We start from the raw sequence: 144,179 nt of genomic DNA on the forward strand, positions 1-144,179 counted from the left end.
GACGGTCAGCTCTTAATCCCATTCGGCCGCACCGTGTCCTCTTGCGGAGATGCACCTCAGAAATTCGTTACACGCAGTATAAACTACAGATGAGATGCAAAGCGGGGAGAAAGCGGCGGTGCGGCGCCGTGCGGCGGTGTGCCGTCGTGACCAGAGGCGGAAGGCGCGCGGTCCGTCCACTGAGGCAGAGCCCGCAAGGACGAGGGGCTATTCTCGGCAGCCATCACCGCGTGCGGGGACTGCCCGACGTGCAGTAACACGGTCCGCGTGCGGCGCTGCCGTCTATTTATACCTTTCTCCGTCGCGTGCATCACAGCAATTGCAAAAGTATTCGAGGAAGTGGCGACCTATTGACCAGCGTCTGACCTCAGTGCAGACTCACAAGTGAGAGATGCTGACGTTAGCATACAGGGGACTCTACTTTCTGTTCTTTTTCCTAGCCATTGTCCCGTATAGTAAAGGATTGGCATGTTAATTGCTGGAATTGTCAATGTTAGCGGTAGAGGGTGGCTCGATGCCCTTCCCGTCGCCCCCCCCCCCCCCCGCAAACCACCCTCCGCTCCTCACCACTCCCCCAGGGTGAAAGTGCGCGAAAGTTTTCCAAATGTCGGCTGCGGGAAAAACCGCCTAAATGCCACACCTGGCCTGGCCGGCACACCAGCCCTCGCCTTTAATCCGCCAGGGGATTGGATCCGGTAGCGGCGCGTCTCCCTAAGTCCGGAAGTTGCGTGCTAAGGAGCGCGGCTATCAGAGCACCACTCATATCACTGAAAAATATCATTGAAAAACAGTCGAGACTGTACCCAAAGCGAAGAAGGCATCAGGGCCTGACGTAATTCCAGTTACATTTTGCATTGCACATGGCTGTAATGGAACTGACTAATAGCTCATCTTTTACTGCATATATTACTTCTCGATACAGTTAAGGAAGTGGAGTATTCTGTATACTTCACAAATTCAATATGCGATACAAACAAGGTCAAAATTCAAATTTACATTTAGTATAATTTTACTGACGACAACATAATTCTATATACTTGTACACAAAATATGTGTTCAAATGATCAATGTGGCGTAAATAATACTTATTTTAATTATTTTTCAAAAAAGTTATTTTACCATATATATTGACCTTATTTTGAAATTTGTCCTTTCGATATTATTTCCATTTTAAGACATCGACTTCAAATTTACTACTTGTAAATTTTCGTCGGCTGGAGTGGCCGAGCAGTTCTAGGCGCTACAGCCTGGAACCGCGCGAACGCTACGCTCGCAGGTTCGAATCCTGCCTCGCGCATGGATGTGTGTGATGTCCTTAGGTTAGTTAGGTTTATAATGTTCTAAGTTCTATGGTACGATGACCTCAGAAGTTAAGTCCCATAGTGCTCAGAGCCGTTTCAACCATTTTTTTTTTTTGTAAATTTTTAGTATAACTTCAAAGAAAAGAACATCGGCAAGTAACTCGTTTATTATGTAGAAGAATTTCTTTGACAAATGTCAAATCTCCTTAACACTTATTTCACAACAGTTTCCGCAAAGGTGACGTCATTTTGAGGTCATAGACAATATCGACGACCACCGGAACGTCTGTCGCCTGAGTAATCTCAAACACTTCGTTAGCGACAGAAATAGGAAGTGTCTATGGTTTGCAGGCAGTCTTGTTAGGTAAGTGTTACCCGCGAAATATTTCTCACAGGGAAGGATATGAATTTCTTGCTTGCTCGGTCGAGACGCATAATTTACAGCCTAACCACACACTCGGAAGTTAACAGCAAAATATTTATTTCATCCTTCGTACTGCAATCAAACTGATACGTTAAATAACATCAAACACTGCAGAACACATTTGTTTTACAATCAGAAGAAACTCCTCAAATATGTTAATAATGTTAATTTGTAATGAAAAATTATTAGTATGTAGGGAGATACGTACCTACGTCCTTTGACTCCATAAAACACGACATTATCCACCCTACCACGGCTTAGCCACCTGTTCTTGATTCATACCTAGGTTATCGTAGTGCCTCATGAAGGCCTGTATCCTTGCTGCGATATTAACTGACACTTAATGATAAGGGTGACGTGTTTGTGATACGTTTTCAACGCGTCGTTGTCTTGAAACGAGTTACTGCAAAACAGTTAAATATACCAACATGTATATGACATCAATTGTCTATCTGTCATCAAAATAACGTCACGTTTGCAGGAAATCTTGCGAGCTAATTGTTAGCCATAAAATCTTTGTCCTTCTTGGACTGAAGAGATTAATGTTTAACGTCCCATCGATAACGAGGTCGTTACAGATGGAGCACAAGCTCTTGTTAGGGAAGGATGGGAAATGAAAGCGGCCGAGCACTTTGAAAGGAACCATCATGTGGAATTTGCCTTAAGCGATTTAGGGAAGTTCTTCTTGGTCAGTAGTTGGAAGCCGTGTGTTAGAAAGAGTGAGACGTAGTTTTTGCCACCTACTGTCCTTCTGAACACTTATAATTGCACGATGAAAAAGTTCTGAATTTGAAGATAAGGCGGAATAATGAAATGAAATGTGAAATGAATACATTTTAACCACTGGGTGTTCTTGTCTGAAAATCTAAACCTGCATCAAACTACCTAGACGCAAATTATTCATTCAGCGATCCACTTTTTCGTTGGGGAGCCACAACAAACAGGCGAGTAATAAAATTTTTTTGCGCTACACTAGCGTTGCGATTGCTAACAATGTGCACTTCATTTAAACTACAGTTAATGTCGTTTCACAGGTTGGTATATCGGTTGTTTTATGCATTAGAAGCGGGTAAGGTCGTCATATACTGCAGAATATTTATCGAGAATCTGTCGCAGTGAATTTTCTTGCCTGGCTGGGAGAGGGCACAGGTTGCCCCTGTTTACATATAAAATATAAGACACACAGAATTATAGACGGAATTCTGTTATTTCCAGAAGGGTGGCACACGGTCCACTACCATCCATTCGCCAAGGTCCAAGTCCCACGGAGTTCCATTTAACTTTCATTACTGTCATAATTACGACCTCCACTCCAGCGAAGAGCCATTTGGTTCTGTTCTTGTTATTACCAATAAAATAATACGTACACGATAAATTTAAAAAGCTCCCTGGTTGTTAGCAGCGATTAAAATCGTGGTTGCTAAGAGACAAACGAAACTGGTAGACGAACTTGGAAAGGAGTGCTTACTGCAAACCTGGGTGATGGTTGCTGGCGATGGTTATGCTGCTGGCGCCGCAGCTGAATGCACGCTGGAGTCTGGGTGGCAGGATTTGGTGACGGCGTGGATGTGACGGTCAGAGAGTGGCCAGAGCTGGATGTTCGGTGTTAATGGCAGTAATGCTTAGAAGAAAAGTCTCATGAACGCCGTCATCGATGTTTCTACTCTGGTGTCTCCAAGTGCAGTCTCCACAGTCGAGCCTCGCTGGGAAGCGTCCCGCAGGTAACTAGGACGTTCTCTGTCCTTGCGTTCTACAGAGATCTCTCTCCTAGCCTGGTTTTGTACCCAATTGCCAAGCTCATGTTCTCTTTCTAGCCAATCGAATTACTTTTCCAACTTTCATAACTTGGAAAGATGCATAACACAACGATGTCTTGTAATTCTTATTTCTTCCGACCGGTTTCGGTCTATGACCATCGTCGATTTGGTTTATAACGACAGTTTTTTAGCATATAGCTCTGGATTATTAATCACTTTTAAACGAGTATATAACGACTCATGTGTTGTAACTCCTTTGCAAGCATAGTTACACTAGAAATATTGGACGTTAGAGCTATTACTACATTCCTTAATGTGGCTCCATTATATAGAACTCATGCAGGATTAAATGACGAAGCTCCTTGTGACATATGTGTTTTGTTTTCATATTGTATTGAAGCATGGTTTAAGACATCCTGTGCTTCATGACATAATGAGATGAGAATCTGTGTGTTTTATCTTGACTATCCCCTTTTTATAGTCATGAATTATTAGATAATAGTTTTTTGATTAATTACATGGCATGGGATTTTTAGCCTAAATGTTTTACTTCTCACTCATTTTGAAGGTAATACATTTTCAGTTATGAAGCATTACCAGGTTTCTTTGATTTTGTTCGTGTTTTATCCCTTATAAATACAAATGTGTTTTGTTACAAAGTTAGTTTGTAATTTTGCATATTACGTTGTTATGCCATACAAATGTAAATAAAATGTGCCTCATGTCATCATCAGCAGTTATCTGCTATATTAGCAGGTCCTTTGCCTCTCCATTTTCTGCGATCCATTGCTTCCTTCTTAAGGCTGCTGTATGTTGTACCGTCCATCATGTCATCCAGTATCTGGAATCTCTTCCTTCCTCGCTTCCTTTTCCCTTCTACATAACCTTCTAAAACTGTTTTTATCAGTCCATCATTCTTTCTTAATATATGCCCAATCCAATTTCTTTTTCTTCTCTTTATTACATCTAGTAACTGTCTTTTCTCTCTCACTCTTCTCAGTACCTCTTCATTTTTTACTCTGTCCATCCAACTTATTCTTTCCATCTTCCGCCATGTCCAGATCTCAAAAGCCTCCAGCCTTTCTCTGTCTTTTTTCCTCATAGTCCATGTTTCAGCGCCATATAGAAGAACACTCCATACAAGACATTTTATGAGTCTCTTTCTGAGTTCTCTGTCCAGGCCGCTGCAGAAAATTCTCCTTTTCTTATAAAACGCCTCTTTTGCCATTGATATCCTTGTTTTAATTTCTGTGGTGCACTTCCAGTCGGTGTCTATCCTGCTTCCTAGATGCTTAAAATTTTGCACCTCTTCTAGTATTTCTCCATTCAGCATAATTTTTATTTCCTTATTTCCTCCTATTGCCAATACTTTTGTTTTATTTGTGTGGACACCATTGCCTCATGTACATAGTGTTTAATATACCAGAAAAAACCATTTCATTCTATGTTAAACATTGCCATTTCATTTAATACTGGAAACTTCCGATAATTCTACACTTATTTCAAAAATGGTTCAAATGGCTCTAACCACTATGCCTGAGGTCATCAGTCCCCTAGACTTAGAGCTACTTAAACCTAACTAACCTAAGGACACCACACACATCCATGCCCGAGGAAGGATTCGAAACTGGGACCGCAGCAGCAGGTCGGTTCCGGACTAAAGCGCCTAGAACCGCTCGGTCACAACGGCCGGCTTTACACTTATTTTCGACTATGTTTAGTTTATTATTCGCATATGAAGACGTGTGTTACATGCGATGTAGTGATTCTGTTTTTTCGTAATAATTTTAAATTGATTGCTTGTTTCAAAGGATCTTGCATTCTATTCTGATGATACGCTACGCTGTCGTCTGTTTTGTCGTCGTACGGTTACCTGGAGGTTCTTCAAACATAGAAATAGATCGCAAAAAAAAAAAAAAATATTCAAATGTGTGTGAAATCTTATGGGACTTAACTGCTAAGGTCATCAGTCCCTAAGCTTACAAACTACTCAGCCTAAATTATCCTAAGGACAAACACACACACACCCATGCCTGAGGGAGGACTCGAACCTCCGCTGGGACGAGCCGCCCAGTCCATGATTGCAGCGCCCGAGACCGCTCGGCTAATGCCGCGCGGTAATAGATCCCAATAAACAAGAATTGTATATAAAGATGCACAACGAAGGAATTATTCGAATCGGATGGAAATCTGTAGACGCGATGTACTTGAACAGAAAACAAATGATTACAGTTCTCGAAAAATTGGATGATTTATTCAAGAGAAAGAGCTTCAGAAATAGAGCAAGGCAATAATGCGTCGGTCCGCCTCTGGCCCTTATGCTAGCAATTATTCAGCTTGGCACAGATTGATAGAGTTGTTGCATGTCCTCCTGAGGGCTATCGAAACAAATTCTGTCTAATTGGCGCATTACATCATCAAAATCTCGAGCTGGTTGGACGGTCCTGCCCATAATGCCGCAAACGTTCTCAATTTCGGAGGGATTCAGTGACTTAGCTACCGAGGTACCCTTTGGAAAGCACGAAAACAAGCAGTAAAAACTCTCGCCGCGTGCAAGTGAGCATTATCTTGCTGAAATGTAAGCCAAGGATGGCTTGCCATAAAGGGCAACAAAACAGAGCGTAGAATATCGCCGATGTACCGCTGTGCTGTAAGGGTGCCGTGGATGACAACCAAAGAGGTCCTGCCGTGAAATGAAATGGTACTCCAGACTAACAGTCCTGGTTGTCTGGCCGTATAGCGGGCGACAGTCAGCTTGTGATTGTACCGCTTTCCGGGACAGCTTCAGACACGTCTGACTTCGTCTTCGGGGCTGAGTTCGAAGCGCTACTCGTCGCTGAAGACAGTTAACTCCAGTCAGTGAGATTCCAGGCTGAAGATGTGCCTGGAGTGGCTCGGGTCAGCTGTGGGATGCCAGCGGGACTGTAGCCTGTCATACTGCCTGTCAACTAGGAGTGATGGTCCTGGTTCCCATTTCTTTTCCAAGCAGGATCTCTTTGGTTTTCATCCACGGCACTCTTACAGCACACCGGTACGTTGATGATATTCTACGCCCCGTTTTTTTTGGCCTTAATGTGAAACCTCCTGGCCTTAAATTTCAGCAAGATAATGCGTTTCCACGCACGGTTTGCCTTTGTGCTTGCCAAACTCTTTGTCGGCCAGCAAGGTCGCCAGATCTCTCCAGAACTGAGAACGTTTGGGGCATTATGGGCAGGGCCCTTAAACAAGCTCGAGATTTTGACAATCTAGTTCACTAATAGTGCAGAAACTGACACCATATTCCTCAAGAAGACATTCGATAACTGCGAGTTAATGCCAAGCCAAATAATTGCTTATGTAAGGACCAGAGTTGGACCAACGCTTTGTTGACTTGTTCAATTCTTGAAGCGGTTTGTCTTGAATAAATCATTCAATTTTTATGAAATTGTAATAATTTTTTCACCTGTACATGTACATTACATCTACGAATTTCCATCCCATTTTGAGAATTCCTTCTGGTGCACCATTTTTCTTAAATACACACATCAAAAAAAGTTTTGCAGCACCTCGGTTCCCAGATTTCCCTAACTTGTACAGAAAATTGGAATAGAGATCAACATAAATATGATTTCCGCCCTTTTTATTACTCATGAAAACCTCACATTGCATGTTGTACCACCATACAGCAAAACAAGACAGCTTACAAAACACTCGTTCGGCCCATACTTAAGTATTGCTCATCAGTTTGGGATCCGTACCAGGTCGGGTTGACAGAGGAGATAGAGAAGATCCAAAGAAGAGCGGTGCGTTTCGTCACAGGGTTATTTGGTAAGCATGATAGCGTAACGGAGATGTTTAGCAAACTCAAGTGGCGACTCTGCAAGAGAGGCGCTCTGCATCGCGGTGTAGCTTGCTGTCCAGGTTTCGAGAGGGTGCGTTTCTGGATGAGGAATCGAATATATTGTGTCCCCTTACTTCTACCTCGCGAGGAGATCACGAATGTAAAATTAGAGAGATTCGAGCGCGCACGGAGGCTTTCCGGCAGTCGTTCTTCCCGCGAACCATACGCGACTGGAACAGGAAAGGGAGGTAATGACAGTGACACGTAAAGTGCCCTCCGCCGCACACCGTTGGCTGGCTTGCGGAGTATAAATATAGATGTAGACCTTCGCAGGTGGTGCTCCAGATTGCTGTACATATCGGTACCTCGAATAACCAGTAGCACGTCCTCTTGCATTGATGCATGCCTGTATTCGTCGTGGCATTCTATCCACAAGTTAATCAAGGCACTGTTGATCCAGATTGTCCCACTCCTCAACGTCTATTCGGCGTAGATCCTTCAGAGTGGTTGGTGGGCTACGTCGTCCATAAACAGCCCTTTTCAATCGATCCGCGGCATGTTCAATGGGTTCATGTCTGGAGAACATGCTAGCCGCTCTAGTCTAACGATTTCATTATTCTGAAGGAAGTCATTCATAAGATGTGCACGAAGAGGGCGTGAATTCTCATCCTTGAAGACGAATTCCTCACCGGTATACTGCCGATATGGTTGCACTATCGGTCGGAGGATGGCATTCACGTATCGTACAGCCGTTATGGCACTTTCCATGACCACCAGCGGCGTACGTCGGCCCCACATAATGCCACCCCAAAACAACAGGGACCCTCCACATTGCTGCACTCGATGGACAGTGTGTCTAAGGCGTTCAGCCTGACCAGGTTGCCTCCAAACACGCCTCCGACGTTTGTCTGAACAAGGCATATGCAACACTCCTCGGTGAAGAGAATGTGATGTCAATCCTGAGCGGGCCATTCGGCATGTTGTTGGGCCCATCTGTACCGCGCTGCATGGTGTCGTGGCTGCAAATATGGACCTCACCATGGACGTAGGGAGTAAAGTTGTGCCTCATGAAGGCTATTGCGCACAGTTTGAGTCGTTACACGACGTCCTGTGGCTGTACGAAAAGCATTATTCAACATGGTGGCGTTGCTGTCACGGGTACTCCGAGCATAACCCATAGGTAGCGTTCATCCACTGCAGTAGAAGCCCTTGGGTGGTCTGAGCGAGGCATGTCATCGACAGTTCCTATCTCTCAGTATCTCCCCTATACCCGAACAACATCGCCCTGGTAACAATGCGGACGCGATTGAACCGCGATATTGACCGTCTAGGCATGGATGAACTACAAACAACACGAGCCGTGTACCTCCTTCCTGGTCGAATGACTGGAAGTGATTGGCTGTCGGCCCCCTCCGTCTAATAGGCGCTGCTCATGCATGGTTGTTTACATCTTTGGACGAGTTTAGTTACATCTCTGAACAGTCAGAGGGACTGTGTCTGTGATACAATATCCACAGTCAACGTCTGTGTTCAGGAGTTCTAGGAACCGGGGTGATGCAAAATTTTTTTGATTTATCTATGTATAAATGTATTCTTATTGTTGAGCAAACGCCAGATGTGTATGTTTTCTGTTGATCTATTACGAGAAAGCAGCTTGTCAGTACCCGGTTAGGTATGCCCATGGTTCGCATCAGAGTCGCAGCAATGCTGTCTAGCGGACAAGCGCGCCAAATGTCAGCGCCATTAATTACGTTACGCAGTACGTTCACCTGCGCTTTCCTGCACTTGCACCGCCGCACGTTTCTGAGGTCAGCTGAAGGGGCACCGGGGCGTATCAGATGGCTACGACGGCCTAACTCCCGTCCTACAGCGGCTGAGGTCGTCGCTTGGCCCCAAGCAATGAGCTGCGGCTCACGACCATTGCAAGACAAGTGCCCATTTAATCACGTGACTGCTGTCATTTTTGCAGTAGCACGCCTGTTAGTAATGGCAATGAAATCAGTGTATCTCCAAAAATATATCTTAGGAAATGAAAACGTGAATGCCATTTCTGGCAGAGGCCGAAACCAGTATGAACAGTCATAGCAAAAGTCACTTTTTTATAAACTAACCGTGAAATACGATTTGCGTACACTGTGTTATTATTACTGATTATGCGTTGAAGTTTATTTTGTCATTTCTCGTCAGTTTTACGTTCTTCAGCTTCTTCGGGTGAGATACATATGTTTCTCCAGATTTGCATTTTTATCTGATGTATCAGCTGGAGGGACCGAATTTACTGTAATAGAGTCAAAGGAGCATTTGTATGAAGGCACGTGGTCGTAGAAGCTTTTCAGTCAACGCTAGCCGTAAGCAGGGTTTAATTTGGTAAAAGTAATCCGATCTACATTTCCTGTGAACTGGTCCACAGTTACGCTTCTCTATTTTCTGTTAAGTTAATTCCTTTGTTATACTATTTTACACTCGATTTGTGCCATTGCACGCTATAGATAGGTTATGTGTATGACAAATACAGTTAAGCGCCGAAGAAACTGGTATAGGCATGCTTATTCAAATACAGAGATATGGGAACAGGCAGAATATGGAGCTGCAGTCACCAACGCCTATATAAAACAAGTGTCTGGCACAGTTTTTACATCGGTTGCTGCTGCTACAATGGCAGGTTATCAAAATTAGAGTGAGTCTGAACGTGGTGTTATAGTAGGCGCACAACCGATGGGACACAGCTTCTCCGAGATAGCGATGAGATGGGGATTTTCCCTTACGACCATTTCACGAGTGTACCGTCAATATCAGAATCCGGCAAGGCAAAACATCAAACCTCCGACATCGCTGCGACCAGAAAAAGATCCTGCAAGATCGGGACCAACGACGACTGAAGAGAATCGTTCAACGTGACAGAAGTGCAAACTGCTGCAGATTTCAGTTCTCGACCATCAACAAGTGTCAACATGCGAATCATTCAACGAAAAATAGGGGCTTCTGTAGCCGAAGGCGTACTCGTATACCCTTGATGACTGCACGACACAAAGCTTTGCATCCCTCCTGAGACTGTCAACACCGACGTTAGTCGGTTGATGACTGGAAACATGTTGCCTGTTCAGACGAGTCTCGTTTCAAATAGTATCAAGCGGATGGACGGGTTACGGAAATGGAGACAACGTCATGAATCCAAAGGCCCTGCATGTCAGCAGGGGACTGTTCAAGCTGGTGGAGGCTCTGTAATGGTGTGGGTCTTGTGCAGCTGGAGTGATATGGGACCCCTGATACGTCTGCATTCGACTCTGACAAGTGACACTAACGTAAGTATTCTGTTTGATCACTTGCATCCATTCACGTCCATTGTGCATTCCGACAAACTTGCGCAATTCCCGCTGGAAAATTCGACACCCCACACCTCCAGAATTGCGTGTCTATGACGTATCGTCTTAGTTGTGCGACTGGATTTCTGATTTCTTGTCGGAAAGGGCATAGTTCGTAGTAATTGACAGAAAGTCATCGAGTAAATAGAAGTAATATTGGCGTTCCCGCTGGACACCAAATTCTCCATATATGAACATTATTGAGCATATCTATGATGCCTTGCAACGTGTTATTCAGAGATCTCCACCCCACGCACTTTTACGGATTGATGGACAGACCTGCAGGATTCATGGTGTCAGTTCTCTCCAGCACTGCTTCAGACATTAGTCGAGTACATGCCACGCCGTGTTGCGGCAGTTCTGAGTGCTAGCGGGGGTCCTACACGAAGTTAGGATGGTGTTCCAGTTTGTTTGGCTCTTCAGTGTACAACGCCTTACATTCAAATTACCGAACGACCGTGAGTGGAGTAATTATTTCGTCTCTTCCGATTTCTACATTTTTATCTTCATGATTACTCAGCAATTCAGAATTAAGTGCCTGGCAGACGATTCATTGAGGCAACTTCAAGCTATTTCTCTTCAGTTTCACTCTCAAATAGCGCACGTGAAAAACGAACACTTAAATGTTTCCGTGCGAGCTCTAATTTCTCTTATTTTTTTATGATGTAGGTGGGCGTCACCAAAATATTTTCACACTCTGAGGAGACAGTTGGTGATTGAAATTTCAGGAGAATGTCCTGCCGCAATGAAAAACACTCTTGTTTTAATGATTGCCACTTCTATTTCAAGTGGAATCATCATATAAAATTAATTGTGCCTGGTTGAGATTCATTGGGAGAGCCCTTAGGAAATGTAGTCCATCAACAATGGAGGTGGCTTACAAAACACTCGTTCGACCTATACTTGAGTATTGCTCATCAGTGTAGGATCCGTACCAGGTCGGGTTGACAGAGGAGATAGAGAAGATCCAAAAAAGAGCGGCGCGTTTCGTCACAGGGTTATTTGGTAAGCGTGATAGCGTTACGGAGATGTTTAGCAAACTCAAGTGGCAGACTCTGCAGGAGAGGCGCTCTGCATCGAGGTGTAGCTTGCTATCCAGGTTTCGAGAGGGTGCGTTCCGGGATGAGGTATCGAGTATATTGCTTCCCCCTACTTATACCTCCCGAGGAGATCAAGAATGTAAAATTAGAGAGATTCGAGCGCGCACGAAGGCTTTCCGGCAGTCGTTCTTCCCGCGAACCATACGTGACTGGAACAGGAAAGGGAGGTAATGAGTGGCACGTAAAGTGTCCTCCGCCACACACCGTTGGGTGGTTTGCGGAGTATAAATGTAGATGTAGATGTAGATTCGTGTAACATATTCGTGGCATTCTTCTCCTATTTCGTGATGATACAAAACGAGCTGCTCGTCTTTGAAATTTTTCGACGTCCTCCGCCAATTCTAGCTGGTGCGGATCCCATACCGCACTGCAGTGCGTGTTGTAAATAGTCTCCATAGCAGACTGGTTACATTTTCTATTTGTTCTGCCAATAAATCGCAACCTTTTGGTTTGCTTTCAAAACAACTTTACATATGTGATGGTTGCAACTTAAGTTATTCATAATAGTTATCTCTAAGTGTTTAGTTGGATTTGCAGCCTTTAGATTTGTATAATCTATTGTGTGGATTAAATTTAGCGGATTGCTTTTCTACATCTACATCTACATCCATACTCCGCAAGCCACCTGACGGTGTGTGGCGGAGGGTACCTTGAGTACCTCTATCGGTTCTTCCTTCTATTCCAGTCTCGTATTATTCGTGGAAAGAAGGATTGTCGGTATGCCTCTGTGTGGGCTCTAATCACTCTAATTTTATCCCCATGGTCTCTTCGCGAGATATACGTAGGAGGGAGCAATATACTGATTGACTCATCGGTGAAGGTATGTTCTCGAAACTTCAACAAAAGCCCGTATTGAGCTACTGAGCGTCTCTCCTGCAGAGTCTTCCACTGGAGTTTATCTATCATCTCCGTAACGCTTTCGCGATTACTAAATGATCCTGTAACGAAGCGCGCTGCTCTCCGTTGGATCTTCTCTATCTCTAGATTTCTAGTCTCCAGAAAAGTCATTATACTCGAACATAATACGTGTTCCAAAATTCTACAACTGATAGACGTTAGAGATATAGGTCTATAGTTCTGCACATCTGTTCGACGTCCCTTCTTGAAAACGGGGATGACCTGTGCCATTTTTCAATCCTTTGGAACGCTGCGCTCTTCTAGGGACCTACGGTACACCGCTGCAAGAAGGGGGGCAAGTTCCTTCGCGTACTCTGTGTAAAATTCAACTGGTATCCCATCAGGTCCAGCGGCCTTTCCTCTTTTGAGCGATTTCAATTGTTTCTCTATCCATCTGTCGTCTATTTCGATATCTACCATTTTGTCATCTGTGCGACAATCTAGAGAAGGAACTACAGTGCAGTCTTCCTCTGTTGAACAGCTTTGGAAAAAGACATTTAGTATTTCGGCCTTTAGTCTGTCATCCTCTGTTTCAGTACCATTTTGGTCACAGAGTGTCTGGACATTTTGTTTTGACCCACCTACCGCTTTGACATAAGACCAAAATTTCTTAGGATTTTCTGCCAAGTCAGTACATAGAACTTTACTTTCGAATTCATTGAACGCCTCTCGCATAGCCCTCCTCACACTACATTTCGCTTCGCGTAATTTTTGTTTGTCTGCAAGGCTTTGGCTATGTTTATGTTTGCTGTGAAGTTCCCTTTGCTTCCGCAGCAGTTTTCTGGCACATATTGCACGATGGTTTTGAACTTTGTCCACTGATCCTCAACACTATCTGTACTTGAGACAAAACTTTTGTTTTGAGCCATCAGGTACTCTGAAATCTGTTTTTTGTCACTTTTCCTAAACAGAAAAATCTTCCAACCTTTTTTAATATTTCTATTTACAGCTGAAATCATCGATGCAGTAACCGCTTTATGATCGCTGATTCCCTGTTCTGCGTTAACTGTTTCAAATAGTTCGGGTCTGTTTGTCACCATAAGATCTAATATATTATCGCCACGAGTCGGATCTCTGTGCAACTGCTCAAGGTAGTTTTCAGATAAAGCACTTAATAAAATTTCACTTGATTCTTTGTCCCTGCCACCCGTTATGAACGTTTGAGTCTCTATATCGGGCAAATTAAAATCTCCGCCCAGAGCTATAACATGGTGGGGAAATCTATTCGAAATATTTTCCAAATTATCCTTCAGGTGCTCAGCCACAACAGCTGCTGAGCCAGGGGGCCTATAGAGACATCCAATTAGCATGTCTGAGCCTGCTTTAACCGTGATTTCCACTCAAATTATTTCACATTTCGGATCTCCGTCAATTTCCTTCGATACTATTGCACTTCTTATCGCTATAAACACGCCTCCCCCTTCACTGTCCAGCCTGTCTGCGGTATACATTCCAATCTGAGTTTGTAATTTTAGCTTTTAGTACTACTGTGGATGATTTCACACTTTTCGTTATTTAGAGTGAGTTGCCACTTTTCATACCCTACGGGTATCTTGTCTAAGTCGTTTTTCAATTTTTTTTTATCTGATGACTTTACTAGATGGTAAATGATAGCATCATCCTCAAACAACTCAAAAATGCTGCTCAGATTGTCTCCTGTGTCGTTTATGAAGACCAGTAGGAGCTGGGGTGATATAACTTTTCTTTGGGAACGTCAATATTACTTCTGTTTTACTCGATGACTTTCCGTCATTTACTACAAACTATGACCTTTCCGGCAAGAAATCAGAAATCCAGTCGCACAACTAAGACGATACGTCATAGGTACGCAATTTGATCAGAAGCCACTTGTGAGTGACGGTGTCAAGAGCCTTATTGAAATCTAAAAATATGAAATCACTTTGACATCTGCGGCCGGCCGGTGTGGCCGTGCGGTTAAAGGCGCTTCAGTCTGGAACCGCGTGACCGCTACGGTCGCAGGTTCGAATCCTGCCTCGGGCATGGATGTGTGTGATGTCCTTAGGTTAGTTAGGTTTAATTAGTTCTAAGTTCTAGGCGACTGATGACCTCAGAAGTTAAGTCGCATAGTGCTCAGAGCCATTTGAACCATTTGACATCTGCGGTGACAGCACTCATTACTTCGTGAGGATAAAGAGCTACTTGCGTTTCACGAGAAAGATATTTTTTGAATCTGTGTTGGCTATTTGTCAATAAATCGTTTTCTTTAAGATAATTCGTAATGTTGGAACACAGTATATGTTCCAAAATCGTATTGCAAATCCACGTTAGTGATATGGGCCTTTGATTCAGCGGCTTACTCCTATTTACTTTCCTGGGTGTTGGTGTGACCTGGTACAGATCCTTCGACGAGCGAGTGGTTGTATATGATTGCCAAGTATTGAGCTGTTGTATCGGCGTACTATGAAAGGAACCTGACTGCTATACAATGTGGACCAGAGGCCTTGCCTATAAGTAGTTTAAGTTGCTTCGCTACACCGAGGATATCTGCTAAGTTACTCATATTGCCAGTTGTCCTTGATTCGAATCATGAAATATTTACTTCGTCTTCTTTGGTGAAGTAACTCTGCCTTAGTGACACTGTCATTGGTGACATCATCAGTGTTATCGTGCATAGAAGGTGAAACGTCCCCTTTGGAAAATGATGAATGACTGTGCTGATAAACCTCTTAAGTTATTTGATTTTCAAACACCTGAGCAAAACTGAACGTACTCAGACATTTCTCTCTTTACTTATTCTGATCATCACTAAACTGACATACAATAATTGTTTTTTAGCGCAACGCAATCTGACTTTCAATAATCCCTACAAAACAATGGCCCTGACTAACAATAACCTACACCTTTCATGAATCACTTACCTCACAAAAATCTTCGTTACTCGAACTACTGCAATACAGCGTGCGCCAATACTGCCAGCTAAATAAAAGATCCTAACTACGGAAGCCACTAACTACTGATAGGCATAGTTAGCAAATGAAAGATTTTGATAGAGAACAAACAATGTATTTACCTTAATAATGTTCAAAAGTCATCATCTATATCAGTTCATGATATCCAGTCTTGCAAATTTCCTCTTTCTGACGGACACACGTCCAGATCGTCCGCTCTCAAAACTCTGGCATCTCTGTCCTCATATCCACTACTGCTGGAGCCTCACCTCCAACTGCACAACCCTACGCGCTGTTCACATCCAACTGCCCAACACTACAATAGTGAATATTCCAACAATGCCAACCAGCCACAGGCTGCATACAGCACAGTCAGTGATTTTCATACAGAGCGCTATGTGGCGTTACCAACATAAAAACCCAACAGCCTACTTACGAAGGTATTGGTAGCGTCTTGCCAGTGGTGTATTTTACTTACGACCATATCTCTTTGAGTTCTCTTGCAGATTTCGAGGCAGAGTTTTTCGTTGTGGATACTATTAAAAGCATCTCGCATTGAAGATCGCGCTAAATTTTGGGCTTCTGTAAAACTTCGACAGTGTACCATTGGACGCAAAACATCATAGTTCCCATCACTCATAATTTGAATTATTCTGTTCTATTCAATGGCACAGATTAATTGTTCTCGAAGATGACGTAACGCTTAATTTGCAGTAGCACACATTAAGATCTACATCTACATCTACATTTATACTCCGTAAGCCACCCAACGGTGTGTGGCGGAGGGCACTTTACGTGCCACTGTCATTACCTCCCTTTCCTGTTCCAGTCGCGTATGGTTCGCAGGAAGAACGACTGTCTGAAAGCCTGCGTGCGCGCTCTAATCTCTTTAATTTTATATTCGTGATCTCCTCGGGAGGTATAAGTAGGGGGAAGCAATATATTCGATACCTCGTCCAGAAACGCACCCTCTCGAAACCTGGCGAGCAAGCCACACCGCGATGCAGAGCGCCTCTCTTGCAGAGTCTGCCACTTGAGTTTGTTAAACATCTCCGTAACGCTATCACGGTTACCAAATAACCCTGTGACGAAACGCGCCGCTCTTCTTTGGATCTTCTCTATCTCCTCCGTCAACCCGATCTGGCACGTATCCCACACTGATGAGCAATACTCAAGTATAGGTCGAACGAGTGTTTTGTAAGCCACCTCCTTTGTTGATGGACTACATTTTCTAAGGACTCTCCCAATGAATCTCAACCTGGTACCCGCCTTACCAACAATTAATTTTATATGATCATTCCACTTCAAATCGTTCCGCACGCATACTCCCAGATATTTTACAGAAGTAGGAAGATACAGGAAGTAGGAATGGGGTATTCCAAACAATACATCTGGAGGACTCTGGTATGGCTTGGCCATCAATGCCGTTTTGAGAGTCTTGTTCTGGTATGCAAGAAAGTGTGATGATGATTGTTCGTATTAGTGAGATAGGAAAGCTAGTATTTTACACTAGCTGATAAAAAAAGGGAAGCAGAAGACATGGTCGGACGTCTATGGAAATTCATACATGTACACACCATCAACGGGTATGTAAATGATCATAGAGCTGAAACTCTCTGGGACAGGTAAAACAGCCACCAGCGATGATTAGTGTTGTTCTTGTGAAGCGTTGTTACTTGACCGGGCAGGGTGCATAAAGGGCGTGAACAGGGTGAGATATTGATTCATGTCTGTAAAGGACACGAAGGTGCCGAGTATTCAAGTGCAACAGCATTAACAAGACATGGCAGTTTGAAAGGGCCTCATTGTAGGTCCCTATCTGGGCCGGCTGCTATATCCAGATTCGCGGCACATTTGGATGTGACAGTGGTCCAATCTTGGGCTGCACGAGAACGTGAGGGGGGAGGGGGTCATAGTCGCCGTCAAGGTTCCGGCGAACCACGTCTCGTCAACACAAGGGGGTTCGCCATATTGTGCACATAGAGCATCGTAATCCTTTCACATCTGCGCCTGCCATACAGAGCAAGTAGGAGAGTCCCTGCGTCATCCCATATCATTGGTCGGAGAATAGTAATTCTGCTAGCACAACTACAGTCGAATGCGCAGAGTGCCGTTAAGAGCACAACACAAACGGCTGCTTTTGGAGCGATGCCGTGACTATGGTGAATGGCGTCGCATTGTGTTCTACACGACCCCATGTATCCATGGTCGGCGATTATGCCTACGACCTGAGGAGGGGTCCCATTCTTCCAATGCTTTGGCAAGGCCCAGCGATGTGACTCCTGACGTCACAGTGTGGAGAGCTATCAGGAATGAAAAGATGACACGTGACTGTGGTAACTCTAACGGCACAACGGAACTCACGGTCCTCCTAGAGCTTCTAAATTTTGCTATTCACTTCTCTGTTTAATTTGCGTTAACTTCCCGTGGCACCATGTTTCAAATACTTACAGTTTCTCCTTCTCCGTTTCTCACACTGGCAACACCGTGGTGCTGTTACGGGACAATGTTCGACATCATGCGTATCTCTATCAAACGTCTGTTTCATGTTAAGATACTCCCGTGGCCAGAAAGATATCTAGAACTGTCACCAGTAGTACGTGTGTGGGACCATCTCAGTTGCCAACTCCTCCAATGTTAGTTTGCAGCATACCAAGGACCACTTACAACAATCGTGGGCGTGATTGCCTCAGGAGACGATAGAACAGCATGAGGGGATGCAGAAAACTACTGATAAGTGGGACTGTACTGCCAAATTGTTTGCAAATTTGTCTCGATACTGTACTGAAATAACGACATAGACCGTCACAACCCGTCAAGTTTCGTTTACTGCGCCCCTTCTGGGTGATTCACTGTTTTCGTGAGGCAGTGTATATCTTGAGTTACAAATAAATTTCAATAGAATTGGTATACATCTTTCAGCGTTGTACCGTGCCACTTAAGCAACACGCGGAGTGGTAGTCAAATTATGAAAGTTGAATACTCTTGCCCAGGCGCGGCTCGTGGTTTCTATACTGGGGAAGGCTGCGGCATTTATCAATCGGAGCCAATATAGACCTCTGGTTACATTACCGATTAGTCTGACATAAACAACTAAGAATTCAGGGGAGGGGGGTGGGCAGATCACTCTCTACCCATAATTTTACGTACTGTGTCTTCTATAATCAGGTATTAATTTATTAAATATCATTAGAAGCTAACTTCGAGTTAAAATCTTTGGTTAGTGTTTTTATACGTCATCATTACATTTTCTGACACTTTGCAGCAAATCATATGAAAAGACGCGTTTCGGAGAGATCTTTAACTCAGTGATACCAGTTTCAGTCCAGGCACTATCAGTACTATTTGTACGAAGACAGGTGAAACAGAAAAATGCATTTTTCACTTCACAACCACACAACCACTCAGCTGCTTCGTACATTGCTCTATTAAAACTGCGTTTGTATCCTTGCCTAGATTTGCACTGTTTCTGTTCTTGACTGATCGTTAGATCGGGTCTGGGTGCACCAAGTTCTTTCACTTTCATCCTGTGGCCGTGTTCCAAGTTTTTACCTATTAAATTGCACACTGAATTCATATTGCGCTGGTTTCACACTCGCGGTATGTCGCAGATATTCACAAGCAAGTAAAACTCACTAAAATCTTGCGAAATACACTCCGAAAAAGAAACTTGCTAATATCACACGATATCAACAAAAGCAGTCAGCATCAGCAAGCAAGGAAAGTAAAGTCACGGGACAAATTTCGCGCGCTTTGTCCTCTAATCACTTATGAAACTCTCGCTAGATTGCAGTACTGTTGTTACGGTTAGAGAGCCTGTAGTTACGGTCGTCTAGTGCTCTCTGGCGGGATATTTGCAAACTTATTGTAAATGTTGGATAAAATAGCCAATGGTAGACACAAAAAAACTATGTAAAACATTATCAAAACAATAATACTAAACGTCGATTAATGACGCATCGAAGCGTAGTACAGATGTGCAGAGACAGAGATTGGATAGCGAGGTTTCGGCCACTCTGCATTCCTTTATTACATAGATAGTGGAACGTGAAAAACGTGTGGTGGTTGGTATGGCACCCTTAGGCTGCAAGCTCTGAGCCTTCGGGTCGCCCATAAAGAGCAGTACTATGTAGAAGCCACGCCCCCATACAGCTACTACATGCAGCTTACGGACGTTCCAAGGCGCAGCCTAAACACTACTAACCGTTCGGAAAACATCTGTCGATACAAACAGTTCCAAAAACGTTGACCGTCGTTATTTTAATCGGAATGGGAAATGTGCGAAATTCGTCCTGATAATTTAAATTTTGTAATATGTTCTTGCGAAATTTACTTTAACATATATTTTGGGGCGGCTCCACCTCAGAGCCTTTAATTACGAGCCGCGCCTGCTCTTGCCCATTATAGTAACTGAAGTTAAGTATCAAACAGCAACTACAGAGGATTACATACTTTTTAACTAGCCATTTTGAGGATCAAGATAATACAGACAGAGCAGTTATTTCGTTTTTCGTTTATTCGGTTCCCTCTTTTGTATCTTAGATCGTGTGCTTCTAGTGGCACCTCTGCTTCCTACTATACTGTCCACTCACGTTAGTGTGACCACTGCTTACGTTCGACTCAAGGTGCAATACTAGGTGCAGAAGTATGAAACCGGAATTTCGCTATAGATGGTGGTAGCTGTCGGTATAGGGCTCGTGACACCGCGTCTACAGCGCCATCTGCTTTCTACAACGGCTGACGACCAATGTCAACACACAGTAAGCCAAGTTCCATACATCAGTATCTGTTTCAAACCCGTAAACATGTCGGGTTTGGTGCCTGAGAACTACAATTCACGGACAGCATTGGTTTTCTGGTGTCATTTGAAGAAAACGGATGCATAATTGCGTCGAAGGCTTGTTGAAGCTTTCGGTGAAAATTCTCTTGGGAAAACACAGTGTTTCGAGTGACTCAAAAAATTCAGAAGTGATGATTTTGACTTCAGAAACGACGAGCGCGGGATACCACCGAGAAAGTTCGAAGACAACAAATTGCAGACTTTATTGGATGAAGGTGATAAACTCAACAGGAACTTGCGGGACAATTGGATGTGACAAAAAATGGCTCTGAGCACTATGGGACTTAACTTCTAAGGTCATCAGTCCCCTAGAACTTAGAACTACTTAAACCTAACTAACCTAAGGACATCAAACATATCCATGCCCGAGGCAGGATTCGAACCTGCGACCGTAGCGGTCGCGCGGTTCCAGACTGTAGCGTCTAGAACCGCTTGGCCAAATTGAATGTGACACAGAAAGCCGTTTCCCTTTGGTTGAAAGCTACGGTAAAGGTGCAGAAAGTGGGAAAACAGGTTCCGCACGAAGTGAATGAAAGACAGCAAGCAAACTGAAAGACCATTTGTGAAATGCTGCTCGCCAGGTACAAAAGAATCTCGTTTCTCCATCGAATAGTAACAGATGATGAAAAATGGAAATATTTTGAGGACCCTAAGCGTCGTAAATTATGAGTGAATCCAGGCAAACCATCGACAACGCTGCAAGACCAAATCGCTTTGGAAAGAAGGCAATGCTGTGTGTTTGGTGGGATCAGAAGCGTGTCATTTATTATGAACTGCTAAAACCTGGTGAAACCGTCAATACTGATCGCTACCAACAGTGAATTATCGATTTAAATCGAGCATTACGAGTAAAACGACCGGAATGTGGAGAAAGACAACACAAAGTCACATTGCTCCATGATAACGTCATACACAGTAAAACTGTTCAGGGAAGCGATCGAGGCGTTCATCTGGGATATGCTAGGGCATTCGGCCTATTCTCCAGACTTGGCTCCGTCCGATTATCAACTGTTTGCGCCAGTAGGACACGATCTCGCTGAACAACATTTCAGTTCATATGAAAATGTACAAAAATGGCTCACTGACTGGTTCGCTTCAAAAGAAGAGCTGCATTTTTTGGCGAGGCAATCATAGTGTGCCAGGGAGCTGGGATAAATGTGTAAACAGAAATGGAGATTATTTTGAATAACCTATTGTTTACAGTTTCAAACAACAGACGTGTAATTATTGCAACCAATATCCGGTTTCATACTTCTGCACCTGGTAAGCACTCACAGATGACAGGTGGCAGCGAAAGCAGTGGAGGATGTATACTGTAAAGCCTGTCGGGGAGACGCCAACAGTGCAGTCGTTGGCACAATACATAAATCGAGCCAATTATCTGACGTCCAAAAAGGGCACGATCATTGGCTTTTTGGCCAAGGGCGGAAGCATTTGCGAAACGACTAGGTTTGTAAACCGTTCGCGTGCTGGCGTGGATAAAGTTTACCGCGCAAAGAAAAATAGCGGTTGTCAATTCCGGTGCTGTGGCAACTGTGACGCAATACGGGCCGTAGTTGACAGGGGTGAACGAGGGGCCGGCCGGAGTGGCTGAGCGGTTCTAGGCGCTACAGTCTGGAACCGCTCGACCGCTACGGTCGCAGCTTCGAATCCTGCCTCAGTCATGGATGTGTGTGATGTCCTTAGGTTAGTTAGGGTTAAGTAGTTCTAAGTTCTAGGGGACTGATGACCTCAGAAGTTAAGTCCCATAGTGCTCAGAGCCATTTGAACCATTTTGAACGAGGGCTGCTAAGATGGTTGCGGCCGAATAGCCGTGCAAGAGCTGAACAACTCACATCTCAGATAAACGAAGGGGCTACCTGCAGTGTCTCCTCAACGACCGTCCAGCGACGGTTGCTGCTTCCGCGTGCCCATAGCAGACACTTGGACCATGCACCCATACTGACTGGCTGTTCATCGGCGACGAATGCTGGAATTTGCACGCCAATACGGCAACTCGACGTCCACTGAGTGGCGACAGGCCGCCTTTTCAGATATCGCGTTTTATGCACCATCGGACATCTGGCCGACACCCTGCTGCAGTCGTCGGAAGGCTCGATGCCAGATGAAGGAGCGTTATGGTTTGGGGAATATTTTAGTGGCCCTCCCCGGGTGACTCGACACAGTGGATCAACACAAGGATGCATCTATCCTTGGGAACCATGTCCACCCCTACATGCAATTTATTTTTCCTCAGCTTGGTGGCATCTACCGGCAGGACACTGCAACGTGCCACACAGCTCGTAGTGTACGTGCGTGGTTGGAAAAGCACTAAAATCAGTTTACCGTACTACAATGGTCAACAGACTACTCGGATTTAAGTGCAGTCGGGAATGTGAGGGACCACATTGGAAATGCTGTGTGGCTACGGCCTCCCATCGGATAGACCATTCACCTGGTGCAAGTCTATCGAGTTGACACCACTTCGGCGACTGGCGTGTCTATGGGGATGAAATGATGATGATTAGGACAACACAACACCCAGTCCCTGAGTGGAGAAAATCTCCGACCCAGACGTGAATCGAACCCGGGCCGTTAGGTATGACAATCCGTCGCGCTGACCATTCAGCGATCTGGCTGTACCTGCCATGGACCATCAGCCGAGAAACCTAGCGCAGTTGGCCACGGCCATGGCTCTACATACTTGTCAGTATCTTTCACAACCTCACTGACTCTCTTCCTGCACGTCTTGCAGCGGTCCGCTCTTCGAAAGGTCATTATTCAGTCTTTTGACCGGTGGTCACATTAATGTTCAAATGGTTCAAATGGCTCTGAGCACTATGGGACTTAACATCTGAAGTCATCAGTCCACTAGAACTTAGAACTACTTCAACCTAACTAACCTAAGGACACCACACACATCCATACCCGAGATAAGATTCGAAGCTGCGACCGTAGCGGTAGCGCGGTTCCAGACTGAAGGTCCTAGAACCTCTCGGCCACACCGGCCGGCCACATTAATGTGGCTAGACAGTGTAGAACCAACGTGCTCTACGAGTACTGTCTCCCTGGATATCATTACATGTTCTACTGATTTGTCAGCATTGTTCCCTGTAAGGCTTTTCGGTAGACTTCTGCCCTCCTCTACGCGCCATTAAGCTCGTAAATTTCGTTGTTGGCCTTTCAGTTCATCTTGTTTCACCTGCCCGTGGCACACTATTTTAAATGCTCACGTCCGTTTCTCATACTGTCCGTTTTTTAATTCTATGGTATTATTCGTGCAGTTTCAGAAACCTCTCCTTCAATTCCACGTTAGTATCTAGTCTCTGTAAACTACTCTTATTCTGCAACACCAGCCTAATGTCATTATTTAGCCATCTTGTGCAATCTTGGAGAACTATTTCGATTACTGTAGTGTACCTTTTTAAGTTTTGACGTCTAGCAAATCTCTAATGTTCTTACTACAAACAACTCTTCATCGCTTTGCATTTCACTTTACTTCTCCTCGTTCAAAATCAGTGCCATGTAGACTGTTATTTCCATTGTCCTACATTTTACGTCTCCGGCGATCTCACATGAGATCATTTAATCTGCAAATGTCGTCGTCTGGAACTGATCTCTTTCTAGTTGTTACGCTGTTCTGAAATGTTCATTTAATCTTTTCTCTACTTTCGTCATATACAAGGTAAAGGATAACATCAACTATCTGTAAACCAGCGTTACACGTTTCTTTATCTGTACTTATCTTCAGTGATTTTGCACTTTGGTTTTTGTTGGTACTGTAGATTATTCGCATATCTCCGTATTTTACCCCGTTTCTTACGATTTCGCGCATATACAGGGTAACAATTATTGAACTATAATGAAATAAAAACGTCAAAACTTCTGAATGGTTGACGTCAGAACGTTCAAACTGTACGGTTGGCCGCGAGGCACGTTGGGAATTAGTATGGGCATTATGGTTTGGATTAGCAACGAAGCCCATTTTCATTTGGATGGCTTCGTCAGTAAGCAAAACTGACGCGTTTGGGGGACTGAGAATCCGTATTTCGCGATCGAGAAGTCTCTTCACCCTCAACGGTTGTCTGTGTGGTGTGCAATGTCCAGTCACGGTGCGATATTCCTTGATGGCAAGATGACAACCGAACGGTACGTGAAGGTTTTGGAAGATGATTTCACCCCCATTATCCAAAGTGACCTTCATTTCGACAAGATGTGGTTCATGTAAGACAGAGCTCGACCGCATCGAAGCAGGAGAGTGATGTCATGGAGGAGCACTTTGGGGACGGCAGTCTGGCTCTGGGGTACTCAGAGGCTGCTGACATGGTCCTCGACGGGTCGCCATATTCTCCGGATCTGAACACATGCGACTCCTTTTTATGGGTATATATTAAAGACAAGGTGTACAACAATAACCCGAAAACCATTGATGAGCTGAAAATAGCGATACAGGAGGTCATCGACAACATCGATGTTCCGACACTTCAGCGGATCATGCAGAATTTCGCTATTCGTCTGCGCCACGTCATCGCCAATGATGTCAGGCATATCGAACATGTCATACCCTAAATCCAAATATCTGTAGTGATATTTACCTGCTGAATAATGTGTGTGCACACCGTAGTTTGTAACTAATTTTTTTTTCATTTAGTTCAATAATTGTTGTCCTGAGTCTCCACTTTATATTGTCTATGGCTTCCTCTGCGTCTCATAGTTAAAATGAAGATATCTTAGTTTTTCTTAGTCGTCCTCTTTTCAGTAAGTCTTAAGCCGAAACTTTCATTTGTGCCTCGTTAGTCTGTTTCATATAATACACCGTCAATTTACTTCTTTATTCCTCTACATGTTATTAAAGTAAGTGATTTAAGTTTATAAGGTGTCATACTGACAATTTGTGTAACTTTGCTATCCTTGGAGACAACCGTAACGTGATGACAACGTTTTTGTCTGTAACAGCTAGCTAGTTTACAGGTTTCGGAAGTTCTTGACACTACATACAGTACTATTTTATTTTCTGTCGCCGTTATACCTTCTAGCAACTATGATGGTAGAAAATATATTTCTGATTTCTTGTTTGAGTCTCAGTCTTCTGATGCTATGTCAAATTTTGACGTAATTAATGAATCAATTATGCTCTTGGCATTTTACTGTCCTTTTCTGTTTTTATTCAATCTAAACATTACAGCTTCATACGCCAGCAATCCGAAATTACATTTAGTCACTCGGTTCACATGATCAATGTTTCACAGAATCGATTTTTTTTCTATTTTAGTACATAGATATAAAATTTATTTCATTGCATCGACATGGAAGTAAAGAGGTGCTCCACGCGGCAGTGTTTGGCACGTTTCTTCCTCGCTTTACTGGTAGCAGGTTTCAGATAAACTGCGATGTATTAAGTCAAGAGAAGGTACGCGACAAAAAAACGAGTGGAACTTGCCGATGCAGGAGACTTGGACAGGACGAGATACTTGCAAGCCATTATTCGTCAAGCGGACAACTTGTTTTATCGCTGTACTTTCACACGACCTTCTCCATCGACAGTGAGGCAATTAAGGCGTAGACAGTAATCTTGGACAGCCGCTGCCTCATCTAGAATAATTCATGGTCGTGGTGAGCCTCCTGGCCGTTTCAGAAGCTACAAGGTATCAATCTTCATACGTATTGATTCTTTTAAAATCTACAAGAAGATTAGATTCATTAAATATTTTCTTTATTCGTCCTTCTCGATAGCCTATTGAGCGAAGATCAAAAGTAAATTGTTTAATATTGTCCACCTTCTCTTCATGGATTGTAAAATGGAAACACGTGTCACACGACGCAAAAACATTCACGAAACGTATGTCTTCCTCCGAACAGTTACCGAGACAGAACACGTATAATGCATCCTGTTCTCTTTCTTCTGGTAGTGCCGTGCGATACCCTTCGTTTTTCATGCAAACATTTGCAATACCTTTGTTATCACAAAAACGAGTCGATGAATATTGGAAATTGACTCAAGTTTGTTGCGGTTGTATCTTTGCTATAAGCTGTGCTGGATCAACGTAAATTTAAACTTCGCGGAACGGAACGTCAAGGCATTCAACAATGCATTTCAGACGGCGTCATTAACACAAGCCGTCGACGAAACAGAACCTGAGCGTCAACGACTTTGGGTCGAATGTTTTGACATTGATGTTAGCGACAGTTGCTTCGGCTGCTAACATCGAAAGTTAACATTTTCACTCGTCGCCCACTTTTGTTATAGTAACGCACACGACACGATTCAGCTGTCCCTGTCGATGTCGTCTTATGCAGCCCGAAATTCAGTATCTGGCCTTCAAAAACACATGCGAGATTTTCATATTGTCTTACTCGCTACACGCAAACAACTAGTCCTACAGAAAAAATGAACAGGACCTTTCTGAAGGAAATTTAATTCACACAGGTGGAAAAAAATCGCAAATTAATTAATCAATACTGTGGTGTCACCGAAAGACACCACACTTGCTAGGTGGTAGCTTTAAATCGGCCGCGGTCCATTAGTATACGTCGGACCCGCGTGTCGCCACTGTCAGTAATTGCAGACTGAGCGCCGCCACACGGCAGGTCTATAGAGACGTCGTGGCACTCGCCCCAGTTGTACGGTCGACTTAGCTAGCGATGCACACTGACGAAGCCTCGCTCATTTGCAGAGCAGATAGTTAGAATAGCCTTCAGCTAAGTCAATGGCTACGACCTAGCAAGGCGCCATAGCAATTTATAGTTATCGTATGAAGCATGTCTCATCAAGAACGATACCTCACGCCAGCCTGCGTGAGATTATAGCGTGCATTTCGGTCTCCTCTAACCACACGTTGTCGGCACTTCTACCGACACATCAAATACAGAGTAATAAAAAATCGGCAATACATTTGTCTAGGTAACAAATTTAAATGATTAACATTGCAAGATCACAGGTTAATATAAGTGCGAGATAAACAATTGCAAATGTGAAATGGTACTACATTAATAACGAGTGTAATAACCAGTGTAACCGCCTGCCTGTTCAATGCAAGCATGCAAATGTGCGTGCATTATGTTGTTCAGATACCAGATGTAAGTTTCTGTTATGGAGTTACATCTGGTTGAACTTAGTTGGTCAATATAGGGGCTGACAATGCTGTTTATGGATGGCGCTGGAATAGTCGTCCGATGATGACCCATGTGTACTCGACTGGAAACACATCTGAGGATCGAGCAAGCTAAGGCAACATGTCGACACACTGTAGAGCGTTATGGGTTACAATAACGGTACGCAGGCGAGCGTTATTCTGTTGGAAAATACCCCTGGAGTGCAGTTCATAATGACGAAAAGTCTGTTCCTAAAGACTGGAAAGTAGCACAGGTCACACCAATATTCAAGAAAGTAAATAGGAGTAACCCATTTAATTACAGACCCATATCACTGACCCAATTTGCAGTAGGATTTTGGAGCATATATTGTACTCGAACATTATGAATCAACTTGAAGAAAATAACTTATTGATACATAAGCAACACGGATTTAGTAAATATCGTTCTTGTGCAACGCAGCTAGCTCTTTATTCCCATGAAGTAATGGGTGCTGTCGATAAGGGATCTGAGATCGATTCCATATGCCTAGATTTCCAGAAGGCTTTGATACCGTCCCTCAGAAGCGACTATTAATCAAATTGCGAGCATGTGGAGTATCGTCTCAGTTGTGTGACTGGATTCGTGATTTCCTCTCAGAGAGGTCACAGTTCGTAGTGATAGATGGTAAATCATGGAATACAACAGAAGTGATATCTGGCGTTCTGCAAGGTAGTGCCATAGGCCTTCTGCTGTTCCTGATTTACGGAAATGACCTAGGTGATAATCTCAGCAGCCCCCTTAAACTGTTGGCAGATGACGCCGTAATTTACCATCTAGTAAAGTCATCAGACTATCTATTCCAATTACAAAATGATCTAGAGAGAATTTCTGTGTGGTGCGAAAAATGTCAATTTGCACTAAACAAAGAAAAGTGCGAGGTTATCCACACGGGTACCGGTACTAAAAGAATTTTGGGTATACGATAAATCGCACAAATCTAAGGGCTGTCAATTCGACAAAATACTTAGGAATTACAATTACAAGCACCTTAAATTGTAAAGGCCACATAGATAATATTGTGGGGAATGAGAAACAAAGGTTGCGCTTTGTTGGTAGAACACTTAGAAGTTGCGACAAACCCACTAAAGAGACAGCCTACATTACACTTGTCGGCCCTCTGCTGGAATATTGCTGCGTGGTGTGGGATCCTTACCAGGTAGGATTGACGGAGGACATCGAAAAGGTGAAAAGAAGGGTAGCTCGTTTCGTGTTATCATACAATAGGGGTGAGAATGTCACTGATATGACACTCGAGTTGGGGTTGCAGTTACTGAAAGAAAGGCGGTCTTCTTTGCGGCGAGATCTATTCACGAAATTTCAATGACAGCTTTCTCTTCCGAATGCGAAAATTTTTTGTTGACACCCACCTATGTAGGGAGACATGATCATCATAATAAAATAAGAGAAATCAGTGCTCGAACGGAAAAATTTAGGTGTTCCTTTTTCGCAAGCACCATTCGAGAGTGCAATGGCGGAGAAGTAGTATGAAAATGGTTCGATGAATCTTCTGCCAGGCACTTACGTTTGAATTGCAGAGTAACTATGTAGATGTAGATGTAGATTGCAACACAGCAGGTCGAATCACCAGACTTACAACGATTTTGTTGCCAGGGTGCGTGGCAAAAGCACGGGAGTTCTCCAGCTGTCATACGAAATCGCACTCCAGCTATAGGTCCAGTGTGTGTAGCAGAGGCCCTCAATTAGCGTCGTACTAAGTAAGACAATGCCATCACTGGCACCGAGGGGAAGCCAGCTTTCATTAGAAAACACAACAGAGCTCCAATAAGAGGTCTCTTGATTCCTCCGAAACCAAAGACCTTGTCGCAGTGGTAATACCGGTTCCCGTCAAACCACCTACGTCAAGCGCTGTTGGTCATGGCTAGTCCCCGGATAGTTGACTCTTCGGTATGCCGAGCGCTGTTGGCAAGCAAGATGCACTCAGGCCTTGTGAGACCAGTTGAGGAAGTACTTGACAGGCAACTAGCGGCTCCGATCTCAAATGTAATGTATTGCGAATACTTAGAAAAAAGGATCCTTTATTGTATGATTATACACTCCTGGAAATGGAAAAAAGAACACATTGACACCGGTGTGTCAGACCCACCATACTTGCTCCGGACACTGCCAGAGGGCTGTACAAGCAATGATCACACGCACGGCACAGCGGACACACCAGGAACCGCGGTGTTGGCCGTCGAATGGCGCTAGCTGCGCAGCATTTGTGCACCGCCGCCGTCAGTGTCAGCCAGTTTGCCGTGGCATACGGAGCTCCATCGCAGTCTTTAACACTGGTAGCATGCCGCGACAGCGTGGACGTGAACCGTATGTGCAGTTGATGGACTTTGAGCGACGGCGTATAGTGGGCATGCGGGAGGCCGGGTGGACGTACCGCCGAATTGCTCAACACGTGTGGCGTGAGGTCTCCACAGTACATCGATGTTGTCGCCAGTGGTCGGCGGAAGGTGCACGTGCCCGTCGACCTGGGACCGGACCGCAGCGACGCACGGATGCACGCCAAGACCGTAGGATCCTACGCAGTGCCGTAGGGGACCGCACCGCCACTTCCCAGCAAATTAGGGACACTGTTGCTCCTGGGGTATCGGCGAGGACCATTCGCAACCGTCTCCATGAAGCTGGGCTACGGTCCCGCACACCGTTAGGCCGTCTTCCGCTCACGCCCCAACATCGTGCAGCCCGCCTCCAGTGGTGTCGCGACAGGCGTGAATGGAGGGACGAATGGAGACGTGTCGTCTTCAGCGATGAGAGTCGCTTCTGCCTTGGTGCCAATGATGGTCGTATGCGTGTTTGGCGCCGTGCAGGTGAGCGCCGCAATCAGGACTGTATACGACCGAGGCACACAGGGCCAACACCCGGCATCATGGTGTGGGGAGCGATCTCCTACACTGGCCGTACACCACTGGTGATCGTCGAGGGGACACTGAATAGTGCACGGTACATCCAAACCGTCATCGAACCCATCGTTCTACCATTCCTAGACCGGCAAGGGAACTTGCTGTTCCAACAGGACAATGCACGTCCGCATGTATCCCGTGCCACCCAACGTGCTCTAGAAGGTGTACGTCAACTACCCTGGCCAGCAAGATCTCCGGATCTGTCCCCCATTGAGCATGTTTGGGACTGGATGAAGCGTCGTCTCACGCGGTCTGCACGTCCAGCACGAACGCTGGTCCAACTGAGGCGCCAGGTGGAAATGGCATGGCAAGCCGTTCCACAGGACTACATCCAGCATCTCTATGATCGTCTCCATGGGAGAATAGCAGCCTGCATTGCTGCGAAAGGTGGATATACACTGTACTAGTGCCGACATTGTGCATGCTCTGTTGCCTGTGTCTATGTGCCTGTGGTTCTGTCAGTGTGATCATGTGATGTATCTGACCCCAGGAATGTGTCAATAAAGTTTCCCCTTCCTGGGACAATGAATTCACGGTGTTCTTATTTCAATTTCCAGGAGTGTATGATAGCGGAACAAACACTGGTAGCAGTTACTTCTGTAAAATATCTGGGAGTATGCGTGCGGAACGATTTGAAGTGGAATGATCATATAACATTAATTGTTGGTAAGGCAGGTACCAGGTTGAGATTCATTGGGAGAGACCTCAGAACATGTAGTCCATCAACAATCGAGGTGGCTTACAAAACACTCGTTCGACCTATACTTGAGCATTGCTTATCAGTGTGGGTTCCGTACCAGGTCAGGTTGACCGAGGAGATAGAGAAGATCCAAAGAAGAGCTGCGCGTTTCGTCACAGGGTTATTTGGTAAGCGTGATAGCGTTACGGAGATGTTTAGCAAACTCAAGTGGCAGACTGTGCAAGAGAGACGCTCTGCATCGCGGTGTAGCTTGCTGGTCAGGTTTCGAGAGGGTGCGTTTCTGGATGAGGTATCGAATATATTGCTTCCCGCTACTTATACCTCCCGAAGAGATCACGAATGTAAAATCAGAGAGATTCGAGCGCGCGCGGAGGCTTTCCGGCAGTCGTTCTTCCCGCGAACCACACGCGACTGGAACAGGAAAGGGAGGTAATGACAGTGGCACGTTAAGTGCCCTCCGCCACACACCGTTGGGTGGCTTGCGGAAAATAAATGTAGATGTAGATGTAGAAAAAGTGACAATGGCCCAGAGAGCAGTGTGCTGCCCACATCCCCTCCATATCCGAATCCAGTGATGCCTATAGGCTGAGGATGACACGGCGGTCGGTCGGTCCCGTTGGGTCTTCAAGGCCTGCTCGGACGGAGTTTAGTTTGACACCACCGAAGACGCAAATGGCAGCTATTTAGTCTCGGTGGCTCGTAATTGTCCTTAAAGTAACCGATTCGTAACAGTTTGTTGTGTCACTGTGGTGCAACTGCTGCTCACATTGCTCCTGCAGAGGCTGTACGATACGCCAAATCCACACGCCGAACACGATGGTCTTTCCTCTCAGTAGTGCCACTGGACCGTACAGAGTCCAGTCTTCTTGCGACTGTACATTTCGCGAGCACCGTTGGTAGCAGTCGCGTAGAGAGGCAGCATTCCTGCTTAGTGTTTCTACAGTATCGCAGAAGGAACATACAGCTCCTCGTAGCCCTATTACAAGTCCTCGTTCAAACACAGTGAGGTGTTGATGTTCGCGTCTTTGTCACCTTAAAGACATTCTTGATTAACATCAACTTACCACGTCCAGTGTCGAATCTTGCGACCGTTACAGCGTGTACTGAAAGCAAACCTGATTTATATCCTCATAGTGGTGGTACTAGCGCCAATGAGACGCAGCTGGCGTGAAATCTGAACACGCAACATCTTTCAGATGTAGAAGCAAGGTCTACCAACTACCGTTTATGTCGCACAACGCCTTCTTGGTGTCAGTGTAGTTAAATTTTTTACTCATGTTAGTTTCCGCTGGAGGTCGCAGTTTTCGAATAAGTGAAGAAAAACGTACAAAAGTGTCCTCCAGCCTCACTCTCATCCCTCATCAGTCAGGAATTCTAGTATGTTGTTCGTGGAGCTCCCTCCTACCACAGTACAAAAGTTTCCGACCGCACGGACTATTCCTGATATTGGGCTACTACGCCAGCAGCATGATCGGGTATTCCGTCAACACTATTTATTTAAACGTTCCCGTGAGGGTAATGAAATAAAAACCGACTTTCTTAAACATTACGCTAAAACTAATTCGATGCAAATTTAGTCCTTACAAGCGCAACAGTTTCGTAACCTGAAGGCCTGACGAATATGACGATCTAACTGTTTAATTTACCCTGTTAAAATTCACTAACTTTACAAAATGGTTCAAATGGCTCTGAGCACTATGGGACTTAACATCCGAGGTCATCAGTCCCCTAGACTTACAACTACTTAAGCCTAACTAACCTAAGGACATCGCACACATCCATACCCGAGGCAGGATTCGAACCTGCGACCGTAGCAGCAGCGAGGTTACGGACTGAAGCGCCTAGAGCCGCTCGGTCACAAGGCCGACAAAAATTACACAAGCGCGCCGCGCGGGTTTAGCCGAGCGGTCTTAGGCGCTACATTCATCGACTGTGCGGCTGGTCCCGGCTGTGGTTCAAGTGCTCCCTCGGGCATGGGTGTGTGTCTTTGTCCTTAGGATAATTTGGTTTAAGTAGTGTGTAAGCTTTGGGACTGATGACCTTAGCAGTTAAGTCCCATAAGATTTCACACACATTTCAACATTTTTACACAAGCGTATATTTTACAATTTGTAAGTGCTCGACTAAGCTGGTGGTGTAATAAGGCTAGTCAGTGAAGCCAAAAGCAGGTCGAATGTGGGAAATAATTCGTGCAGTCGCGAATATTTGTACAGTGCCACGAGGGAGTGCCATGAACATTATACTAGAAATCCTGATCGGTTGGTGGCCGTGGGTGGAAGTGGGGGTGCGTTTGAAGGTCGCTTTTTCTTTCTTCTTGAGTAACTCGAAAACTGCAGCCTCTAGCGAAAACGTATACCAGTACAAAAGTTAACTACATTAAATTTCGTACAAAAAAGTCCTGTTCATTTTTTCTGTAGAACTAATAGTTTGCGCATAGCTAGCGAGAGGATGTGAAAATCTCACGCACAGGCTTTGAAGGCCTGATGTAACATTGTGGGCTGCAAGAAACGACATCGATAGGGATAGCTGAATAACTATGTATAAAGCGAGCGCAGGCATTTGGCTGCAGCGGAACAGCGATCGTTAGTAAATAAAACTGAGCAGCAACAAGCCGCCTGTAACCGTTTCTTTATTTTTACATGTTTCACTCGACCAGTGCGAGGATTTTCAGAACTGTGGAAATAAAATGTGTTACACAGCCATACGATTTGATACATTCACAGATTCAACTTACACTGTTGTAAATATAAATGTCGTGTGACTAGGGCCTCCCGTCGGGTAGACCGTTCGCCGAATGCGAGCCTTTCGCCCCCGGTAGCTGAGTAGTCAGCGCGACAGAATGTCAGTCCTAAGGGCCCTTGTTCGATTCCCGTCTGGGTCGGAGATTTTCTCTACTCAGGGACTCGGTGTTGTGCTGTCCTAATCATCATCATTCCAGCCCCTTCGATCCGACGGGAGGCCCTAGTCACACGACATTTACACTATGGTAACTTGCATTACGTAGCCGAGGACCAGACTTTACAAATATCGGGCTGTGTATAGTGCCGCCGTCGTACATAAAATGGAGTAAGTTACTTGTGTTTGGTTGAAACTACCTCATGAAGCCTAAAGTAAAACAATGTAATACAAGAACATTACTATGACAAATATCCACCGCTGTTTCGGATGTTCTCATATGCAAGTCTAAAAACATATTGTGCTGTCACTGCCAGACACCACACTTGCTAGGTGGTAGCCTTTAAATCGGCCGCGGTCCGTTAGTATACGTCGGACCCGCGTGTCACCACTATCAGTGATTGCAGACCGAGCGCCGCCACACGGCAGGTCTAGTCTAGAGAGACTTCCTAGCACTCGCCCCAGTTGTACAGCCGACTTTGCTAGCGATGGTTCACTGACTACTTATGCTCTCATTAGCAGAGACGACAGTTTAGCATAGCCTTCAGCTACGTCATTTGCTACGACCTAGCAAGGCGCCATATTCAGTTACTATGTCTTCTGAACAGACAATGTTGTGAATCATGTACCGTCAAGAGCGACGTTCATCATTAACGGATTAAAGTTAGATACTTAACTAGCTACGTCCGTTTTCTGAATTTTAATTCCTTGTCATGTTCCAGACCTCAATTCAGTATAGTTCTTCCCTCCTCACGCCAGCCTGCTTGAGCTAAAACGCGTGCATTTCGGCCTCCTCTAGTAACACGGTGTTGGCTCTTCTGCCAACACCACACATACCACATTACTAAAGTAATTTTAAAAAGACGTAGTATAATGACAAACTAAAATTATATTTTACCGTTTTATGGGAGTTAATACACAAATGTTAGGTACACCCGAAGACAAAAAACCGAGGCACCAAGGAATCATCCGAATGGAATGGAAAGCTGTAGATGTGATGTACACGTACAACAAGAAAATTATTACAATTTCAGAAAAAATGGATGATTTATGCAAGAAAAAGAGCTTGACAAAGTGAGAAAGTCAATAACGCGTTGGTCTATCTTACGCGACGTGTTTCTGTGTGTTCGGCTGCAGGACACGTGGTCTGCAACTGAAGAAGTGTCCTGAAGATAACTCCATTGCCGAAATATTCTGCTTTAGTACCTCATTCGAATTTCTCAGTGCAGGATCTTCCAAGAGGAAGGTAACCATGAGGAAAATATTGGGTAAGAAACGAAAGGGTAACATTCTACATATCAGGACGCGGAATGTCAGAACAATCAGAACATTCAATGTGGTTGGAAAGCCATAAAATGTGAAGACCGAGTGGCGATATAGAGGGCGCCAGTGAAATGAAATGGAAAGAAGATAAGAATTTCTGGTCTGACAGATACAGGCGAATATCAAAAGAAATGGATGACAGTGCACATCAAAGCGATCCCTTCCGGGACGAGGAGGTGTTTATGTCTATTTATTTATTTATTACAAAATTAAAGACTTATTAACTGATGTTTTAAAACAAGTCGTTTCCATTTTGCATCTTTTATGTAGTTTTTTGTTTTGCTTCTCTTTCATCCACACATTTGATAAAGAGTAATATTCTTTTTAAAATAACAACAATTTGTGTTCTAAGAACACATGCAAATACACAGGCATACAGAAAACAGAGCAAACACTCTCCAAATGTGGAGGTGACTGGACACATTCGCATAAAGTGCTATACTACACCCCCCGATCAGTGCATTTGGGCTAGGTGCTGGCATCTGTGCTACATTTACAAGTAATTTTATAACACAGAACGAGAGGTTACATCATGATCGCATGTATAGAACTGACATAGAAAAATCGATAGAATTGCGAAAAATGAGGGGGGAATAGGTGTTAATTGACCAAATATACACCGAAATGCGGGGAAATTGAGGAAGTACTTGCATATCTTCTGGTTCGCGCAGAACAATTTGTACATGGGGGCGAGTAGGTGGCATCAAGAAGAATCCTAGGAAGCGTTGACATAGAATCCATGGGAAGCAGTCGATTTTTTCTCTGTTGAGACAGCATTATACTGTATGTCTATTGATGTAGCAGTGATAAACGCGAGTTGACTACTGTATTTGGCGCTTTTCAGGAAGACGGAGAACCATCCGCCTCTCAGCTTACATGCATATGTGTTAAAGGATAACAGAGAGTGGACGGAGTGATCGATTGAGATGGAGGTGTACCAAAGTACGTTTTAACGGTAGACTGATGATGCATTCTAGGAAGGGGGAATTTGCTGCAGGTAAATTTTTCCACTGTTCTGTCAGGATGCATCAGTCACGTGACATAGCTTGCGTTCGAGCTTCGTATACAGCCACATGTTCTGTTTGTGGTTTAAAGCACTGTCTACTTGTGATCGTTAACGGTAAACCTGTCGGTCATCAGAGGACTTCCATCTCACGTGTGATGAAACGTTGCACATGCCTCTAAGCGAACTATGATTTATGCGATGTACTCCATCCCCCTGTCGCATCTTGGGTGTAAAATCAACACTTCAGCTTCATAACTAAGTTAGCGATAGTTGCTTGTGAGGCGTTGCAATACACATGTATACATTTGCCTGATGGATGTGCTGTTTACAGAGTCAGTGACAGAATGACGTAATTTTCACATGTCGGGCGCTCCTGCTAGACAGATGTGCTGTTTACAGAGTTAGTGACGGAATGGCTTGTAATCTTCACATACCGGATACTGCTGCTATGCGTTTATCTGTTTCCTTGTAAGAGCTATTCACTGTTACTAACGATCATTTTATATAGGGCTGATGCAGGTGTAGTATAATTTCCGAACCGTGATCGTATGTGAGCAGTGGGCGCTATACATCTCCGGAAAGCTACACTCCTGGAAATTGAAATAAGAACACCGTGAATTCATTGTCCCAGGAAGGGGAAACTTTATTGACACATTCCTGGGGTCAGATACATCACATGATCACACTGACAGAACCACAGGCACATAGACACAGGCAACAGAGCATGCACAATGTCGGCACTAGTACAGTGTATATCCACCTTTCGCAGCAATGCAGGCTGCTATTCTCCCATGGAAACGATCGTAGAGATGCTGGATGTAGTCCTGTGGAACGGCTTGCCATGCCATTTCCACCTGGCGCCTCAGTTGGACCAGCGTTCGTTCTGGACGTGCAGACCGCGTGAGACGACGCTTCATCCAGTCCCAAACATGCTCAGTGGGGGACAGATCCGGAGATCTTGCTGGCCAGGGTAGTTGACTTACACCTTCTAGAGCACGTTGGGTGGCACGGGATACATGCGGACGTGCATTGTCCTGTTGGAACAGCAAGTTCCCTTGCCGGTCTAGGAATGGTAGAACGATGGGTTCGATGACGGTTTGGATGTACCGTGCACTATTCAGTGTCCCCTCGACGATCACCAGTGGTGTACGGCCAGTGTAGGAGATCGCTCCCCACACCATGATGCCGGGTGTTGGCCCTGTGTGCCTCGGTCGTATGCAGTCCTGATTGCGGCGCTCACCTGCACGGCGCCAAACACGCATACGACCGTCATTGGCACCAAGGCAGAAGCGACTCTCATCGCTGAAGACGACACGTCTCCATTCGTCCCTCCATTCACGCCTGTCGCGACACCACTGGAGGCGGGCTGCACGATGTTGGGGCGTGAGCGGAAGACGGCCTAACGGTGTGCGGGACCGTAGCCCAGCTTCATGGAGACGGTTGCGAATGGCCCTCGCCGATACCCAAGGAGCAACAGTGTCCCTAATTTGCTGGGAAGTGTCGGTGCGGTCCCCTACGACACTGCGTAGGATCCTACGGTCTTGGCGTGCATCCGTGCGTCGCTGCGGTCCGGTCCCAGGTCGACGGGCACGTGCACCTTCCGCCAACCACTGGCGACAACATCGATGTGCTGTGGAGACCTCACGCCCCACGTGTTGAGCAATTCGGCGGTACGTCCACCCGGCCTCCCGCATGCCCACTATACGCCCTCGCTCAAAGTCCGTCAACTGCACATACGGTTCACGTCCACGCTGTCGCGGCATGCTACCAGTGTTAAAGACTGCGATGGAGCTCCGTATGCCACGGCAAACTGGCTGACACTGACGGCGGCGGTGCACAAATGCTGCGCAGCTAGCGCCATTCGACGGCCAACACCGCGGTTCCTGGTGTGTCCGCTGTGCCGTCTGTGTGATCATTGCTTGTACAGCCCTCTCGCAGTGTCCGGAGCAAGTATGGTGGGTCTGACACACCGGTGTCAATGTGTTCTTTTTTCCATTTCCAGGAGTGTATACTGTACACTATCACACAGGGCCCATACTTCAAGGAAGTAGTTTTTTCCTTTTACGGTTCGATAACATAGTTTATCGTAGAGAAACCGGGAAGGAGGACGTATGTGATCAGCTTGAAATATATTTCATACATTGGAATAATAACAGCGCTACATTCCATACGACTGATAGGTCGAAAATGCAAGCGATCTGTCATTATAGCCCGTTTTAGGTGCGGAACGTTGTAGCCTTGTAATGCATGTGTTTATGTTCTCTCTTATCAATACTTTCCAGCTACTGATCCTAGACTCTAGAACAATACTTTAGAGTTGACAACTTGGTTGACTTACGTAAAAATGCGTCGAACTCCATCTGTCTGGAGCTCGATCGCGCACATAAAAGTCACTCGATTCTTGTTCTTCTTAACCGTCTGCAATTACATTACGACACTTTGAAATTTGTTACTATACGTCGATAAGGAGTACTAATCTCTTCGATATGGGTGCATCTCGAAAAATCTTGTGCACTTGGATGGGTGAGGACTCGGAAAACTCCATTCATTCACGCGACATAGAATGTAGCGGCCTTCTTCTGGACGTTTGCAGATTAAATCAGTAACGGTGTTGCAAGGCTGGTTGGTCAATGACAGTGTGAGGAGGGTCTTTCACTCTCTAATTTTACCCTAAGACAGCGGGAATGCTCTGTGACTCCCATACGCAGGCAGGTAGATCGTAAATTAATCACTATGCTCGAGGTGTTAGAAACATGTAGAGCGATGTCTGATATACTTTGATTGTGTATGTGTTCGAGAATTGCCAATGAATGGTCGTACTGTGCAGTTATGTATCCACGTTCGCAACGATACTCCCAGAGTCGAGAAGGGGTCGTTTAGCTATGATACTGAAATTGGGAAACATGGTGTCACATCATTGGGTGGTGTAGAAATTACTGTCAAATTGCTAAAATTGTTTGCACTATCAACTGCTATGCTTGTTATTAGAGTACGTCGTTGGTGCCTTTTCCATCCTATCTGTGCACTCGCATGCTGTTGGTTACCACATAATGATTGACTGATATCACTTGTTTGAGTTGGAGAAAGAGTTTTGGTGGATGAACAGCACCTTCTGGGGTGGATGAAATCGAAACACTGATCGTACACATGACTGAAATATGATGAATCAGACGAAATGGAATCAAGAGTTAAGAGCTATTCCATGACTATGACAGATCAGTTTAAATGTACTTTGGAGACCTATACCAACGCTGTAAAACTCTTCTTGTTCCCTTATGTTGTAACTGTCTTTTATTTAAAATCATCCACTGTGTGTCGCGTGTTATGGTAGCCGCAGCAACAAAATGATTTACACGATGCGATGTCTAGTTTTCTGCGAGAAGCCGTGGATCAGAGCGTCTTAATGTCAGTTTAGGACCTGGCACAGACCTCAAAGTCGTGGCAGAAAAACAAAATGTATGACAGTGTACAAAGTGTGTTAGAAAACAATGTTTAAAACAATAACTCTTGCGAGTTACAGTATAGTCTGTAGGAAACGGTCATCATCCTACAGTATGGGTGACGAAACCTTATACTGCCCTCTGCAATGGATCAAAAGCTGTGTATTTAATAGGATAGTCCCGCACAGGTAGCAGCAGCAGTTTGACAGGTAAATTCAGAGGAGTGCTAGGAGGGATGCACTCTGTGTTATTCTGGAAAATATTGCGAAATATCTCTATCCGCACTAGACTGCACCGCAGCTATGCGTCATCGCGGGAGCAACGGTGCCTAGGTGATAGATTTGAATGGATGCGGATCTGCTTTGGAGTGTGGCATCAGTATATAGTTTGGAGACACACCACAATGCGCGCATTTCCACTGAATGGTCAAAGCATTGTCCTGTTGCAGTTAACTCAGGTCGTTCTATTTCTACATGGATTGCAGAAAGTGGTGGATATGGCTTTCTCTGACTTCTGCTCAGTTCCGACTTAAATTGGAATGATCACGTGGGCTAAGCTGTAAAAATGGGATCGGTTGCAAGATGCGTAGGGGCTGACTAAAACCAGGTTGGAATTTTACTGTAGCAGACAGGTTAGAGAAAGGTGTCTCGTTTCAAGATATGAGAGTGCCATAAATATGATTCACTTGTGGCTGTGATCAAACGTAGGTATTTGGTTGAATGGGACGACTTGATTCCAAATCATAGGCATCGTTTCTAGCAGATAGCGTAGCACTAGACATCTGAAAATCTGGTGTACATTTCATACGGCCTCAATCAGAACACCGTCTACTGCTGTTTGTCATCTTCTCAATCAGTCATCGCCTACAGTTCAGTGGATATAGCGCACAACCTCTGACATGGTATCGAGAGAGAATACACGTACTGGAGAAATATCTAGTTGTGGTGGCGTGAGGGACTCACAAATTCACGTTACATACCACGTTCCTTAGCAGAATCACTTTCAAAATTCAACGGTTTTATCACAAGGTTGTATTGTGGACTACATGTAATCGGACTGCTGCTCTGATAATATACACTCCAGCGATCACCGTCTCTGTATTTGTCCGGAAAAACCACGCTATTCGTAGGTAATGCCATACCTCGATTTATAAAGCAGGTAAAGCTTTTAACATGCACACTTGTGTGCACCTGTAGAACCAAGACCACATGTGACAGTAACATACAGTAGTTGCTGGGATCAGGATTTTTAACATCTGGCCGATTACGACTCTCCTTCTAAGACATGGTGGTAGCACTCTCAAGAAAAACTTATGAGACATGTCCAACCATCGCTGATTTTCTCTCAGTATTATTTTGTATTGTCTGGAATCATTTATTGGCCAAGTATTATGCTTAGTAGTAGGGGATGTATGATAGGTTCACCTTGAGCATCATGCTTATAAAGTATGTGTTTGTGTTCCGATATGTGCAAAGGAAATGACTATGTCCAGTTGTAAGTAAGGTATGGATTTGACATAGAGTACTGTGATGTCAGAGGGAAGAGTATGTCAAGTCATAAGAATGGGTACCGATATCTCTATTTCCAGAGCCGATACTTCGCTCATTGTCGAACGTCGTTCAACTGAGAAAACAATCGAAACATTTAGTTGTAAGTACAGGGATAAAATATAAGTGTGAACGATTTCTTAGGATGATGATTCTGCCTATGTGCACTCAGTATGCAGCGCAGGTGACGTGAGTGATTCACTTATCCCGTTAATGGCAGCAGCCGTCCGAATGCAATAGCCTGTTGGAATGCAGGAATGTAGATGAATTAACTTTGAACTAATACTTAGTATGTGTTGGATAGCTTTCGTGATCTAAATCTACATCTACATCTACATTCATACTCCGCAAGCCACCCAACTGTGTGTGGCGGAGGGCACCTTACGTGCCACTGTCATTACCTCCCTTTCCTGTTCCAGTCGCGTAAGGTTCGCGGGAAGAACGACTGTCTGAAAGCCTCCGTGCGCGCTCGAATCTCTCTAATTTTACATTCGTGATCTCCTCGGGAGGTATAAGTAGGGGGAAGCAATATACTCGATACCTCATCCAGAAACGCACCCTCTCGAAACCTGGCGAGCAAGCTACACCGCGATGCAGAGCGCCTCTCTTGCAGAGTCTGCCACTTGAGTTTATTAAACATCTCCGTAACGCTATCACGGTTACCAAATAACCCTGTGACGAAACGCGCCGCTCTTCTTTGGATCTTCTCTATCTCCTCCGTCAACCCGATCTGGTACGGATCCCACACTGATGAGCAATACTCAAGTATAGGTCGAACGAGTGTTTTGTAAGCCACCTCCTTTGTTGCTGGACTACATTTTCTAAGCACTCTCCCAATGAATCTCAACCTGGTACCCGCCTTACCAACAATTAATTTTATATGATCATTCCACTTCAAATCGTTCCGCACGCATACTCCCAGATATTTTACAGAAGTAACTGCTACCAGTGTTTGTTCCGCTATCATGTAATCATACAATAAAGGATGCTTCTTTCTATGTATTCGCAATACATTACATTTGTCTATGTTAAGGGACAGTTGCCACTCCCTGCACCAAGTGCCTATCCGCTGCAGATCTTCCTGCATTTCGCTACAATTTTCTAATGCTCCAACTTCTCTGTATACTACAGCATCATCCGCGAAAAGCCGCATGGAACTTCCGACACTATCTACTAGGTCATTTATATATATTGTGAAAAGCAATGGTCCCATAACACTCCCCTGTGGCACGCCAGAGGTTACCTTAACGTCTGTAGACGTCTCTCCATTGATAACAACATGCTGTGTTCTGTTTGCTAAAAACTCTTCAATCCAGCCGCACAGCTGGTCTGATATTCCGTAGGCTCTTACTTTGTTTATCAGGCGACAGTGCGGAACTGTATCGAACGCCTTCCGGAAGTCAAGAAAAATAGCATCTACCTGGGAGCCTTTATCTAATATTTTCTGGGTCTCATGAACAAATAACGCGAGTTGGGTCTCACACGATCGCTGTTTCCGGAATCCATGTTGATTCCTACATAGTAGATTCTGGGTTTCCAAAAACGACATGATACTCGAGCAAAAAACATGTTCTAAAATTCTACAACAGATCGACGTCAGAGATATAGGTCTATCTGCTTGACGACCCTTCTTGAAGACTGGGACTACCTGTGCTCTTTTCCAATCATTTGGAACCCTCCGTTCCTCTAGAGACTTGCGGTACACGGCTGTTAGAAGGGGGGCAAGTTCTTTCGCGTACTCTGTGTAGAATCGAATTGGTATCCCGTCAGGTCCAGTGGACTTTCCTCTGTTGAGTGATTCCAGTTGCTTTTCTATTCCTTGGACACTTATTTCGATGTCAGCCATTTTTTCGTTTGTTCGAGGATTTAGAGAAGGAACTGCAGTGCGGTCTTCCTCTGTGAAACAGCTTTGGAAAAAGGTGTTTAGTATTTCAGCTTTACGCGTGTCATCCTCTGTTTCAATGCCATCATCATCCCGGAGTGTCTGGATATGCTGTTTCGAGCCACTTACTGATTTAACGTAAGACCAGAACTTCCTAGGTTTTTCTGTCAAGTCTGTACATAGAATTTTACTTTCGAATTCACTGAACGCTTCTCGCATAGCCCTCCTTACGCTAACTTTGACATCGCTTAGCTTCTGTTTGTCTGAGAGGTTTTGGCTGCGTTTAAACTTGGAGTGAAGCTCTCTTTGCTTTCGCAGTAGTTTCCTAACTTTGTTGTTGTACCACGGTGGGTTTTTCCCGTCCCTCACAGTTTTACTCGGCACGTACCTGTCTAAAACGCATTTTACGATTGCCTTGAACTTTTTCCATAAACACTCAACATTGTCAGTATCGGAACAGAAATTTTCGTTTTGATCTGTTAGGTAGTCTGAAATCTGCCTTCTATTACTCTTGCTAAACAGATAAACCTTCCTCCCTTTTTTTATATTCCTATTAACTTCCATATTCAGGGATGCTACAACGGCCTTATGATCACTGATTCCCTGTTCTGCACTTACAGAATCGAAAAGTTCGGGTCTGTTTGTTATCAGTAGGTCCAAGATGTTATCTCCACGAGTCGGTTCTCTGTTTAATTGCTCGAGGTAATTTTCGGATAGTGCACTCAGTATAATGTCACTCGATGCTCTGTCCCTACCACCCGTCCTAAACATCTGAGTGTCCCAGTCTATATCTGGTAAATTGAAATCTCCACCTAAGACTATAACATGCTGAGGAAATTTATGTGAAATGTATTCCAAATTTTCTCTCAGTTGTTCTGCCACTAACGCTGCTGAGTCGGGAGGTCGGTAAAAGGAGCCAATTATTAACCCAGCTCGGTTGTTGAGTGTAACCTCCACCCATAATAATTCACAGGAACTATCCACTTCTACTTCACTACAGGATAAACTACTACTAACAGCGACGAACACTCCACCACCGGTTGCATGCAATCTATCCTTCCTAAACACCGTCTGTACCTTTGTAAAAATTTCGGCAGAATTTATCTCTGGCTTAAGCCAGCTCTCTGTACCTATAACGATTTCAGCTTCGGTGCTTTCTATCAGCGCTTGAAGTTCCGGTACTTTACCAACGCAGCTTCGACAGTTTACAATTACAATACCGATTGCTGCTTGGAAATTTGAGAAGATTGAATATGGAGGTGCGTTTGTGCTGGACTCTTATTCCCTCCCATGTAAACTGTTCGGTTGACTGCTTCTGCACATTTCGCGCCTTTATTTAGTTGAGGGAACATCAGTTATGGTGTGTGCATCTAGCAGATGAAAGAGATGTTTGCTTGTTCTCTAGACATGAGAAACACCCTAGTTGACTTTCTAAATTATAGGGATGATCTGGAATCGGTTGCATCACGGACATCGGTATTCACGAGTGGAAATATCATTTCCTTCTATTTGTTTCGAGTTCCCACGTAAAGGTCTTCGCAGACAGGATAAGCGCTTAAGTTTTGAGTTTCTAGAGAAATAATTTCCAGTCTATATCTTCGGAATTATGTTGCGCGAGCGATCAGTAGGCTACTGCTATGTGCAAACCATGTGAAAATACCTGTGTTCTTGTAATCCCAGAGTCTGGAGATGTGTGTAAAAAAAAGCAAGCAAGCAAGCAGGTTCAGACCAGAAACAGTAACACATTTATGCCAATGGGAACGAGCTAGAATTTGTAGAACAGTTCTGAGAGTGACTTCGATCCACTGAGGGCGCTCTGGTCACCCTTCAGGGGTGGATGCCCTTCTTACCTCGTAGGGGGATATCTAGTGACGCGAGTGTACGTACTGTGCTGTCTGTCTTTGCAGTATATGTACAAATGATGTAAAAGGACCGACTTTGTATGGCGCAGGATAGGAATTGTATGTTTACTACATCGACTCAGTACGTGGTGATATATTGATGGGTCAGAGATGAGTTTCACGTTCTAATAAGCAAGCTCCTGTGCTGACTGGAAGAGCAGTGTAACTGAGTATGAGTCTTTCCGTATTTGACGATATGTAGGACACTTTGCAGGGTTTAATTTTACCACTGAAAGTCTCGCCTGCAGAAAGAAAAAGGAAAGGCAAACTGTGCTTCCACACTGATGGCATCAGTAATTGGGCAGGTAAATTCGATAAGAGCTAATCATAATGACTGATTCATTTGCAAGACATTCTTTTGTGCTGGGATTAAGGAGTCTCTACATAGCGGAGGAAATGTCTGTGTATGTGTTGAAAACAGGAAGGGTAACATGTGATGGAGGGGATGCCATGTTAGGACCACTAGGAAAACTGCATTCGATGTTATTCCGCGCTATTTTCGTAAACAGGTTCTGTTAGGGCAAGAATTTCCCTGCATACAAACTGAGACATCAAGAAAGCGACTGTTAACTATTTCTGGGACACTATACAATTTCTGAGAGGTCGACTCGGTTCTGATTTTGCATAGCCATGTGACATCAGTATAAGATTGAGAACCTTTTTAGATGTGCTTGCGACAGTTTGTAGCTATGTGAGCGCACTTCGTGCCGTTGCGTCAGTCACGTTGGGCAGTTCAGCATGGTTGGACACAGCTCACATGTCTGGCTAGGAAAAATGCACACTGTGCTACCCTGTCATAAACGGTAAACACACGTGCTGCCCAGAGGTGTCTTGTGTATGGGAGCGGCGTGAGCGCGCCTTGGAGTTCTGTGACGTCAGTATAACATTGACTGTACACTTTAAAATAGAAGCAACTTTCACTTGCAGCAGCGTGAGAGCAATGGGTGGCACTGGCTTGCATCTGGCGGTACGCCCCTGGAGTGTCTGCACTCCCATCCAGTCGAGTCAGCAACTGTGCCTCGGTGAACACGTATTTCAGGGAGGAATTTCTCAGGAACCAAGTATGAAAGGGATGTCAACGCCTCATGTTTGAGGACTCCTGTGCATGGTTTGACAGCTGACAGCTGCATCACTTCGCAGGGTGCCTTCTACTGGACAGGGGGTGGCAGATGGTTCTTGTGCATGTTGATTGCATGTCTGTTACATTATTTTGCAAGCAGGTCTGTAGGCTGTGCTATGTGCTATTTGGACAGTTTACAAATTGATTTCGTGTCTGCACATCTGTGTACTGCATTATTTAGGAGGAGATTGCAAGTCTGTACTGAAATTATTTTGGTAATTTAGGAGATTTTTGCGTGTCTTCAGAGTGTTATTTACGAGTAATTAAGAGGTCTGTGGGCTGTGTGGCATGTCAGAGCGTGTGTTCTGTATCAGTGTGATAAAAATACTCCATCCTTAAATAAATTGTTCCAAAATAAATGAAGTACACTCCTTCCTTACTCCCTCCAGCAGCCTAGCACAGGTTGAGTTATTTTCGCATCATTTTCCTCCTCTAGACCACCATCTTAGATTACATCATGGAATGGATGACAACACCCTCTGGTGGCAGTACTGTGTACTAGGTTAATTGGACTCCAGCATCCACGGCAACTACACTGTTTTTCGCCATTTCCCCCCACCATCTTGGATTACATCACGGAATGAATTACAGCGCTCTCTGGTGGTGTTACTGTCTACTAGACTTCATGGAGAACACACTGTTTGCCACCATCTTGGATAATGCTACTTGCCTCATCAACTGACGTCATGGCTGCCATCTTGGATTACATCACAGAAGGGATGACAGTGCCCTCTGATGATGGTACCGTGTACTAAGTCAGTTGCCGGCCGCGGTGGTCTAGCGGTTCTGGGCGCTCAGTCCGGAGCCACACGACTGTTGCGTTCGCAGGTTCAAATCCTGCCTCGGGTATGGATGTTTGTGATGTCCTTATGTTAGTTAGGTTTAAGTAGTTCTAAGTTCTAGGGGACTTATGACCACAGATGTTGAGTCCCATAGTGCTCAGAGCCATTTAAACCATTTTTGAACTAAGTCAGTTGGGCTCTGTGCCTCATGGTGAACACACTGGATGACTGTAGTGCCTCAAATTGTTTAAAGAAACACTGGTGCATGATTTCGACAGTTGACGATTAGCAAGCATGTCTGCAGAGTCTTTTAGTGGTTTGCATGTCTGTAGGCTGTGTGGTGTGACCCCGAGCATGTCAGAGTGTGTGTTTTGTATCAGTGTAATAAATACACTCCATCCCTAGATAAATTGTTCCAAAGTAAATAAAGTACATTCTCTCCTCTATCCAGCAACCCATCCTTGATAGAGTCCTTTACCCAAGAATCCATAGGAGGATGTGGTGGTCGGGTGACAGGTTAGTGGAGGTAGCCCAATTGACCTACCTTCCTGTGATTTTCTTTGGTTAGTAGAGATAACCATGGTGTGATGCATTTTCCTGTTGGAATTTTAACTTCTCACCTGGGGGGCTTGGCAGGGGGGCATGGCACTTTCCTGCCAAAATCCGCCATCTTGGATGATACCATGGCCGCCATCTTAAATGATGTCATGCATTGTTGCCAAGTCTACATGCTGCCATCTTGTGTGATGTCATCATCACCATCTTGGTTACATCTGGCAACAATGGAGAGTGGAGCAGAATCAGCTTTGTCCCCCTACTTATGTTCCTTTTCCCTTACATCCCACCCACCTTGGAATGTCTCCAAATGCCAACTTCTAAGGTGATGTGCCGTCTGTATCGGTAAACCAATTACTGCATATACTTTACCTAGTCTCGATATCATTAACCAATACCTTGAAGCTCTGTATTTGATAGTGATATCTATGGGGCATATTTCGAGCACCACACAGTGCGTCCACTGACGTGATGACGAAGGCTCCAGATAGCCGAAGTAGGACACTTCTCTGCCCTCGTCTGACTGATGCTTTGTTGGTGACCACGTTCAGTCTATGTGCCTATATGCTAGCTGCAAAGCTGAGTACTGATTCAAAGAACGCAGAGTGCTATGTTTGTATGACTGGTAGTGGTCGTCTGTATTGTTTTGTATGTAGCCTCACCAGTTTACGTAGTATTTTTTCTGTTGTTAGCCTTACCAGTTCGTGGAAATATAATTTCTCACCTGTGTGTACCCCAAGATAGTGTGTAACATGTACTTGTGTTTGATGTTTGTGTCCATATTATAACTGAAGAGTTCCTTTGGAGTTATAATTTCAGTAATGTATATGTTGTTTTGTTTTCGGTTATTCTGAGTTTGTTGTTGTGACACCACTGTGTAATTGTCTGTAGTATTCCACTGGCTTTCTCTTGAAGCTTGGCTCTGTTGTTTGCAGTGACTACAACTAGTAAGTCATCTGCGTAGGTTACAATTCCGTCTGACATGCTATCTCCATCTAGAAGTTATAGAGGGGTTCGATTTTAATGTCACATAAGATGGGGTCACAGATCGGTCCTTGAGGACAGCCTTTAGTAGTTCTTTTCATTAGTTTCTGGGTAACTATCTGCCACTCGACTACTCGGTCTTTACAGTAGTCTAGGTAACTATTATATATTAATTGTGATACCTCCAGATCTCCTAACCTTTGAAACATTGCGGACCACCAGAGTTTATCGAATACCCTGTGAATGTCAATCATTATTGAAATGACGTGTTTCTGTGTTGTGGTACTATGTGTAAGGTGTGGTTGATGGCTTCATCTATTGAGCTGTCGCTTCTGAAGCCGAACTGACGTTGGTTCCTGCGCCTGAGGGCTCTGTGAGTTTGCAAACGCCTACACAACAACTTCTCCTGAATTTTTGCTAGAATCTGAAAGATACCTCCGTGCTGATTTCTTAATAACGGCTGTTTTGGATGTTTTCCATACTGTAAGTACCTTAATCAGCCGCAATGCGCCGTTCAGTAACGTTGTTAGGAACTGGATGATCTGTGGTGCTAGTTTTTCAGTGTTTCTAAATTGATACCATCTGGTTCAGGTGCTTTTTTTGTTTTTGAGCTCTGACATTGATAGCGAAACCTCTTCTTGCGCAAAAGGACAGGTGACAGTTGCAGTGTTGTATGGTATGGGCAGGTCTATCAGTGAGGTGTGACGTGTGTCTGTATCGATTATGTCATCAGGGAGCAGTTTATAGAGCAGAAACTCCTCTCTAATCCTCCAACCCCTCGACATCGTGCTGTCATCCTTAGCGTTCCCGGAACTAAAGGGGTTTTATCTTATCTGTCAGTATTTTGTACGGTTCTCTCCATATCTTTTGCTCTGTTTGTGCCGTTACAATTCGTTTTCATTGGTGCTTACGCTTGTTGCTCTGGGTCTGTCTGTATAAGACATGTGCATGCCTACATTCTTAAAGACTTATATGCCTGTCTCTATCTAGTATCTGTGGTGTCACCACCAGACATCACACTTGCTAGGTGGTAGCCTTTAAATCGGCCGCGGTCCGTTAGTATACGTCGGACGCGCGTATCACCACTATCAGTGATTGCAGACCGAGCGCCGCCACGCGGCACGTCTAGAGAGACTCCCTAGCACTCGCCCCAGTTGTACAGCCGACTTTGCTAGCGATGGTTCACTGACTACAGACGCTCTTATTTGCAGAGACGATAGCTTAGCATAGCCTTCAGCTACGTCATTTGCTACGACCTAGCAAGGCGCCATATTCAGTTACTATATGTCTTCTGAACAGATAACATTGTGAATCATGTACCGTCAAGACCGACGTTCATCATTAATGGATTAAAGTTAAGTATCAAAGTAATTACGTCCACTTTCTGGATTCTCATTTCTTGTCATGTTCCAGACCTCACGTCACTATAGTTTTTCTCTCCTCACACCAGTCTGCGTGAGCTAAAACGCGTGAATTTAGGCCTCCTCTTGTAACACGATGTTGGTTCTTCTGCCAACACTACATTATCAGCCCTTGATATTATTTTTGTTTGTGTCTGGCATCTTGTTCGAGTCTCGTGAGTTCGTTGGTCCATGGTACTGGTGAGCATTTTGTATTCTTTGCAGTCGGTATTGATGCGTTTTGTGGATGTTGTATTACCTGTGTTAGTTTGTGCACTCTGTAAACGATACCTCAACTGAAGTTTTGTAGATCGTATTGTTGAATAACTTTCATTAATTTGTACCAGGATGCTTTGTTGAACAATAAGTGTCTGGTGTGCGATTTGGGAGTTGTGTTCTGGGTTGAGTTAGTGTGTATTTTATGACATTGTAGTTACTACTGGTTATACTGTGGTGTACGTTCCATTTTGTTATATATGCCATTGCTGCTGCAAAGCTGTTGCTGCTCAGGACACTGGAACCTGCATATGTTGGTATAGGTCCCTCTGTGTTCATTACAGGCAGTTTTGTTTCTTGTATTAGGCTGGGGAGGACGCGTCCTCTGTCATCTTTTCTGTCTGAGTTCCAGAGGGTCGATCTTGAATTAATGTCGTCTCCAATCATTAGGTGTCCGATGTAGTCTGTGTATGGTTGTTTTTGGTGGCTATATTGGGCATACATGCTATCACCCATGTAACGTTGCCATCAGTTATTTCCATGGCAACTAAATGTTGATTGTATAACTGTGTTACCTTAATTATAAGTTCTATTTAATATTACCATTGCAGCCTTACCGTCAATTTTGCCTGTTATTTGGTAGCATGTTTTGGTAGACATATTAGTCGCCCATTTCTATTACTAGGTTCTTTTAAGCACATCATGTCTGTCCGTAAGTCTTGTGCTTTCCTAGGGATTTCGCGCTAACTGCCATATTGTTTTTTGTAATATGTTGTAAGATATTCATTTTTTTGTCTATGTGTTCTGACTGTTTTACGTGTACGAAGCATTCATCGGCTTCTGTAAGTAATCGACATAGTTCCTCCATGTGCTCTTACATGATCTGTATGTATGTGTTTTGTCCAAGTCGAAAGATTCTGACCTGCGCAGGCAGACCTGGAGCATGAGATCCAGCAGCGGCTCCGTTGGTGTAGGAGTATTCTCTGCCCTTAGGATGATCCTGTTTGTCTACTCAGCCGGCTGGGGTGGCCGAGCGGTTCTAGGCGCTACAGTCTGGAACCGCGCGACCGCTACGGTCGGAGTTCGAATCATGCCTCGGGCATGGATGTGTGTGATGTCCTTAGGTTAGTTATGTTTAAGTAGTTCTAAGTTCTAGGGGACTGATGACCTCAGAAGTTAAGTCCCATAGTGCTCAGAACCATTTTGTTTGTCTACTCAGTTTCTGGAAAACAGAGAGGATCACTCGTTGGATGGCACAATCTAAGTAGCATCCGCTATGCTGTCTGCCATATCTCTTTTTTTCTCTAGTCTACTTAAAAGTAAGTTAAATTCTAAATTATCATAATTATGTATAGATAACTTCTTGTTGGTGTTCGTTTCTGTTGCGGTGTCTGTGGTTGTACTAGATGGATTCTGGTTTGGTGTTGGCCTCTGATTGGTAAATATTTTAAGATCTTTTTTGGAAGTCATAAAATTACACTTCATTTTGTCACACGCTGATTCAATGCTTTTTCCCTTAACAGGTTTTTCACTGATGGTGGTGGTTCTTGGTGATTTGTGTTGGACTGACTATATGTGTTATGGTAGCTTTGGTGATGTTTGGGGTAGTGGTTGTTTCTAGATGGACACCGACGTCGTTCCAGATATCACATGTCTCCAAAAATCTGTGTTCATCTAATCTGTCTACTTGTATAAGTCTGGGTTCGGCACTTCTACGTTTTGTATTGGTTTGTGGCCTTATTGTTATGGCGTCTATTGATCCAGGCTCTATGGATCTGTGTATCCCTTGTTCTGTTGGTGTGGGGTATAGAATGCCTAAAGAGACAAGTTTGACTGGTTTAATGTATTGCTCAGATTTACATGTGTTGCACGCTTTGCCATGTGATTGCGTTTCTGGTTTCTGTGCATCTTGTGTATGTACTTGGGTTGAGTGAAACTGCGCATGAAATGGCTCTGAGCACTATGGGACTCAACTTCTGAGTTCATTAGTCCCCTAGAACTTAGAACCAGTTAAACCTAACTAACCTAAGGACATCACAAACATCCATGCCCGAGGCAGGATTCGAACCTGCGACCGTAGCGGTCTTGCGGTTCCAGACTGCAGCGCCTTTAACCGCATGGCCACTTCGGCCGGCAAAAACTGTGAATGAGTGTGTTGGTTTTGTTAGTACATTTTGTTGTGTGCAGTATATGTAAGCTCATGTTCCAACTCATCTATCCTTCGCATAAACGTTATTTGGAAGATTATCCAGTGGTGTACTATCTTTTGATTTGCTTTTCCACTTCGTAGTGGGTGAAACTACTTACTGTTATGTAATCTATAAATTCTGTCATATTAATATACCTATCCTGTAAGGTCGTTGAGTGTGTTAGGGTTGGGATGAGGTCATTTACGGCGTAATTCTCTGACAGGAGATTCATCTGTCTTCTCAGAGAAATTGCTGTTCGGTAGCTTCTTTGTATTGTTGATGGTGATTTGTATTCGTATCTTTTACGTGACGCGCTTCGGATGTCCATGTTGTCATATGTGTATTGATTTTAGTTGCCACAGTCTATACCGTCCAGGAGCCGGTCATGCCATTGTTTATAGGTTTAGCAATCACCTCCTTTTGTTTTGTTGCAGACATCAGAGTAGCAGGATAAGGAAGTTCCAAGCCCAGTTTTGATATCAAATTGATACACAATTTTAATTAAATTGATCAATTAATTACCCCCCCACCACCACCACCACCCACAACTCCCAGATACGTCATGTATATTCCTCAGCCGGCAAGTGGGTACCCACCCCTCTCCCACCCCACCTGGACCCCTCCCTCTCTCATCACACACCTAACCTATTAGCAGGGATTTCCAATTTTGGCAATAATTTTGAATTTGGGGAGGGGGGGGGGGAAATTCGAATTTTAATCATAATTTCTTTTACCCATGCCGGTGCTGATGCTCCATCCCATCCCCACCCAGGAACTGGCAGGAAATTAAAAATGGCAGTGTGCTTTCTGGAACTCTAACACTTGTCCTTCTGGACAGGAAGCCCAAGTGCACCAACAACACAAGGAATCTGTACAGACGCTGGAGAGGAAGGTCAGGTTAGTGTAACTTTTTTTATTTTGGTTGGGAATCTGAAGTAAATATTGGTCCCAACTATGTAATTAATCATAAAGATCGATCATAATTACACAACTATATTCATAGCACTATTCAAGGAGTGCCTAAAATCGCAACACAACTCAAAAATTGATGATGACATACAACTAGTGTTATCCTGCTGGGAAAAAATTGCACGATGTCACTCCAAGCCAGTGGCAGATGATCTCAAACTCTACTCTTCACCTACAAGCTCTCTGGAAAAATGAAGGAGTTGAAGGTTCTACCTTTATTTTTGGCGGGAATTGTGTTCAACTGATGAGATTCTGGTGCTGGACAGAAAGGAGTTTAATAAGTGTATTACCTTTAACCATACTGCTGAGGAGTATATCTACCGCTGTTGATGTTGAGGTCTGCTACAGTCGCCTCCCCATGCATTGCTCGATAGTCACCCTGCAGCCAAGGATATCGAAGCCAAGACAAGCTACCAATACTGATGAAAACTGATTCACTGTTATAATTACTCATCGATATAGTCATCACTCGTAATCAATGAGTCATAATTCAACACATGTATTGGGGAAAATCGTCGTCCCAAAAGATTGCAACAGGAGAGAGTGATGGCAGTTGACCATGCATTCTCCTCGATGTACAGCCGGAAACTAAAGAAATTATCGGCACTCCTACCTCCCCTCATCCCTTCCTCTCCCTCTGTCCTTCCCTCCCTCCCTTCAGCTATAGTAGGCACATGCCTTTTTCAAACTGTCGACTGCTACCACACACCGCACATTTCTCTGCAGCATACTGCCTTCCTATCAGTGGACAAGTGCGAGATCGCTGGCTGCGCCCAGCCTGCCTTTGGGCGATGGTTCAGGGAATGGTCCCTCACATACACAAAAGGATGTAATGCTAACTAAACAATGTGCGGTAAATGACGACCACTTCAAGTGCAGCTTCCTTATTCATCTATAATGTAGCCGCACCACACTGCCTCCATCACACCACTCCTCGCCGCCCCTGGTCAGGGTGCAGCTGCATCGTGCGATCACATGCAGTACGTATGTCCACAGTGCCTCCAGCAATGAAGAACACTTTTATTTAACTTACAAGCGGGCATTTATTATAAGCGGAAACACTTTAGTGACGATAACAAGTGTTTTCTCTCCAAGAAAATAGGAACAGCCCATTTTCTTTTAGCTTATGAGCAAAATCGGCACAGGCTTCATGTTCGATTGTAGGATACAAATTGCATCTCTCTCTCCCTTTCTCTCCCTCCCTCTCCCTCTCCCCTTGCCCCCCCCCTCCCGCCCCCCTCCCCCGCACCGCCCATTATATTGCGAGAAACTCTTCGCAAAACAGTTCTGAAGGAGATGTAAGCACATTTAAATTCATTCTACTAAAGAGCATACCATCTTCGATGCAAGTTTGCAAGTTATATTACCGATACTTCGTAAGAGTATTCTGCGGTAATAACAACAAACCAAAGCATTCTGCTGCGCCTATCACACCTTACAGCACACGATCACCCCAATTACTATATTTTGTGTGCTAGATGACTGTTGGTCGGATGGAGAAAGTCCTTCTTGAGTATTATTGTTATGTACAAGATAGAACAGCACATTTGTTGGACGGTATTGTCGGTTGGGGGTACCCGGGCACTAAAGACCGAGAAACGCTTAAAAATTATGCTCTGGCTGGATTCGGTTTTCGTCCTCCCCCTGCCCTTGTAAACTATGTGGGTTTTCGTAACGCATACTTCAACAGAGGCGATATGAGTATTACAAAGAGGCGCCATATTAAATCAGGCGAAACATGCGTATCCCGATCCACAACTATGTTCTTACACATGCCGTCGAATATACCGGGTGATCAAAAAGTTAATATAAATTTGAAAACTGAATAAATCACGGAATAATGTACATAGAGAGGTACAAATTGACACACATGCTTGGAATGACAAGGGGTTTTATTAGAAACAAAAAAATACAAACATTCAAAAAATGTCCGACAGATGGCGCTTCATCTGATCTGAATGGCAATAATTAGCATAACAAAGTAAGACAAAGCAAAGATGATGTTCTTTACAGGAAATGCTCAATATGTCCACCATCATTCCTCAACAATAGCTGTAGTCGAGGAATAATGTTGTGAACAACACTGTAATGCATGTCCGGAGCTATGGTGAGGCATTGGTGTCGGCTGTTGTCTTTCAACATCCCTAGAAATGTCGGTCGATCACGATACACTTGCGACTTCAGGTGACCCCAAAGCCAATAATCGCACGGACTGAAGTCTGGGGACCTGGGAGGCCAAGCATGACGAAAGTGGCGGTTGAGCACACGATCATCACCAAACGACGCGCGCAATAGATCTTTCACGCGTGTAGCAGTACTTTGTTTTTTTTTCTTTTTGTTCTAAGAAAACCCCATGTCATTCCAAGCATGTGTGTCAATTTTTACCTCTCTATCTACATTATTCCGTGGTTTATTAAGTTTTCAAATTTATACTGACTTTTTGATTACCCGATAGATGTTACCGAATTGCAGTTGGTTCTCACGAGTAATGTTATTCCTTAAGTATTAAGAAGAAGAATCAATGCGTTTACCAGACTTAAACCATTCTCTAGAGTGCTCTGTAGTAGATTGGACCTATGCTACAAATATCCCCTTTAATAGTATGGGGGAAAGGGGGGGGTAAACATGAGAGATTTGGTGTTAGGACGAAATTAATATATTCTCCTACACATGAGGAAAACTCCAACATTATACTGATAGTTATGCTTACTCCCTCGTAAGAAGTTGCTGATTCTTCATGTACATTTCCTTGCAGCATGTATCAGCTGTCGAAAAAATTTATGTAGTTCTCTCCTCACTCTGTTTCTTAACGAGAGATGACTGCATCCCTCAAAACCGCTACTAATACTAATGATAAGTATGAATGAAGTGGGAAGTGTGACTGAGGGTACATACGTTTCTGACCTAAAAAGATACATAACATTCATTAATTTCCTAAGAGACAGATCAGCAGTCTCCTAACTACGTTTTAGTTGGTTTATAAGCAGCTCGAGCGGCGGATATACTGACGATGACTTTCTAGAACACCAGAATAGTGTAGAAGGAAGTAGCTTTATCATTTTAAAGTTTGTCACCATAGTGATTGGGTTAGGTAAATTGCAGTGTGGTTCTATGTGAGATGTTCAACAAATATGTCCTGCATTAGAGCATTAAAAGCGTTTCGTTCCACATGAGTAATACTTCAGAAAACATATGGTTTTAACAGTACCATGTAGCCATAGAAGAGTGTGTGTATGCTTTACGATCATTTCTCTCATGCTGGTACCTTCCTGGTACTGAATCCATACAGTGGAACAATACTTAAGTTGCTTTACGTGAAATCTTTCAAACTCCATCTGTCTCGAAGTCCATCATGTATAGACCACATGTTTCTTCTTAACCATCTGTTATATCACTGCAACACTCTCATCGCTACTGTTCACCAGTAAGGGGTATTACCCTCGCCGACATGCTTACATCTGGAGAGATCTTTTGCATTTGGATGGGTACCATGGATAAGATTGGTATGGACCAGTCTTCGCTGGACAGCAGTTATGGGCATATGTGGAATGTAATGCATGTGGGAGGAACATATTTCTGGTCAGTTGCAGATTAAACTGGTGACCGTGTTGCAGAGAGGATTGGCCAAAGACAATGTGAGAGGTATCTGTCAATCTCCAACTTTATCCTATGAATCCGATAATATTATGTGGCTTCCATCCACTTAGGGAAAGATCAGCTGTCGTAATCCTAAATTCGATGTACTGGAAATAAGTAGATAACCTAATTACATGGGTATCGTACGATGTCTGGTATACTTTGGTGTATATGACTGAATGGCCATACTGCACAGTCATCTACCTGCACTCACATTCTATTTTATGGTATATGGTAGTGTGGGGGGAGAGTGATTTAGCGATGATACAGAAATAGAAATTGGGAGGCATTTAGCTGTGACACTGACTGGTGTTGAAATTATTGAACATCTGGCAAAATTTCTGCAATTGATTCCGCAATCAACTGTGGTGCATGTTAATGTACATCATACTATATCAATGGTGTCTTTCCCATCCCATCTGTCCACTGATACACTGTTGATTACTACATAATGACTGACTGACATCACTTGGTTGAGATGGAGGGAGCCTTGGCAGAACACTGAATATCTTCTACTTGTCACTGTGGAGCATGGGATTAAATCTAGAGGTCATCATATTCAGACAGTCGTTTGGAAGCATTCTTCAATCCTGTAGACTCGTCCCATTTCTATATGGTATGTCGCCCTCCACATTTTTTTCACCAATATGATAATAGTACCTCTTTTATTTCTATATCTCACACATGTTGTGAACAGCATCTTCTGACGATGGTCAGCACTGGAACAGTAATCACGTACATGACTGTAAAATGAGGAAACAATACTCTTCAAAACGGCACTCTGAAACTTACAGTATCTCACCACTGTGGAAGATGAGAACAATTATAGAGGTCATCACATTTCAACAGCTGTTCTAAATGCCCTCAGTGCCGCAAACTCTTCCAGTTTCCATATTTTTCAATGTCTTCCACGTTTTTATCAACTAGAAACATTACCTCTGTATTTTATTCCTGCCAACCTGTGGGTTGTGGAAGTTGCATAGTTTACGCCATCTGATGTTGACGTATTTGTGAGAGTCAATGGATCGAAATATGTTAACGTCGGTTCAGCACCTGACAGAGGACTCGAGATCATGGTAGAAAACCAGAGTGGATGTGTTAAGCTGAAAAATCACTGTGTTAAACTGCTTATCAATGAACAACACATCAACCGTCTCTTTCGATTGATAGTCTGTTGGATATGGTCTTCCCCCAGTACAGTCCACAAAACTTACGCTGGTCTTGCAATGACTTTGATAACTGGTCACCTTCTCTAGTAAAGTGATACGTGTATATGTAATATGCTCGTGTCAATTCGCAGATGGTAATAGTTTTTATTGATATATCAGAAGAGAGAGAGAGGTGTGGTAATATCTTATAGGAGATTCTATTACAAGGATTGGAATAAGTTGTTAAAGTTTGGATGCATATAGTTCTCTTAAAATTACACCAATATTGTTCATAAAACTAACAGAAATCGCCTGTATCTATTGTCATGGATAATGACTGCTTCTGTTATTATGGACACAATTGCGTGTTAAAAAATAGGAGTTACCACATGACCTGTGTTATTTTATACTCCGTAAACTCTAACTATAATGTAGGCAAAACTTGAAATATAGTTTGTAGTGGATCCTAGAAATGATAGCGTTTTTCCCAATGAGTGAGTAGATTGCGTGAAAGACGCTGTGATAATCAAATTGCTTACAAAACTATAACACAAGAATCTGCTGCTGTTATGAATGATTGTCTGCTGTTTGACAAAAACTTTACAGCAAGTCGGTAGAGGGGAGCTATGGACCAAAAATGTCAAATGTAAGCACGCAGACGGCATTTGGTTTTGGTGTATCAGAATAGAGATGTGGTAAAACCTCATAGGAGGTACTATTACAAGACAGGCTCCCACGATTTTTTTCATAAACACCAATGTGACATAGCATCACACTGGTAAAATGGAACTTGCCGTAACATACAAAACAGCAACGTCCTCTTGAATTATGGCCTGCGATAGGCTGCTCAAGGCACACGTTTCACCTGCATGTTTCACCTCATCAAGAAGTTTGACAAAATATTGTTAACGTCGGCAAGTGTACTCATATGACTAGCGCTAGGCAACTTTCTACACGTCCCGTTTTTTGTACAAATAATGGTAACTTGAGCACTGTGTTTATGGAAGTTTGTGCCAATTTCACGTACAGTGTCCTACACTAGGGCAGCGCTGCGCGACTTGAATTTGTGAGTAATTAAACACTAAATGTGATTTTCTTACGTTAGGATCTTCTTTTTCCTTTTCCCTGGTGTATTATCCCATCTACTACGAGGTACGATTTTGTAGGCTTTGGAAATTTTTGTTTTTAATTTTTAACTTTGTGTCCGGATGCTACTTCTGTCGTCAAAGTCGTCAAAATAACTTGAGGGAGCGAAGGGTTTGGCACCATCTGTGAATCGTGTAAACCTTGTTCTGTGTTATATAGTACTCTCTGAGGAAGAATTTGAAACCAAAATAGGATTTGACTAAACGAGCGTGGGAAACTGTCTAAAAACCACACCTAGGCTGGCCAGTGTACCAAGGGGGGTCGATTCTGGTCCATCAGTGTTTTTTGGTGGACATTTTGTGAAAAAATTCGATGTAAACCGTTTAAAATTGATAGCGAACTTCCTTTTCTTTTAATGAACCACACTACAATCGCAAGTTTCCCAATTTCAGCGTTTTCGCCAGGGAGAGCAGCAATTTACGGCTGTTTGTTGATGAAGCTGTGGTGTACTGGAGGGTGTCATTGTTGTGTGACTGTAGGAGTATAAAAGATGACTTAGAAAGAATTTCTAGTTGGTGTGATAAATAGTAGCTTGCTCTAGAAAGTAGAGAAGTGAAAGCTAACGCAAATGAGTTGGGAAAACAATCATGTAACGTTCGAATACAGCATTAGCAGGGTGCTGCTTGAATCAGACACATCGACTAAATATCTAGGTGTAACGTTGCAAAGCGATATGAAACGGAATGAGCACGTCAGGTTAGTAGTAGAAAAGTCAAATGCTTGGCCCCGTTTTATTGGCAGAATTTTGCGAAGTCTAGCCCATCTATCAAGAAGACGACGTATAGAATGCTATTGCGACCTATTGTTGAGTACTGTTCGAGTGTTAGGGATCAGCATCAGCTCAGATTAAAGGACGACATCGAAGCAATTCACAGACGTGCTGCTAGATTTGTTACTGGTAGGTTCAAAAAATGGTTCAAATGGCTCTGAGCACTATGGGACCTAACTTTTGAGGTCATCAGTCCCCTAGAACTTAGAGCTACTTAAACCTAACTAACCTAAGGACATCACACACATCCATGCCTGAGGCAGGATTCGAACCTGCGACCGTAGCGGTCGCGCGGTTCGAGACTGTAGCGCCTAGAACCGCTCGACCACTACGGCCAGCTCGGGTAGGTTTGATCAGCACGCAAGTATTATGGAGAATCTTCGTGAACTGAAATGTGAATGCCTGGGAGAACGATGGCGCTGTTTTCGCGAGGCACTATTTGTGGAATTTTCGGGAACCGGCGTTTGGGGCCGACTACAGAAGAATTTTACAGCTGCCAATGTACGTTTGGCGTAAGGCTCACGAAGGTGAGAGAAATTAGGGCTCGTGCTGAGGCTTTTAAACAACGTTTTTCCCTCGCTCTATTTACGAGTGAAACAGGAAAGGATTAAAGCTAGTACCAGTATGTGCTAATCTCCGCCGTGGACTGTACGGTGGCTTGCACGGTATGGGTGTAGATGTAGATGTATATGGTTCACCTCCCTGTCCAGCAAGCTAGCGTGCTGCCCATTGTCTTATGAGAGCGGGACATTTTCTTTTTCTTTTATTACAACTGCTGACGAAGTCATATTTACATAATATGGGATAACTAAGCACATGTAACAAGGAACGACGACTTCAAGACTATCCACATCGTCCCAAATTTGTGAGCAGCATCTCAGTCACATAACCTGTGGTCTTCTCGTGGTAGTATTATTGTTTAGAAATCAAGATGGAAAGCCGTTGAATATTTATTTATTAGACTCGATTAAGACAGAAGTGTACAAATGAAAAGTGGATGTGTGAGATGAATTGCTAGGTCTTATTACGCACACTGCTGCCCACTTGGAGATGTACAAGGCCAAGCAGTGTAACATATTGTCCTTATAGTAAAAACATTCAACAAAGGTTTTGGTAGACGTTTTTCAAAAAAATGTTGTGAGCCTTTTGAAATTGAAGTAAACTTGTTTTTTCTGTTATTGAACCACACAACAATCACACGGTTTACTCGTACAATTACCGATACCCAGTGTTGCAGCATAAGAAGCCTGGTAACACAGATGCTGGGTCGTCATACTGCCTAAGGCAACGTCTTACGCAAGTTATCATAGGCAGTATGGCAACTCGTGAGCCTCAGGAATACAAGGTTTATACTGCAGTACTGAACCTGTTGATGACTACTCATTACTGTAATAGTGCGAGGAAGCGAAATATTGTTATGTGTTTAGACAAAAGATTAGAGAATTATCAAATCAGTCACAGCATTCTCCGATACGACAATTGTACTGAAGCGCCAAAAAAAAAAAAAAAAAAAACTGGTATAGGCATGCGTATTCAAATACAAAGATATGTAAACAGGCAGAATACAGCACTGTGGTCGGCAACGCTTATATACACGGAAGCGCCAAAGAAACTAGTGTAGGCATGCGTATTCAAAAAAATGGTTCAAATGGCTCTGAGCACTATGGGACTCAACTGCTGTGGTCATCAGTCCCCTAGAACTTAGAACTACTTAAACATAACTAACCTAAGGACATCACACACAGCCATGCCCGAGGCAGGATTCGAACCTGCGACCGTAGCAGTCGCACGGCATGCGTATTCAAATACAGAGATATGTCAACAGGCAGAATACAGTGCTGTGGTCGGCAACACTTAAGTGCCAAAGAAATTACCATAAACATGTGTATTCAAATACAGAGATATGGGAACCGGCAGAATACGGCGCTGCGGTCGGCAACTCCTATATAAGACAATAAGTGTCTGGCGCAGTTGCTAGATCGGTTACTGCTGCTGCAATGGCAGCTTATCAAGATTTAAGTCAGTTTGGACGTAGTGTTGTAGTCGGCGCTGGAGCGATGGGACACAGCTTTTCCGAGGTAGCGATGAAGTTCAAAATGGTTCAAATGGCTCTGAGCACTATGGGACTTAACATCTGAGTTCATCAGTGGTAGTATTACTACTTAAACATAACTAACCAAAGGACATCACATACATCCATGCCCGAGGCAGGATTCGAACCTGCGACCGTAGCGAGCGATGAAGTGGGGATATTCCAGTATGACCATTTCACGAGTGTACCGTGAATATGAGGAATCCGGTAAAACATCAAATCCCAAACTTCGCTGCGGCCGGAAAAAGATCCTGCAAGAAAGGACCCAAGGACGACTGAAGAGACTCGTTCAACGTGACAGAGGTTCAAAATGTTCAAATGTGTGTGAATTCCTAAGGGACCAAACTGCTGAGGTCACTTATACACTATTTAAACTACCTTAACGCTAAGGACAACACCCACACCCATGCCCGCGGGAGGACTCGAGCCTCCGGCGGTGTGACATGGCGCCTCTAACACCGCTGCCACTCCGCGCGGCGACTGAGGTTCAACCCTTCCCCAAATTGCAGCAGATTTAAATGGTGGGCCATCAACAAGTGTAAGCGTGCGAACCATTCAACGAAACATTATCGATATGGGCTTTCGGAGCCGAAGAACCACTCGTGTACCCTTGAGGACACAAAGCTTTACACCTGTCCTAGGCCCATCAACACCGACACTGCATTGTTGATGACTGGAAACATGTTGCCAGGTCAGACGAGTCTCGTTTGAAATTGTGTCGAGCGGATGGACGTGTACGGATATGGAGACAACCTCATGAATCCATGCACCCTGTATGTCAGCAGAGGACTGTGAAAGCTGGTGGAGGCTCTGTAATAGTGCAGCGCGTGTGCATTTGGAGTGATAGGGGACCCGTGATACGTCTAGATAAGACTCTTACAGGTGACACGTACATAAGCATTGTGTCTGATCACCTGCATCCATTCATGTCCATTGTGCATTCCGACGGACTTGGGAAATTCCAGCGGAACAATCCGACATCCCACACGGCCAGAATTGCTATAAGCGGATCCTGGAACATTCTTCTGAGTTTAAACACTTCCTCAGGCCTTGCAACGTGCTGTTCTCCCCCCCCCCCCCCCCCCCCCCCGTCGTACTCTTATGGATTTATGGACAGCCCTGCAGGATTCATCATGGTGTCAGTGTTGTAAGTTCCCTCCAGCACTACTTCAGACGTTAGTCGAATCCATACCACGTCGTACTGCGACATTTCTGCATGCTCGCGGGGACCCTGCACGATATTAGGCAGGTGTACCAGTTTCTTTGGCTCTTCAGTTCATACAGTCTTTCGCAAATTGCTGTGTGGCATTGAAATTTACAAGAATGTGTTGTTGACTTGTAACATGATAAATAAATAACATCGACTGCCACATAAAAATAAAATCATTGCGTAACGGAGCAATCAGACAAGCCTTTATCTGGCGAATCAGAAGAAAAAGACCATATCTCTATAACAGCTTCTTTCTTTCAAATGATTTGGAACTGACGTTTATACGAGGAGCGTTCAATAAGAAACCCAACATATTTTTCCGAAAGCAGATTGGTTTTATTCAGGATTCCATTCACCACACTTTTCCCGGCTATTTTGCCTACAAAACCCTGTTTTTGAGCATAATCTCCGTTTAATGTGACAGCAATACGCCACCTTACTGGGAGATGCTTATAGCCGTTTAGTACCAATCTACTGCTCGACGTCGGAACCAATGTCTTGCTGCATCAATAACTTCCCCGATGTACTGCTTCCCACGGAGTGCACCATTTATTGGCCAAAAAAGGTGGAAGTCGGAAGGTGAGAGATCCGGGTTGTAGGGTGAAAGAGGAAGAATAGTCCAGTGCAGTTTTCTGAGCTCGTCTTGGGTGTGCAGACTTAAGTGAGGCCTTCTGCTGTCATAAAGAACGAGAAGTTCGTTTTGCAGTTTTGTGACGACGAATATGCTGAAGCGGTTTCTACAGTTTCCTGAGGGAGCCCAATAGACTTCAGAGTTGATCGTTGCTCCATAGAGAATAAACCCTTCCGAGTTCCAGCAGACCGTCGCCATAACTTTACTGGCTGACGGTGCGGTTTTTAAACATTTTTTGTATGAGAAGTGATGTGGTGCCATTCCATGGATTGCCGTTTTGTTGCTGGCCAGAAGTGATGAACCCCTATTTCATAGCCGTTGACGATATTCGACAAAAAGTTGTCACAGAAACCTTATAGCGCTCAAGCAATTCCGCGCAAATGGTCGTTCGTTGCTCTTTACTTTAGGGTGGGGGGGCGGAGAGGGGGGAGACGAAAGCAGCTGGCACAAGCCATCTAGTACCCCAACTGATGGACGAGCGAGTCAGCACTATCACCCGAGACGTCCAGGTGTGCAGCGAGGCGTTTGATTATGCCTCTGGTACCGCGCGCTACGGATTTTTAATCCGCGCCAGACGGCATGGAGGTCGAAGACCCCTAGAGGTCTCTGCATCATCGCGCCGTACCGTGGCGGCGCGCGCCTCCTGGCCCACATTTAGTGTGAGGGAGCCACTGTGGAACACGTGGTCTCGGCGGCAAATAGCGGCGCCCCCGATCATGTATTCAAGCGCCTGCCTCTCGCTCAGCCAGCCCCCATCTCCAGACTATCCAATCCAAGGCACGCTCCCGACTCCATTTCCTCAAGCTTCTTTCTGGCCGCACGTGGGGTCTGGACCGCTCCACTATTCTCCATCCTCTGCTACGCTCATCCCACCTGGCTCTCCGCACCTCCTAACTTTTACAAATCCCTTCAAATCCTAGAACGCCATGCACTCCGCCTCGCCTATCACATCTGCCTCCCATCCCCATGCGGATCCTATATGACCTCATCCCGTTCCCGCACCTAGTCCTTTTCCTCGAACGGATGTGGATCCTCTACACCTCCCGCAAACTTGATCCCCCTCACCCGCTTGTCTCTCCCATCCTCCCCCACCCCCGTCTGCTGCCACACCTGCATTCCCACATCCCACCTGCTCTCCATCTCTCCACTCTTCGTACTCTCGTCCAAGGTGGCTTTCACCACCTACCCCTCCATGATGATGCCCTCCTCCCCTCCATCTACCCCTCCTACCAACTTTGATCCTCCCCATCCACCCCCTGTGTTTCTTCCCAAGGGCACCCTCTCTCCCTTCTCTCCTTTCTCCCTTCCTTCCTCCCTCCTCCCTCGAGCTTCCCCTACCCTCTACCTTCTTTCCTCCCCCTTCCCATCTCCTCTGCCAGTGGCATCTACACCCTCCCCTCTCCCTCCTCCCCCGCCTTTTCCCCTTTTTGGCAGGTCCCCAGACTCGTACACGTACAGTGAACTTAGCGCGCCAGAGATCATCCCCTAGTATGTGTCAGTGCCGTCGTGCTCGTGTTCCAGTGTTCCAGTGTTTCATCGTTTGTGCTCCATCGTTCACGTGTGTCACCTCTGTCATCTCTGTGTGTGTCCACGTTTCTGGACGTTTTTATTTTCGACACTGCGCCCGTGAACGGCTGAGTGTTTTAATTTTGTATGTCTACATTTGTATATCCACCATGTCTGTTCTGCAATTGTCTCATTTTTATCATTAGTCGTATCTGTGGTCGAAGAGCGGCGTAGTATGCCGCTGCTGGCCTACCTGTATCAGGTATGAAAATAACAATAAAAAAAATCGCATCTAGCCAGTCTAATCATGCGTGCATCTCTGGCATATCGCCTTGCCTTAGACAGCGTCTTTACTTTTTTGTTCGGTGTAAGAGTGGACGGGTTTTCTTGTGATTCAGTTGTTTCGGACTTGTTGTTGCTCGTTAGGTCCTTCGTTGGTCGTGTCCGTCCTTTTCCGTTTATGTTGTTGTTCGCGGGCCGCTCCGTGGGTCCCGCCGCGCTTTACGTCTCGTCAACCCCGCGACCGTTCCAGTCACAGTTACAACAGTGTCTGCGCGTTCCAACAACGCGTGACGTCGCACAGGTTTGCAGGATCTCGTTGCGATAAAGACAGACGCCTCGCCCAACGGCCTACCATCCTTTTGTGCACTGCTAGGTCTCCATAGACATTCTGCAAGCGCCTATGAACATCTGCGACGCTCTGATTTTCAGCAAAAAGAAACTCAGTGACAGCCCACTGCTTGGAACGCACCTTTCTTGTAGACGCAATTTTGAAGCCTACATATAGCCCTGCCACCTGTCGGAACCTCATGGAACTATAAGAGCTGAAGCGGAAATATTCTGAAATGTCCCATAACAAATTCCGTATTTTCTGAACATAAACAGATGGAGGAAAAAATGTGTTGCTTTACTTGTAGAACACCCCTCGTACAGTGTGGAACCTGATTGGTAGGTAGTCAGAGAGCACACAGGATAAGGTTAAGTTTGTGGATAGGGTCGGAAAACAATTACTCTGAGCTGCACAATCAAACACACAACTTTATTTTTCTAAGAACCTCTTATTTACACATTGGCTTAAAAGATCACACTTAAACAATACAGCTGAAGGCCTAGTTAAAGAAAATTTGAGATGCTTTCTGGGCTGAAGGCCCAAAACGACACAGCAAACACAAGAACGGCTGAAGGCCTGGCTTAGAAATCAAAAGCAATTAAAAATAGAAGGTACAATTTTTTTATAAAAATATGCAATGAATACTATTAACGGTTGAAGGCCTACACTACACCTCTGAAGGACAGCTGTAATTAAGGCACACAAACAATTTTTTAGCAGGAAAATTTCTTTTTAAATTTACAACAGAACGGCTGAAACCTGATTAACTTATTACACTGCTGAAGGCCACAAGCAAATTTGAAACAACGGCTGAAGGCCTGAACAAGTCAGACAAATAATTTAGAATAAACCCGTTGCTTCTTACAAAAAAATTTCCTTTAGAGAATACACATGGCTGAAGGCCATATTAAGGGGTTCACGCAAAACCGCAGCTGAAGGCCACAAATAACACATGGAACAACTAACGGCTTAGGGCCTGGATTACAAACCATTTCAGGTAGAACAATTTCTAAGAATAAAAAATCAATGCTCAAAATTTTAATTTAACATCGCTGTAGGCCTTTATGTAAAATTAAAAAAAAACTGAATTAATACACAGCCAAAGGCCTCGCACAATATTTCAACTAAAATGAAAATCACAATTGAAAACAAACAGAACAAGTGGTACTCAGAATTGTTCCAAAGGTCGGCCTGGGAAGGTAGCTCAAATGTAAGATGAGGTGAGACAGGCAGCCAAGAGTTGAAGTTAGATAATTGGATGGCAATCCAAACTAGGGACGGCCCAAGGACCAATGAACAATTTAACCAATTCCCTTCTGTCCGAGCCCGCATCTCGTGGTCGTGCGGTAGCGTTCTCGCTTCCCACGCCCGGGTTCCCGGGTTCGATTCCCGGCGGGGTCAGGGATTTTCTCTGCCTCGTGATGACTGGGTGTTGTGTGATGTCCTTAGGTTAGTTATGTTTAAGTAGTTCTAAGTTCTAGGGGACTGATGACCATAGATGTTAAGTCCCATAGTGCTCAGAGCCATTTGAACCATTTTTTGAACCTTCTGTCCGACCAACGGCACAATGATAAAGAATATCGGCCGAGAACGAGAATACGAACAGCACTACGCCTCCAGCAATTGGCGTCTAAAAAGAGTCAGGGGAACAATAACCACTCTTAGCAAAATATGAACCAATCAACTTAACAGGCTGTTGAGCTACACGCCATGCTGGACAGCAACAACACAACGAAGAAAAGGCACATGCCTACAAACTATGCTAACGACCAGGGCAGGTAACTGGAGCGTTAACGGTCACAGGACATAAAATACCGCTGGTGCACTTCACTAATAAGTAAAAATCACTGATAAGTAACAATGACAACATAGGAAGACGGCAGCAAGCTTTCGCCAACTCCAACACATCATACAATGCTGCTAGCTCGAACATCCAAGGGGGCAACAACCCGCAAATGAATGAAGAGATGCCACAATAGTTGAGGTTTCATAACAGATTAACTGATCACTCAACTTCAGCATCCAGGTTCGGTGGGCAACGAACCTGTCGCTCTCACAGCTAGCGCCTCACGATCCGACAGCACGTGCACATCGCCAGCGGCCCCGGCCTGGCCTCGCACTGCGAAGACTTGCTTGCTGCTCCGTCCCAACCGACTCTCTCAATCCAGCATGCAGACAGCATTAAAATTACTGATCAGTCAAAACCACACAAGCTACACAGGGTTCCGCGAAATACTTCCACAAACAACTCGAACAATATTAAAACCAGTCACTGTGGAACAACTAAGACGAATCAGAAGTTGACACACACGGAGAACCCAGAAGCGGTCGGCGACCAAATACACGTTGTCCGATGAGATGACCGACCGAACGACCAACCAAGGTCGTCACCATTCATGTCAGGTGTGTCAGCAACGGTCAGGCGAGTCATGGCTGTCCGGCCCTCACTGCTGCTCCATCCCTAGATGTCTGTTCGTAACTCGAACACACGACGACCCAGAGACACTGGCTTGGACCCAACAATGCAGAGGGAACACCGGCCCATTGGCCGCCCTACATCTCTGCACAAGGAAGGAATTGACCCAAGTCCCGCAAGATGACCAATTGAAGGGGCCCAGAAGCAGTCAGAAGACCAAATACACGTTGCCCACTGAGCCGAAAGACCGAATGACCAACCAGTTGACGTCCCCACTCATGTCTCCTTTCGTCGGAGTCTCCTTTCGTCGGACGGTGCATGTGTGTCGCCAGCGGTTGGCGAGTACTGGTTCTCCGGACCTCCCTGGCACTCCAAGCCAACTGACTTCCTACACACGACGACTCGGAAATAGAAGCGGTCGCTTCAAAGATAGTAAGGCAGTGCTCTTATCGATAAGCACTGCTGCTGCCACTCACGAGCAGGCAAGCCAGCAACTCATTGAGGCCAGTAAATCGAATAAGAAACGGGACGGCAGTACCGCAAAGACTAGATGACAAGCAATAAACGGCACGAACACGAGCCGCGCACGGCTCACAGTGCCTGACAAAAAGAAAGGACGCAGAGGTTCGGATGTCAATGTGATTTCGACGCGTACTCGCCAAAGGTTGGTATGTAAATGATTATACAGTAAATGAAGACTAACTGACAACCTCAGCTGCCGACAGGTGTTGTTGATGTACCTCGATGTGGACAGCTGAAAATGTGTGCCCCGACCGGGACTCAAACCCGGGATCTCCTGCTTACATGGCAGACGCTCTATCCATCTGAGCCACCGAGGACACAGACGAATAGCGCGACTGCAGGGACTTATCCCTTGCACGCTTCCCGTGAGACTCACATTCCCAACTGTCCACAATTCTACATTTGTATTGTACCTTATAGACATTTGCCCAACCACTCATTACTCGCGCACGCTTTGGCGATTCCCGCACAGGTTGGCCAAACTATTACGGGAATCGCCAAAGCGTGCGCGAGTAATGAGTGGTTGGGCAAATGTCTATAAGTCGCGCTATTCGTCTGTGTCCTCGGTGGCTCAGATGGATAGAGCGTCTGCCATGTAAGCAGGAGATCCCGGGTTTGAGTCCCGGTCGGGGCACACATTTTCAGCTGTCCACATCGAGGTATATCAACAACACCTGTCGGCAGCTGAGGTTGTCAGTTAGTCATCATTTATTCCAGGGAAAAGCTGCACGGTCATCAACAGTAACTGTCCTTTCGAGAACAAGTTACTGTCTTCGTATATATAGTTGAAGACTACCTAGCCATTGACCTTCGTCTGTGCGAATGCGCACAGGTTGCCCAAACTCTTACGGGAATCGCCAAAGCGTGCGCGAGTAATGAGTGGTTGGGCAAATGTCTATAAGGTACAATACAAATGTAGAATTGTGGACAGTTGGGAATGTGAGTCTCACGGGAAGCGTGCAAGGGATAAGTCCCTGCAGTCGCGCTATTCGTCTGTGTCCCCGGTGGCTCAGATGGATAGAGCGTCTGCCATGTAAGCAGGAGATCCCGGGTTTGAGTCCCGGTCGGGGCACACATTTTCAGCTGTCCACATCGAGGTACATCAACAACACCTGTCGGCAGCTGAGGTTGTCAGTTAGTCTTCATTTATTCCAGGGAAAAGCTGCACCGTCATCATCAGTAACTGTTCTTTCGAGAACAAGTTACTGTCTTTGTATATATGATTATACAGTATTTGCAATACTCTGTCACTGGTAGAACGGCCATCAGAGTGCATTAGTGTTGTCTGTGTTTAGCATTATTACAAAGCCTAGTACATTATACTAGAGGTGTGAACACCGTCAGGTGTTGAGCTAGCACTGTGAAGAAACGGAGATGCCACTTACTCGTGGAGACAGCGTTATCAGCACCTGACAGCTTTTAAAAGGCGCCTCATTGTGGGCCTCCATTTCGCTGGTTCCTCAATCCGTGTAGTGGCCACATTTGTGGGCCATTCGGATGTGAGAGTAGCCCGATATTTGAATGCGTGAGAACGTGAGAGCAGGTACACTCGACGTCAAGGTTCTGATGGACCACGTCTCACCACCTCAAGGGGGAATCGCTGTATTGTGCATTAAGCACCCACTGTAATCTCTTCACATCGGCGCCTGCCGTCTGCAAACAAGTAATGGACTCCCTGCAATAATCTGTGTCACCCCAAACGACTAGTCAGAGACTAGCAGCAGCCGTGAGCTGCCGTTAACAGTACAACACAAACGGCTGCTACCGGGGTAATTCCGTAAAGGGAAACTATAAGTTGCTGATGAATAGAGTTGCATTACTTTGAGTGATGAATCGAGGCTCTCGGATGTCACCGTATGGTGGCGACTTGGGAAGAGGTCCCATTCTTCCAGTGTCTGGAGAGACGCAGTGATGTTGCTCTTGACATGATGGTGTGGAGAGTCATCGGATAAGACTTCAGGTCACAGCCGGTAGTGATTGAGTGAATCCTGACGGCACAGCTACACGTCATGGCATCGTGCGTGCTCACGTCTTATCTCTAGTAAATCAGAATTATGGTGCACGTGGCACGTGTCTCTGTGAACAATGTCTATGATGTTGAGGTACTCTCGTGGGCAGCAAGATCCAGAGGTCTGTCACCGACAGAACAAGTGCGAGAACAGCTCGGATGTCAACTTCGTCCAAGTGCTAGAATCTCGGGTGTGACGGACAACAGTTGTGAGCCAGTATGCCTCAGAAGAGGATACAAATGCTTTATGACAACCGCCCTAAACGAATACATCGAGGCCAGATGGGGTACAACGTCGGACTAACAAGTGGGTTCATACTGCCAAGTTCTCTGTTGATCTGAATCGATATTCTTATCACTGAAATAACATCACAAACCCTCTCGACTCGTGAAGTTTCATTTCGTTTCCTTCTGCCCTTCCGAGTTCTTCACTTTTTCTATCACATAATGTATGTAGTTCTTCCTGTGTATTGAATGGATGGCTAACTGTAAATGCGTTTACAAATCTGTCACTGATACAGGTTGACAATTACTGAACTATATGAAATAAAATCGTCATAACTTCTGAATGGTTTGCGTTAGGACGTTCAAACTGCACGGTTTGCCACGGGGCATGATGGAAATTGGTAAGCGCTGTGTGGTTTGGTTTAGAGAGGAATTCCACTTTCATTTGGATGAGTTCGGCAATAAGCAAAATTGCCGCATTTGGGGGACTGAGAATCCGCGTTTCGCGATCAAGGAGTCTCCACACTTAATGGGTGACTGTGTGGCGTGCAATGTCCAGTCAGGGAATAATGGGTTCGATATTCCTTGATGACACATGACTACCGAACGATACGTGACGGTTTTGGAAGATGATTTCATCACCATTATCCAGAGTGACCCTGATTCCGACAAGGTGTTTTTCACACAAGACGGAGCTCGACCTCATCGAAGCAGGAGAGTGTTTGATGTACTGGAGGAGCACTTTGATAACCGCATTCTGGGGTACCCAGAGGGTACTGGCATCGGCCTCGATTGGCCGCCATATTCTCCTGATCTGAACACGTGCGACTCCTTTTTGTGAGGCTATATTAACGACAAGGTGTACAGCAATAACCATTGCTGAGCTGAAAACAGCAATCCAGGAGATGATCAATAGCTTCGATGTTCATACACTCCAGCGGGATAGAGAATTCCGCTATTCGTCTGCCTCACATCATGGCAGGCATATCGAACCTGTCATAACCTAAATCCGAATATGTGTAGAAACGTTTACATGGTGAATAAAGTTTGTACCCTCCGTAGTTTGTAACTAATTTACGTTTTGCATTGGATTGCATTGCATTTTAAACAGTTCACATACGCAAAGCTTTGTCGGTAGTCTAGTATGGTGTTGGAGAATATAGCCAAACGTTCTGCAAGACTTTTGTATAGTTTCCTTGTGGACACGTAAAGCGACTAACTTTGTAATTTGATGACATCACTATGAGGCATAGACACAGATGAACCCTAGGGATCATGAGACGTGCGTGAAAAAATTGTTAGTAATTTGTTCCAACAATGGATAGAGGGAAATGGAAATGAGCGTTTGGCGTCATTGGCCGGGAGGCCCTGTACGGGGCAGGTCCGGCTGCCTTGGTGCAGGTCTTATTACATTCGACGCCACATTGGGCGACCTGCGCGCCGGATGGGGATGGAATGATGAGGAAGACAACACAACACTCAGTCCCTGAGCGGAGAAAATCCCAGGCCCAGCCGGGAATCGAACCCGGGCCTCTTAGGACGGCACTCCGTCACGCTGACCATTCTGCTATCGGGGCGGACATAGAGGGAAATGACGTAAGGCGACCGGCAAAATTTGGTGGCTGTGTTAATGGCAACTCGTGAGATGATAATGACTGCATATTTTCTTCAAAACAGAAAGCTTCCTTTGTACACGGCGGGGTACGAAATGTAGTGCATGCAATTCTAACCCACAAGTGCACTGAATCGAACTGAACTAGGATGGTAAATGTGGGTATTTCATTACGTCCTACCTCGAATCCTTGGTATAGTTCATGAGTTGCAGTGGCTGTAAGGGGGTGGGGGCATTCCAGTGTGTTGGCAACCAACAACCAGACGTTTTCAGTAGGTGAGAGAGGTGGACAACGCGCTGACCAAGGCGACTGTCGAACGCCCTCTGTACCAAGATAGATCAGCACACTACGGGAAATACGTTGTATTGCTTCATTTTTTTGAAAGATAGCGTCACAGAGAAGTCGAAGACAGCGACGGCAACTGACCTTAAGACGTCAGAAAATTTGCGGCTGCTGCCCACATTACAGGCTATGTGAAACACAGCTGATCGTGTTGTGTACTCACTGGTACCCCATATCATCACGGCAGCTGCTGAGCCTGTATGACGATGACAAATGCAGTCTGGCAACGTGAGTTCTCTTCAGAGCCTCCATACATAGATGCAGACATGGCGATGCTGTACACTGAACCTCGACTAGTTCGAAAAGACAACGTGGAGTCACACCTGAGTCCAGGGTTGTCGTTGGGAGCACTACTGTCGAACGCCTCTCTCTTCCACCACGTCAGTGTAACCTACAACAATAATGCCATATCAACGCAAGGCGCAATAATACGAGGGCCGTTCAGAAACTAACCTCTGGTTGATTTAAAAAAATACACCAAGTTAAATAAAAATATTTTAATATATGCATCTTACAACTACATCTTTGCACTGTTTTTCTACATAGTCTCCATAGCGATTGAGGCACTTATCGTACCTCTTCACAAGCTTTGAAATTCCTTCTGCATAAAAATCACCCGCTTGTGCCTGGAGCCAGCCTGTGACCGCATCTTTGAGCTCTTCGTCGTCATCAAACCGCTGTGACCCGAGCCATTTCTTCAAATGCATGAAGAGGTGTTAATCACTTGGCGCCAGGTCTGGGCTGTAAGGTGGATGGTTGATAACGTCCCACTTGAAGGACTCAAGAAGGGCCGTTGTTCTGCGAGCAGAGTGAGGACGGGCGTTATCGTGCAAAAAAACGATACCGGAAGTCAGCATACCACGGCGTTTGTTCTGTATAGCCCGTCGTAACTTTTTTATTGTTTCACAGTACACGTCTTGATTAATGGTCGTACCACGTTCCATGAATTCAACCAACAACACCCCTTTGGCATCTCAAAACACCGTTGCCATCAGTTTTCTGGCAGAAAAATCTTGTGAGGCTTTTCTTGGTTTGGTAGGCGAATTTGAATGTGCCCACATCTTTGATTGTTCTTTTGTCTCAGGGTTCACGTACTTAATCCAGGTGTCGTCACCGGTCACGATTCTGTTTAACAATGGTTCTCCTTCGTCCTCATAACGTGACAGAAAGTCTAATGCAGAGGCCATTCTTTGAGTTTTGTGGTGGTCGGTAAGAATTTTGGGCACCCATCGTGCACAGAACTTACGGTAACCCAATCTTGCTGTCACTATCTCGTACAAGAGAGTCTTAGAAATCTGTGGAAAACCAGTAGACAACTCCGACATTGAGAAACGTCGATTTTCACGAACTTTTGCATCAACTGTCTGAACGAGTTCGTCAGTCACCAATGATGGTCTACCACTCCTCTCTTCATCATGAACGTTTTCTCGTCCACTTTTAAATAAATGTACCCATTCACGGACAACTCCTTCACTCATAACCCTTGGTCCGTATACGGCACAAAGCTCACGATGAATAGCTGCTGCAGAATATCCTTTGGCTGTAAAAAACCTTATGACAGCACGCACTTCACATTTGGCGGGGTTTTCTATTGCAGCACACATTTCAAACTGCCACAAAAACTAAACTAGCGCAGGTACGACGTTCACTCGACCACGGCTTGATGCCGACTGACCTGTTGAGTGCGTGAACGTACAGATGGCGTCGCTACTCCCCCCACAACCCGCACTGTGACCAATCGGAGGTTACTTTCTGAACCGCCCTCGTAGATCTGAGGCCCCATGACGCCCCAGACGTCGTTTCAGTGTCTGTGTGGATAATAATATTGATGCAAACACGCCCATTTCTTGAGTCATGTGACGTGCCTACAAGTTCCTGTGTGGTAGACTGAACAACAACTTCTCGATACATTTTGAGACGAGATACCTTCGATAAGGCAACATGTTTCCAGTCATCAACAGTCCAATGTCGATGTTGACGGGCCCAGGCGAGGCGTAAAGCTTTGTGTTGTGCAGTCATCAAGGGTTCATGAGTGGGCCTTCAGCTCCGAAAGCCCATAGTGATTATATTCCGTTGAGTGGTTCGCACGCTTACACTTGTTGGAGGCCCAGCATTGAAATCTGCAGCAATTTGCGGAAGAGTTGCACTTCTGTCACGTTGAATGATTCTCTTCAGTTGCCGTTGGACCCGTTCTTGCAGGATCTTTTTCCGGCCACAGCGATGTGTGTGATCTGATGTTTTACCACGTTCCTGACATTCACAGTACACTCGTGAAATGGCCGTACGGGAAAATCCCCACTTCATCGCTGCCTCGCAGATGCTGTGTCACATCGCTCTTACGCCCAATATAACACCACTTTCAGACTCACTTGAATCTTGACAACCTGCCATTGTAGCAGCAGTAACCGATCCAACAACTGCGCCAGACACTGGTCTTACGTAGGCGTTGCCCACCGCTGCGCCGTATGCTGCCTGTTTACATGTCTCTTTACTTGAATACGTCCACAGCTCGTGGTCTCGCGGTAGCGTTTTCGCTTCCCGCGCACGGGGGCTCGGGTTCAATTCCCGACGGGGGCAGGGGTTTTCTCTGCCTCGTGATGACTGGGTGTTGTGTGTTCTTCATCATCAATGACTCGCAAGTCGCCGAAGCGGCGTCGACTACAGAGGACTTGCAATACGGCGGCCGAACGTCCCCGGATGGGGCCTCCCAGCCAACAATGCCATAAAATCAATTTTTTTTTACTTGAATACGCATGTCTATACCAATTTCTTTGGCGCTTCAGTGTATAAGACTATAAATAACCGAGCTTAGACACTCAAAGCATTCAGTGGTGCCACCATAGACCCGGAGAGAATTATGGGCTTTTAAGTTTCAGAGAAGTCACGACCCACTCTTGGTGATGAAGATCGGCCGAGTACCAACCCGCTGATTGACTCATCGAGTCCTTGCGAGGCATACTTACCTGTGGCGTAGCGACCGTGCGATTTGGGAAGCTTCACGGATGCGGGGAGCAACCAGTAACCGTCCTCTGCGACACTTCCGCCGACAGACCGCAAGTTGTCTAGGATCCGGCTGGGGGAGGCGTGCCCTCACGGCCTCCTAGCGACCTAAACGTCATTAGCCATCGTCCTGTTCGATCTCTGTGGGGTGATCGGAACACTGTTGCTCGGCAACAGACATCTGGTCTCGACTAGTCCACACAACCGAACGACATGCGTTGTTTGATTTGGGAGAGGGGACCAAGCAGCGATGTCATCGGTCCCATCGGATTAGGGAAGGATGAGAAAGGAAGTCACTCGGGCATTTCAAAGGAACAATCCCGGCATTTGCCTGAAGCGATTTAGGGTTGTTGGTTGTTTTTTTGGGGTAGGAGGGGGAAGGACGGGGAATGACGGTGAAGGAAGTCGGCCGTGCCCTTTGAAAGGAACCATCCCGGCATTTGCCTGGAGCGATTTAAGGAAATCACGGAAAACCTAAATCAAGATGGCCGGACGTGGGATTGAACCGTCGTCCTCCAGAATGCGAATCCAATGCGATTTAGGGAAATCACGGAAAACCTAAATCAAGATGGCCGGACGCGGGATCGAACCGTCGTCCTCCAGAATGCGAATCCAATGCGATTTAGGGAAATCACGGAAAACCTAAATCAGGATGGCCGGACACGGGATTGAACCGTCGTTCTCCCGAATGCGAGTCTAGGGTGCTGACCACTGCGCCTCTTCGCTCTGTGCTCGACGTGGGGATCACAAGTAAGGCGGGTTTGCGTAGGTGGCAAGACTCCGGATGACCTGGTCGAGCCACGCATGTTCTTCACCGTTTTCGGCACTCAAGGTGTCGCTTGTTCGTCTGCCGTCGACGACCCAGGATAACGGACGTCACCGGCAGATCGGGAGGTCAGCGTATTCGGTATTCGGGTGCGTCTGCAAGCAAACAGCGCACCTGTGAGGACGACCGGAGTGCCGTATAGTGCTGCTTGAATAAACACCTGTCAGTACTACCACTGTTTGACTGTGCGCCCAGAGTAAATCTGCCCTCTCCTTCACCATTTCTCTCACCCATCCTGTCACGTAGTTGCCCGAAATGGGGCGGGTCATTAGAAAACACGAAATGCATCTCTTACGACTTGGACGTTTGTTGAACGCCGACTTGGTTTACTTTAGCTGCATTCACTGTGAGCCAGTATTACTCCAAACCCACATATACCTCTCTATGTCTCACATCGTCTGAATCAACTCGTCGTAAAATATAGATATTTTTTATCGGTAGCAGCACAGAATCAGTATGACGTGCCACCGTATAGAAATGAATTGTTTTCTTGCGGTAGCAGGAACATTTATCAGTTCTGTTCGTTGTACCACGTAACTGAATCAATTTAAGAGCACTGGCCTGCACAGCTTAAGGACGATAGTAACATTCGCTTGACGTATCATTGCTATTACACAGCTACTAAATAAAAATACTGTCCAGTCATTTCTGTTAATGTACATTTTTGTAAAATTAATGCTACATTTTCCTCCATGGGCCTATTTATCATGCTTAATTCCTTTGGTCGATCATCTTTTCCAACGAAACTGTCAAAAAATTAACAGTAATTATTGATAAAAAAGAATAAAAAAGAACGACATCTGCGTTTCAACGTGGAGCTCCTCCTCTCAACATCTGTGGCCCGTACGACGCAGGCACCATAATGGCCTGTATATGATACACAGTGGACGAACCCGAGTCGGCCATTCCTTCTAACAGAAAAATGAAACATTTCAATAACAGTACATTAAAACAAAGTCTAACAAAAAGGACACAAAGCGTAGCTAAATCTAACATTTCCTGTTATTGCGCTAGTGGTAGGAGTATAAACGTTTGTGTTAACAATTTTGTGACACTAGTGCGTTACGATTTTGACGTCCAGCACTGTATATTTAATGCTGAATTGCCTCGTGTTCACTAGTTCAACAACCGTAGTTCACTTTAGCCGGATCTACTGTGAACCAATATTATGCCAAACCCGGATATAAAGGGTGAAGCGAAATTCGCGCACTCGGGCTTCGCAGCGCGACTCCTCACATGCTAGCGATAAAAAAATGTCTCACAACATTTCGTCCGGCGAGTACATCCGGCAGTAAAAGGACGTTAAAGAGTGCCAATCTGGCAACACTGTAACCACGTGTATGGTATTTACCTCTGTCAGCATATATTAGTTGTGCTGTACAGTTGGTGCAATGGATCGAGTTTTGGGTTAGCATGCAGGAGGTCGACGGTTCTATGCTGGAGGCAGATGTTTTTTATTTGGTGGTACGGTATCTGACATCTTCATCGTCAACAGCGGCTGCAGCAGGTCCTCTAGAAAACATGTGCACTTACATACTGCAATCGTAGAAATGGAAAATTCGTCAGCTTTGAAAGAAGCCCTTTGGACGACGCGGGCGTGAATTTATTTGCACCACTTCATTTACTAGATGCGAAACCTGTTTTCTTTGTACCCTCCTCCAATGGTCCCATATTTAATTATTTAATCGTATGGCTAGAGCCCCCCGTCGGCAAGACCGTTCGCCGGGTGCCGGTCTTTCAATTTGACGGCCACTTTGGTGACTTGCAGTCGATGAGGAGGATAGGATGATGATGAGGACAGCACAACACCCAGCCCCTGGGCGGAGAAAATTCCCCGACCCAGCCGGGAATCGAACCCGGGCCCAATGCATTGACAATCTGTAACGCTGACCATTCAGCTAAATGGTCCCATAGATTAGTACCAACTATTATTCTTGCCTCGTTCAGGTCCATTACATTTCGATAGGGCTTAACGTTACCGTAGGACTAGTATCGTGCTTTGCGAATAATGTCCAGACTCGGTTACTATTTGTATGTGTTATCACCATGGTCCCACTAATTATACCTTTCAACACTGAGTCTGGTAACCGCATGCTGTTTACTACGTATCTCAATTCATTACTGTTTACTCTATCGATCGGATTGTGGAAATATAGCGTCTATTACCATTAGGGAAACAGTGTAATTCGAAACCGAACATTTCACAGTTAACGGTGTCGGCATGAATCATGAAGAACTGTACCTGTCAGAGGGGTAATGCTCGTTAGGTGGAAGAGCGCACGGGACTGATAGCGTGTTTCTACTATATGCACTGTCCACCAAACAGGGACTGGTTGCGAGCGGAGTAACGCGTCCGTGACGGACTCCAATGTACACGCGTACACGTATCGAATTTTCTCATTGTCAACCTCTAAGACAGTGTGGTAGACGTACGGCATGCACAAATGATGAATATGTGGATATGCTTCTGGTTCAAAATGGTTCAAATGGCTCTGAGCACTATGGGACTTAACATCTGAGGTCATCAGTCCCCTAGATCTTAGAACTACTTAAACCTAACTAACCTAAGGACATCACACGCACCCGGCGGGGTCAGGGATTTTCTCTGCCTCGTGATGACTGAGTGTTGTGTGCTGTGCTTAGGTTAGTTAGGTTTAAGTAGTTCTAAGTTCTAGGGGACTGATGACCATAGATGTTAAGTCCCATAGTGCTCAGAGCCATTTGAACATCACACACATCCATGCCCGAGGCAGGATTCGAACCTGGGACCGTAGCGGTCGCGCGGCTCCAGACTGAAGCGCCTAGAACCGCTTGGCCACACCGGCCGGCGATATGCTTCTCGTCCTTGGTGCATCTGCCTGGCTGCCATCCAGATAAAAATGTATTTCGTCGTCTGGAGATGTGCCTTCAGGAGTCAGGTTCTCTCCTTCCACCTTCGTGTGACAGAGGTCGGCCACGGGCTCGCCGTACTCAAGCAACTGAGGAAGCTATTCTGGAGGTCGTACACAAAGAACCTCAGCGAAGTACACGTAGCGTAGCAAGGCAGCTGCGTGTCTCACAATGCACGGTCGTTAACTTGCTGCACGAGCATGGGCGGCCCTCCTATCATTATGGTTTCACGCAACACCTGCATCTTGCAGATCGATGTCAGCGGATACAGTTCTGTGAATGATCCAAACAACAACAGGAAGCCAACGATGACTTCGTGAACACCGTAATATGGTCGGATGAAGCAACATTCACACATGACGGTGTTGCTTTGGTATCAACGTCTGGGATGGAATATTGGGTGACAGGTGTTTGGGACCCTACATGTTGCCTGACCGGTTGGATGAAGGTATTATGCATTCCTCTCAAACTATCTGCCTGATGCACTGGAAAACGTTGCACTACATGTTCGGCAGAAGATATGGTTCCAACACGATGGTACACCTCCACACTCTGAAATAAATGTGCGACAGTATTTGGACAGAACTTTTCCAAGGAAGTGGCTCAGAGGTGGAAGTAAAGCTGTATGGCCGACCTAAGTCCCCTGAATCTCTTCCTGTGGGGACACCTGAAGGAGTTCGTGTATTCTACACTGCAGATGAATTTGAAAGAATTGATAGCGCGTGTTCATGCTGCTCTTGTTACTGAGCACTGCTGCGTAGGGTTCAGAGCTGTATGATCCGGCGGGTCACACAGTGTTTGGACATTCAGGGAAGTCGCTTTGAGCATCTGTTGCTCTGAGGACAACGTATTCTGTTGTGAAGGTCATGCGGTCATTAATATGGACATTATTATTGTCAGTGGTTGCTAATGTGCAGCATATGAGCGCTCGTATTACATGTACACTCCTGGAAATTGAAATAAGAACACCGTGAATTCATTGTCCCAGGAAGGGGAAACTTTATTGACACATTCCTGGGGTCAGATACATCACATGATCACACTGACAGAACCACAGGCACATAGACACAGGCAACAGAGCATGCACAATGTCGGCACTAGTACAGTGTATATCCACCTTTCGCAGCAATGCAGGCTGCTATTCTCCCATGGAGACGATCGTAGAGATGCTGGATGTAGTCCTGTGGAACGGCTTGCCATGCCATTTCCACCTGGCGCCTCAGTTGGACCAGCGTTCGTGCTGGACATGCAGACCGCGTGAGACGACGCTTCATCCAGTCCCAAACATGCTCAATGGGGGACAGATCCGGAGATCTTGCTGGCCAGGGTAGTTGACTTACACCTTCTAGAGCGCGGTGGGTGGCACGGGATACATGCGGACGTGCATTGTCCTGTTGGAACAGCAAGTTCCCTTGCCGGTCTAGGAATGGTAGAACGATGGGTTCGATGACGGTTTGGATGTACCGTGCACTATTCAGTGTCCCCTCGACGATCACCAGTGGTGTACGGCCAGTGTAGGAGATCGCTCCCAACACCATGATGCCGGGTGTTGGCCCTGTGTGCCTCGGTCGTATGCAGTCCTGATTGTGGCGCTCACCTGCACGGCGCCAAACACGCATACGACCATCATTGGCACCAAGGCAGAAGCGACTCTCATCGCTGAAGACGACACGTCTCCATTCGTCCCTCCATTCACGCCTGTCGCGACACCACTGGAGGCGGGCTGCACGATGTTGGGGCGTGAGCGGAAGACGGCCTAACGGTGTGCGGGACCGTAGCCCAGCTTCATGGAGACGGTTGCGAATGGTCCTCGCCGATACCCCAGGTGCAACAGTGTCCCTAATTTGCTGGGAAATGGCGGTGCGGTCCCCTACGGCACTGCGTAGGATCCTACGGTCTTGGCGTGCATCCGTGCGTCGCTGCGGTCCGGTCCCAGGTCGACGGGCACGTGCACCTTCCGCCGACCACTGGCGACAACATCGATGTACTGTGGAGACCTCACGCCCCACGTGTTGAGCAATTCGGCGGTACGTCCACCCGGCCTCCCGCATGCCCACTATACGCCCTCGCTCAAAGTCCGTCAACTGCACATACGGTTCACGTCCACGCTGTCGCGGCATGCTACCAGTGTTAAAGACTGCGATGGAGCTCCGTATGCCACGGCAAACTGGCTGACACTGACGGCGGCGGTGCACAAATGCTGCGCAGCTAGCGCCATTCGACGGCCAACACCGCGGGTCCTGGTGTGTCCTCTGTGCCGTGCGTGTGATCATTGCTTGTACAGCCCTCTCGCAGTGTCCGGAGCAAGTATGGTGGGTCTGACACACCGGTGTCAATGTGTTCTTTTTTCCATTTCCAGGAGTGTATTATAAATGACAAGTAAATGTTGTGTTATTGTACTGTGCTATCATCTTTAGCATCTCGAAATTGATATTGTTTTTGTAGTTATTCTGTCCTATGGCAGGTCATTTGTTTCAACTGTCTATTTCTTATTTGTCCAACAGCGTATTTGTTAATGTTCAGAGTTACAAAATGTTGCAAATTCAGGATACATATGACTTCTGAAATGATGGGTGTTACAGTATGTTAAGTTTGAATGAAATTAGCAAATAAAATACATGCGCCCCATCCCAGAATCTAGCCCTCGACCACATGCATGCTAACTTAAAACTCTATCCACTGCACCAACTGCGGCTCCGAAAGCCCATATCGATGATGTTTTGTTGAACAGTTCGCACGCTGACAGTTTTTGATGGCCCAGCATTGAAATCTGCAGCTGTTTGCGGAAGGTTGCACTTCTGTATCGTTGAAAGATTCTTTTCACAGGCATTGGTTCTGTTCTTGCAGGATATTTTTGCGGCCGCAGCGATGTCGGAGATTTGATGTTTTACCGAATTCCTGATATTCACGATACACTCGTGTAAGGGTCGTACGGGAAAATACCCCTTCATAGCTACCTCGGGGATGCTGTGCCCTATTGCTAGTGCGTCGACTGTAACACCACGTTGAAACTCACTTGAATCGTGATAACCTGCCATTGTAGCAGCAGTAACCGATCTAATAACAGCGCCAGACACTTGTTGTCTTATATAGGCATTGCTGACCGCAGTGCCGTATTCTGGCTATTTACGTATATCTGTATTTTAATACGTATACCTACACCAACTTCTTTGGCGCTTCAGTGTATTTTTGGCGGGACATACGGTCTGAACTAGTAAGACGCTACATTCAAGTTACTCCACTATCTGGTACATTCAGCTAAGTCACCATGTTCCCTAGCCAAACCACCTGATCGCTTTGTTGTATTTCACAGGTAAGAATGCGGAAACGGTACTTTGAACTACACGTGCACGTGGTGTGATAGTGGCTCGCACCTGTCACCCTTCATGTGAAACAGGTAAGAGTTCCCGCAGTGGCCTCCAGCACGAGGATAGCTGTCGGCTGAAGCACCTCGGCCTTGCAGAGTGTCCGGCCCACTTGACCATCTCACGCGGCGGACGTCAACAGGTTGCTCAGCTAATTCACACCGCGCCGGTAATTCTGCTCGCTTTCAGAGCCGTTTTATAGCGACGACGCACTCCACGCGGGCCGTTACGAAAGCGAGGCCGTAGGCAACTCATAAATGTCGTGTGCTGAATCGCCTGTTTGCGGTGCCATCCAAGGAAGTTGTACGGCTCAGAAGAGAGGATGATCACCGGTCGCCTGAATCTACACTTTTATTGTTGTGAATGCCAACAGTCAAGGCATGTATTATGAGCAGTCATCGGACGTCGTTACGCACTGACACACCATGAGAATCATGAGTATAGTTGGAACACACTCATACTGCTAGCGTTCTACATATTTATCATACATTACCGTGTGTATATTAGTAAAAGACGTAGCTTCCATCTTCCCCTGCTTAACGGTCTTGCCGGCCGGAGTGGTCTAGCGGTTCTACGCGCTCAGTCCGGAACCGCGCGACTGCTACGGTCGCAGGTTCGAATCCTGCCTCGGGCATGGATGTGTGTGATGTCCTCAGGTTGGTTAGGTTTAGGTAGTTCTAACTTATAGGGGACTGATGACCACAGATGTTAAATCGCATAGTGCTCAGAGCCATTTGAACCGTTTTTTGAACGGTCTTCTATCAACTGCCGAATAAAAACCCCTTTCATTCCCTGAGCTTCCACTTGTAATGGTACTTGAATTACGTAACCATTACGGCACCTCACCTCAACCTCTCGATACCAGCAATATTCTACTGTGTTTTTTCTAAAATAGTTAACATATTTCTGTGACAACATTCAGATTTCATTTCATTAATGTAGAGGTACTTCGAAACATCGATATGTATATATTGCAATGATATTATTCTTATGTGTATTCTTTCTTTTGTCACTATGATCTTTGACGTACTTGTAACTCTGATTTTTGGGCGCGTAAGTGGTTATTAGAGAGTCAAGCTTTGACCGTCACGTTAAAAAGACTCAAATTATAGTCAGTTTATGAAATGTGAACTTTAACAGTGAGGAAGATATTTTCAAGTATGTTTTATATTGTGAAGTGATGTTTTGGAACGAGTTACGTGATACTGCAACAAAAGTAATAAGAAGTAAGTGTAACTTAAATTCGGAGTGCTGATTACTTTTTTTACATCAGCATTGTCCTAACTTGCAAAAGTTTAATCTTCATGAATGGTTTATGAAACACATCTATAAAACTTTGAATATCGCAGAATAACACCTAGGCCTCTTTGCATCAGAGTTTGGAATCATCACTACCTAGATTTTCGACGATTGAGCCATGAGTTCACAACGAGACCAGCGTGGGAAACACGAAAAGACGAGTGCCCAGTTTATCCATTATTTCAAGAAATCACTTTCTTAACTTTGCTCTAATGACACCTGCCACATAATATAACTTTGTTGTTGCCCGAAAATGCAATATTTAGCAGCGTGAGCAACAGTACAATCATAATTAATTTTTGACCTTTGTTGTGGTAGGGTTGTTAGACACTGTGATCTTGATGACATCGAGATGTCGCTATTTCAGTCATCCCGTGCTTCGTTTGCGCTGGGAAGACGACGAATATTTCATTGGGGGTGAGGGTAGGGAGGAGGGTGAGAGGGATGGAGGGATGGAGGGAAGAGGGTGCTGACTGGTACTCCAATCACATCCAACGACCTCATTTGTATGTTGATTGTATGTCAGCCTCTGTCTCCCCCTGCAGTTTTTATCCTCTACAGCTACCACTAGTACCACAAAAGTTATCTAGATTTCTTAACACATGTCCTGTTATCTCGTCCGTTCTTCTTGTCTGTGTCTTCGCATATTCGATTCTGCGAAGGATCCCTCAATTTCTTATCTTATGTTATCAGTCCACCAAATGGTTAGCACCCTTCTACAGCACCAAATATCAAAAGCTTCGAGTTTCATTCTTTCCCTTTTTATATAGTCCACTCATAGGTTTCTCGATATGCTTTCAACCACGTTTCCAAATAGAGCAAATCGCACTGATCAATCTCTGCACCTGCCCTTTCTGCTCACGATGTTATATTGGTGACTAACTCGTTGCAATGTCCAAAGAAGAAACAGTATGAGTATTAGAGATTTTAAGCGTATCAGTTTGGACTTACAGCTGACACCCATGCTACCTCTCGGCATGCAACAGCAGGAGAGAACTTCAATATACACTATCTCTGCCAAATCATCAGGTCACCTGGTAGTGGACATCAGTAAGGGGTGTGACGGCTTGAACGCGTTTGTGACAGGTTGGACTCTGCTGGGGACACTTTCGGTTAGGTGTCTGTATGTCTGCGGAGCAATGGCAGCCCATTCCTCCTCAAGGGCCGACGCCAGAGAAGGTAGCGATGTTTTCCCCGAGGTCTGGAGTGAAGTTGACGTTCTGTTTCATGCCAAAGGTGTTCCATTGCGTCTAGGTGGAGACTCTGGGCAGCCTAGTTCATGCGAGGTACGTTCTGTCCACAAACCATTGCCATTTGTTGCTTTATGACAGGGTCCAGCGTCATGCTGATGCAAACAATAATCTCTCCTAACCATTCCTTAGCAGCGCGTTGCAGACAATGTTGTAAAATGTGTTCATATCCTTCCACATTTATCGTTTTCTTAAGCGCAATAAGAAAGCTACAACCTAACTACAGAAAACACCCCCACCGCCACCCATTTCTGTAACACAATACTTCACTACTGGCACTACACGCGATGGCATGTAATGTTGTCTAGGCATTATCAATATGTAAACCTTACCATCGGCTCCAGCGCTTTGCGTTTCATCACTCAACATCGCTCGTCTCCAGTCATTCACCGCTAGTGGAGTCGCTCTTACACCACCTAAGGGGTGAATTCGCATTTACTACAGACATGTGTGGCTTATGTGGAGGCGATAGAGCATTGTTGCCCATTCTTTTTAAACTATTACGCACAACCATTTTGGTAGGTCGACTGCGGCTAGCACTTTGGGACTCAGCATTGGTTGCTGCTGCTGATATCACGTGATGTTTTACAGCCACCCTCCGCAGCACTCGACGATCCCTGTCTGTCAGTACATCAGGTCTGTCTGGTCTCGATTTACATGTTCCATCGGGTTTAGACGCTATGACCAGCAGTCGTCTTGCGCAGCTTTGGAAGGGTTGATATGTCGCTAATGGATTGTTACTGAGGTGACATGCAATGACGCATACATGTTTGAAGTCAGTGACCTCTTCTGGCGGACGCGTTCTGCTGTTGCTGCATGGCTACCAACAACACAGAACTCCCCGCTTCCATTTACGTTGACGAGTCCGCCTCTGGTGACATCTAGTGGTATACAGCGCAATACATAGGGGTTTCTGGATTCTTCTGATCAGACAGAGTAAGGAAGACTTGTGTCATATGTGTATTTCAAGAGTGTAGGTGAGTGTAATGGACGCACATAGAGTATAATGTTAATTTTGTGTTGTATGAGGGAATGGAGAGTGTGAAACCGGGTGCCGGCAGATAACCTTTTCATCTCGAATTGCTCCAGTGGAGCTGCCGAGCTGAACGTCCACATACGATGGACGGATCCCCATCAAGAGTGCAACATGCTCCATTTCATGAGACAATGTGGAGAGGTTTGGAATTTAATCCAGGAGACTGGCGCAAAGACTTCTGATCAGGAACTTCACGCCACCACCTCTCTTTCTGTTGCCTGCCAAATGCTGGCAATAAATATTTCATCCACCACCACACCAGGATTCGAAGCGATTTAGTTTAGCGAGTCAAGCGCCACTCCACAGGTGTCAGAGACGTCTGCTACAGAGGAGAGTTTCTTCACAGCTATCTTCTTTCGACCGACGTTTTTCGTGAGTATTTTTGTATTTATTTCTTTTGTCTGTCAATTCAAGTATTTCTCCTCTTACCAAAGATCCCTTCGAAGGTATCTTTTTACTCTGTATGTTTGTCTAAATTGTGAGGTAGCTCTTTCTAGAGCTACCTTTCTTTCTCTTCAGTTGAACTGTCTACTGTCGTAACCAGCCTCTGAGAATTTACTAATGTCCATCATTCCTCATATTTCACTATGCTACTTGATCGATTAATTACCAACGCCCCTCCTACCACACCGACCTCCACGACCGGATGATTTCATGTGTTTCCGTCAGCCTGCACGTGGATCCCAGCCTCCTCCCCCCTACCCACCCGTCTCCCTCCCCATCCCTCTCCGCCACGCGCAGTAGCCGTGCAGTCTAGGGTACCTTGCCACGGTTCGCGCGGCTCCCCCTGTCGGAGGTTCGAATCCTCCCTCGGGTGCGGGTGTGTGTGTGTGTGTGTGTGTTGTCCTTAGCGTAACTTACCGATTAAGTAAAGTATAAGCCTATGGACCGATGACTTCAGCACTTTGGTCCCATAGCAACTTACCACAAATTTCCAAATGTTACATCTCCCCCACCTACCCTATTGGCAGGAATTTCCAATTTTTGTGGGAATTTCTTTGTCCCAGGGCTATGCTGATGTCCCCCCCCCCCCACCTTACCAGGTACCTGGTGTGATATTGAAAATGAAAGTGTCCACCTGGGATTCGAACATTAGCTCTCCTGGACAGTAAGTCCAAGTAGACCCCCCTAATACCAAATGCACTTGGAACTGGTCGGAAATTAAAAATGGCTGTGCCCTTTCTGTGACCCAAACCGTGTTCCTACTATACAGAAAGTCAAGTTCACCCCAAACACATGGAGACTCCCCAGATGCAGGACCAGGAGAGGAAGGTTACGTTAGTGTACTTTATTTATTTCGGTTGGGAAACCGAAGTAAAGAACGGTACTAATTAAGTAATTAATTATGCAGATCGGTCCTCATTACGCCACTATATGCATAGCGCTACACAAGGACTGCCTAAAATCGCAATACAGCTCAAAAATTGATGATGCCATACAACAGGTGTTATTCTGCTAGGAAAAAAATTCGCAATACCAATAAATTTGGTGGGCAATAAATTACACTTATGGGACACTGGTGTTGGACAGAGAGGAGATGAATAAGGGTATTACCTGTTAGCATGCAGTTGAGGACGATATCTATCGCTGTTTGACGTCAGAGTTCACTACAGTCGCCTTCTCAATAACTACCCTGCAGCCTAGGTAATCTAAGTCAATACACGCTATGACAACCGACGGGAAAAATAGCGTCACTGTTTTAAGTACGCTTCTAAATTGTCGTGAAAAAACCAACCGTTGTAATGAATGGGTCATAATGCAATACATGTACTGGGGGATTGGGACAAAACCATCGTAATAACACAACTACCGCAAAAACCGACCACAGAATATTGCACAGGGGCATCAGTTGCTGTTGTGTCCTCGATGGGCGCTCATAAACTGCCAAAATTCAAGGCCCTCTTGCCCCCCCCTCATCCCTCCCCATCCTCCTTCCCACCCTCCATTTTCCTACGGGGGGGGGGGGGGAGGTTTCAATTGGTCAACTGCTACTGCCGAGCGCCTCACGGTTTTTCTGTGGCCAACAGTCATTCCTTCGCGGTCGCTCGCTACACCCAGCTTTCTGCCATATCCCCATGGACGCTGGCCACCTTGAAGCGATGGTCTCTCGCCAACACAAAAGCATGTATAGTCAACTAAACAATAGGAGATAAATGGTGGGCCACCCCAAGTGCAACCTGTTCATCTGAAATACAGCAACACAGCCACACCCAACAGGCCGCGCTCTGGTTGGGGCACATCTGCATAGCGCCACCACTCACACACACACACACACACACACACACACACACGCTGCACCACATTTCACACAAAATATCGCAATTCAGCTAGAAGATTAGAGTTGGACTGCAAGTACAATTCGATTTAGAATGTGTAACCGGAAGTTCACATGACCGGAAGTGCAGCCATTGTGGATGTTTACAGTATAAAAGGAGGTATGTCAGCCGCAACCAGTCAGTCTTCTGTGGTAGTTGACAGTGTAAACATGGATTCCTCCAAAGTGCTTAACATTCCTCTCCTATTAGGAAGAAGAACGAGACCAACTGACGAATGCTTTGGTTTATGGTTACTATTGAAGAACCTGGACAATCTTGATTCTGACATTGGGAACATAAGTTACACCGAAAATGGTACGCTCCTTAGCAACAAGAATTTAAATGTGCTTACTCCTATTCCAGAACCGTTTTGCGATAACGTTATAGTAGTTACAATCTGTGATCAAGGATACTTGGATGAATTCCTGTTGTAGACTAAAGATATATAACAAATTTATATATCAGATCACAAGTCCAGGTGCAAACAAAGTTATCGCTGACCATCTTATAGGTTTTATAAAGTGTCCAGACACGAGACTGTGGGAAACGTCTGTGTCTTCTCTGGCAAAGGAGCATGGCATTACCAGGCAGGAGGCCACAATATGCATCGTGTATTCGATTCAGTGCAAGGCTGTTTAAGCGTATTAGAAACCAACAAGCAGTATTTACAATCTGCTGAGCTTTAATATGTGCTAATTGCACCCATGTGGTGTCAGCTAACCAATAATTTACAGAACAGTTGCTGTGTGGTGTTTAACAACGTTCTGCAATTTGTCTGTTCGGCTAAGAAGAACACTTAAAAATTGACTAGTGTGCAAATATGTCTGCCGGACTCTTAAAGCAGAGAAAAGCTTATAGGTTAGGCTCTGTCTGCAAACAATTTTAATTATCTACCTGTTAACTACACGGAGATTCTTAACTCTGACTCCAACAATACGGAAGTGTTACGTTAAAGCAGGAGAAACTTATTTTTCTCCGTCTAGAAAATTGTTCTTCACGTTAGTGTCCGTTATAGATATCGCCGAATTGGGACTGGTTCCTACAAATAATGTTATACCGCAAGTCTTAAGAAAAAGAACCAATTTATCAAAGAGATTTAAACCATTCCCCATTAAAGGAATTACTCCTTTACGTGTGGTTAATGTTTAAGTGCATGGGAAAGAAAACTTGAAATAGACGACCTCGAAGTAAAGGAAAGAAAATTGCAGTGTATGGAAAAGACAACTACCACAAATGAAGAATATAAGCTGCAATTGCAAAAGGAGAAAGCTATTGCGGATGTGCAGGACAATTTACACATGGAAAAATCTGGCTATGAAGGGGGAATGCAAAGTATTGGCGTTTACAGTAAACGGCAATGGAAATTGGTCATGTGTTGGAGTACTGGATGAAATCAGGGGAATCAAGAACGTTTACTGTATTAAGGGATACACGGAAGATGTGTTTATTAAGCTCTGTTCCTATATGGGTCAGCTTAAAAAGGATGGTTATATTCTATACAAGTGTGGAGAGCTGGATGTTGTCCGCCTAGCAACAAAGGAGCCGTTTACTGAGTTTAAAACTGTTGGAATACCTACGTTCTCCCCCCCCCCCCTCCCCCCTCGCCATCAACCATGGATCTTGCCGCTGGTGCGGAAGCTTGCGTACCTCAGCGATACAGATAGCGTACCGTAGGTGCAACAACAACAGAGGGGTATCTGTTGAGAGGCCAGACAAACGTGTGGTTCCCTAAGACGAGCGGCAGCCTTTTCAGTAGTTGCAAGGGCAACAGTCTGGTTGATTGACTGATCTGGATTTGTAACATTAACCAAAACGGGCTTGCTGTGCTGGTACTGCGAACGGCTGAAAACAAGGGAAAACTACAGTCGTAATTTTTCTCGTTGGCATGCAGCTTTACTGTATAGTTAACTAATGATGGCGTCCTCTTGGGTAAAATATTCCGGAGGTAAAATAGTCCCCCACTCGCATCTCCGGGTGGGGACTACTCAGGAGGACGTTGTTATCATGAGAAAGACAACTGGCGTTCTATGGGTCTGAGCGTGGAATGTCAGATCCCTTAATCGGGCAGGTTAAGTTAGAAAATTTAAAAAGGGAAATGGATAGGTTATAGTTAGATATAGTGGGAATTAGTGAAGTTTAGTAGCAGGAGAAACAACACTTCGTGTCAGGTGAACACAGGGTTATAAATACAAACTCAAATAGGGGTAATGCAGGAGTAGGTTTAATAATGAATAAAAGAAATATGAGTGCGGGTAAGCTACTACGAACAGCATAGTGAACGCATTATTGTGGCAAAGATAGACACGAAGCCCACGCCTGCCACAGTAATACAAGTTTATATGCCTACTAGCTCCGCAGATAACGAAGAGATTGATGAAATGTATGATGAGGTAAAAGAAATTCTTCAGATAGTGAAGGGAGATGAAAATTTAATAGTCATGGGGGACTGGAATTCGATAGCAGGAAAAGGAAGAGAAGGAAAAGTAGTAGGTGGATATGGAATGAAGGAAAGAAATGAAAGAGGAAGCTGCCTGGTAGAATTTTGCACAGAGCGTAACGTAATTATAGCTAACACTTGGTTCCAGAATCATGAAAGATGGTTGTATAAGTGGAAGAGGCCTGGAGACACTGGAAGGTTTCAGATAGTTTACATAATGGTAAGACAGAGATTTGGGAACCAGGATTTAAATTGTAAGACATTTCCAGGGGCAGATGTGGACCCTCACCACAATCTATTGGCTATGAACTGTAGATTAAAACTGAAGAAACTGCAAAAAAGTGGGAATTTAGGGAGATGGGACCTGGATAATCTAAAAGAACCAGACGTTCTACAGAATTTCGGAGAGAGCATTAGGGAACGATTGACAAGAACGGGGAAAGAAATACAGTAGAAGAAGAATGAGTAGCTTTGGGAGATCAAAAAGCGACAGCAGCTGAGGATCAAGTAGATAAAAAGGAGAGGTCTAGTAGAAATCCAAGGGTAAGAGAAGAAATGTTGAATTTAATTGATGAAAGGAGAAAATATAAAAATGCAGTAAATGAAGCAGGTGAAAAGGAATACAAACTTCTCAAAAATGAGATGGACAGGAAGTGCAAAATGGCTAAGTAGGGATGGCAAGAGGACAAATGTAAAGATGTAGAGGCATTCATCACTAGGGATAAGATAGATACTGCCTATTGGAAAATTAGAGAGACCTTTGGAGAAAAGATACCTACTTGTATGAATGTCAAGAGCTCAGATGGAAAACCAGTTCTGAGCAAAGAAGGTAAAGCAGAAAGGCGGAGGGAGTATATAGACTCTCTATACAAGGGCGATGTACTTGAGGACAATATGGAAATGGAAGAGGACGTAGATGAAGATGAAATGGGAGATATTATAACTGCGTGAAGAGTTTGACAGAGCACTGAATGACCTAAGTCGAAACAAGACCCCGGGAGTAGAAAACATTCCATTAGAACAACTGGTAGCCCTAGGAGAAAAAACTCTACCATCAGGTGAGCAAGATGTATGAGAGAGGCGAAATACCCTCAGACTTCAAGAAGACTTCGCAGAGTTGTCATATAACGCTCTGAATTTATTGTTGTTCCACGATCAAGGAAATCAACATGGATAACACCATCTGTGTCCCAGAACACTGTGGCCATGATTTTTACAGCTGAGGGCTGCGTTTTGAATTTATTTTTCTGGTGCGAGTCTTTGTGTCGATATTCCATAGACCTAATCCATGCTTGTGCTCTGTCTCCAATGACTTTAAAATATGATCTTCCCGTTAAAGTGGCCAAAGCATACTGTCTTTCACAAGCTTTGTAAATTGATGAATCATCTTGACATAACGGTCGAAACTGAGAAATTAGAAGCAGTTCAAGGTAATATTACAAGGAAAATCTAAAAATAAGGATCGAGGAAATGTAGTACACCATACAAATAAAAGAATGTGCTGTGATGAATATTTGCAGTGTGTGCTCGGAAGCTTTTCTCTGTGTAAGTACTGGGTGCTGAATATTAATACGACAGCATTTCAGACGGCGGAGATGCTTATAGAGAGCCGGTGACTGGCGGTTTAGCAGGGTCGTACGAGAGCTGTTAGTCAACTCAGAGAGACACCTTGCTGCAGCCGGCCCTCGGACAGTTCGGACACTGTGACGCAAGGACGAACCACGATCGCCCTGTGGGCAGTCAGTTCCATTTGTGCCACCCGTCCTTCACATTTGCTCAGCACCTAATACGGTCACAGCGATGTGCACTAAACCTGAACTTCCTGAATTAAGATCTCCTATGTAGCGTTTGTAAGGCAAAAAGGGAAGGTTAGGGATTAGCGTCCTGTCGACACCGAGGTCGTTAGGGATGGAGAATAGATCCGTGTTGGATAAGAGCGGCCTTATTGCAGGACCCATTCCTCTCCACAGATTTGAAAGCCTTCATCTGACACATCCTCTCGTACGCCAGTGTCACCTAAATTTCCGCTTCACCAAACTTCTACCACTACCTCTAAATCATCGGACGCAACACCCAACTTTGCTTTCCACATCCACATACTCGAGTCTTGATATCACCTTAACGACTTTTCCCTCTCGTCTCTCACGATGAAAATCTATGGAGTTTCTATTCTTCCCACAAACGAGGCACTAACCAGCCAAGATCATACCAACATGTACCTACCCAAATTCACACTTGCTGATGCTATGAATTCTGTATCAACGAGACTCATCACTTGAGCACGGAATCTAACCGTACTCCTACGTTTAACATAAACACCACTTTCTTTGGTCTTTTGTATGTCAGAGCTCCTTCCAACTCTGCCTCCTCTTCCAACAGCGTAATTTGGTTTCGTACTTAAAAACTCTCTTCAATTCCTTCTGTAATACCCTCCCACGCAAACCATAATCACCAACTGCCCACTTCATCATTCAAATCAACAAATTCCACTTCTCATCCATCACCATTATTGTTGTGGTCTTAAGTCCGAAGAGTGGTCTGATGAAGTTGTCGACGCTGGTCTGTCCTGTGCAAGACACTCATATCTGAATAACTGCTGTGTCATAAATCCTCTCTACTTCTTTCATAATCAGCTATGTTGATGACCAAATATCAAAACTGAGCTACTGCTCTGAGTGTTTCATTTTCTAATCAAATTCCTTCGGTGTCGACTGATTTATTTCGTCTTCATTCTAATCCTCTTGTTTTGTTGATGTTCATTTTAGAACCTCTGTTCAAGACACTATCCATTCCATCCAAATTCTCATCCAATTCCTTTCCCTTCTCTGACAGATTGCAACGTCATCGTCAAATCTAAAAGTCTTTATTTCTTCACGCTGTAAATCCCTAGCAAAATTTCTGCTTTGTTCCCTTTACTGCATGCTCGGTATAGAGACTGAACAACGTCAGAGATAGGCTACAAACCCTTCTCCCTCACTTCTCTACTCTGCTTTTTTTTTTTTTTTTTTTTTTTTCGTGTCCGACTCTTATAACTCTAGTGAAGTTTCTGTACCAGTTGTAAATAACCCTGTCCTCCCAGTGTATTTTGCCTGCAGCCTTCTGTATTTCAAAGAGTGTAGTTCATTCAACAATGCCAAAGGCTTTCTTCAAATCCACAAATGCTATAAACATAGTTTCATCTTTCTTCTAAGATAAATCATGGTGTCACTTTTGCCTCATGTGATCTTGACAATCAAAAGAACTGTGGAGCACCACAACAGCACCAAGAAAACTGATCCTTCATTCTTAAAAATCTTAAACATTAAGAGGTGTTTTAACTTATGTATGTACATATGTATGTATAATGTAATATTTAAAAAATCCCTGCCAGAGGAGCTAACTGTCGACATTACTGTACCGTGATTGATGCTGTGGTCATACCGTTACTTCCTTCATAACTGTGCAACTCGTGGTGTGTTGGACTTTTTTCTCTTTTTTGTAGCTCTCTTTTTCATTGATCATCACAAAACCTTAGTGAGTCACTGAGCAAGTAGCCCTTGTTTTATGATATGTCCAGTACAACATGTGTGGACACAGAACTGAAGAATTTCATCTGGAGTAAAATGGGAGCTGAAATGAATTTACGCCTAATGTTGACTTGTCGCTGGCGCGTCTTCTTCCTTTGCTGGTCAATAAGGGGACAGTCAAACAACAGTTAAGATGACGCTTCCAGTCCTCTAAATTATCCACTAGATAAAGTCTCATCATGTATGTTTGAAGAGGAAATGCCTCTTCAACTACAGTAACATTTGAAATTAAAGTATCTGTGGCTGGTAAGGTAGACTTTGCTGGAACATTTTTTAAACTGGAATACAATCGCCTACCACCATTTTTGCGATATTCCTTGACATCAGTAACAATAAAAGATATCTCGGTACTGTCACAATAGTGTGTTCAAAAACCAAATGGCTCTGAGCACTATGGGGCTCAACATCTGAGATCATCAGTCCCCTACACTTACAAGGGAACCTCCCCATCGCACCCCCCTCAGATTTGATTACAAGTTGGCACAGTGGATAGGCCTTGAAAAACTGGACACAGATCAATCGAGAAAACAGGAAGAAGTTGTGTGGAACTACGAAAAAAATAAGCAAAGTATACGAACTGAGTAGTCCATGCGCAACATAAGCAACATTAAGGATGTTATAAGCTCGGGAGCGCCGTGGTCCCGTGGTCAGCGTGAGCAACTGCGAAACGAGAGGTCCCTGGTTCAAGTCTTCCATCGAGTGAAAATTTTATTTTCTTTCTTCTCGCAAAGTTATGATCCGTCCGTTCGTTCATTGACGTCTCCGTTCACTGTAATAAGTTAAGTGTCTGTGTTTTGCCACCGCACCGCAAAACCGTGCGATTAGTAGACGAAAGGACGTGCCTCTCCAATGAGCACCGAAAACATTTGCTCGCAAGGTCATAGGTCAACCTATTCCTCCACAGGACAACACGTCTGATATATTCTATACGACACTGGTGACGGCATGTGCGTCACGTGACAGGAATATGTTGTCGACCCACCTAACTTGTACACTTGGCAAATGGGTAAAAAGATTCTTCTACCTTGCCGATTTAGGTTTTCTTGTGGATGTGATAATCACTCCCAAAAAAGTGATGAAAACATAAGAGTGTGTCACATGAACTGCAAAAAATGAATGCAACAGTTTCACAGTGGCGCAGTTTTCCCGGTGCTCTGTCAAAACATATGTTTTTAACGTTTTCAAATTTTTGCGTGTGTAGACCGTCAAATCCTGCATGTGTCCAAGCAAATCTGAACATGTCCTGGAATTTTGGAGAGCGAAGTTGATTATGTTTGAGTGCCTTAACTTTGATAATAGTCTGAAAATAAAAAATTTTTCACTCGAGAGAGGCTTGAACCAACGACCTTTCGTTTCGCAGCTGCTCACGCTAACCACGGGACCACGGCGCTTCAGAGTTTACAGTGTCCTTGACGCTGCCTTACGCCAACTTACAACAAAATCTGAGGGGGGTGGGATGGGGAGGTTCCCTTGTTAGAACTACTTAAACCTAACTAACCTAAGGACATCACACACATCCATGCCCAAGGCAGAATTCGAACCTGCGACCGTAGCAGTCGCGCGGTTCCAGACTGAAGCATCTAGAACCGCTCGGCCACCGCGGCCGGCCACAGTAGTGTGTGAATCGACCTCAGCTGTGGGTGGCTATACTACTCGTCCAGTTGACGTGCGTGCACATATGACTCTTCAGTCTACTAATATGTGTTTGACAGACGTATGGCAGCACAATAAGAAGTAACAAATAACATTTATTAAGACTATGTTAGAAATGTTAGTTAACCTTGCTACTGTATGAGGAGTGGCACTTGTTGTCCTATATCCAATACAATGAATTCTAAACTATTTTGCTGTCTCTTGGCAGTCTGCGATATATAACTGATAGTAATGTTGCAGGCACTCTCGATAGTCCAGTTATTTCATAACTAGCGACTGCTAGCTCGAAAAGTTTTCGAGCACTGTACTGAGATGCCTGAACTAAACTAACTGCTGGTGGGAAACTGCCTGAGCATCTACAGCTGCCTGTTGTCAGAAGGATTTCTGTGTCTGCCAGTACAGGGCAGAAGTGATGAAGCTTGTAGCTGAGACCGTGGCGGCTCTCCACACTTACAGCTGTACGCGACGCACTGGAGAAAGTGATGCAGTAACAGGAAGAGGTCCGTGTTCGTGAGTCCTGTCTGGAGTCTACTGTACAGAGCTAAGACACACCAGGTGATTGAGCCTGTGTGATGGCGGCCTCCTGCAGTATTTATTGTGTACCTCTTGCTTGGTGCACAACACCATTAACCTGCATTTTAAGCATATGAAAGACGTATTTGGGTGAATTCGCATCACCACTGTGTGCTGGGGGTAAGAAGCTGCGTGTATTTTAAGGTTGTACTTTATATCACATGTTAACTATCATAGAATTTCTTAAAGAATGTTTCAACTACACTACTGGCCATTAAAACTGCTACACCAAGAAGAAATGCAGATGATAAACGGGTATTCATTGGACAAATATATTATACAAAACTGACATTTGATTACATTTCCACCCGATTTGGGTGCATAGATCCTGAGAAATTAGCACCCAGAACAACCCCCTCAGACCGTAATAACGGCCTTGTTACACCTGTGCATTGAGCCAAACAGAGCTTGTATGGCGTGTACAGGTACAGCTGCCCATGCAGCTTCAACACGATACTACAGTTCATCAAGAGTAGTGACTTGGGTATTGTGACGAGCCAGTTGCTCGGCCACCATTGACCAGACGCTTTCAGTTGGTGAGAGATCTGGAGAATGTGCTGGTCAGGGCAGCAGTCGAACATTTTCTGTATCCAGAAAGGCCCGTACAGTACCTGCAACATGCGGTCGTGCATAATACTGCTGAAATGTAAAGTTTCGCAGGGATCGAATGAAGGGTTCGTAACAGATCAGAAATGTAACGTCCACTGTTCAAAGTGCCGTCAATGCGAACTAGAGGTGACCGAGACGTGTAACCAATGGCACCCCATACCATCACGTCGGGTGATACGCCAGTATGGCCATGACGAATACACGCTTCCAATGTGCGTTCACTGCGATGTTGCCAAGCACAGATGCGACGATCATGATGCTGTAAACAAAACCTGGATTCATCCGAAAAAAATGACGTTTTGCCATTCGTGCACCCAGGTTCGTCGTTGAGTACCCCATCGCAGGCGCTCTTGTCTGTAATGCAGCGTCAAGGGTAACCCCAGCCATGGTCTCCGAGGTGATAGCCCATGCTGCTGCGAACGTCGTCAAACTGTTGGTGCTGATGGTTGTTGTCTTGCAAACGTTCCCATCTGTTGACTCAGGGAACGAGACGTGACTGCACGATCCGTTACAGCCATGCAGATAAGCTGCCTGTCATCTCGACTGCTAGCGATACGAGTCCGTTGGGATCCAGCATGGCGTTCCGTATTATCATCCTGAACCCACCGATTCTATATTATGCTAACAGTCATTGGATTTCGACCAAAGCGAGCAGAAATGTCGCGATACGATATACCGCAATCGCGATAGGCTACAATCCGACCTTTATCAAAGTCGGAAACGAGATGGTATGCATTTCTCCTCCTTACACATCACAACAGCGTTTCACCAGTCAACGCCGGTCAACTGCTGTTTGTGTATAAGAAATCGGTTGCAAACGTTCCTCATGTCAGCACGTAGTAGGTGTCGCCACCGGTGGAACCTTGTGTGAATGCTCTGAAAAGCTAATCATTTGCATATGATAGCATCTTCTTCCTGTCGGTTAAATTTCGCGTCCGTAGCACGTCATCTTCGTGGTGTAGGAATTTTAAGGGCCGGTATTGTATTTACTGTGATATCTTGATCGTAGGATAGCCTATGATGACACCTGGTACCAAAACTGATGTTCATTAGGCAAAATCACAGCGCGACTATATAGCTGAGCACTAAAAATGAATCGTAACCAATTGGAAGTATATTGCCTTATTGTCGCTTATCAACGTACCATTTACTGGGATTGTCAGAGTGGTTTGCAGAAACTGTATGATTTTACTCGTTTCAGCGAAAGCACAGAGTGCTGATCCTTTTCAACAAATCTGACACTCGTCATCAGACGCAACAAGTGATAGGTCAGTCTGCTTATTAAAATTAATTTGATTTCCGTACTACTGCTTTCATGTTTTTTTCTTAATGACTACAGTTTATGCAGCGACATTGCAGAAGGAGCTCGGTTCTTAAGGAATGTGAGAAGCAGTGATCACGTTGCTGAAATAATTATCGCACTTCCCTTTAAATAGCTAGGAAAGTCCCAAAAATTGCAAATGAGGACCCATGACCAGAAGTTGTACCACGTTGTAATTCAACTTGAACCAAGTTTGTTAGAGAAATCTCCAAGCTGCTCCATAATATATCACTAATAAACCTACCTTAAAAAGGATACAGGATAGTTATGCTGAATGATTGTTCAAGATTTAAAAACAAAAGAAAAAACCCTTGTCAAAACAAAGCAAATGATTGTAGCAGTGATCCACAAAACCACCGTCCAATATCCATGTTATCTATTTGTTACAAAATCTTAGAACGTATTTGGAGGTTAAGCGTGATGAAGTTTTTCGCATACAATGATCTCCATTAAAATTCTGAGAGGACAAGTCACTCACTGACTTATTTTCATATCCAAGGTAATTTTTTAATGTTGTTATTACACTCCACATATCGTTTTCCCTGAGACAAGATGAAGATATCTACATGAACAGGTACTGATGTGAGCACGTACATTGTTAATGGACGTGGGATCTTTATGGTAGCTCTCCACTGAATAGTATTTTATGGAGTTCAGAACAAGCAGGTAGTTTGGTTATTTAACACTAAATCTTATGGAGCTTGGAAGCCACGGGCAGATTCTAGGGAGAGAAAGATCTCGAATCACTTACTGGGGAAAAATGCAGGTCCCAAGAATTTCTTGCACCAGGATGCAGACAAAACTTTCAGCCGAAGAGGCAAACAACAGCCCACATGGATCTATCTGTTAGGCATTTCTGGTCACGGCCTGCACAGGAGTGTAGTACAGAAAGTAGATCGCCCCACCGAGGTATTTTGACAGTGTCATAAATGGTTCAAATGGCTCTGAGCACTATGGGACTTAACATCTATGGTCATCATTCCCCTAGGACTTAGAACTACTTAAACCTAACTAACCTAAGAACAGCACACAACACCCAGTCATCACGAGGCAGAGAAAATCCCTGACCCCGCCGGGAATCGAACCCGGGAACCCGGGCGTAGGAAGCGAGAACGCTACCGCACGACCCCGAGCTGCGGACAGTGTCATAAATGCCCATTGTGTATAGAGTTGGTGTCCATAATAATCCAGAAGTTTCCATTTTGCGCCTTCGACCGGACGCTTCAGGCAGAGCCATCATGTGGTGCAATTCCTCTGCCTGACGAGTTTTTGGGAAGCCTTAGGCCTTCGGAAGAATTTTAGGAAGGAACTCAACATTTATGATGACTCCGAAATGGTCTATCTTAGGATACAAAATCCCTTCTCTTAGTTTACCTGAGGCCCCTGGTCAGACACGTTCTTGTCATCTCCATGATAAAAGTGTTGTTCACTTTAGGCCTAAACGAAAACTGTCAAAACACATTGCCAAAAGTGGCTTTGGGAAACACAGTTCGGGGGCGTAACGTCTGTTCCTCCCTGCACGCAGGCCGTTGTGGCCGAGCGGTTCTAGGCACTTCAGTCTGGAACCGCGCGATCGCTATGGTCGCAGGTTCCAGTCGTGCATGGGCATGGATGTATGTGAAGTCCTTAGTTAGGTTTGGGTAGTTCTAAGTTCTAGGGGTCTGATGACCTCTGATGTTAAATCCCATAGTGCTCAGAGCCATTTGAACCATCTGAACCTCCCTGCACGGAAATTAACGAATCAGAGGATGGCTGCTTCTCCAGCAGGGAAAAGAATTTTATTATCTTTGGATAGGATTGGTCGTGTGGTTGGACAGACAATCTATAGGAGAGATGTGCTGCTCGTGGAGTTTTGTGATTGACGCAAAAACCCGTGTGTGGGTGGATGCTTTGGTATACCTTTCGAGTTTACCAGTTTTTGATGGAAAGGTGACGAGGGGGAGAAGGTCTTCTGAATCAGATTCCGCTCTGGAGAGGAAATTCTGGTCTTGCTTGTCATGAGTGGATTGCACTTGGGACACTCGTCCTGAGCTTCAATTCACGTTGGCACTGGTCTTGACTGGGGAGTATGTGGTGAAAACTTCGGTATACTGATAGGTTGGACCTCAGTCACCGTCGACAACTCGCTGTGCCTAGGACAGACTTAATCGTATCAGGTCTGCCGCCTTGACGTTTTATCTCCTTGTGCTCATTGCCATAGAAATGAGTCAAATTGGTCCATGGTATGACCGGCGAATGGGAGTGTCACACGCTGGAATCGAACGGGAGTGTCACAAGCTGGAATCTGCTGAGATTTCAGGGCTCCATTAGAAAGTTATAGCCATCCATCTGGCAAGTCGCCTCCCCACGACTTTGCATATTTCGTTCTCGCGATATCGAATTACATTGCTACTATGCCGACGCTTGCGCCACGACCGTTACCTGAGAAAGGGATGTAGTATTGCTGCTAAAGCTTGTAAGGGCGAACAGAATCACAGTCTTGCCACTTGTTCTCAGTTGCACCAATGTAGTGTAACTTCTGTGTAGAATAGATACATCAAAGCCTATTCAATGTTAGTTCGTTACATAATTTCAGACTGCGTTATCCATGTTTTGAGCCAGAGTAAATAGACTACACAGACAAACCTTAGTCTTTACCAACCAAAAGTCACCCAGTGGAGTGCTAATTATTGGTTGCTTCTATTTGTGTTGTCAACAGGTCATGATTTGTCATCTCGCTTAACTTGTGTAAGTACGCTTTTTAGGTTTTTATGTTGGTAACGCCACATAACGCTCTGTATGAAAATCACTGATTGTGCTGTGTGCAGTCTGTGGCTGGTTGGACTCACTGTTGGAATATTCGCTTGTGTAGTGTTGGGCAGTTGGATGTGAACAGGGCGTAGCGTTGTGCAGTTGGAGGTGAGCCGCCAGCAGTGGTGGATGTGGAGAGAGAGAGATGCCAGAATTTTGAGCGGACGATCTGGACGTGTGTCTGTCCACAAAATTATATATACATATACATGCATACACACACACACACACACACACACACACACACACACATATATATATATATATATATATATATATATATATATATATAATTATGCTAACTATGTCTATCAGTAGTTAGTGCCTTCAGTAGTTAGAATCTTTTATTTAGTTGGCAGTATTGGCGCTCGCTCTATTGCAGTAGTTCGAGTAACGAAGATTTCTGTGAGGTAAGTGATTCATGAAAGGTATAGGTTATTTTCATTCAGGGCCATTCTTTTGTAGGGATTATTGAAAGTCAGCTTGTGTTGCGCTAAAAATATTGTGTGCCAGTTTAGTGATGGTCAGAATACGTGAAGAGAGAACTGTCTGAGAAAGTTCAGTTTTACTCAGCTGACTTTGTATCAAACAACGTAGAAGTTTACCAGCACAGTAATTCATAATTCAATTCTTCTTCTCCTTCACTAAGGACTGCAGTGTTATCAGGGAACTTATTATTGACATTCTTTCACCCTGAACTTATCTTACTCGTTAATCTTACTTTCGTTATTCCTTGTTCCACGTAGCGCTATAGATTCAAAAGTCATGGCGAAAGAGTGCATCCCTGTCTCACACCACTTTTAGTTTGAGCACTTCGTTCTTGGCCTTGCACCCTTATTATTCTCTCTTGGTTGTTGTACATATTGTCTATTTCCGGTCTTATTGCTATTTTTCTACGAGTTTCGAACATCTTGCACCGTTTTACATTGTCGATCGCTTTTTCATGTCGGCAAATCGTGTGAACGTGTCTTGATTAGAGTGCACCTCGGTTAATTGGCAGGATAATGGGAAAATGTAATGAGTCTACAAAGCAGAAAGCTTATAGAACGTTCATATGGCCCATCCAAGAGTATAGATCAAGTGTGTGGTGTCCATACCAGATAGAGCTAACAAGTGGTGCTGACGAATTACAAGGAAGGACAGAGCGAATCGCCGTAGGTTTTACGTGTTATATGCATGCGTGGTGTCTGTTCATTCGGATATATAACGGATATACCTAGCTGGGCAAAGGATCAACCTTCTTCAGTGTGGACGCACAAATACGTCCTACCTCCTGTGGGAATCCCAGAGTAGCGAACGGGAGTAAAACGGACAGAGACTGGGTGTGAATGTGGGTCGGTCGTGAGTCGTACCGAGGAAGTCCGCGCACTTGCGATACCGCTGTGTCCTGGACGGCATAGTGATTAACGCACCTGCCTAGTAAGCAGGAGATCCCGGGTTCGAATCCTAATCCTATACACATATTCACTCGTCGCCGCTGATACCGCTTAATGTCCCGCTGCAGCTGACAGAAGTGATCCCCCGTAATTCACATACAATCGCCATAGATTTGTGTGGTGTTCTTGGGAGCTGATGAGGTACGGAAGAAAACTGAATTGTCAGACGCTTGAATACTCACATCATCTACCGCGGAAAAGGTTACTTAAGGAGATGAATCTAGGAATACAGAACACCGCCTCACATATGACGTAGGGACCGCCAATCAAGATTAGATTAGTCGCAACTCGTACAGAGGCTTTTAAGCAACCTTTTTTCCTGCGCCCAACGCTTGAGTGGAAGTGGCACAATACGAAGTACTCACTGCCATGCACTTCATAACGGATTATATCGCACACATGTAAGTGTACAGTTAGATGTAATATTACTTTATTGTGAAACAGTTTTGTGATTTATTATTTCATCATTAGGAAAGTTTTTAAAGAAATGCCAAATGAAAATATGAACCTCTGAAATTTACTACAGTTGGTATCGAACAATAACTAACTGTTTTCCCATCGTTTGTCGGTGGATACTGAGTATTTTCTTACCAGTAGCATTGAAAGCTGGTGGAGGGAACGGCACTACGCTTTCTTCCAGTATGCTAAGTACAGCGACAGGGGCTCTAACCAATGCCAAATGCGAAGTCACGAAACTGAAAACATATTCGGAACTCTCTAGACCAATGCCGATGGTGGCGATGCTGCGTGGCAAATATTTCATTTCTAAGACACATTTTCAAGTTTTGGCAAAAACTTTACGATCGAAATTATATGGATGGTAGAGAGGCATTAACTGAGCACACTGACATAAGAAACTAATTGTGTGACGTAAATATTTAGATTTTTCATTGACACGAGTCACTAACACCTTATTACAACAACATAATTTCATAGCAACTGCTGTAACCGAGATTCGCCAGTTTCAGTGCAAGCGTTACAACGACAGAAGAAACAACACTCGCAGAACTGAACACTGGATTCAGAATCATTTGGTGCCCTTTCTTGCTCATATCTACAAATAAATTTTAAACCTTACCCCTTCTTTGTACACAAAGTTTAAGCTGGAAAAATGGCAATGTTGAGAGGGTTCCACACGTAAGACATCGCCTATTTTCATTAAAACAGCTAAATGTTTGTACTAGAGGGAATGATCTGTAAACCTTAAAAGTGTAATTAAAAATAGACATTCAGTGCCATTCTTCTGTAACATGGCAGTACTGTTATTAGTGATGTAAGGAATGCAAGGTGGCAGCATACAACAGACAAGTGAAAAGCGGTTACAATAGCAGTTCAAAATGATTGCGCTGCTTGGGACATGCACCAAGGCAGAACAACGTTCTGTTTTATGATTTCTGAGCAGTGAAGGTACAAAGCCCTTTGAAATCCACCGAATAATAAAGGTCCAGTTTGGTGTAGCATGTCTTTTAGTTCAGAAAGTGCGTGAGTGGAGTAGAAAATTCGGAAATCGCGTGAATTCTGTGACAGGTGCTCAGCGCTCGGGTCACGCACACCACATTGTGACGCAGCATTGTGCTGCAGCAGTTGAAGCTATTTCGACGTAAACTCCCTGTTTGACGCTGGATGGAATAGCCGCAAATCTGATCATTAGTCACGGCTCAAAATGTTACATTACTCATGAAGTGTTTAAGTTTCGCAAAGTATCTATAAGACATTCTAGAACTATAAGGGCGGCAAGTTGATGACCGAAGAATTTATTCATCCCTTTGAAGCAGAAGGTGAAGGTTTCTTCGCGAGGACAGCTACAGCAAACGACACCAGGGCACAGTACCACCAAATCAAAATAAAGCGATCAAGCAGGTAATCGCGCCATTCCTCATTACCAAAACCCAATAAGCCCCGGACGCAGCCATTTTCGGTGAAGCTTTTGCTGACTCTCTTTTGGGAACGAGACGTTGCCTTGGAAAGCTACATGAATAGGGGAAACACCATCATCAATGTGTCATATTCTAATATGTTAAAAATCAGCTTCAGGCTGGAATAAGATCGAAGCGACGTGGACGTCAGACTGCAGATGTCACTTTGCAACACGACAATGCTCGGCCTCATACAGCCCGTGCAAAACCTGCGCTATCATACTCTGCCACAGTCGCCTTATTCACCAGATTTCACATCTAGTGATTACAGCATCTCTGGATGACCCAAAGAGGCGATGGGAGAAAAGGAAATGCATTTCGATGAAGAGGTGCGGCAGGCAGTGAACGAGTGGCTGCACACACGATCAAAAGCATATTTTTCAGAGGAATTCATGCGCTTTCTATGCGCTGGAGGAAGCGTGTTGAACGGCAAGGAGACTATGTAGTAAAATAATGAGCTTATGTTCCACTTATGTTCAATAAAAAATTTTTAAAAACATTTAACGCTTCAATTTGAATCCCCCTTGTATGTCATATTGACGTAGTATACTGAAGAAGGTAGAAACTCGTTCAAAGCTCCTAGGCTTTAGTTTCTCAAACACACCGTAACGAGACATCTGCCAATAATGTCCGATCATAGCCGAAAAGTTGTCAGTGACTTCCAGAAATCGTTTCAGACAAATGCCTCGATGGTTCCTTTGAAAGGGCACGGCCGACTTCCTGCCCCATCCTTCTTTAATCCGATGGGACCGATTACCTCGCTGTTTGGTTCGCTCCTCCAAACCAGCCAACCAACCAACCTACAACCTAACAGAAGATGCCAGATCTACTACACTAACTACAGTTTTGGGGGACCCGGGGTGAGTATCTAATATGAATCCCCCTTCCTGCGTATGTCCTGCATACCAACCCCATTCCTAGCTCAACAATACGTCTCCCACTTATCATTTCTCACCAGTGCAGCATACTGAGACCAAGAAAAGCTGTAGAAGTTGTAGCACCGTCATTAAATACTGAGCAATTCACAAAACTGTGCAATATATTACAAGTTCTACTGTGTGAGTAATGGATGACGGTGGTGTTTTGGGGACGAAGTACAGCGTCACAAACCGCCTGGAAAGAGAGTCCTCGCTTGCTGTTGGCAGAGAAAAGCTCGACCATATAAGGTGCCACGAATTACCCTCGCAGTGATTGGCTGGAACACTCGAGACAGAACCTCTTTCGTGGGAGCAGCCGTAGATAAGCGCGCGCCTTAGCCTAGGGCGGTCGCGAATGTGAAAGTGAATTAACACACGGTCCAGTCACATTCTACATCTACATCTACATTTATACTCTGCAAGCCACTCAACGGTGTGTGGCGGAGGGCACTTTACGTGCCACGATCATTACCTCCCTTTCCTGTTCCAGTCGCGTATGGTTCGCGGGAAGAACGACTGCTGGAAAGACTCCGTGCCCGCTCGAATCTCTCTAATTTTACATTCGTGATCTCCTCGGGAGGTATAAGAAGGGGAAGCAATATTTTCGATACCTCATCCAGAAACGCACCCTCTCGAAACCTGGACAGCAAGATACTCCGCGATGCAAAGCGCCTCTCATGCAGAGTCTATCACTTGAGTTTGCTAAACATCTCCGTAACACTATCACGCTTACCAAATACCACTGTGACGAAACGCGCCGCTCGTCTTTGGATCTTCTCTATCTCCTCTGTCAATCCGACGTGGTACGGATCCCACACTGATGAGCAATACTCAAGTATAGGTCGAACGAGTGTTTTGTAAGCCACCTCCTTTGTTGATGGACTACATTTTCTAAGGACTCTCCCAATGAATCTCAACCTGGTACCCGCCTTACCAACAATTAATTTTATATGATCATTCCACTTCAAATCGTTCCGTACGCATACTCCCAGATATTTTATAGAAGTAATTGCTACCAGTGTTTGTTCCGCTATCATATAATCATACAATAAAGGATCCTTCTTTCTATGTATTCACAATATACTACATTTGTCTATGTTAAGGGTCAGTTGCCACTCCCTGCACCAAGTGCCTATCCGCTGCAGATCTTCCTGCATTTCGCTCTAATTTTCTAATGCTGTAACTTCTCTGTATACTACAGCATCATTCGCGAAAAGCCTCATGGAACTTCCGACACTATCTACTAGGTCATTTATATATATTGTGAAAAGCAATGGTCCCATAACACTCCCCTGTGGCACGCCAGAGGTTACTTTAACGTCTATAGACGTCTCCACATCGAGAACAGCATGCTGTGTTCTGTTTGCTAAAAACTCTTCAATCCAGCCACATTGCTGGTCTGATATTCCATAGGCTCTTACTTTATCAGGCGACATTGCAGAACCGTATCGAACGCGTTCCGGAAGTCAAGGAAAATGACATCTACCTGGGAGCCTGTATCTAATATTTTCTGGGTCTCATGCACAAATAAAGCGAGTTGGGTCTCACACGATCGCTGTTTCCGGAATCAATGTTGATTCCTACAGAGTAGATTCTGGGTTTCCAGAAATGACATAATACGCGAGCAAAAAACATGTTCTAAAATTCTACAACAGATCGATGGCAGACATAGGCCTATAGTTTTGCGCATCTGCTCGACGACCCTTCTTGAAAACTGGAAATACCTGTGCTCTTTTTCAATCATTTGGAATATTTCGCCCGCATCTCGGGGTGTGCGGTAGCGTTCTCGCTTCCCACGCCCGGGTTCCCGGGTTCGATTCCCGGCGGGGTCAGGGATTTTCTCTGCCTCGTGATGGCTGGGTGTTGTGTGCTGTCCTTAGGTTAGTTAGGTTTAAGTAGTTCTAAGTTCTAGGGGACTTATGACCACAGCAGTTGAGTCCCATAGTGCTCAGAGCCATTTGAACCATTTTTTTGAATCTTTCGTTCCTCAAGAGACTTGCGGTACACGGCTGTTAAAAGGGGGGCAAGTTCTTTCGCGTACTCTGTGTAGAATCGAATTGGTATCCCGTCAGGTCCACATTAATGTGACTACCTGTCAGAGGCTTGAATAACCACTTTATGAAGCGCGGACGTGCAGGATAGAGTCAGTGAGGTTCTGGAAGGTATCGACAGAGATGTGCAGCCAGGCCTACTCCAGTGATGTGGCCAGCAGCGCAAGGTTTCTTGGGTGAGGATCCATGACACGAACAGCCTGATCGAGGTGTTCCCACAGGTTCTCGACTGGGTTTTAATCTGCGGAGTTTGGTGGCCAGGGGAGTACGGTAAGCTCAGCTGGTGCTCTCCCAACCACGTATGTACACTGCGGGCTTTGTGACACGTAGTTTCATCCGCCTCGTAGATGCCATTGTACCAAAGAAAAGCAAATTGCTTGTGGGGGTGGAGACGGTTCTCAACGCTAGATATATACTTGCGTTGATCCAGTGGACCTCCTCCAGGGCCACATGCGGTTCTTCGGTGCCCTAAGTGTGGCTCTTCGAGGAAATATCACACGCGAGCGCCACCGTACGGTCAGAACGGAACTTCGTGGCCTATGAAACTTCCTGGAAGATTAAAACTGTGTGCCGGACCGAGACTCGAACTCGGGACCTTTGCCTTTCGCGGGCAAGTGCTCTACCATCTGAGCTACCCAAGCACGACTCACGACCCGTCCTCACAGCTTTAATTCCATTAGTACGTCGTCTCCTACCTTCCAAACTTCACAGAAGCTCTCCTATGCTCAGAAGTAATTTTCGTCCTGGGCGAGTCTGTTCTGAAGAAGCTGCGTTAGTTGGGGGCGTAGATTACTCAGATCACTTCCACCAGCACTGCTGTTTCTGCTTGTGATAATGTCTTCGAAAGTGGGGCATGAATAATGCTTCTAAATCAAGAGCGAGAGATAATTTTAACGTACTTATGTCCATGCAGTATGAAATACTGGATGGAATGTCTGTTCGGTTGACTAGTGTTGAATTGTTCTGGTAGAGTATGGAAAAAAGTTATCAATCTGCCGAAAGAAGATAGTTATATTAATAATGAAGGCGGCATCATTTGGAAAACGATTTAACAATGAGGTGCTAATAATTACCAGGCGATGACAAGGACAAACAAGCTTATGCAATAACAAATAAAAATACTGCTAGATAACTGTTTTTATTATTTTTTGTTACATAATTAGTTGGAGTGTGTGTATTTCTGTCTTTAACAAATAAAAATACTGCTGGATGTGATTGTTTTTATTATTTTGATGTTACATACTTAGTTGGAGTGCGTGTGTATCTCTGTCTTTAGGCAGGAGCTCTAAAGTGAAGATAACTTGATTTTTAACTACTTTAATAGTATTCTTGACGCATATTCAGCTACAGAAAATTGCGTTCGCTGTCATTTCCTTATTCGGGTTTATATATTCATGCCAACATCATTTTCAAGCATGAACCGTATCAAGAATAAACTGAGGACTCGCCTTATTGCTGGAAACCTCGAATCTCATTAAAATTAAAAACAGCACACAAATGTGTTTCACCCAAACCTTCCAATTAGCTGCAAGATCACTGTTCATATTAGTTTTTGTCAGTCATTCTCATGATTTAACTTTATGGATATCTCACAATCTAATTTTATCAATAAATAATTTCATTATTAAATATATGAAGTTTTACCGAACGTACCTAAAGTTCAACTAAGACTTAAATCTTTACTGGAAGTTCGTTAAAACAATTTTAGGAAGCTTTGTGCAGTGAAACAAGGTGTAATGTACTGAGAAACGTACGTTGAGATTGTTTGAACATACAGAGAGGATGAATGAAAGGCGGTTGATGAAACAAGTACACAAGACGACTGTGGATGAGGAAGTTGGAAGGTATCGACGTCAGTGAGTGTACTTTAATTAGACTGAGGAAGCTTTTTAAAAATAATAGCTTAGAGTCCCCTAAGTAACTTAATAAAAATGTACCCACCTACATGTTTAAAAATTTTGGCTCTCTAATAAAATTTGAATCTTTGTACTAAAGATATATGGCTCTTTTGACTAATGAGTTTGCTAACCACTGCCCTATACCATAACTCTGCCCTGTCTGGCGTTAATCCTTAATCTTTAATCCTTAATCCTTAATCCGTGTTAGCAGACATAGGCGACATAAAAATGAAAACGCTTGCACACTTTGCCTACTTCTATTCCATAATGTCATATGGTATAATATTTTGGGGTAACTCTTCAAGTCAAACAAAAGTTTTCAGAGTCCAAAAGCGTGTAATACGTATTATTTGTACAGTAAATTCACGGACGTCATGTAAAAACCTTCTCAGAGAACTGAGTATACTAACTACTGCCTCCTTAATGAAATTTGTCCTAAATATCTCTTTTTCCAACAAACAGCTCAGTTCATACATACAATACCAGGAACAAAAATGATCTACACAAGGACTTAAAAGCACTTACTTTAGTTCAAAAAGGAGTCCACTATTCAGGAACACTCATCTTCAATAATTTGCCAGTAAACATAAAACATTTAGTTACAAATAAAGATGAGTTTAAAAGGAGCCTGAAAGACTTACTAGTGGCCAACTCCTACTCCATTGACGAATTTTTTAATAGAAACAAATGATGTATTGTATATATTCATACTATTAGTATTGTTATCTCAGCTTAAAAGAAAGGTATTGACATGTTCCACATCCACGAGGATCTCCTCAGAACGGATCTATGGAATGAAAAACTAATCTAATCTCTAATCTAATCTAATGACAATTGCAGGACCATACACCCACTGGCCATCGGCCCTGTGGAGCATGAAACGTGATTCGTCTTGAAAGGCCACCTGTCGCAACTCAGTGGACGTCCTGTTGTGGTATTAGCCTGCGAATTCCAACCTTCGTCACCGATGAACAGTCCCCAGAATGGGTGCTTGGTTCAAATGGTTGAAATGGCTCTAAGCACTATGGGACTTAACATCTGAGGTCATCAGTCCCCTAGACTTAGAACTTCGTAAACCTAACTAACCTTAGGGCATCACACACATCCATGCACGAGGCAAGATTCGCACCTGCGACCTTAGCAGCCGCGTGTTTCCGGACTGAGGCGCCTAGAACCGCTCGGTCACTGCGGCCGGCCATGGGTGCATGACAGAGGCACCTGCCGCAGAGGGCCATCCACTGCAACGTTCTCAGAACAGTCCCTGAGGAGACACTGGTGGTAGCCACTTGGTTCTTCTTAGTGGTTGCTCAACAGCTGCACATCTGTTCGGGCGTACACATCCCGGCAGCCGTCGTTCACACGTGCCGTCTACAGCTCGTGGTGAACCACAGTTGCCTGACGCCCAGTTTTGGATTGCGCCACTTGCCATATACGATATACTTGAGCCACAGCTGTACACGAATAATTTACCAAATTAGCCGTTTGGGAAATTCGTCCACCCTTGGCCCCGTTTATGGGAGTAGGAGGTAGCTTACAAAACACTCGTTCGACCTATACTTGAGTATTGCTCATCAGTGTGGGATCCGTACCAGATCGGGTTGACGGAGGAGATAGAGAAGATCCAAAGAAGAGCGGCGCGTTTCATCACAGGGTTATTTGGTAACCGTGATAGCGTTACGGAGATGTTTAATACACTCAAGTGGCAGACTCTGCAAGAGAGGCGCTCTGCATCGCGGTGTAGCTTGCTCGCCATGTTTCGAGAGGGTGCGTTTCTGGATGAGGTATCGAATATATTGCTTCCCCCTACTTATACCTCCCGAGGAGATCACGAATGTAAAATTAGAGAGATTAGAGCGCGCACGGAGGCTTTCAGACAGTCGTTCTTCCCGCGAACCATACGCGACTGGAACAGGAAAGGGAGGTAATGACAGTGGCACGTAAAGTGCCCTCCGCCACACATCGTTGGGTGGCTTGCGGAGTATAAATGTAGATGTAGATGTGTAGATGAAATGCAATGATAATGCCCTTTTGGGCGTCAGATATATCACTCCGTTTCCACGTTACGACGACTGCACTGTTGTACGCTCAGCTCCGACACGCTTTGTATAGCCTCTGGTAGTAGTACTGCCACTTGCCGTCTATGAGTGGTAATTGCACGTTGACGTAGAACATAAGTGGCGGTCACTTTAATATGACTGGATCGTGTAGATCTGAGATTTTGTCAGACAGAAACTCAGCTGTGCGTAGTACAGAGTTCGGTCGTCAGTGTTAAGTCACTGAGTAGTTCTTATTTCTCTTGTACCTTCTCTGTCCCGCATTGGCGCAGAGTCGGCGTATTATTAAAGGATTTAGCATGGTTAGTTTAAGCGGTGGCTGGTTGCCCTTTCTGTCACCATCCCGTTATCAAACCGCGATGGAAGACGTGTACACCAAACAGTCTGCATGCAATGTTATTCATGTGAAAGAGAGCGAAAGTTTTCTAAATTTTTGCGAATCATGTAAATGAGGTGGGACTTGGGTACCTGTCCAACGTTTATCTAGTGGGATGTGGGAAACCGCCTAAAAACCACGTCCAGGGTGGCCGGCACTCCGACCTCGTCGGACGGATTCGATCCGGAATCGGCGCAGCTCCCTTACCAGAAGCGGTGCTTTAATACGACGTGTATATACATATACACAAAAAAGTAACCTTCCCGGCGCCCAAAGGGAGGAGTGGGGACAGAGTGGGCAGGGGTTTGCCACCCGAGGCTTGACACCATGTCCTGTTCTCACCCTCCAGGAACCAAAGAAAGCGTAGGGAAAGTGGAGTAGAGGTGAAATGAACACCGTTTATTTATTTATTTTCCTTTTCTTTCTTTTTTTTTTTTTGTTTTTATTTGTTAACATTGATATCACCGGGAACAGCAGGGAACCGGCGTCGCGGGGAGGAGGGAGCAGCAAGACGCCAGACTCATTGAGACTTTCAACGAATATATTTCATGCGTACTCCGGGCCTTACGCATTCAGAACCACCACATTTATTATTTTTATGGTTTTAGCTAACTGCTCATTTTTTTATATTGGCCACCTACTTTGGTATTAGACATTTTTTTAAAAAAATATACATAAGGAATTGTTTATCAAATGTTCAGCACCCCCCATCCCCCCCACACTCTTCACACCTTGTTCACGTCATCCGGCCTCTGGCGATTCCCGCGCCAATGCGTGAGTGCTTTCCGGCTTTCGGCCAGTCAGTCAGGCCGTGTTCGCTGCCGCGTGGCTCCTCTCAACTTGCACGGTATGTTCTGATATGTTTACATGGCTCTAATTCCGCTGTTTGTTCATGCTAATGTTACGCTCTTCGTCGTTCGTGTTTATGGGAGTTTTATCAGCGTTGTATTTTATTTTTATTTTCTAGGTCATTTCCGCTCCCATCATATTAAAATTTTTAAAAAAAGGTTTTTAAATTTCAACTACCGCTTTCACGAGATGACGGTATATTGGATGTACATGGTGGGGAGTGGCTACAGGGCAATGTACAACGTTACTGTGTTATAAATAACGTATGTGAGTACTTTCTTGTTTCATTAAGAAAACTGGCTATTTAAAAGTTTAATTTACACCTCAGAATTGGGGGATAGAATAGTTTATATGAGCTCTTATTATATTATTTTTTGTACAGATTTCCTGAGGATGTACCGATAAGTGGTGCGAAACCGGTAGCAGAAAAATCATTCATACAGCCAGTGCGGAATTTTCTTTGAAAAAATGTCGAAGTTTGGCTTTAGCTGCCCGCCCTACAAAACAACATGTTAACCTATAGTTTGACCGAGAAGAACACTTCGATGACCAGGGAGTATATCGGTTCTAAGTGTGGAAGAGGCGGGTATCAATTCTTCATGACAGGAACACCCCAGCTCTGGGGTGGGTTAACGAAGACACTGCAAAGGAAATTGGAGAAAAATTGTATGTATTTTGGATTGCGGACAACTATACAATATTACGCTACCCAATCACTGTAAAGTTACTTCCCAAAATTGGATTAAACAATTGTCACAAACGCTCCGGCGCCGGTCGGAGCTGAACATGGTCGCGTGTGACTAGTAAAAGTGTAAAATGCTGTTAATCTGTTACTATTCTTCACGAGTGTCAAGTGCTGCATGTCGTGTAATATCTCATGTGTAACTTTAACAGTGCTGTATCAACGAGTACAGCATGGAATAAAAATGGCATCGATCCCAACAAAATTTTTTGCACTATTTAATGATACGTAGTCCATATTTTTCTACGAACATCACACTTACAGCGCCACTTTATAAACGAAGCCGTCACTGGGCATTCTCTTCCGCAGAGAAAGGAACGTCTTTACAAGACGCCAGGTTACTTCTTCAGAAAAACGGCGGAGTGTACCTGATGCAGTGGATCCCTAACGATAGCCCTGAGATACAAGGTGATTAAAAACAACGTTTACAAACTGACAGGGCACATCGGGCGTTCAACGGCGATCATTAATCACACAAGCACCAGTGGTCGAAAAAGCCATGAGAGGGCGCTACGGTCAGGAGACCGGCGCTTTACAGCGAATGTCCTCTGCACCGACGAGGCTGCTTTCTCACTCGACGGTGTGGTGAACGTTCCCAACCTGTATATGTGGGCAGATGTGAAGCCACATGTCACACGTACGCGTGATTTCCCTAAATCACTCCAGGCAAATGCCGGGATGGTTCCTCTGAAAGGGCACGGCCGACTTCCTTCCCCGTCCTTTCCTAATCCTATGAGACCGATGACCACGCTGTCTGGTCTCCTTCCCCAAACCAACCAACCAACCACACGTACGCCTGCTTCACATCGCAAATTTATCCTTATCGTATGGGTTGGCATCGTCGGAGACTGTTTAATTGGTCCGTACATTCTCCCGGACCGATTTGATCTCGCAGTATCTCGTATTCCTGCGAGAGGTTCTGTCGGACATGTTGAATCATGTTCTCATGCCTGTTCGTCGCCTCATTCGATTTCAGCATGACGGAGCTGTGGTGTATTTCAGCAGACAGGTTAGGACGCATCTGCAGGCAACCTTTTCCGCCCGCTGGTCCAGTCGCATGGCCACCAAGATCACACGATCTGTCCCCAAAAGATATCTCTATAGCCCTGTGTATGAAGCACCTGTTATATCACTGGAGTACATTGTGGGCAGGATTCTGGCGACAAAAGTATGTCTGAGAGATACACCACGTATCTTTGAGGAGGTGCGTCGTTCAATGCAGCGTCGACCTCAGGCGTGTATCGATGCTTTCGGACAAAATCTTGAGCCTATTCTATAGTGGGCGTCTGTTTGTACCATGTGATAAATAACTGCAACGCCATTTAGTAGCCTTGGATAACCTTTCTGATCCCCCGTTCCATGTTACACTACTGGCCATTAAAATTGCTACACCAAGAAAAAATGCAGATGATAAATGGGTATTCATTGGACAAATATGTTATACTAGAACTGACATGTGATTATATTTTCACGCAATTTGGGTGCATAGATCCTGAGAAATCAGTACCCAGGACAACCACCTCTGGCAGTAATAAGGGCCTTGATACGCCTGGGCATTGAGTCAATCAGAGATTGAATGGCGTGTACAGGTACAGCTGCCCATGCGGCTTCAACACGAGTTCATCAAGAGTAGTGACTGGCGTATTGTGACGAGCCAGTTGCTCGGCCACCATTGACCAGACCTTTTCAATTGGTGAGAGATCTGGAGAATGTGCTGGCCAGGGCAGCAGTCGAACATTTTCTGCATCCTGCAACATGCGGTCGTGCATTATCCTGCTGAAATGAAGGGTTTCGCAGGGATCGAATGAAGGGTAGAACCACGGGTCGTAACACATCTGAAATGTAACGTCCACTGTTCAAAGTGCCGTCAATGCGAACAAGAGGTGACCGAGACGTGTAACCGATGGCACCCCATACCATCGCGCCGGGTGATACGCCAGTATGGCGATGACGAATACACGCTTCCAATGTGCATTCGCTGCGATCTCGCCAAACACGAATGCGACCATCATGATGCTGTAAACAAAACCTGGATTCATCCGAAAAAATGACGTTTTGCCATTCGTGCACCCAGGTTCGTCGTTGAGTACAGCATCGCAGGCGCTCCTGTCTGTGATGAAGCGTCAAGGGTAACCGCAGCCATGGTCTCCGAGCTGATATTCCATGCTACTGTAAACGTCGTCGAACTGTTAGTGCACATGGTTGTTGTCTTGCAAACGTCCCCATTTGTTGACTCAGGGATCGAGACGTGGCTGCCCGAGCCGTTACAGCCATGCGGATAAGATGCCTGTCATCTCGACTGCTAGTGATACGAGGCCGTTGGGATCCAGCACGGCGTTCCGTATCACCCTCCTGAACCCACCGATTCCATATTCTGCTAACAGTCATTAGATCTCGATCAACGCGAGCAGCAATGTCACGATACCATACACCGCAATCGCGATAGGCTCCAATGCGACCTTTAGACCTTTATCGCAATAAGGTTTCACCAGGCAACGTCGGTCAACTGCTGTTTGTGTATGAGAAATCGGTTGGAAACGTTCCTCATGTCAGCACGTTGTAGGTGTCGCCACCGGCACCAACCTTGTGTAAATGCTCTGAAAAGCTAATCATTTGCATATCACAGCATCTAATTCCTGGCGGTTAAATTTCGCGTCTGTAGCACGTCATCTTCGTGGTGTAGCAATTTTAATGGTCAGTACTGTATTACTGACCCTTGTTGTAAGCCCAATATTACGTGTCTATTTGTAAACGATTTTTGAATGAACCTGTGTAAGGTTAGTCTGTTACAACCGGCTACCGTGGCACGTTTCATTCCGTGTGGCGGTGGGGTAAATCTCTCAACTGTTTAGAAATATAGGGTGCTTTTTGATTAACCTCTTAGCTACTGCAGAGCCTTTCAAGGCTAGATTCAAATCGTGACTGAATTCTTTTCTTCGCATAATTGTAATACCTAGCTCATAAACACTTCCTCACATCTTGTCACATACTTCGTATAAATTCAGTTAACTGATTTTCTAGATTGATCTATGATCTGCGAAAAGAAGGTAAATGTTTGTTATATCTTAACCTCATTATTTCCAAAAGAATCTTTGATTTTTTTAATATAGTGAAAGACTTCTCTTGACTGATCAGTGATACTATTTTTTCGTTTTTCTTTTCATTTTAGTTTTTCCTCACTTTTCGTATTTTTTTTCTCGAGGCACCTTATTTTCAGAGCTACTTCCTATGTCGTAGGAGTCTAGTTACATCCTAATCATCGCTGAATAGTTTCAGTATTTGTGCCGTTGTTATTTTCTGCTGGCCCTGTTTAAAAAGTCAACGTTTATTGCAATGTGACTCGACTGTCAACAATGCAGGGGTCTCTGCAACTGTCTCTACCGTTGCTCAGCAACAGTTCGAGACGAGACAACCGGCGAGCAACATGAATGTATCCGTCCCCAGTCAGCAATAATTAAGAAAACCGTAAAATGCAGTAACAGCACGGAGAAACGATAATAGTTAGAAGGTAAGTCATGAACCAACATCTGCACCAAAACTACAGTAATCAAGTCGATTGCACCATTCTGGGGACGCATAACATAAATTCTCATAATCATCTACGAGTAAGTTTAATGAGTACAGAGATCTTTTGACATTGCAGTTATAATCACGGAAACTTGAGTTTGCTAACAAGTCATCCAAAATGTTTATCACGCTTCAGCTGGTACATTTTATGTTAGACAAACATGAATTTTATATTTATTAATTACAGGAAAGTCAGAGTGCTATTGTGAGTTCATAATTAACCTTGAACATTTTCTCATTTTCTGGATTCCACTTTCTTGTCTCACTTTTTGTTCTGTTCCATGTAATTTTTATGTCGTTGCTGAAATAATCTATCTTTTTATGAAAGTATATATATATATATATATATATATATATATATATATATATGTGTGTGTGTGTGTGTGTGTGTGTGTGTGTGTGTGTGTGTACGACTCTGTACTCATAATCTGGAGAACGTTGTGGTGGTTCTAATTCTCATCCTACCTTACAGATTCAGGTTTTAATTGTATTCTCTAAATTGTTTAATGCAAATGGCGGGTAGTTCCTTCGAATGGGCGCAGCCGATACGGTTTCCTATCCTCCTCCAATTAGAGCTTGAGCTCCATCTCTAATCACCTTGTCATATCGGGAAAATAGATATATTTTGATTCTATTATGATTTTACATATAATTTTACAATCCAGTTTGTAACTTAATTTAACTCTGCAATCCTCCACGTTCATTGATGCTCATTCTACGTCATTTGATGGTTCTTTTTGTGGCGCGGGTCTTAGGAGCACTTAATTTACGGACGTAAATTTTTTTAGGACAACCTACTTGAAAATATGTACCCTTGTGTCTGTTTTACGGAATATCTTATTTATCCTCTCAAGTCAAGTTATATCATTAACTTCAAAATTCCCAAATTTGGTTTGCTACGCACAATTCCCCAACAGAGCAAATAGTCCTGTCACGGGAAAAGCCACGTATAACACTTTACTCTTCACCGTTTAGTATACTGGTACTATATTTATAACTAATTACGGTATACAACGTTACCCTCCGTAATGATTTTTGTAGATTTGACCCTGAAATGCCTAAATGGTTTTTGCCTATCGGACATGAAATTAAATTTATGAAAACACACAGAAAGTAACAGATATAATTTAGAAACTGTTTTAACTACTCACACTTACTCAAATGAAATAATTTCTTTTAAAGAAAAGTAAACAGTTTGAGTGAAAAAAAAAACAGCCTATACTTCTTTCCTACGAAAGTGCAATGAACCCAACACAAGCAACAAAATGGTAAAGTGGATACTAACAGTTATTGTAAAACATGCCTGTCCTCACGAACACAAAGGACACTGTTACACTCATCAATTTTAAATACTTAAACAAACCTGAGTAACTGCATCAACAAAACAAATGCAAGCCAATACTAAACTGGAAATTGGGCATGGGTCTAGTCTTATTTTATGAGATATTTTCTACTGAGCACAAATTCAATTAAATTTCACTTGCGTAAATATTCACACTTTTCTTTAAAAGCGAAGAAGTAATTGTATTCAAGGATAATTTTATTCATAGTAACTTTATCTTCAGTGAGAATAAAACAGTAACTGGGTGCTCATAAACTGATATTACACTTTTTAGCACACAATGTGCACAAAACTCAACATAAATTTCAAGAGCAGTTGGAACTTTCTATAATCAAGTAACTTTGTGCATTTTGAGAAACTTTCAATGGAGGGTCCCCCAATCCTGACTACTATAATAAAGCAAACTAAACACACTTTCATGAACAATTTAAAGAACGCCAACTTAAGAAAACAGTTCTTTGTAAATTGACTCACCTTGTGTACGTTGGTAACAGACTCTACAGTCGGTATGTTCACTAGGTATTCCTTTTCAAACCAGACATTGAGAACATTTACTTTAAACTGACCTCAAAATGATTTGTTGTCTGTTTGTAATCATCTCAAGTGTTTAGTTTTGAAACCAGAAGCTAAGCAAGTAATTTTAAGAAATCACAAAACTTTAAAATCAAGAAGTTCAACTACTGGGTGGCTTTCACAAAAGCTACACTTACTTTCTCCCTCGAATTCACCAAAATCCACAATAATTTTAGATAACTCTCAATTTTGAACAAATTTAATCAGATAATTGTCTTTCTTTTTTGATAATCATTTCTCACAATCTGGACACTCGGAAATCATAGTTCAAAAGGAAGCATCCTGATATATGTTATGATAGAGAAAAATTCATGGTAGGTACATAACATTTGGTATGAGTTATCTTGTATTTGCACGTACTAAATGTGCTGATCCATCACTTTACAAATCTATGATTCCTTCTCTCTGTTACAGTGATTGCGCAATATTGGTCGCGAGTATATGATGGCAGATGGACTTGCAGTTGTAATTGATATACTTTGTTATTTTCTTCATGGCCACGATCGTCAGATTTTATAATAATTTCAGGCAACAGAGCATTCTATTAATTCCATTCATCCACCCAAGGCTTTGGCGTAATAAATCCAAGCACTAAAAGCCTCACTCGGCACCTGCGCAATGCATTTTCGAATCACTAACTGCCAACTTTACGGTAGCTAGTTTCCGACTGACTCTCATGTCCACCTTTTCACTCGCAGCAACCGCAATTTGCGCGCGCTAAATAACTCCCGTTTTAGAGGGGAACAGCACTATCTTTTACCATAACATGAACCAAGAGCCCTAAGTGTGGATCAGCAGTTGCACAGTAGCAAGTAAACATTTTTAAGCAAACATTCCATTAGCCAATGTTAACAAATCAATACAACATTATTTAACCAAAAATCATCCATTTCTAAATACGACCAAAGGAATTAGTAGAGAGAAAACATAGAACAACACATCAAAGAGCACATGTTAAAGAAAATACACTTTATGCAAAGCATAGTTAATCAGAAGAAAAAATTTACATATCATCTTACTATGGTGTTCCAAAATGTGTTATGTGGATCCTTCGTATCTAAATTCCGCAAACACTTCTTGAAGGCCTCAATTCTGTCATAGTCTTAGACACAACATTTTTTCTCATCTATAGATGTAATAATTGGTTGGTGTACGAAGCCTAATGCAGATTGACGTTTGATGTGGGTGAATGAGGTAAATGATTCACATAACGCTACCTATGAAGGATTTCCAAAACCAATTCTAATTAGGTTAACACAGAGAACAACTTCACATGACTGAACAATTTTACAGATGTCTACGTTTAATCTTTCCTTTTTAATTATTTCTTGTTTTCTCCGTATCTGTCTTTCAGGCGCCTTTGTCTCGAATTCATGGCTACTGCATTACACAAATTGCCGACTAATAGTAGAAGCTCCCTGTGCGCGTTAAATCATCTGTGAGGTCTGCGAAACCTCTTCCGCAAGTACTGACCATTGGCGCTTCGAAGGAAGGGAAAGAGGAAACGCTACCCGTCCGATGGAGGCTGAGTCATGTACTGACATTCATCTGGGGAACGACGGGCAGTCAACTTGATTGTAGTGACGCAGACCTACATTTGGTGTGGTGAGATCGTTCCAATGCAGCATAGCTTGCGTCATAGCGGTGTTCAATGTCTACTTTTCATATTTTGCATTTGGGAATCTCTTCTGCTATGATTCCTTGCTTTTAATTATCCTTTAACACTAAATGACAGTGAGAATTCTAAACGTGGTGTTACTGAAGCAAACAATTTCCCCATTATTCAGCTCTTCATTAATGCTACGCATTGTAAATCCGCTCCCTATTGTACACTGGAGAGCCAAAGAAACTGGTACACCTACCTTATATCGTGTAGGGCGCAGACGAGCACGCAGAAGTGCCGCAACAAGACGTGGCATGGACTCAACTAATGTCTGAAGTAGTGCTGGAGGGAACTGACACCATGAATCCTACAGGGCTGTCCACAAATCCGTAACAGTACGAAGGAGTGGAGATCTCTTCTGAACAGCACGTTGCAAGGCATCCCAGATATGCTCAATAATGTTCATGTCTGGCGAGTTTCGTGGCCAGCGGAAGAATTTAACCACAGAAGAGTTTTCATGGAGCCACTCTGTAGCAATTCTGGACGTGTGTAGTGTCGCATTGTCCTGCTGGAATTGCCCAAGTCCGTCGGAATGCGCAATGGACATGAGTGGATCCAGGTGGTCAGGCGGGATGCTTACGTACGTGTCACCTGTCGGAGTCGTATTCAGACGTATGAGGGATACCATACCACTCCAACTGCACACGCCCCACACCATTACAGAGCCTCCACAAGCTTGAACAGTCTCCTGCTGACATGCAAGATGCATGGGTTCTTGAAGTTGTCTCCATACCTGTACACGTCAATCCGCTCGAAACAATGTCAAACGAGACTCATCCGGTCAGGCAACACGTTTCCAGTCACCAACAGTCCAATGTCGGTGTTGACGGACGCAGGCGAGGCGTAAAACTTCGTGTCGTGCAGCCATCAAGGGTACACGCGTGGACCTTCGGCTCCGAAAGCCCATATCGATTATATTTCACTGAATGGTTCGCACGCTGACACTTGTTTATGGCCGAGCATTGAAATCTGCAGCAATGTGCGGAAAAGTTGCGCTTCTGTCACGCTGAACGATTCTCCTCAGTCGTTGTTGGTCCTGTTCTTGCAGGATCTTTTTCCGATGTCGGAGATTTGATGTTTCACCGGATTCCTACTATTCACGGTGCACTCGTGAAATGGTCGTACGGGAAAATTCCCACTTCATCGCTACCTCGGAGATCCTGTGTCCCAGACGGCCGCGGTGGCCGTGCGGTTCTGGCGCTGCAGTCCGGAACCGCGGGACTGCTACGGTCGCAGGTTCGAATCCTGCCTCTGGCATGGGTGTGTGTGATGTCCTTAGGTTAGTTAGGTTTAAGTAGTTCTAAGTTCTAGGGGACTTATGACCTAAGATGTTGAGTCCCACAGTGCTCAGAGCCACTTGAACCATTTGAACCTGTGTCCCATCGCTCGTGCGCCGACTAAAACAGCGCGTTCAAACTCTCTTAAATCTTGGTAACCTACCATTGCAGCAGCAGTAACCGAACTAACACTTTGACAGGCACTTGTTGTCCTATATAGACGTTGCCGACCTTAGTCCCGTGTTCTGCCTGTTAACGTATCTCTGTATTTGAATACGCTTGTCCATACAAGCTTCCTTGGCGCTTCTGTGTATATTATTTAATACCATCTACATGTTTAATACTTTACTTCTCACAGAGTTGCTTTGCGTGGGCTCATATGATCTTTGTCTCGAACGCGTGGGTTCTGCATTTCGCATTCATACTATATATGTTTACGCTTTTACGTATCTGGTAAATGTTCTAAACATGTTGGAGCTTAGGAGAGCTGGTGGAAGTGAATTTTATTCGTCCTTTGATTTATAGGCAGTTTGCCGGCCGGGGTGGCCGAGCGGTTCTAGGCGCTTGAGTCTGGAACCGCGCGACCGCTACGGTCGCAGATTCGAATCCTGCCTCGGGCATGGATGTGTGTGATGTCCTTAGGTTAGTTAGGTTTAAGTAGTTCTAAGTTATAGGGGACTGATGACCTCAGATGTTAAGTCCCATAGTTCTGAGAGCCATTTGAACCATTTTTTTTTTTTTATGGGCAGTTTCCTATTCGGCCTTTGTCCATTCGGCTTGTGCTTTTGAAATTAACTGGAAATAGTTTCTTACGTAAAACTAATATTCTTTCTAAGCAAGTGAAGGTTTGTATTACTACTCGAAAGGTACTGTGTCTATCATGGCACCGTTTGTTTCATAATAGCAAACAGATCGTTGAGCTGTTTTGGTGGATTTGCCAATTTGTTGGTGAATATGACGTTTCTTCGTTCCATACGTCCTGGTGGCATTAATATTTTGTAGTCAGTGTCTATCTGTACTGTTCGCTCTTGTTCCCAATCAGTAACAAATAGTTAAGTTTATTTTCCGTCAGTGCTTGACAGAACATGAGAACAATATGAAACAGAAACATTTTCCTAAGTGCACTTGTCACCTGACGATTGCATAAGAAGCCGAAAGCTTATTCGTGATCACATAAATAATATTTTTCGGATCATTGGGAAGTGTTTCTTATTTAATATTAATAACAACTGATTTTGTGAAATCACTTTATCTAAAAGCTTTGGATGGCCTATTGAATGTATCGGTATTACATAAAATCTGTCGGTTCGACTACACCAGTTCTCCTTGACAATCCTGTAATTCATTAACCAGAAATGTTACCTCTTTTGCAGTATTTTCAATGGATGCTAGGTCTTGTGTATTCATTTAATTAACTAAGTGTGAAACTGCCTTCACTTCGAGACACTGCGGTCTGTGTTACTGAAAGAGAGAAGTGAAATGCTCATTGCACGTCCCAGTACAAACACGGACGCCATTCATTACTTTTGATTTCAGCTGGTGGTCGTCAGTAGGAGCTTTGCAGTTAAAATGATTCCAGATGAGTCGAGTAACGACAAGAATGTAAAACAGGGAAGGAAGGTGTTTAAGTAATCACATTTTTCCGTACCGGTGGTGCATTACGTTCATGACAATGTGCGTTAGCTTTTGTGCGTTATTTAATTTTTGCAATGCTAAATATTGTCAAGTGCTTTCTTCTTCATTATTTTTATTTTTTCGTGTTGGTCATACAGCAGTAACACTGATATCTTTTTGGTTTTAACAGTTTTACATGTGTGGTTCTTGATTTTCAAAGGACTTGCGAGAAAGTACACCTTACCACCAGAATGAGATTTTTCCTCTGCGCCGATATGAAACTTCCTGGCACATTAAAACTGTGTTCCGGACCGAGACTCGAACTCGGAACCTGTGCCTTTCTCGGGCAAGTGCTCTACCATCTGAGCTACCCAGGCGCGACTCACGCCCCGTCCTCACAGTTTCACTTCTGCCAGTACCTCGTCTCCTACCTTCCAAACTTCACAGAAGCTCCCCTGCGAACACCTTATTAGTCGATTTATAATATTCTGCTGTGTAGCATTTATGTTGAGAAAAGTGTAACTTCAAATTCATTCGTTTCACGTGTGGCCTAAATAATGATTACAGAAAAAACAAAAAACAAAGAAAACTTCCAATCTCTTCGCCTATTTAGTGTAGAAAACACGTCAAAATTTGTGCTTTTGGGCTCCAAAGTTTCCCAGTGGCAGGGTTACTCAACTAGGAGGAAAGATCCTCAATTTCTTGGAACGACTAACGTCTGATACAAGTTGTTCAGACCAAGGTCAATTTTTCCCCAGAACTATTGAACTGTGTGAAAACACATATCGCCGAACCTTGAACTCTTTCCCATCAGACACACCTTTTTTATAAGCTCACAATATTAAATATTAGTCACACTCTTAAAAGAGCAGTCTGGTCGCTTTGGAGCCCTGTAGATGACGTAAAACAGATACCATGTAGTTCTGTTATCGTAGGTTAAGACACAGTGTAAATGGTAATAATATTTTATTAATGATCGGTTTCGACTTCATGTAGAAGTCATCGTCAGTGAACGAGCACAACCTGTCCGCTGCTGGCCGCTCGTCGAATACTGAGCGCCAGCATGATCGTGTTGTGATTTCCCTAAATCACTCCAGGCAAATGCCGGGATGGTTCCTCTGAAAGGGCACGGCCGACTTCCTTCCCCATCCTTCCCTAATCCGATGAGACCGATGACCACGCTGTCTGGTCTCCTTCCCCAAACCAACCAACCAACCAACCATGATCGTGTTGACGAGTGAGCATTCGAGGAATCGCCAGTAGCAGCCAGGTTGTGCTCGTTCACTGACGATGACTTCCACATGAAGACGAAACCGATCATTAATAAAATATTATTGCCATCTAGACTGTGGTTTTAATCCAATTGTAACATCAGATCGCTGTTACTCCTCTAGACCATGTTGTTGAAATTTGTGAATAGCACTGTTACCTACCAACGTTGAAGTAAGTCATGGCAGTGAAGTGGTGTATGTGTGCCACTTGATTGAGTGGTCGGTGTGAAAACTTTACAGAATGGCAGGAAAGTGCTATCATGTTTGGATATCCCCGACGCTCACATACCGAATTAAGTTGCCCGATTGGTCGATGTATCACCGCTAACTGTACAACGTGTCCACAGGGAATGGTGTACCACACGTCGGCATGTAACGCGGCGTAAGAGCACTGGTCGTGAAAACATCCAGGTCGATAAAGGCCGGAGACGAGTGTGATGCCTTGTCAATAAGTAGTTTCAAACTCGGTAATGGGTTCCCATTTTCAGCGAATGCTCGTCCACCTCAACCAGTTTCCAATCGAACGTTGCGAAGGCAACTGCATGCTGCTTTTCCCGGCTAATGATTGTTATTTTGTTAAATGGTTCAAATGGCGCTAAGCACTATGGGACTTACCATCTGAGGTCATCAGTCCCCTAGACTTAGAACTACATAAGCCTAACTAACATAAGAACATCACACACATCCATGCCCGAGGCAGGATTCGAACCTGCGAATGTATCAGTAGTGCGGTTCCAGACTGAAGCACCTAGAACAGCTCGGTCGGTATTTTGTTAAAGAAATCTCCATCTGGGGGCGTGTAGCAATGTCGTGTGTCAAGCAGTGTATCTAGCACTACGTTCATTCACAAAAGTAATCACATATAACCAGCAAACATGCTAAATGTATGATAAATAATCTCAGCTATACAATAGTAATGATTTTTAGTAATTTTCAGTGCTGTTGCGTAATAGTCTCATTACTAGTTGCAGATCGTCTATCGAATTTACCGGTACTGTTATTCGAGGTGGTAACACTTTTCTTTAAGCAAAATAAACAGTTTTGTCACACATTACCACACTCACACAACACTAATGTATTTTTTCCTGACAAAATGTTTCATAAAAGTCGTTACGAAGTACAGGACTTCATACATCAGCATATAATAATTTATATCACGTAAAATGCTGTTTGCATTCTTAGAAGTTCACTATATTTAAAGATTATTCACACTCTAACTGGAATTTATTAGCTCTGAGTGGGTTCCGGGCCACCAACACACAATTATTATCGCAATAATAACCAACAACATTTATGTCTGTTTAAAAATTCAATTTAAAATTGCCGCTGCAATATTTCACCAAGATGGCGCAAATATTAGACAATCACTTATCGAATTTCCTTCAGGCACTGTTTTACAGTTAACAAATAATATATATTAAATCTTTTTTGTACCTTTATGCATTAACATTTGAAAATATTTCTCAATGTTAATTGCTTATTACTCAGCATTTACCAACAAACCGCACTGTAGATCAATAGCGCTAATGGCTGCGCTCCTTTGTAGCTGATCAGAAAAACTTAACATTTATATAGGACGAGAATAATAATGAATTAAAACTCCAAACAAAGAAGATTCATTTCAATGACAGAAGAAACTCTATTTTTCAAATATCAACTAACAACATAATACACCATTTTACAGACCTCTGTATTAGGAGGCATCAGTCACATCCGATCAGTACAACAGGTCGAACAAAACGAAGAATTATTAAAATGTGTGTGAAATCTTATGAGACTTTTTTTTCCTCATTTTGTTCGTTTTAGTTCGTTGTATATGGTCGGGGTGGACGTCGTAAGACATCCGTTTAATTTCGTTTTTTGATCGCTTAACTCAGTTTTTTTATTACAGACGGCTGCTAACCCTCTGACCGAGCACGCTGAGCTACCGTGCCGGCCATTCATCAGTCCCTAAGCTTACACACTACTTAACCTAAATTATCCTAAGGACAAACACACACATCCATGCCCGAGGGAGGACTCGAACCTCCGCCGTGACCAGCCGCACAGTCCATGACTGCAGCGCCTAGACCGCTCGGCTAATCCCGCGCGGCGAAGAATTATTCTAGAAGAATAATAGATAACAAAAGATTGAGATTTTCACTATCTTTTTCCATGGGTACTGTCTGAGACACAATTTCTTACATAATATTTAACTATGTCATTGTCAATAATTATTTATTTTACTATCAATGAAGTCCTTTTCATTAATATCACGAGAATGTTCATTCGCACTCCACACACAACGCTGTCGCGAATATGATTCTGAATAAAATATAGGCGTTGATATTACAGTACTATGGTTTTAAAATGAAGTTTTTCATTTCCCCAGTTTTCTACGATGCTTGTGTATGTGTACTCATGCATCAGCATGCCCTACCTAACACGTTTCACAACGCCACGCATTAAAACGGGATTTTCCTTTGCTCATATCTCGGTTTGGAGATAAAAAGGTAGGGTCAAATGTTTTGGATAGTCCTTGGACTAGGGACCTTTTATATAACCAACAGAAGGATCGTCTTTGTGTCAGTATCCTAGAGAACAGGGTCAGGGTATGAATATTGCACACTTTCTCCTGCTTAGGCAAAAGGAGCAAATCGGTTGATTCTTTTTACATGTGATGTGATCTACGTTGAGTCTGATGAGACTTATGGAGGAACCATTAGTTATCGGGTGGCTCCTCGGAAAAACTCATGCAAAGAAATTTACTATATTTTTGCCGTCACCAGCGAATCAAAACCCAGCCGATGATTCCAATGTGGCTATGCACGTCAAATGGCTAACATTTTTACGACATATTCCTAAGATCCCAATCTCGAACAACCTTAGAAATTTTCTTGAAACCTTTATCCCTTTCTCAGATACAGAGGTTCAAAGTTACCCTGCTCGTACACGTAAAATACGCAAGTAAAAATTAAATTAAATGATTGCTGGCGGTTATACTTGTGATAAACCCATGGATGATTAAACTGACGGATATACGTGTGAATGAACGAATGAATGAATGATGCATTTGCGTAAATTCATTGGTGGCTTCTCAAGAAACTCCAAAAAGAGTTCTTCGCTATTTTTTTGCCTTCAGAATCCCAGACACCAAGAAAGCTAAGCACAGTAAAAGGCTGTAACTTTTACGATACATTACTAAGATTTCAGTCTAGAACAACCCTCAAAATTTTCTAGATATCTTCATCCGATTCCGAGATACGGAGGTACAAATCCATCCAACATGTGCACGTAAAATATGCAAATAAAGTGCTGCGTAGGACGCGAAAACGTTGTTTATAAAGTAACGTAGCACAGAGAAAAACGATTTAAAGAGTCTCTGTTATCGTCAGAAAGGTTCTGCAACCTCCACGATATAGTACTGAAGCACATCCAAACCTTTTGCGCAGGTAAAATTCTATCTCAGGTGTGAAATTAGTTTTGCGTTATTTCATTTTTACATACGTAAGCTGACAAAATTCTACCGACCCATCAGGTTCCATATGAGTGACATGCCCTGCTGTGACAGGGAAAAGGAGGGGACCAGCAGAAAAATGCTTCTGTCAGAGTACAAAAAGGCGAATATGTTTACCTTCGTTAAAAGACACTGACTGAAATATGGGCTACCAACTGCCTCATTCCACCTTCCTCAGCATCTTCAAAAATTTCCGCAAAAATATTAGCAACCGAATATAGAGAGGAGGAGATAGTGACAGCAGGAGAGAGACAGAGAAGTAATAAATACTGGAAGACTGTAGACAGTGATTCTAGTACAGGAAGAGCGAAGAGGACAATGGCGGTGTGAGACAAGGAGAGGGACACAGTGGCAGTGGAACACATCTGACAGTGAGAGAAGTGTTGCAGAAGAGTGAAGGGAAGAGTGCTCACCGAGGTGGTTGGGGGAGGGAAGGTTGTAGGAGGGGGGTAGGAACAAAGAGAAAGTTAAAGTGGATGATAGCCAATGAGAATGAGAGACAGAGTCTGTGACAAAGACAACGAGGAAGTGATATATGGTGAAAGTGAGGAGAGATAGCAGCAGTGGGGGCGAATGGATGAGGTAGTAGCAGCAACAGAGAACAAGAGAGAGACAGTGACAGGGAGAGGAAACAGTAGTAGCAGGACAAAACAGAGGCGACGGTCTGAGACAGACGACAGTGACAGAGAGACGCAAAGAGATAATGACAATGAGTTGTGCTGAATGAGTGAGTGACAAAGAGAAATTTCCAGTGTATGGGTATGAGAGGCATATAGGGATAGACTAGTGGTTGTCAGCGAGGTACAGGTAAGGCAGCTTGGGGGAGAGTGAGAGGTGAGTTGCATGTTAAAAAAAGTGTGAATATATTCCCATGACAAATATTTTTGCGAACATTTTTAAAGGGCTCCGGAACGCCCTATACTTGCAATGTTAAAATAACGCTTATAAATTACATCTTTCCTCACAAAGTATTTGAGGTAGGAAGTTGAACTTTTTACAGATTATTTATTGGAATATGGGCTACAACTTAACACAGGGATTTTACAAAATTTTAGTTCAGTTATTATAGATTTTTTTTCAATTGTAATGAAAATTCACAACATTTTTTTGCAATTTTTTATTTATATATTCAAAAATATACAGTTTTTTGGAAAAAGGCTGTGTTAAATTATGCACAAGGTACTGTGTAACATTTACTGAAAGTTTGAAACAAATATGTTTGGAAGATCCTTAGAAAACATGTAATTAGTATGAGAAAATAAAAGTTTTGGGAATCAAGCGACAAAGATTGGATTAACTTTTTAGTGCATTCCACGTCCATAGGATGGATTATCTTCATCCTCTGCAAACTCCTCCTCCAGCTTCCTCTTGTTCCTCCTCCTGTTTACTCTTGCTTGTATTTCTAGACTCTTTACAGCCCTGTCTGCAGCCGGAAGGCGTTCCTTGTCTAAAGCAAGCATCGCTCGTACCATGTTAGAACCTATCTTCATTCCCATATTTCTAAATACCTTGCACCTTACAATGTTGCCATCATTGAAAGTCGCAACAGCATCATACACACCAAAGTGAAGTGTTTCTATTCCAACAAATACAGTCTTGGGGATTCTCGACCATATAACACTATTTACACTTTCATTGGGGTTTTGAGTTTTTCCGTGAATACACTTTTTCAACAGTTCAGGTGCTGCTAAGTCTCTGAAAATAGGTTTTGTCACCTCCATTATTGCATGAGGCAGACTATGCTTATGAGTGTACGCTTCACCAGTTAGCAATCCTTTGTTATATTTACACCAACTGTCTTCTTCTTTGGGACACAAGCTATGTTGGGGATTTTCATCGGTTGAAGAAGTATGAAAAAAAAAGAGCCCAAACAGCCCTCTTCATTTCGTCGACACTTTGTGTATTTTGCCTAATAGCCATTCCATAATAGTTCTGTATTTTGTCAATTACACTGTCAGTTAACCTTCCCTTCCCATCCAATCCTTTACCATCACTGAGTTTTTGTTTTTTGTACGAAGCTTTCAGTCGCCGAAGTCTTGTTCCCATTCGCTTCTGTACGTGTCCAATACACTCAAATTTCTGCACTACAACATCATCACCATAGGGCTTCAGTCCTTGAACATGTTTGAAACTTTTAGAATCACCGTCACCAAGGTAATTAACATATCGCACTTTATCACAAGCCTCAGAACGCTGGAATATACTGGCAACACCAGCCACTTCCATTCCTCCACTACTGCCACTATAGTTAGCTTTGCAATTATTTTCATGTGTACCTTTATATTTTTGTGGACATCTACAATACTTTGATATTACTGCTACATCTGAAACTTTCCCTGTATACATACTGGTGGCAGATACTACACCATGAAGAGATGTGTGTCCCCGTTTATGCCAGGTACCATCGAACGCTGCAGTCAAATCTCTGTTACCATTATTTTCCATTACTGCCTCTTCCACAGCGTTCTTCATAGATTCTATATAGACATCTTCTACTTTAGACCCTATTAATTTATTATAGGTCGTAAAGTTGGTTGGGGGATTTGGAAGATTCATGATGCCACAGAAAATTGCACCTGCAGTAGCACCCTTACCAACTGAACGCAAGGAATAAACAAATCTGATGTTGTGTTCGTAGATTTTGCTACCATTTTCTTCAGTTGCAGTTACTGCAACACTGTTCCAAAAGGTGGTCATGTATGAACACTTATCACATTTCAGTTGTATTTCACTAGCAAGTCCTATGTACTTTATTATGGAGAGTTCCAGACCAACTTCACTACAATGAATACATCTTACACAGTTTGAAAAAATTCCTTTGAGAACCGAAATATCAAATATTTCATTCACATCCGATTCGCCCATAAAACATTCATAGTTTTCACTCATTGAACCAAGCTTCTTCTGTGAAGTATTTTCTTTCCCACTTTGACTGCTATGGGCAGGTGTACTTCAGATTATAGGTTCACTCACTTGGTTATCGTCTTTATTGTTTACAGTAATAACACATACCTTTGGCTTTCCAACATTTCTCCTTTTCTTAAAAGCCTTCAGAGGATTTCTAATAACTTTACTTTTACTCATTATTATACTTCAACAAAACAGAGACTCAAGAAACAGAATTAATTACGAATATTTTCGAGATAACGCCGGAGTAAATAAACATGAAACAATCGACAATCACACCAGCGATATATATTGAACCATCACAGGTTAGCCACAACACATACTTTATCTCACATCACTAAAATGTACCTGATGAACACGGACGTTAATAATAACACCATTTGACAGCAGTTTAACAGCGCCACAGTGGGTCACGCCCATGTAGAACACATTTCAAAAAAAATTTAAAAATAGTTGTAGTCCTCGGAATTCAATAAATTATATATCTATTAAAAGGTAATAGTCTGCGGATTCAGAAAACGCAAAAAAATAAAAATTGAACTTTTCATGATTTTGAGCCTTTCCGGAGCCCCTTAAAGGTGCTGAGAAAAACAGAATGAGGCAGCTGGTATCCCACTTTTCAGTCCGAGTCTTTATAAAGAGAAGAATATTCACCGTTTTGGTGCTCCGATAGGAGCATTTTTCTGCTGGTATTGTAATCATGATAGAAGGTTGTATACATGGAAGAACCCTGGAGATACTAAAAGGTATCAGATATAGTATATAATGGTAAGACAGAGATTTAGGAACCAGGTTTTAAATTGTAAGACATTTCCAGGGGCAGATGTGGACTCTGACCACAATCTATTGGTTATGACCTGTAGATTAAAACTGAAGAAACTGCAAAAAGGTGGGAATTTAAGGAGATGGGACCTGGATAAACTGAAAGAACCAGAGGTTGTACAGAGTTTCAGGGAGAGCATAAGGGAACAATTGACAGGAATGGGGGAAAGAAATACAGTAGAAGAAAAATGGGTAGCTTTGAGGGATGAAGTAGTGAAGGCAGCAGAGGATCAAGTAGGTAAAAAGACGACTGATAGTAGAAATCCTTGGGTAACAGAAGAAATATTGAATTTAATTGATGAAAGGAGAAAATATAAAAATGCAGTAAATGAAGCAGGCAAAAAGGAATACAAACGTCTCAAAAATGAGATCGACAGGAAGTGCAAAATGGCTAAGCAGGGATGGCTAGAGGACAAATGTAAGGATGTAGAGGCTTATCTCACTAGGGGTAAAATAGATACTGCCTACAGGAAAATTAAAGAGACCTTTGGAGATAAGAGAACCACTTGTATGAACATCAAGAGCTCAGATGGAAACCCAGTTCTAAGCAAAGAAGGGAAAGCAGAAAGGTGGAAGGAGTATATAGAGGGTCTATACAAGGGCGATGTACTTGAGGACAATATTATGGAAATGGAAGAGGATGTAGATGAAGATAAAATGGGAGATACGATACTGCGTGAAGAGTTTGACAGAGCACTGAAAGACCTGAGTCGAAACAAGGCCCCCGGAGTAGACAACATTCCATTGGAACTACTGACGGCCTTGGGAGAGCCAGTCCTGACAAAACTCTACCATCTGGTGAGCAAGATGTATGAAACAGGCGAAATACCCTCAGACTTCAAGAAGAATATAATAATTCCAATCCCAAAGAAAACAGGTGTTGACAGATGTGAGAATTGCCGAACAATCAGTTTAATAAGCCACAGCTGCAAAATACTAACACGAATTCTTTACAGACGAATGGAAAAACTAGTAGAAGCCGACCTCGGGGAAGATCAGTTTGGATTCCGTAGAAATACTGGAACACGTGAGGCAATACTGACCTTACGACTTACCTTAGAAGAAAGATTAAGGAAAGGCAAACCTACGTTTCTAGCATTTGTAGACTTAGAGAAAGCTTTTGGCAATGTTGACTGGAATACTCACTTTGAAATTCTAAAGGTGGCAGGGGTAAAATACAGGGAGCGAAAGGCTATTTAAAATTTGTACAGAAACCAGATGGCAGTTATAAGAGTCGAGGGACATGAAAGGGAAGCAGTGGTTGGGAAGGGAGTAAGACAGGGTTGTAGCCTCTCCCCGATGTTATTCAATCTGTATATTGAGCAAGCAGTAAAGGAAACAAAAGAAAAATTTGGAGTAGGTATTAAAATCCATGGAGAAGAAATAAAAACCTTGAGGTTCGCCGATGACATTGTAATTCTGTCAGAGACAGCAAAGGACTTGGAAGAGCTGTAAGTAGGCTGTTTAGGTTTTTTTTATTGGTAACGCCACCTCTGTATAAAAATCACTGGCTGTGCTGTGTCAGTCTGTGTCTAGTTTGCATTGTTGTCTGCCATTGTAGTGTTAGGCAGCTGGCTGTGAACAGCGCGTAGCGTTGCGCAGTTGGAGGTGAGCCGCCAGCAGTGGTGGATGTGGGGCGAGAGATGGCGGAGTTTTGTAATTTGTCATGAACTGCTATATATATTATGACTATTAAGGTAAATACATTGTTTGTTCTCTATTAAAATCTTTCATTTGCTAACTATGCCTATCAGTAGTTAGTGCCTTCCGTAGTTTGAATCTTTTATTTAGCTGGCAGTAGTGGCGCTCGCTGTACTGCAGTAGTTCGAGTAACGAAGATTTTTGTGAGGTAAGCGATTTGTGAAATGCATAGGTTAATGTTAGTCAGGGCCATTCTTTTGTAGGGATTTCTGAAAGTCAGATTGCGTTGCGCTAAAAACATTGTGTGTCAGTTTAAGCACAGTCTTGTGTATAATTGTTCTAAGGGGACGTTTCATATGTCGACACTTAGCCGAGGATACCTCACTGGAATCTTCTGATTTTTTCTTGTAGTATGTGTAATTAGTGTAGCTTTTGTTTATTGCTAGCGCGTAATTGTAGAGAAAATCTCCTTTGTAGTTGCAGTCTTTCATTGTTGTGCAGTAAAACAGTTGTGGTATGCATGTGGATTTGGACCAAGTATTTCGCAGTTGCAATTAACTAGATATTATTTTCAGTGTTATGTTAATGTGTTCTCTTATTTTTGCTTTTCAAATTGTGCTTTCCTGTGTTATCGTGTGAAATATTGTGACAATAATGGCGTGTGAAAAACGTAACACTAGGCTACAAAGTAAACTGAGAAATAATAGTGATGACGAGCGTAGCTTATCAGCACCACTGTGTAATGAAGTAACAGACATTCAAAGTAGTAATTTGGTAATAGTGCATAGGGAAATGGAGCGGGCGGCAAACAGTGACGTAGACAGTGAAACAAATAGTGAACAGGGAAGCATTATCGATCGATCGGTCGGCAACAGCTCGCCTCAGGAATCGGGAATGACAGGACACAATCTTGCAAATACTGTAGACTCAGGTTTTGGGTTCTCACCGTTTACTCAAATGAGTCAAGACACATTTTCCGCCTGTCAAAATGTGAATGTTGCCGGTGCAAATTCGCTGCCGAAAAGCACTGAGGAACATGTTTCAGACACCAGTGCATTGTTATTACAGTTAATGCAACAAATGGGACAAAAGCTACAAAAGTTAGACACAACACTTGAACAAAATCAGAAACAAATGGAACAAAATCTTCAAAAGTTAGACACAATGGAACAAAATCTTCAAAAGTTAGACACAATGGAACATAATCAGAGACAAACACAGCAAAAGCTTCAAAAGTTAGATACAATGGAACAAAATCTTCGGAAGTTAGACACCACACTTGAACAAACACGTGAAGATTTAACTACTGAGTTAGATAACATTGAATCGAAATGTCAAAAAGTCTGTAATGACGTAAAAACACAAATTTGTGAGCATTTTCAACCTATTTTTTCGCGGCATGAAAATGCATTACAGAATCACGAAGCAGCCATAAAAGAACTGCAAACCATTGTTCATGAAAATCATGAGACCTTGTCGGCTAAAATTGACTTAGTTGCATCTACCGATTCGGTTACGCAACTTGCAAATACTCAGTAAAACTTAAAGGACACAGTAGATACAATGAAAATTGGTTCAGAAAGAAACATGGAGGAAATCAGTTCATTATCAGAGAAAGTAGTTGAACTTTCGGATCAGCTAAATGATTTATCTACGAAGGTAGATGATAATCTGAATGACACAAAACCGGTAGTCTTTAATGAGACAGAAGAGTGCGAACAAATTAGGAAACTGAAACAAAATCTGAATCAAATTAATACGCAACACCAAAGAGAAATCCGGGAAGTACAAGATCAGCTGACACAGGTAATACAAGAATTACGTATTTCAGAGGACACTCGCGCTCCAACACGGGAAGAGGGACTTAGAAATACGGAAAAGACGCAAAATTATAACACAGGGCATTTCGGAAATTATGAAAGAAATTGGCAAGGTGCACCGAATTTTGAAATGGAACCGCGGAAACGACGTAACAATGAACAATATGCGACTCGCCGACATGATGACTTTGACTATACGCTGTTCATTACAACACGTAAATTCAAAGCATTTAAGAATTCTGGCAACGACATTCATCCACAAGCATGGCTCCATCAATTCTCTCATTGTTTTCCTCCCAACTGGTCGTTAGAACACAGATTAGAATTTATGTGTGGCTATTTAGAGAATGAACCAGCTGTAAGAATGCGATCGGTCATTCACGATTGTCACAGTGAAGGAGAATTTTACCATGCCTTCCTCTCAGAATATTGGTCTCAAGCTACACAAGACCGAGTAAAACATAGCACCATGATGATGAAATACTTTGAACAATCTGAATTTTCCAGTCTAGTGAAATATTTTGAAGACATGTTGCACAAGAATCAGTATCTTTCAAACCCATACAGCACCTCAGAACTCATCCGCATTTGCTTAATCAAATTGCCTGAACATTTACGGCATATTATTTTAGCAGGACGTTGCAAAGACGACATTGAAGGTTTTCAGGGACTGTTACAAGAATTAGAAATTGACACAGACAGTCGCGGGATGCGAAAACAGGAAAACAATCACTACAGGTCACATACGTCACAATTCCGTGACGACAGAAACAATAACTGGGCACGACAAGGCTATTCTTAAAACGGAAATCGTGACCAAAACAGACATCACCCGTATGACAACCGTTGGCAGAATAATAGTTACAGAGAAAGATCGCAGCCGGCCGCGGTGGTCTCGCGGTTGAGGCGCTCAGTCCGGAACCGCGCGACTGCTACGGTCGCAGGTTCGAATCCTGCCTCGGGCATGGGTGTGTGTGATGTCCTTAGGTTAGTTAGGTTTAAGTAGTTCTAAGTTCTAGGGGACTGATGACCACAGATGTTAAGTCCCATAGTGCTCAGAGCCATTTGAACCATAGAAAGATCACATTTCCATAGTAATGAATATGACAGAGATAACCACATAAACAGACAATATGGGAACCAAAACAATTGTTATCATGGGAGACAGAATAACTTTAGACGCAACGGTCCAGCGCGCAGTTATGATTCAGGGAGAAATTCTCCACCTCGTGACCGACAAGAAAGAAACTATGGAATCTACCGACACGACGACAGACGATATGATCGTAACGACAGACCTGAAATGCATCAGAACTGGCGGGATTTAAACAGGGCAGCGCCTTCTCGGCAAGGTGAATTTGTAGAAGTTAGGTCTCCTAATCCCAATAACGACGCGCGCCAACAAAGGGACAGACAATGACTCGCACCGCAGGCAGCCGCATGCGCCGGCTGGCTCAGAGAAAAATAACATAGACGCTAACCTTGAGAAAAATTCCAGTATTCCTTACCGACGTATACTGCATGATAATTGCGTTCAAGTTGAAAATCTGAGTACTATGAAGAGTAAAAGATTGCACCTCATTTCACATATAAAACTGCTTATTGAGAGATAATCTGCTTTTTAACTTCGTCTTTACCAAAACTTTTCACTTCACATTTCTAGTACGCTTTGTCAGACTTAAGAAACTGTTAACATGCAACAATGTTTGAAGTTAAATATCCAGCCTAGAACCTAGGGAACATTTTTAAACAGAAATTACGAATGCATTGTTATAGTGAACAGACTACACAGTGTTGTATTTGTACATTCTTGCTTGTTAGTTGCACGATTACGTAACGACTATCAGGCTTACATACTTAGGACACATACTGGTACTGCTAATGAGATTTTCATGCAACATTTTGGTTTACTTGAAAAGACATTCTTTATTTGAAGTACTTTCTGTGGGATTAAAGATGACTTAGCACTTGGTTTCTTTGACAGCTACACAATTATATCACGATGCTACTAATGTGTGACACAATTTACATTGTTGCTTTTGTGCTGTATCTGCTTTATATCTGCACAGTTTTTCTGAATTCTTCTGGAAAGTAAAACATGTTTAATAGTGTCTTCGTGGTATAGCTACAATAAGACAGCCTTTTTTTATTAGCACAACAATACGTTACAGTGTAGTACTTTCTTGATTACGGTACTGTACGTAATAACTACGATATCTATACGCAAAGCATTTCACTTTTGTTTATCATGAGGTAAGTACATTGACTTCAGCAGAACTTTGCTTACAGAGGACGATAACTACGACACTTGCACAGAATTATCTTACAGCAAGACGCACATTTAGCGCTACAGGACACGCATTTGAGTGATCAATTTTGTACTTAAACCATTTATTTTTCAAGATTTTTGAATTACAAAGAAAGTTTTCCGTGATACATTTCATTCCATTGCTGTAATCTGTAACACTTGAGGATATAATTACATTTATCCTCAGGTGGGTACACGCTTACTTTGTGTACCATGTGTTTGGCAAGCACAAGGAGCCCTAGCTAATATGGTATTTGCTTATACAACTTTACACATCGGTACCATATTTCTCTAACACATAAATTACACAGCTATCTGATTATTTAACAGAGAAAGAAATATTTTTTTTACTACGTCAGTGACAGATGTTTACGCAATTACACATTTGGATAACTTCACACTTATGAAATTGTATTTCGTCTGTACTTTGTGAACTGTGCATATTTTTTCGGAACCATTGTGATACTGTGAGAGCTTTGAATGATGTATTTGGTATGAGATCATGATTTTAAAGTACGTTTGAGGTAAATGACACTATTGAAATGAGCAGAGAATTTTTTTTAGGTTTTGACATTATTGGAGGAAGCTACGACGTTTTTGAGATTTGACTGAGGTGTTATGATGTTATTATTACGATGACTATGTGTATTATGCTGTTGCGGTATGTTTATGATCAATAAGCTGATGCTATATGAGTTATTTGAGTATGCTACGTATCTGTTATCATAAAATATTGAAGAAGTGTCGATGAATAAGGTAAGGAATAATGAGTAGTGGTTAGGGCCTCTGGTTTGTGAAAAAGGTTGTTGGAAACCAAGGATCGTACTTTAAGGTTTATGAAATGTATGTACCTGCGTGAATGTATCACAATGCCGGCGAAAATTTTTTGGGCACTGTTATATTTATAGAATTTTGTTTCTACACATTTCTAACGCAAATTCTTGACCTGTGAATTTTTTGTATGAGACTGTCACTGTAGCAGAAACTGCTGTCGTAAATATTTCGGTAAGAAAGGTAAGTGACCGTGACGTAATGCGCTGTGAGCGGCCAGCTGGGCCAGCCGCCTGGAGAAAAAGCCATTAGGTGGGAAAAAAAAGAGGCCATTAACCTCGCTTCTGACATTCCTTTGTAGAAAGCATCGCAAATACGACACGCTCATTACTTGGAAACATATCGTACTTTCTGATATTTACTGAAATGCCTAATGAAATGACAAGAAATAGTTTGTCTACACACCTGATTATGACTACTGTCTTTCTAGATGAGATATTTTTTTTACTACTTATGAAATGTCACATGACTATTGAATGATATTTTTATGCTTTGCTTTTCATAGTTGCTTATTTCATTTGACATCTAGTTTCCAGCTGTGTTGCAGCATTGCTTTAATAAAATAAAATGCATTTGCTAATGTGAATACTTTCTGTCAACAGATGTATTAAATAATAATTTTGTAATCCACATTCTTAAAAAAAGGAGCACTTGGAAAGGAAAGAACAATAAGAAGGGACTAGTAACAGTAACTGTACACATAATTTTCTTTTCAAGTACATGGTAATATTTTTTTTACAATAAGGTGTTGTGGTGCACCACTTTAATTACATAGACATTAAGATATGAATAGACATTTCCCTTATCTGCATTGTTGTCTTTAGTGTAGTATTTTTTCTGCTTGAACTTTGTCATGTTTAGGTATAAGTTTTTCATTTTCTGCTGCTGTTTGCCAGGCATAGTGCTACTGAATTTTAATTTGTCTTACTCTGCTAAGCCAGTTTTACTAGTGATTTATTTTTCTTGTTTGCTGCTCATTGCCTTATATTAGTTGTAATTTATGCTGCTTGCTGTGCCTTTTGTATTTTTTGTCATTGCTGTTTGTGTTAATTGTTTTGTGCTGCTGCATTGCCTCGTCCCTTAGTTTAGCATCTGAGCTCAGTAGATTTAAGTTAGCTTAAGAGGGGGTAGACTATATAAGAAACTATGGACAATAGGAAAAAAATGCATTGAGAAGTTATATGAAAAAGATTTGGGCCAAAATGAGTATTTTACACTGAGAAATAATTATTTTGAAAGAAATATGAATAGAATACAGAAAGCAGGTATAGATACGCCTTTTTGGGAATAATGACGAATGAAGGGAGATCTCCGAGAAGTAAAGAAAGTTTTGTTTGCAAAATACTGCAGTAAAAGAAACCCTGTCCTTTCCTTGGGTTATCCCACTATGTGTCTGTGTTCCCTTGTGTATTTGTGTTTTTCCTGTCTTGATGTGTTTAGATAATAAGATTTATGTTGTAGAATTTTTCAAATACTATGTTATTTTCTTTGTAAAGATGTTTAGACATTATTTATTCTGTTCCGTTTTAATGCTCATGTGTGAAATTAATGTTTCGAAAACTATTCTCATTATTTTATATATTTACTTATGTCATAATTCCTGTAACACTGATGTATATGTTATTTCGATTCTTTTGTAAAGTTTGTTACTACAAATGTTATCTGTATTGTTATGTCCTTTAATGATGTATTTTGTACCTTTGTAATTGTATTCTTATGTTATAAAATTGTAATTGACACCAGTTCATCATATTATTAACTTGTAAGTTCCATTTCACTGCACACATTTCTGTTGGTCATAGTATATGGACAATATGTGAGAAGTAGGGACTGTTAGTGTTTGCACGTGTGTTAATAATTCAGCAAGGGACTGGATAACAGCATTGCTGGTTCTAAGGACAATTCCAAAAACTTTGTGAGTGCACAAGTGGTGGTTTATGGACTTGCTATATTGTCCGCAAGACCCTTCAATGGTGATTGTGCACCTGCACAGTCACAACAGATGGCTGCTGGCCATTTCTACAAGGACTACAGTGGGTCTACACCTTTGCTGACTCACCAGTACCATTATTTCTACAAGGACTGCAGTGGGTCTGCACCTCTGGTGGCCCGCCAGTACCGTAATCTCTACCAGGACTACAGTGGGTCTGCTCTGTGATGACCTACCTACCAATACTCTTCAAAACTTCGACTGACTCTGCTGTGGGTTTGCTCTGTTGTGGCCCATTACCTGTCAGCATGTCAAGAGTCAGCACTGTCTTTCCATTGGAAGGACAACACTACTTCTTCAAGACTGCATGGAAATCCACTACTTCTGTGTGCAATTTCTTTTACTAATGAGACTTTGTGAAAAAAAACTGTAATTACTATTATGATGAATAATCAGAACTATCTTTATGGACTGTGAGAAAATTTTAGCTTTTGACCAACATTGTATCAGTAAGTGTGTGCATTTGATTTCTTTGTTATTGTAATTACGATTATGAAAAATTTTAACAAATATGTATTGCCCAGTGCCCAAAATAATTTGTAAAATTTTTGTGGGGAGCATGGGGGCTATGTAAGTAGGCTGTTTAGGTTTTTTTATTGGTAACGCCACCTCTGTATAAAAATCACTGGCTGTGCTGTGTGCAGTCTGTGTCTAGTTTGCATTGTTGTCTGCCATTGTAGTGTTAGGCAGCTGGCTGTGAACAGCGTGTAGCGTTGCGCAGTTGGAGGTGAGCCGCCAGCAGTGGTGGATGTGGGGAGAGAGATGGCGGAGTTTTGTAATTTGTCATGAACTGCTATATATATATATATATATATATATATATATATATATATATACGAGGGCCGTTCAGAAAGTAACCTCCGGTTGATTTAAAAAAATACACCAAGTTAAATAAAAATATTTTAATATATACATCTTACAACTACATCTTTGCACTATTTTTCTACATAGTCTCCATAGCGATTGAGGCACTTATCGTATCTCTTCACAAGCTTTGAAATTCCTTCTGCATAAAAATCACCCGCTTGTGCCTGGAGCCAGCCTGTGACCGCATCTTTGAGCTCTTCGTCGTCATCAAACCGCTGTGACCCGAGCCATTTCTTCAAATGCATGAAGAGGTGATAATCACTTGACGCCAGGTCTGGGCTGTAAGGTGGATGGTTGATAACGTCCCACTTTAAGGACTCAAGAAGGGCCGTTGTTCTGCGAGCAGAGTGAGGACGGGCGTTATCGTGCAAAAAAACGATGCCGGAAGTCAGCATATCACGGCGTTTGTTCTGTATAGCCCGTCGTAACTTTTTTATTGTTTCACAGTACACGTCTTGATTAATGGTCGTACCACGTTCCATGAATTCAACCAACAACACCCCTTTGGCATCCCAAAACACCGTTGCCATCAGTTTTCTGGCAGAAAAATCTTGCGAGGCTTTTCTTGGTTTGGTAGGCGAATTTGAATGTGCCCGCATCTTTGATTGTTCTTTTGTCTCAGGGTTCACGTACTTAATCCAGGTTTCGTCACCGGTCACGATTCTGTTTAACAATGGTTCTCCTTCGTCCTCATAACGTGACAGAAAGTCTAATGCAGAGGCCATTCTTCGAGTTTTGTGGTGTTCGGTAAGAATTTTGGGCACCCATCGTGCACTGAACTTACGGTAACCCAATCTTGCTGTCACTATCTCGTACAAGAGAGTCTTAGAAATCTGTGGAAAACCAGTAGACAACTCCGACATTGAGAAACGTCGATTTTCACGAACTTTTGCATCAACTGTCTGAACGAGTTCGTCAGTCACCAATGATGGTCTACCACTCCTCTCTTCATCATGAACGTTTTCTCGTCCACTTTTAAATAAACGTACCCATTCACGGACAACTCCTTCACTCATAACTCTTGGTCCGTACACGGCACAAAGCTCACGATGAATAGCTGCTGCAGAATATCCTTTGGCTGTAAAAAACCTTATGACAGCACGCACTTCACATTTGGCGGGGTTTTCTATTGCAGCACACATTTCAAACTGCCACAAAAACTAAACTAGCGCAGGTACGACGTTCACTCGACCACCGCTTGATGCCGACTGACCTGTTGAGTGCGTGAACGCACAGATGGCGTCGCTACTCCCCCCACAACCCGCACTGTGACCAATCGGAGGTTACTTTCTGAACCGCCCTCGTATATATATATATATATATATATATATATATATATATATATATATATATATATATGATATTAAGGTAAATACATTGTTCTCTATTAAAATCTTTCATTTGCTAACTATGCCTATCAGTAGTTAGTGCCTTCCGTAGTTTGAATCTTTTATTTAGCTGGCAGTAGTGGCGCTCGCTGTACTGCAGTAGTTCGAGTAACGAAGATTTTTGTGAGGTAAGCGATTTGTGAAATGCATAGGTTAATGTTAGTCAGGGCCATTCTTTTGTAGGGATTTCTGAAAGATTGCGTTGCGCTAAAAATATTGTGTGTCAGTTTAAGCACAGTCTCGTGTATAATTGTTCTAAGGGGACGTTTCAGAGCAGTTGAACGGAATGGATGGTGTCTTGAAGGGAGGATATAAGATGAACATCAACAAAAGCAAAACGAGGATAATGGAATGTAGTCGAATTAAGTCGGGTGATGTTGAGGGTATTAGATTAGGAAATGAGACACTTAAAGTAG

This window comes from Schistocerca nitens, chromosome 9 (genome assembly GCF_023898315.1).
Source record: "Schistocerca nitens isolate TAMUIC-IGC-003100 chromosome 9, iqSchNite1.1, whole genome shotgun sequence".
NCBI classification, from domain to species: domain Eukaryota; kingdom Metazoa; phylum Arthropoda; class Insecta; order Orthoptera; family Acrididae; genus Schistocerca; species Schistocerca nitens.